The sequence below is a fragment of the Pholis gunnellus genome (assembly GCF_910591455.1).
Source record: "Pholis gunnellus genome assembly, chromosome: 17".
NCBI classification, from domain to species: Eukaryota; Metazoa; Chordata; class Actinopteri; order Perciformes; family Pholidae; genus Pholis; species Pholis gunnellus.
In genome coordinates this window covers 864634-1008812 of record NC_136544.1, presented here as the reverse complement: position 1 = coordinate 1008812, position 144179 = coordinate 864634, and the positions used below count along the sequence as shown (strand labels likewise).

General features: G+C 41.0%; 5 protein-coding genes across 8 annotated transcripts in view; 3 read left to right on the top strand and 2 right to left on the bottom strand.

Moving 5' to 3' along the window:
• hoxb13a (homeobox B13a) overlaps positions 1-953 on the bottom strand; it is a gene marked incomplete at both ends in the record, with an annotated part of 1912 nt that extends 959 nt beyond the window's left edge. Inside the window, one exon of the mRNA XM_079176900.1 lies at positions 242-953. Coding sequence (XP_079033026.1) covers positions 242-953 — 712 coding nt within the window. The remainder of the gene's footprint in view (positions 1-241) is intronic.
• A 57674-nt stretch (positions 954-58627) lies between these two features.
• On the top strand, positions 58628-65244 carry atp5mc1 (ATP synthase membrane subunit c locus 1). The gene is made up of 5 exons (XM_079177880.1): positions 58628-58739; positions 60210-60256; positions 61380-61460; positions 62178-62356; positions 64780-65244. Exons 2-5 carry the CDS (start codon positions 60218-60220, stop codon positions 64892-64894), a joined length of 414 nt encoding a protein of 137 aa, XP_079034006.1. The 5' UTR covers positions 58628-58739; positions 60210-60217; the 3' UTR covers positions 64895-65244.
• Positions 65245-67730: 2486 nt separating this feature from the next.
• On the top strand, positions 67731-79183 carry ube2z (ubiquitin-conjugating enzyme E2Z). Its single transcript, XM_079178290.1, has 7 exons — positions 67731-68587; positions 69231-69303; positions 72139-72326; positions 72487-72598; positions 74588-74700; positions 74830-74920; positions 76379-79183. The coding sequence occupies exons 1-7, from the start codon at positions 68139-68141 to the stop codon at positions 76559-76561; spliced, it is 1209 nt and encodes a 402-aa protein (XP_079034416.1). The 5' UTR covers positions 67731-68138; the 3' UTR covers positions 76562-79183.
• A 5574-nt stretch (positions 79184-84757) lies between these two features.
• Positions 84758-104760, top strand: LOC306709619 (oxysterol-binding protein-related protein 7-like). Of its 4 annotated transcripts, XM_079177836.1 has the most exons (23): positions 91052-91249; positions 92115-92340; positions 92604-92747; positions 92908-92961; positions 93124-93237; positions 93422-93589; positions 94411-94552; positions 94685-94803; positions 95010-95099; positions 95196-95367; positions 95939-96072; positions 97257-97349; positions 97869-98049; positions 98132-98206; positions 99179-99393; positions 99478-99615; positions 99701-99764; positions 99857-99935; positions 101929-102064; positions 102218-102368; positions 102543-102669; positions 102774-102896; positions 103735-104760. In XM_079177836.1, exons 2-23 carry the CDS (start codon positions 92170-92172, stop codon positions 103841-103843), a joined length of 2799 nt encoding a protein of 932 aa, XP_079033962.1. In that variant the 5' UTR covers positions 91052-91249; positions 92115-92169; the 3' UTR covers positions 103844-104760. The 4 variants fall into 4 exon arrangements, with proteins under 4 accessions (XP_079033961.1, XP_079033962.1, XP_079033963.1 ...); XM_079177835.1 differs by lacking the exon at positions 91052-91249 and adding an exon at positions 84758-84892 and having other exon boundaries at positions 95010-95367; XM_079177837.1 differs by lacking the exon at positions 97257-97349.
• A 7071-nt stretch (positions 104761-111831) lies between these two features.
• Positions 111832-143685, bottom strand: LOC306709902 (TANK-binding kinase 1-binding protein 1-like; the record flags this gene model as incomplete). Its single annotated transcript, XM_079178217.1, has 13 exons — positions 111832-111960; positions 114854-115075; positions 115160-115240; positions 116722-116997; positions 117105-117295; positions 120984-121090; positions 121168-121235; positions 122614-122807; positions 126447-126597; positions 126757-126861; positions 128400-128531; positions 128674-128914; positions 143612-143685. The coding sequence occupies 13 exons, from the start codon at positions 143683-143685 to the stop codon at positions 111832-111834; spliced, it is 1971 nt and encodes a 656-aa protein (XP_079034343.1).
• Positions 143686-144179: the final 494 nt, after the last annotated feature.

Sequence of the window (144179 nt, the reverse complement as noted above, 5' to 3'; positions counted from 1 at the left end):
AACACTGTCAGCCCAGATGGGATTGTTTGAATATTATATAAACATAAATACATATTAATACTCAAATATATAAAAAAATGTATATCAAATATATAATATTATATATATATATATTTAAATGCTATAATTTCTTCCTAAGGACATGTTATACATACATGTTATAGCAGTATGCCCTGTGCATCATTCTACAGAGCAAAGTTCCTTTACACATGTTTTAAATAAAAATAAAAACACGGTTTACCAGCCAGAGCGGACTTCCAGAGGTGTCCAGCTTGTCCCTGGTCCTTGGAGCAGTACATCTGTCCCCCCCAGCCGTTGGTTAGTGCCCAGGGCTGGTAGCTGTCCATGGGAAGCAGGGTGTCATGGCGCGGCTCTCCGGCGCCCAGCGTTTGGACCACCGACACGTCCAGGTAGCTCGCCATGGACTGATACGGGCTCGGGTAGCCGTGGTAAAAGGCGAACTCCTTGGCCCGGTGGTTCGCGTACTCGTCCGAGTTCACCGTGGTGTCCATATACTGCGAGCTGAGCGCGGCTCCCGCGGCCTGAGTGCACGACTTCACTGAACCCCGCCCCATCCTGCACGGATAGTAGCCGTTACCGAAGTAGCTGTACGGCAACGCGGTGGCGGCCGAGGAGCTCTGGTGCGACATGGCAGCCGCCGGACACGGCCCGGCCGCGCACTGCTTCCCCGAAGACCCACCTGTCTCGGAGCCAGAAGCAGACACGTCCACCGCAGGGTAACCCGCCGAGGAGTGCACCAGGCCGGACGCATGGCCGCCCAGAGCAGCGGCGGCCGCCGAGTGCGCCATGATGTTGCGGCACTGGCTAGCGGCGAAGTTGCCGCTGCCCACCAGCCCCTCCATGTTCTTGTTCAGGTCGTCCAGGTTGTTGTCATACACAAACATCACCGTTTCCGCTGGCCAGCGTGGATTTAGAACTAAGGAGGCTGTCATAAGCGCTCCTTTTCCCCGGTCTGGTCTCCGTTCGTCGCCGTTTCCTCTCAGACTCTGACCGGTCCTGCGCGCTGAGCTGCTACATTGGCTGGATGAAGGTGAACTGGCGCGCGTTTATTCTCTGTCTGATCGCTGGCTCTCCTGCTCACGCAGCTCAGGTAATTCACATGTACCCGTCTCGCGCACTGTCGTAGCACGCGCGCGCTGCCTTACTGCTCTGTTTGGTGACGGTGCTCGCTCGGAGGCAAAGACTCCCGGTAACCGGCCGGACCTCCGGTTACATCCCAGCCGCAGCCTTGACGCACCAAGCCCCCGGGACAAGGAGAGGAGGGAGGGGGCGCGTGTTCATTGGATGAGACTGGAGGATCACGTGATGGTGCAAACGAGAAGAGGGGGGAAAAGCAGGGGAAGAAGAGACTTGTTGGGGATTGTCAGTCAAAGAAAAATATTTTTATGAGGCTCGAGCTGTGGCACGAGAAGAGCATGAGCTCCGTGGAGCTCTTTCAGCTCCCTGTCCCCCTGCAGCTGCAGCGTGTCAAACTCAAGTGTCTGATCTCCTGCGGCTGACAGGAAGAGCGATATTATCACTGTGAGAAAAAAAAAATCACTTGGAACAGTTTTGTGTCGTGCGTAAAGACGCACGGGGAGCACAGAAACACTGAGTAGTTTATATAATTCATGTTCGGTAAATATTGTCTGAAGTCAACAGTAAGTATAATACACATGTAGACACAACGATGTAAACGTGAAGTCAATTAAAAGTCTACATTGAAAAAATTAAAGATGAATTCTTATATGTTTAATTCTTCAAAAATCTAAATATTCGACCTCTGGTGTAAAAATGAGAGTTATGGACACATTTAAAAACGTATAACCAGTGCTACGTATTACAAATAATAACATATCAGGAGTATTTCCAGCCTTTTAAAAGAAACATTTGATTATTAAAATAATTGTACCCGCATGGACATTTCTCAGACTGAATTTATGTGTGCTTTTAGCCAGTCCCGCTCTCTCTCTCACTCCATCTGACTGAAGGAAGCATAAAAGTGGATTTATGGAAGGGATTTTGGAGGTCTTAAGATTTGAGAAATGTGGCTTCGGATCAAAGCATCACGGCATTTGTGAGCCGCGTTATTTGCAGTAATCATTTCACCGGTCTCTCAAACTGCGCCTGGTGCTGTTTGAAATTGAAATCTTCTGGCGCTTTTTTTTTCTTGCACAGTAAAAGGCATTTTTAGGATGGAGCTCTTCACGCAATCACTTCATGGATTCACTGTCACTTTCTACATCTATTTTCAGCGACATGTGTCGCCGTTTTATGTTGAAAGCTTACTTGTGAACGATGGAATAATTTGTTCTAATAAGTGAAACAGGACTCCGTGTTGTCGTGGGATGAATGTGTTAGTTACCATCAAATATCACCTCAGTAGGCCAATCAGAAAGAAAACAAAGCGTTTGAAGACGCGAGGCTTTTAGCCTTTTGCTTCAAATGGAAGCGTTCAGTTTGAGCACTATTTTATACAGATTTATTTAGATTATACATGTTAGTTTACGCATATTTTGGTATCCGTGACAACCATGAGATGCACCATGAGCTCCCATTGCAGACACTTTAATTAAGCTGAGGCTGGCAGCTAAAGGTGGGCAATATTATTTGATCTTGTTTACTGTAGGCTACAATATGTTGGTTGGTTCGCCGTGGAATCCACTTTCTCTTCCTTTTCAGGGCCTATAGGTCCTGAAGAAGTACGCATTGTGTTGTGTGTGTACAGCAGAATATACTCCGTAAAATGTACTATTTCAGCATCAGATCTCATTTTGAAGAGCGCGGTACAGAACAGTAGCACCTGTGTGAAGCTGCTCCAGGTGAGCCGGGTAGACACGCACACACGGCAGTTTTCTCTCCGTGTTTACTTCCAGTGCGTATAAAGCTTGACAATCTGGAGTAAGTTTAAATAAATCAAGCTGTTGTTTGAGTTCAGTGGAGACTAAAAAACACAGCATGTCCAGAGAAAGTACATAAAGCGCTCTGAATGATTCTGGATTCAGGGACAGCAGCATCATTTGAATGTAAAGCTTCAAGACATTATTGCCTATATGGCACAAGGTGGTGAAGAAGAATGGAGAATTAGTCTTCGTCTTTGTTGGATTTGTTGTCCGTTCTGATGTTTGGCGATTAAGAATAAATGTGATCTTTCAAAAAAGCATTGAGGTTCACTTTTTTTGGAATACATGTTGCTTCTTAATTTGCTCATGAACACCTAAAGATGCGCTTGAAAGCTCTAGAAAAGTAGTGTTTTTGTTTGTATTATTTATTTATGTTTATTTGTGCCTTATTTTATTTTTTTTAAATACCTGCACCAATGTCAAGAATTAATTTTAAAGGTCTAGTCAAAGAAAAAAAAAAAAAAAGATTATTGAGTGTCAAATTGACTTTGGGCCGCACGGACTCCTGGCTTACAGATAAAGAAAAGAAGGGGACTCGCTCTTGAAGTCAGTAGTGAACATACTGTGACGCTATTAGAAGCGTTTTCACGTGTATATTACAGGAGAGTGAACGCCACTGAATCCTTCCTGTGCATGTCTGACGTGAGCCCTCCATCCCATCACGACATCGAGCTCACTGAGGACCAAACCGACACAAACTACTGCTGGTTTAAAAAAGCTTAACGTTGTCTGTGGGCCTAACAAACACAAACCACCCAGACAGTTGGTCTCTCTCCCATAGTGTGGTCTGCTGGGGCTGAGGAGGTGAAGGGAGGGGGGAGACAGGCCCCTGGGGGTCAAGGTCAAGTTTAACACGGAAAGGGGGAGATGGGTGGGAGGAGAGAGGGAGGGGGGTAGACAGAAAGAGAGACAGATGTAATGAGCTCAAGTTCAAGGCCACCACACACCTTGAAGCCTCTTCTGTTTCTGTGCGTGCGTGTGTGCGTGCGTGTGACCGGCTTGGGTGACAAGGAAGACGCCATGGTGTCTCAGCGATCCATGGTGTCTGCAGCGGCCCGCAAGGTCCAATGTAACCAGTCTAACCGGTATAGAGACAAACATCAGCCCGTAGATCATTAACCAGGAGATATCCGCCTCAGTGCACGTGGAGGGAAACTCAATCACTTTATTCCCCCTCAGTATGAAATAAGACAAATGTGTTTTTCAGGTCCACAGATGATCAAGAAGTAGTGCATCTTCTCCCACACTTTTACTCTGATTTAGGGACTGGTGGGCCGCTAACTGCTGCATGAATGCACAGATAGATATTAGTACTTTTATAAGTTTATAATAAGCGGTAAAGGATGTATGGAGCTAATGATTGATAGAATCACCCAGAATCTAAATTAGTTTTGCCCTCCCGTCAGAAGAAACTAAAAAAAGGTCACTAAAAGAACATTTTAAAGGGAATTTTAATATAAACCTGTTCTGATAAAAAACATATTATGCAACATTTCAATAACCATACGGAAATGCGTCATCATCTAAAGTTTGAATAAACTGCGGTGCTGATAAACGTCATCAGGTGTCAGTTTATGTAAAATGATAATATGACCCACTTTGTATCTGCGGCCTATTTGACCCTGAGCGCATTTTTGGATTACAATAATATTCATTTTATTCTCATAAAGGCATAAAGAAAAAGTTGTTTTGCCATCGCAGGCGCTTGCAGCAGTTTTCTCTAACTTGAATCTTGTGAGAGGGTTATTTTTTTTTATTCAGATAATCTGCCTTGTGATTTTTTTTTTTCCCACCTGGAGGGATTGTTCCCTCCAGGTGGGGACGGAGTGCCTACCTCAAGTGAAGGAGTTTAAGTATCTCGGGGTCTTGTTCACGAGTGAGGGTAAGATGGAGCGGGAGATCGACAGGCGGATCGGTGCGGCTGCAGCAGTAAAGCAGGCGCTGCACCGGACCGTCTTGGTGAAGAGAGAGCTGAGCCGGAAGGCAAAGCTCTCAATTTACTGGTCGGTCTACGTTCCTACCCTCACCTATGGTCACGAACTCTGGGTCGTGACCGAAAGGACAAGGTCGCGGGTACAAGCGGCCGAAATGAGTTTCCTCCGTAGGGTGGCCGGGCTCAGCCTTAGAGATAGGGTAAGGAGCTCGGACATCAGGAGGGAACTTGGAGTCGAGCCGCTACTCCTTCGCATCGAAAGGAGTCAGCTGAGGTGGTTCGGGCATCTGATTAGGATGCCTCCTGGACGCCTCCCACTGGAGGTTTTCCGGGCACGTCCAACTGGGAGGAGACCCCGGGGAAGACCCAGAACACGCTGGAGGGATTATATCTCCCAGCTGGCCTGGGAACGCCTCGGGATCCCCCAGTATGAGCTGGAAAATGTTGCGGGCGAGAGGGAAGTCTGGGTCAGCCTGCTTGGCCTGCTGCCACCGCGACCCGACCCCGGATAAGCGGAGGAAAATGGATGGATGGATGGATGGAGGCGCTTGCAGCTATTCGCACATATTATTTACATTTACTTTAGGTTGATTTATTATTGTATTTATCTACGTGTTTTTGTCACACAAGTATCACGCGTGGCATTAAGTTCAATTGGAAACTCTTTATTCGTTCATCAGGCGGGAGCGCAAACAAATAAACCCAACAACCTAAAACTAACTGCAATTAAAGGCTTAATGACAGAGGCAACGAAACCACAACCACAAGTCAGCGTCCCAGAACCGGCCCACTGGTGCTGCTTTGGTTTTAATACACCTCAGTGTGACACTAAGACACGTGGACAATGGAAGGCCTGACAGAGGGATTTGTATTATTTCGGGATCAAGTCTGATCTGATATGTTATTTTAGTTGTTTGTCCCCTATAGCTGCACATTTAAGTCAATGTTACAGTATTTGACGTCACAGTCAGAATCGGTTTTATTGACCAGGTACACACATTAACATTAATTTTAAAAAAAATTAATTAAAAAAGCTTTTATATATATATATATATATATATATATATATATATATATATATATATATATATATATATATATATATATATATATATAATATAACTATCACGAAAGGTTGCATCTGCTGTAACAGATGACAGCCTCGTTCCATGGCACGCTGTGCTGCGTGAGTCTTACTGTATCGGGACCAGAACGCGCTGTTTAGAGACGGGAACCGACGGAAATGACTTCAATAACGAGACTCGGGTACATGCGACTTTATTTCAACGAGTCAACATAGACTTGATGCAAAATCAGACAAGAAAACTTTGTTTCCAATAAAATAAATAAACATGCATTTTTTGAGATATTAAAGGAAAAAGACAAATACAGTAGTTTGGGGTGTGATTGGCGTGAATGGTGTAAAATCTCCTCTTGCACTATATGATGTCATCCATGCTGTGTGTCTGCACCTGATGCAGACATTGGTCCAGCCTTCATCTCCTCCTCTGCTTTGCTTCAGTTACTGATCTTTATTCATGTTCTTCATATCCATCCATCATTGGTTGATTTCCTGATTTGTTCTGTTTTGTTGTTTCTTTGTTTTTGTTGAATATTTTATTTTGCTATTTCTGTTTTGTTGTTTAAAAATACAACAGAAAGTGGGTAAAATGTCACTGATGCTGTCTCCCTCAAAGGACATTTTTATTTTTCATTATTCCGATACGTTTACCAGCTGTATTTACTTTTCGCTGCCATTTCGATTAATTCCTAACAAACAGTCATAAAATTAAATATTTCCAGCAGATTTAATACACCATTTCCAAGGTTTACTTACTAACTCCATGCAACATCATTTCACTTAATCTCTGTGTGGTTTTCTTAAAGAACATAGTCAGTATTCCCTTTTAATTTAAGGTGGCCATCATCACTATTCCAAGATTTGAAAATCTCCTGACACTTAAAAGTGGATCCTGATGAGGTTGCAGTGTATCAGGAGTGTCTTGTGCTCTCTGGGGATATTTTCAAATCATAACACTAAACACTCATCGGTCCAGGTGAGATGCTGAGTCAGCAGCTGCTCCCCTGTTACTACAGAATAGCTGAGTTCAATATGTGAAGTGCAGCAACTGACCTGTTTTGTTTCGTCAATCAGCCGTATTTTTCTCAACATCTAGCTTACCTAAATACCTCTTCATTCTCTCTTCAGCTGCATTGCATTCTGGTCTGTTCCCTGCATACTGTAGTCCTGTACACATTGGCCTCGGTGACTAACATGGAGGATTTCTCCCTTTTGTGACAGCAGGGCTATAAATGGTGAAAGGTTGACAGATGTTCTGTGAGCAAACACCAGCGGAGCTGCTGGAAGTTCTTACTATAAAAAAAATGAATCAAAAAATAAAAACAAAGCAAGTTAACACATTTTTTAAGTGTGACAAAGAGTGTTGAATATTTCAGAGAAGATTAGCTTTTTAAATAAACTCTCCTGTGGAATCTGAATCTGTAGACTGGATGTCTCAGAGGGTTATGGTGTTTAACGATGTGGTTTACTTAGCAGAGCCTGCACAAGTGGAAATTACACTTCATCTTTACCAAAAGCAATGGCAGCAGTGAAAAACGGTGCGTCCTCTTTGGGGAAAACATTGACTAAGATGTTGCCATGACCACACAGGTATTTGCCTCACAGAGACAGGGTTGTACAAAACACGACGTTTACTGACTGACAGTCTCTATCTTCTATAGTCGGAGGCGACCTTTAACGTCTGATCTTCAGGCAGCAGGAGCAGCCATTCAAATGAAAAGAAAACTAAAATGTTAAAAAAAAGGTTTTGTAATTGATGGTGAAAGTCATAATGGCCAAACAAGTCAACAAGGCGCAGGTGTTTTATTTTGTCATGTTGGCTGCGAACATTTCCATTTTTGACCCACTTCAGATTCCCCTTTAATCCGCTCTTTATCCTCTTTACAGCTTCTTCCGGATGCAGCAGGTGGTCTGGGCTGATCCTTCTGAGCTCAAAGCTCAAAGTCCTAAAAACACAAAGAATTGTAAACCTTTTGTTTTGTTGATCACATCTCATTGATATCAAACATTAAGACGACACCTCGAAACATTATTCTGTTGTTATGCTGCTCAGACTGAGCTGTGGCTCCAGTGGCATTTGACCCCATTAGTCTGATCAACATGAGTTGCTTCTTTTTGTTACTTGAAATCGACATATTCTATTTTTCTAATGAGTAATTTAAACACTACGTCAAAAATAAGTCTTGTGTGCTGAATATTTTATTTATCATTTTGTCCAAAAGAACATTAAACTTACTCTTGCTCGCTTTTTCTGGTGCTTTCAATTGCAATCTGATGGTCTTCCATATCATACTATCACAGGACCAGGCCATACTTCGGTCATGTGATGATGATGACTGAGACATCTCCATGACAACTGAGCAAACTCCCACTGAGAAAGACAATGAAATGTGTTCAAAGCACCAGAAAAGGCCAGTAACAAGGACATTGCGTTTTGGTTTGAATGTTCTGCAGTTTTGTACATTATTTATAACATTTAACACACAACACATACAAAATGTAATAAACATATAACGGCAACATGTGCATGGTTCCACCATCTCCACAGTCCTCAGCTCCATTAGAAGATTAGTTGCAGGATTGTTGCATCATGTATTCTATCTGAAGTGTCTCGCTCCACTGTAATATGCAAAGCATGCTCAGCTTTTGAGGGAACATATGTGTGTGTTGTGCCTGCAGCCAGCCTGCCCGTCGCTCCGCCTCCATGCAGCACACAGCAGCCTGCCAGCATCTCATTCAGCTCCATACTTGGTTATTACTGTGGCTCATTAAACTCCCTGCAGCCCTACCTGATGCCTGTGTGCAATCAGGTCGTGAAACTGAAGAAATTGAAGCTTGGCGGCCGGTTTAGTTTCTTTAGAATGGTCTGCGTGATGTTTTTTTGCCAGAAGAGACGAGGACAGTGGTGGCAATGGGCAGAAGAGAAAGAATGTGCATTTCATTGACAGTCCAACGGCATACCTCGCTTATAGAGCCAGAGCCAATACTAGAACCCCAAAAAGTGACACCGATACCAATAAAGTCAGACTGGTCCCATTCAGTATTAGCTATCCCTACCAAAAATAATGTGCCGTAATTTGTAGATATCTCGCAAAAACAATTTTGTATGTTAGCCACGTGATCGTGAACGAGGAAGTATTAAGACCGTAAAAGCACATACATTACATGTAGGGTGTACGGGAGGGGTGGTGGATTGGTCCAACCATAGACTGCGTATAAGTAGTGGAAGTAGTCATTGTGACATCACCGAATGGTTTGTCGACTGCTGTTTTGAAGCCTTGAGTTCTTAATGTTTAAGGGTGTCGACTGTGGCTTAGTGGTCGTCCTTCAATCAAAGGATCTGCGGTTCGCTCCGCTGTCATGGTCTAATTGACTCTAAACAGACCATAAGTTACAAAAAGAACATCATGCTGTATTAAAGAAGACTTGAAACTAGCAATTGAAACCATAAACTCATGTTTACAATGTTTACTGAGGTAATAAATCAAGAGAGAAGTAGAGTCATTTTCTCATAGACTTCTATACAACCTGACTTCCTTCTGCAACCGGAGGAGTCGGGCCTCTGCTGGTCAGTAAAATGAATGCAAGTTTTAAGACACTTTCACAGTGGCTTCATATTTCAAAACTGGAGGTTGCCGCCTGAGCCTAACAAAGATTTCACGATCTTTTCCAATACCTAACTAACTAGATGGTTTTGCCTAAACTTGACTTAGTTGTTTCCTGTGAAGACAGAAGTTCATTTTGAAAAGACTGTATGCATGTAATGAGCAGAGATTGTCGTGTTGCTAGACTTTCGTGAGAAAATGTTATATCTGTCGACACTGTTGCCGCTGTTAGCGCTGTTTGTGCCGCTTGCGCTGCTAGCTCAGACATCTTTGTGTTCAGAGCCGCGTGCAGGCAGGCAATCCCTCCTATGGGGTTTGTAGCTGCAGTAGTAGTGGGCTAATCACACGTCACATTATATTGAAGAACGCTTGCAGTGATTGACTGCGAGCATTCTGCATCGCTTGCCTGGAGATGTTTCTACACTACTTGGTGGTGGGTTATTTCGGTCGATACCGAGCCCAAACCCCGCTCCAACCATCTTGCGCTGAAACACTGGTTTCATTCTTGAAGCCCACCACGAGTTTATTCTGAACTTCTGTCGAGGACCACATTGCAAGGAGACAGTTTGTCCTGAATCTGGGGGGCTTTAAGGAACAGGGTCCCTGAGCTACCGGGGCAGTTGTCCTTTTTGTTAGCCGTAGTTGCACACAAAAAAAAAACATCATCATCACAGACACCCCATACGACATTGTTTAACCAAGCAAAACACATAATACACCAAACAACATGAAACCGGTCAGTCCAGTGCTGGACACAAACACATTTTAGACGGGTTCATAGTGAATCTGATCTCTGCGTGATGGGTGTTTGCTGGTGGTGTGGTTTCAGACTTCCCATCTGTCAGAGCAGCAGATGTGTGATTTTTGACAGTCTGACTCAGCCGGCTCCTACAATATAACAGACTTGTGCTGAATAGTTAGCTTCTATTTGCTGTTATGTGGCTCCACTTTCTATGTGGTATATTGTAAAAAAAAGAATTTAAAAAAGTAAAATACGTTTTAAAATATATTTCTGTGTGAAGTTGTGTTTATTGTAATGTAGGTAAAGGCCATCGTGGTGACTGCCGGTGTAATTGTTTTTAACACATCATGAAAGTGTGTGTCAATATTTATTTCTACCAAATCACTCGTCCCTTAACTCAAAGATAGGCAATTGTTAGAATGCTGCGTTAGAATGAAGGCTTTTACCCAGCATTCATTGTGGCTTGTGTCCTTGAACTTGACCTCATTGAGCATTTCACAACAGAGGTCTGTGTGTGTGTGTGTGTGTGTGTGTGTGTGTGTGGTGTGTGTGTGTGTGTGTGTGTGTGTGTGTATGTGTGTGTGTGTGTATGTGTGTGTGTGTGTGTGTGGTGTGTGTGTGTGTGTGTGTGTGTGTGTGTGTATGTGTGTGTGTGTTCTCATAAAGACTGAATAATAAATACTCTCATTAACATGCCTACTTGTTCGTACTTCTTACAGTTGGAAATTATCATAATTATTTTGATTCTGCTTTTATTTTCTTATTCAGTGAGTCAGAAATTGAAATAAAATCCGTCCCTGCTCTTGTCTAAATATTGAAACACCATCCCATCATAAGGAAATTCAATCATCTTTTGCTGTGTTTTGACAAACCTATACATTTATATACAGTTATGTTATATCACATTTATCAAACACAACAAGTAACTGATAATGTGCATGTGTTTCTGCAGCTGTACAGTCTATTGGGCTGTTAGAACTAAATATTTGTTTGTCCAGCAGTAAAATATGAAAGAGGTGATTATTAATTCAGCAAAAAGAGAGCTGTGGTGATCCGACAGCAATAATGATAATAATAATGTCTCATTGGTAGACCTGAAAGGATTTGTCAGGTATCAGATTAGTCACTTGACCAGAAATGAATCAGCACCACTTTTAATAATTGATTTTAGTCCTTTTAAACATTCACTGTCTCCAGCTCCTTCGGTTCATATATTCCTATTTGTCTTTACTTATCCGAGAACAGAAGGAGACATAAAACCCTTACTGTGTTACTTACAACAATTCATTGATGTGAGAGAGAAAATAATCAGCAGGTTAATGGATAATGAAAATAACTGTTGGTTGCAGCATGGTTAATGAAGATGAGAACCGGTAAATATATTGATAATAATAGAAATACACTTCATGCTTTGTGTTCTATTTTGTCTTTTGTCCTGTCTGGTTTTCTTTCTGAGATAACCTCACTAAATAAAGGTGAAAGAAAAACAAACAGATCCAGGGATTGAGCTAGTAATTCTTACGGTCATGAATGAAGGAATGTGCTGAAAAAGTGCCTCCAGCATCGGTGCGAGGATTCGTTACCGTAAAGACATGTGGGACCGCAGCGGACACCTCTGGGCGCTCACATGTCACCTTAATTAAAGTGGAGAATGACCATTAAAAAAGTCCGTTTGTCGTTATGTCAATGTGTAAATAATGCAGGTAATGTAATACTGGTATTGTTATTTATTAATTTGTCATTTTGGAGAATGACCGTGGATACAGGTAGCCTTCTATTATTACGGGAGACCGGTTTGACTACATCACTCGGATAGGCGTCGGAGAATGGATGGATGGATGGATGGATGGAGATGGAACACACAGTAGATTAGAGTTAGTGGATAAAATGCAGGAAGCCCAACGATTCTCTAAAGAGAAGACACGTCCAAGGTCTACAGGACCAACTCTGAAGGAGGAAGACATCAATGTCCTCTGGTTGGAAAACATTTAGGGTGGAAGATTCCTATGACAAAATAAGGTTATTAGTGTTTTCAGAGCATTATTATTACTATTATTATTTTAATTTGTATCTATTTTTATTATGATTATTATTATTATTATTATCATCATTATCATTGTTACTATCCTTATTATTATTAGTGTAGTGGTAGCAGTAGTAATATTATTATATGTTATTTTATTATTATGTTATAATAATTATTATTATTATTATTACCATTATCATTGGTATTAACAGTAATAGTAGCAATGTTCGTGAGGTTGTGAAGTTTGACTTCATGAAAGCTTCCAGGCTCCACGTGCAGACTATAAAACCAGCTTTTTATGTATTTATTTAATTTAGAAGCCAGTGTCCGTGCGCGACTTCAGCCCCGTAACGTGTGTGGTCTACTGTAAAAGGCGCGTTAGACCCGCGGCAAATCCACTGCGTAATAGTATACATGCCACTGTCCACTCGGGTGGACACTGTCCACTCCGCGGCCTACGGGTGAAACAGATCATATTCAATGCTACTCATCTACTCATGCTACTCATTTTTTTTAAATAAAGTTTTCAATAGCGTTATCACTAAGCAGTATCAAGAGATTTTCAGCAGACATTATTCACACCGCTGATACACATAACCTCAGTGAGCTTTGCTAATGCAAATGAGAGGAAATAAGAGGCAGTCGGTGAGGCTCGGTTTATTTTATTCCAGCGGTTCAACAGTAACACTATTCAAAAAAGCTTTATTCAACCCAACAAACATGGACAATTCATTAAAAGCATAATCATGCTCTTTAATTTGAAGTTCAGAGTGTAAGAGATCAGCTGCATAGATATATAAATCCCATCATTCTCAAATTTAGCTTTTATTTTTCCTTGATACATTTGTTATATATTTTTACATTTTTAGTAGATGTGCAGAAATAACACAATTGTAGTCACTGGGAGCAAATTAGATTTACAGAACATGTCACTTCCTACCAGGTCAGTAGTCATTGTGAGGACACTGACACTGTAAGGGGCAGAATGACAGGATCCCCATGAGGCCTGTGATGACAAGTCTGTGTCTGATGTTCTGTTCCCCCAGCGGCCAACAGGAGGGAGCCTTGTACCTCAGTCTGTAACTCAGGTGATCATCCCTACTCCCACACAAACACATGTATGAGAGCGCTAGAGTAGTGTAGACATACTATGTATGAGATGTTTCACACTTTTGAAAACATTCTCACTCCATTATTCATTAGGGTGTACGTGAATGTTTCTTCTTACCTTGTCAAACAAGGAGGATGTGGCATCACATTTGGGTATTTGGATGGATTCCGACAGCAGAAAATGTCTCGTTGACCTAAAAGACATAAAACAACAACAACAACAACAACAACACTGTAATTAGATAATTGTGTCTTGTTAAACTGAAAGTTTTGTCACTCTTGAAAACACTTCAAACTCCAAGAAACAGATCCCACCAGCATTTACTTGGTTTTAATTGGTTGAAATAATAATAATCAAGTCAAGTCCATTTTATATGTAGAGGCCCATTTGCCTCAATATGACGTCCTCTCGTCCCTAAACTTAAACACTTAAAGACGGACATGTAAATAAATAAAGTCCACGTGCACAGAGTGGAAAGAAATAACAGGGCTGTGGCAGGACAGACATGGTCTTTAATCATCCAGGATTAGTATTACAAGGGCCCAGTGGGCTAAAAAAAATAAATAGACGACTACTTAAAAGTTGTGGGAAAATATGAGTTTGAATTTAAAGGCCTTCAGAGGAAGGGGGCATCAGGTGGCAACCTCTGATTCTGAAAAGTGAAGCCAACACGGAAGCATCTTAAACCTGCATTCTCTCTAATGTCCATCAGGGGGCGACTCCTCTGGTTGTATAGAAGTCTATGAGAAAATGACTACTTCTCACCTGATTTATTACCTCAGCGTTTATGGTCTCAATCTCTAGTTTCATGTCTTCTTCAATACAGCATGATGTTGATTTAGTAAATTATGGTCAATTGATTGACAGGTCGCTGATATGTGTACCAGAGCCGTATACGGTGTCTCTAGGTCACTCCTCCGCATTCCATATATGGTCACTTCTGCTCATTGGCTGCCAAACAAACAACATTGGGATTACCTTGTGATTGACAGGTCCACAAAGAGCGATCTTTCAGCCAGGAGACTGCTGTTCGTTCGTGAGATGAGAAGTCAATGTTTTTCTCACGTAACTTAAGTACTTCAGTCACGGTACTTCTGCAACTGAGTTTCCTGTTAAGACAGAAGTTTATTTTTAAAAGGTATGCTTGTAACTAGCGGAAATTGACACGTGTTGCTGACTTTTCGTAGGACAACGCACAAAGGACAGAGAGTATCTTTTCGTGAGATATCACACAAACCGCTGTATGAGGATATGTATATAAGATTATAACTAATTTTATAAACATGCTGGCATTACATAATTAAAATATTAGTATTATATTAACATTTTACGTTTTATTTAATTCTTGAACTATTAGTTATACTCATATACTAATCGAGCAAGATGTTTTAATGTATCACATGTCATGGTTTGTTACATAGAATCACCTGAGGCGTCGTCATTGGAACCAGTTTGGAAAAGGGCAGGCACTTTAAAAAAATACTTGATTTGCGTACATGGACACCAGTTGTCAAATTCATGTTGCTCAGCACAACAATGTTAAGTCAAGCAGAGTGCGTAAATTGTGTGCTCGACACAACACAGACAGGGCTCCCAATTTACGAGAGGTCAGAGACTGACAACTGCTTTGAATCTGTGTGTCAACACATTTGAACTCTAAAAAAACTCTATCCAACATTTTCTATAATTCAATTTAGTAGAGTCTGTTGTTAGAACCTCTCCAAACATCTATTCAACCTCCACATGCTAAGTAGAAAATAACAGACAACTAAAGAAGAACGCTACAAGCCACAGCTAAACAGAGCAAACTCCAGTCGTGGTAGCGATGAAAGATTTATTTCCAACACATTGTAAAATGCTGCAACGTGAGAGTCTCACATTTTTGGGAAGATAATGAGTTCTGTTGTCCCCGCTGCAGCTGCTTTCACTGACTTTTAATGCAAAGCCCAGATATTTATTGAGCAGACAGTGCATCACATCTGGGCAGCAGTTTTGACTCTGCAGCGGAGTCAGCTGAAAGAGATGAAGGACAAACAGCTGCTTGTGTTCGCTGATTAGCGCAGCGAGAAAGTGTTAAGTGGGAGAAGAGCTGCTCGCTTCACTTCAGTGTGTAGATAGTTTTATTGATATTCAGCCAGTGTTACTGCAGTGACATGTCACTTGACTGATGTAATTAGCACTAGAGGCCTCATCCGGCACCTTATCTGTTCTTCTGTAAACACTGGAGTGGATCAGTCAGGATGGCTTAAGTGATTAATCACAGTCATCAATGTCATAGTCTGATTCACCGGATGTAGACTGTGGGTATAAGTCTGCCATTTGCCAAGTATCTTAAGCAGCATATCCTTCCCTGCTGCTATCTGCGTGATCTATTTTGCAAGGGCACCGTCGTTGCAACCTATTCTTAGTGGCCAAGACAATTGGGATTGGTTTAAAGAAATACAAAGAAGCCAGAGTGTTATTTTACCCCCAATACCAGAATGATAATGGGTGCAGCGAGACCTTTTGAGCGCTGTGGAGACAGATCTAGCTATGAGAGACCGTCTCGGTCATAATCTGTCCTTGATGAAAAGCCCATCATGGCTTTAGCCACAGCAGCAGTTATAAGCAAGCCCCCCATTAACAAACTACATTTCCCTCGGTGTTGATAATGACACCATCCTTTTAGCTACACAAGCCGGTCCAACTCCCCACTCGCCAAATACTGACAGTTGGTCAGGGACCCTCGCTATCTCATACAGAGGAACTGGACTTTCAACTAACTCCAATGTAAAATCCACCAGCGTTATTATTAAACGGTCAGAGCAACTGACACAGTATAAAGAGCAAGTTAGTCCATGTGAGGTGAGCAGGAGGAATGGTGGATGGGTCAAACAAACAGAACTTTCCTCCAGGAAACCGCTGTTCGTGTCCACTGCAACACTTAAAGTAAACATCAACATTTTGTCGCTTGAGCTAAAGCTACGAAAAATAATGCGCCGTAATACGTAGTTATCCCACGAAATCTTTTGGATGTTAACCAGGTAACTATGAACGAAAAAGTATAAAGACCGCAAAAGCTCACAATGTCGAGCAGGCGGGAGGGGGGAGATGTATGGGTCCAACAAACGGCAATCTTTCAGCCAGGAGACCACTGTTCCTTCACCGAATGTGACCACGGGCCACAGCAAGGCCCGGATTGGGTTTCGAATTTACAGTGCACTGCACCTTTAACACCGGCTCAAACCACTAAAAAGCCCACAGATTATCTTTAAGGGTACATGTGGCGGTGAATGATTTATTGAGACCAAGGATTACCCCAAGAGTAAGAGATTTATTTCAACAATTTGATATGTTAAAAACAATAAAAGGTATATATCGAATATACTTGGTGAACCAGTTTATAATAAAAGAGATAAAAACATTTAAAACAAAAGCAAGCAAAACAAAACCATGAATACAACTAAATTGATAAATTAAACAAAACAGCAGTGGCAGTCAACGTCTCCTGCCTGCTCACTGCACAACACCCATCTGGAAAGCTTGACGGGGAGGTGGGAATCTCTTTGGAGCTGGACCTAGAGCAAAACAAGACAAAGGGTGAAACCCACAGCAAATACGCCTCAACTTAAGAAGCCAAAGTCCACACCTACCGAAGCCTGGGAGTCAGAGAGAGGGAAAGAGCAGCTCATGGTATGACCTATTTATGGTGGACCAAACAAATTGGCAGCCAGGAAGTAGGAGGGGCTACACATATAAAGCGAGATGTCAATATTGATTAATTATTTTCACATAACTTGCGTACTTCAGTAACGACACCTCCGTAGTTATTTTAAACTAGATGACTAACCTAACCTAACTGAGTTCCCCCTGAAGATGGAAGCTTATTTTGAAAAGACCCAAGTCATGTAACGTGCAGAAATTGACACGTGTTGCTGGATTTTAATAGGAAAACGCAGCGAAAATGAAGAGTACCTTTGTGATACAAACAGTTTTATGAGGATACGTTGACATGAGCCGTTAGTGTTGTTCATTACCTTAGTCGCTAGTGTTGTTACTCTCATGACTTATTTATCGTCTTATACTCGCTGTCACTGGTGATGGCGTGAGTTGTTGGTCAGTCAAGTTAGCGCCAACCACCCTCTTTTCCTCAACCTTACTGCGAAGATGGAAGTTTACTTTGAAAAGATACTGTGCATGAAACAAGTGCAAACTGAAACACCGTTCCTGCCACGTCCAAAACTAACGTTAGAGGGGTACCAAGAGCGTCATAGTTTGAAGAGTAGTGCCACTGACTAAACATTAGTATTTGACAAGTTGAGAGTGAGAATGTGTTGGTCTACACTTAACGGGACCTATCTGAAAACACATGAAGAAGATTTGTACTGCTCTAGAAAGTTATCATGGTAGCAATTATTCTATCTTTCTTTGTGATGATGCAGAGAGGAGATATGGTATTTACGTTACAAAAAAATCTACCAGGAATGTGCTCTTGCATGCATTTGACCAACTCAGCACCCTGCCAGCTGAGTCTCGGCAAACGTTTAGCCATATGCACCCTTGTGGCCTAGGAATTTAATTCTATTTTGGTACAAACATTACAGAGAGTGTAATTTCAACAAAAAGGTATTCATGAACATACAAGTCTTTAGCTTGTTTTTCAGCTGGTGCAAATCTGAGATCTACTGGCAGTTTGTTCCAACAGTGAATGGATAAGAGCATTCTTGTTCATCCAACCATTTATTTGGTCAATGCATTGATGCAGAAAGCCTACTGAAGCATAGTCAGTCGGTGAAAGTGCTACATAAAGCAGAGTATCGTCTGTATAATTATGTTAAGTAATGTTGTTGTTTTGTATGATTCTCCCTAAAGGGAGCATGAAGAGGTTAAAAAACAGGTCCACCAAAGGGGCCTTGAGGAACTCCACATGTCATGCTAGATCGCTGAGATACATTGCCAACGGAAACATTGTATTCTCTGTATTTTACAGTAGATAAGACTTGAGACAATCTAGGACCGTGCAAGACAGGCCAGATAGTTTTTTAGTTTGTCAAGTAGTATTGCATGATCGACCGCACTGAGATCAAGAAACGAGAATACTTGAACCCAAATGCAGAAAGACGAAAAGACAACGCGATCACTTCAATGCTTTAATAAAACAAAGCTTGCACGTGTCAAGAATCTCTCTATCCATCCATTCATCTATAGAAAATATTTCCCTTTTTTTCACATTACATAATTGATTTCTCACTCCTCTAAATGCAAAACACCAGTCAATTTCCAAGGAGCTAAACGATTAACAAATCAGCAAGGACCTGACAGTAGTAGTAGTACAAGATAAAGGTATATCTTTGATTTACATCACATCTGAGAGAGAGAGAAAGGGGAAAAAAAGGAATTATTACAGCGTGCGCCGTATGGCAGTGGCATCAGCTGCAGCATGACATGCTCGAGCAGGTAAGACTTCGTACCCAGCACTGGAAAGCTCCAGCATGGGGTATTTATGACTGCTTCTTTTAAATGTAGTTGTAACAGAAGGAGCTTATTTGATTGGCATTAAAGATCAATAACCACAAGTAGCAGGAAAGCAATGCACATATGGACACTTACTTTTATTAGGGTAGCCGACATACAACGTGTTTGTCATAAAGTATAGAAAGCTCTGTTTTTATCATGCAGAGTTTGCTGGCTTAGGGGTTCAACATATGTACATTTTAACAGTTTTTATTCTTTCTGTAGGCTGAAAATCCACCAGCACCCAACTTCAAATGCCTTAACAGCACTATTCCAGTGCTAAAAATGTATTTTGATGGGGAAAGAAGACCTCCTGCATGATTACCGGTTCAGTTTTGGATCCTTGTACTGATACCCGTGTACTGGCTGCCACACAGTTTATCATACAATGTGATGTCCCGGCCTTTAAAGTTCCAATCTCCTGTGTCCATGGGCTGGTCCACAACGGTCGGGGAGATTGCTGCTCTCTGGAATGCAGTAATTAAACTGCCTGCTGCTACTGAGCTGGAGAAGATTGGGGAGTGCTTCCAGTAGTTGGCCAACAGCCCCGTCTTTTCAATGTGTGTGGATGCCATCAACGGGTGCCACATACGTGTGAAGACCCCTCTTGGGCAGTATAGGATGGAAAGGGAAGGTTCTTCCACACTTTCATGAGACATCCTGGATCTGCGCAAGACACACATGTCCTGAAAAACAGTGGCATATACATAGAGGCTCTGTGTCCTTCTCCAGGTTTTTTTATTGTGGGGACTGGTGGCTAACTCTGTATTGTTCAGATCATTACCATTGTTACCCCGTATTGAGAACCACTGCAGGAGGGTACATTGCCGCTCCAACCACCACCACTCCAAAGCCCGCTACATTATAGAACGGGCCTTTGGCATGATGGCGGTGCCTGCTATTTAAGGCTTTGGAGGTGGACCATGCCGTTGTTTCTGCAGTATTGGTATCTTTTGTATGTGTGTAGCACCCCAACACTCTACAGAGAGTAGACCCAAGTTACCCTTTAAAACTGGAATGATGGGGTGTTTGGGTTCGGTATCCTAAGGTAGCTAAACCACGAAGGTTTACCTGATTTGGATGAAATTTATATTACCCTCCGAATAAACAGAGAAACTGTCTGTCTTTTCTAGTCGCCAACTTCTGATAATGTTGCATTGCAAACAACCAATCCCTGTTTAAATCAACAGGAGGAGAGCTAGTAACGTTAGCATCACCGCTAATGGCTAACAAACGAAGGTTTCGTTCGGTTACTTTTAGATGCGGTCAGGCTCTGTTCAGTGAAACAGAGTATTGGGCGAAGGTAAATCATAACGTTATGATGTGTTCACATGTTTCATTCATGTAAAAAACCTAAACAAACAGATTCTCCTTCAGGAACGTGAACGTTTTATATCCAGCCATTATGTTCTTTATCACTTTGTGTTGTGTCTATTTGCCTTTTCTGTTGAAAAACTATGGGTTTTGAGGCAGTGATGTCCTTTCAATGTCATTTATAAATACTTTGTAAGACATAGATAGTCCTCACTTTTGATGAGGTCACACAAAATACTTTACTAATGATTAGTAACTACCTAATTAATCATGAATTATTAATTAACACTATTAATACGCGTTTATAAATATATATATATTAACATAGTCCCTAATCATTAGTAAATCATATATATATATAAATGCATGAATAATGTACATCTAAATAAGTTCTTAATCCTTAACTTACACTTTATAAATGATCGTATCAATCATCTACAACTCCTCAATAATTGGTTTGTAATATATATAATACTTCATTTACAAATGGGGAATCCATCATTTATAAAGTATGAAAACACAATCATGAAACACATAATAGACAAGCTTATTAATCAAGAATAAAACATTTACAACTGTTGTTATGAATTGCATACTAATAAGTGTTAATGTAGGAACAATGCTTTATAAATGATTAATTAAGTGTTTACTCATACTTAACTAATGCTTCATAGTGTGTAGTTATTATAAAGTGTTACCATATGATTTAATTGTCTTGCCATGCGATATTGTTTTTGTGAGAGTCCCCTTAAAGTTAGAATTTAAAGTATGCAACATGTTGGGGGTTGTGGAAGAACATTCTGGTCAATGAAGGATATCAATCATTATAAAAAAGCAGACAAAGCTGGTTGATAGAAATCTCTCACTCTTACAACTCCTAAGACTAAACTGCAACAGCAAGAATCAAACAGGATCTGGTTTTACTCAGTGAGTGTGATCACTGCAGGGCAGACTCAGCTCAAGTGTGGAGGGTAGAATACCAGCAGAGGGTGGCGATGAAGGAGATTCAACAGCCATATGTTTTAGAGATACAACAGTGTACTTTGATCATTTGATCAAAACTGCCAATCCTTTGGGATTACAGGGAGACAGCAAACAATAGAAAGCGTTACATCTCTAAAACGTGCTGAGGCTGAGGCTGGAATCAAAGGCAACCAGAAGATCTCATTGTATGTGCAGTCACAAATGAAGCCGTTTCCTCTTTTGAGAAAAATGTGTGTCCAATGGATGAGAAGTTATTCCTTCTTCTGGGTGACATATGTTTCTTATAAGTCCCCCATCACTGGGTGTGATCTGCTCTTCTGAGACACATTTTCGACAAAGTACTTGCCATTGTTGACAGGTAATCGAGGACCATCATAACTGGCTTGCTTATGGCTGCTAAAACAACACTTACTATTTTAGACAAAAGTTGCAACTCAAATTTGGTACGTAAAGTTTGCCAAACTAACGTAGAACGTCTGCAAAATACCTCCACAAAACCATCCTCTGCCTCACAACCGTGCAAGCGTCTATTATGCCTATTTTGAAATTCATACATCCACTAAGTGTATTCCGCTGGTGTTTCTAACGAGTATCTGGACTTTGGTGTGTTATTTCACTATGAAACAGAGTGTATTTCAAAAGGCTTTCTTACTCTGCTTTTCATTTGAAAAAAAATATATATTATTAATTGTAATCAAGGTTTTTGCAGTTTCATCTAATATCAATAGTTGATCAGGGTTGATCAAACCACCTTATCATGACAGCACAAAAACAGATTGGATTGTGTACTATCAACAAAAGAAACAACTGTTTTCTTCAGTGTTTTACAGAACCACAGTGACCACTGAACTAATGAAAGGCTGAAGGACATCATCGGTGTTCAAAATCAATATTCTTGTCAGAATGAAGCTGCTGGAAACCAGAAATAATGTATTAATCAAAAGCTAATTATTAGCATACTCCCTTAAAGCAACTAGCAGACAGTTCATCTCAGATGTATGGATGAACATATTATACAATTAGGCCAACTGGCTTGTCTCCGAATATATGAGAGCCGAATATCATATCCATAATCAAGATATCAAGGAACCAATGTGACTTAAAATCATGCCGTCATCAGGCATTACTAGTGCGGGCCAAAACCACGATAAAACAATTAAAAAAATGTTGGATGAAGACGGTAGCATATGTTGGACAAACTTTTTAACTTTCAAACATATTCAGTATGTGGGTGTACATGGGGACAGCACACATATTTTCCTTCAGCTCTCAAAACACGTGCAGCCTAGTTCCACATGTTTAACACATTTGGCACAGGGAATAAATACAACATGTGCATTGTTCCGGGATATGGATATGATGAAGAAGATTGAGTGTTTCATCTCTTGCACAGGACGGCACGCTTCATTGCTCTCAATGAACATGCTCCCGACCTTCATCATAGTGACCTCAAACTGAGGTCTCATTATGTCTTTAACCAACCAATATTCAAAACATTTTTTAGAGAGAGACACGAAAACAATTTATGATTTATCAAAGGGCCAGAAAGCAAGCTGGTGATAGAGGTTCAGTGACTGAGGAGATTAAACCCTGATGCCGTGAGTTCCTGCTGAGGAACAAGACGCTGAGCCCTTCACTCAGAGCACTTTTACGCTAGAAACAATGTACCACTTGGTGAGGGTCCCGGGACAGAGGATGTCGCAAGTGTACAGATTGTAAAGCCCTCTGAGGCAAATTTGTGATTTTGTGATTTTGGGCTATACAAAATAAATTGAATTGAAATTGAATTAAACTTGAACACAGAGGACAATTTCCACCGTTGCATGATCCAAAGACATCCTATCAGCTGGCAGCTTTTCTTTTATGTCTTGTCATGTAGCTTTATGGTTGTTGAATTACCATAATTCCACACCTCCTGCTAGTATCAAATATATTATGTATCTGCTGTTTTCACTTTTTCTTGAAATATCAAATAATTAAAATTCTTAAATGCAGTTCTGTGGGTTTGAGCCCAAGTTTGGCTGCATGCTCAGCAGGAAACAACAGCCCATTTTTGCATTCAAGTGACTAACTCTCAATCAATGGTAAAGATGTTGACTCTCACAAAGGAGGTTTGTTTCTTCTTTCCAACAGTTAGTCAATGTTTTCTTCTTCAAAACCATAAACCTGCTCATTTAATAACCTTAAGGTGGTTTATATTGTAACCATGACGACGGCCACACCTGGTTCTGCAGCAGGGCCAACGTAACATTGGGGATAGTATCATTTTTTGCGACTAGAACATTCCTGCAGCCAATCAGTAATCAGAGTCCTCTGACACCTGTGACATGTTGACCTACGTTACAAAGAATTTCCTTCCACCTGAAACTCACTTCAAGCCAAATTAAATATGATTATTGAGGCAAGCAGCACTTCGCCGCAGCCTGGTGTGTGTTCACGTTTAGAAATAACATTTACCACCATCACTTTCCTTGATCAGTGGTTTAAACGGTTTGGTCGGTCCACCACTTTGGTCCGAACTAAATACCTCAACAACTCTTTAAAGGATAGCTAATGAAATGTTGTACATTCTTTCATGTTCCCCATGCAGAGCATGAATACTATACTGACTTTGGTGATTCCCTTATTATTCCTCTAGTGCCAATAATGAGTTGGCATTTGTGGATCAGAGTGAAATATCCTAACAGTTATCAGATGGATTGACCTGAAATTTACAACAGATTGTCAAGGTCCCCAGAGGATAAGTTTTAACAACTTTGGTGATGCATCGTCGTTTCCTCTTGCACCCCCACAAGGTTAACTATTTAGTCCTTTAGTGGAATATCTCGACAACTATTGGATGGTGCAGTTTGGTGCACATATTCATGGTCCCCAGAGGATGAAACATTTCCTTATTTGGTGTAAACGTGATATATGGTCATTTCATATACATATTTTCATATCTATTTACATCATATTTATGGTCATATTTTGTCACCTTCAAATGTGCAGCCGAGTTTGTGACAAAGTATTACCCTGTAATACTTTTCTACATGTTTTAATAAGTTATGTTTGTTGTTGTTGTTGTTTTATGATTACCATTTTTACACAAAGAGCAGCATAGTTCCTTGTTCCGAACTGGAAGGAAATAATGTCAGTGTCTGTGAATGTGATTCTTCTATACCTGAGTGTTTTTTATTTTTATAATGATGAATTTCCTGCATGTGACTCCACCCTACCTGGCGTCTGTCTGTCTCTTGTCCGCTGTGCTACCTGTCCTCTTTCTCATCATCTGGCCGCTGGATTAACAATCAACACCGATTATAGCCATAATAAACTCCTAAACACGGGTTAAACGGTCAGCCTCTCTGCACTGGAGGCGAGGCTGTATACACTTAAAGGATCGCGTTGTGATTGATACTGCTCTGCTATCGCGCTGCAAAAAGCTCAATTAATCTGCCCTGTCGAGTCTTATTGTCTCAACTGGTTATTATTTAACACAGAGAATATTTATTCACACCACCTGTGAAAATAAAACTGTTGCTTGTTGAAGTATATTACAGACTGTTGAATTTAAAAAAAACAATATTTTGTTTACTTAAATGATAAAGAAATAGCGACATACTTAATTATAGCCTACTGTACCCTCAAAAAATGGAAAGTAAATGTTTTGGGATTGATCAACCTTAGAAGGCTCCACGAAAATAAAGGTGAAACATTGCAGGCAGAGACATTGTTTTTCATGCACTGATCAATTTTAAGATTGTGTGGAATTTTGCCACTTGTCTTCTGTCATACTAGTGCAAGACAACATCGAAAATACACATTAAAATGTTTATTTTGACTGCACTGTCCGTAATCAACTGGTAAAGTTTCATGGTGATATCTATTAATTAAAAAATGTTACCCTATTCACCTGTAGTGTCTTCAAAATGTTTGTGATTTTACAAAACTTACCTTTAAAGGCCGTTTTCTCTAAATTAGTTTTTTTTTCCTCAGACTCTGAGACAGACTTATACATCCTGTCTATAATGTGAAGAGTGGGGTTTGTTCTCATATCAATCAAAACCTGATTTGTACAACATTGTATTCATAAAAACATGGCGACGGTGGAATTCTTTATCTGATTTATAGAGTGATACAAAAACATATCCAATATTCACTCTATGAAAACGTTGACGTATATTAACACAATTGTTTGTATTAAGATGTATAATAAAAAAATTGTCAGATTTCTGTTCACATAACATTTCAGAAAACGTGTCATAAAAAAATGATTATCTTAATGTAAGTAATCAACTTGTGGAAAGTTTCATGGTGATATATAAATGTGTGCCATATTCACCCTAAAAGTGAGTCATAATATTCGTCATATTAGTACAGGACATAATTGATAAACTGTCAAACAGGACGTTGAATATTGATGGAGGGAAATGTTTTTAAAACATCTGCTAGATTATACGTTTTGGCCATAATACCGACAAAAAAGTAAAATCACTCTAATTCATAATTCCTCTCCTCCACTTCGGTGAGCTCGGAGCCATTAGCCCCGTAATGATTCACTTCCAACTCCGCGAACATCAAACGGCGGAGAACAATGCGAGTCTGGTCGCCGTCTCAGCCTGCGCGTCTTTAATTCTCCATAACAAAAGTACAAAGGCCGAGACGGAGACCAAAGGCTTTATCCCTAAACACCTTTAACACCTCTCCGGGCCGCGGCGCCATCGCCGGGCAGACGCACGCACGGCGGCCCCGTCTGGAGCGCCTGTGATAGGGGGGGCAGAGGAGCAGAGGAGAGCAGCCCCCAAGGGAACACAGACAGTAGAAGGAGGGAGGAGGAGAGGGAGGAGGAGGAGGGGTGTTGGGACAAAAACACACCATCTTCTCCCCCGACTGTCTGAACAAACTTGGATGAAGATAAGTTTTAGCCAGACTGCAGCCAGCTTCTCCACCGGCCCTCTGTGTCGCGGAGCCGGATCAGCCTGCAGAGAGGAGATACTCAACCAAAAGAACCACCGAGAAAGAGAAACACAAAGGAGGGATTTTTATTTGTATTACTTTTTACGCTTCCAACACAGAAACAGCCTGATGCGTAAGTAGCGCAAAAGTTACGTTTGAGCAAACTTTGTTTATCACTGAGACCAAATGATTTCCTTATTTCTTCTCCCAAAAAAGTTCCAAACAGCAACAGAAATATTTGAGATTTCCGTCTAAATTGTTTTTTTAAAATATTTATAAGGAATAATCCAAAATAAAAATTGAATAACAATGTCCTAAACACACACGGTGTGTGCTTTGTTGACATTCTCTTGATCTCCTTATTGTTTGGGTCCCACAGACCTCACTCCTGTATTGTTGACTGTATGTGTTCACATTATAATAATAATGATTGCAAGAGCAACCAAAATGTTCCTTTAAATACTTATGTATTTTCTTCAGACCTTATTAAAACCCCAATAAAGTATTGAGTTGGTGACCCTTCCCTTATTTGTGACAAACTGGACTTGAACATAAAACAGCATAAATCATAGTTAATACACCAAATATGTCCCTTTTGTTTCCCAAAAAACGTACAGTGGCCTAGTGAGCTCTGAAACTGCTAAACAAGTTATATATTAAACTATATACTAAATACATTGCATTTTACAGCTGGAGTCTCTGACACCCAAAACAGAAGTAATATGACATTTACTGAAACATTAAAATGTCAAAAAAAAATTGTAAAAGTTATGTACCATGCTGATAAAACTATGTGCGTGTGTTAAAGAGGACCCAGGCGTTTACTTGATCAACCTTGTGACAATAATGCATTTACAATGTGGTTATAATATTGCAAACAACACTTTTACTTATTCTATAAAAGCCTATGGTCAGCATTAAAAGCTGCGCATCCACTATAACGTATGCGTCATTTCAGTGGCGGAGGGCAGACAGACGCCGGTGGCGGACGCCACCGTCGTGCACGGTCCCAGGGGGGAGCAGCGGACGGAGCCGTGCCCGCGCGGCGCCCTGCTCGACCACAGCCGGCGGCACCGGACCGCGTTCACGCGCGAGCAGCTGTCCCGGCTGGAGCAGGAATACGACAAGGAGAGCTACGTCTCCAGGCCCCGACGCTGCGAGCTGGCCACGGCTCTCAACTTACCGGAGACGACCATAAAGGTATGCGGTCAACCGACCCTCGCCACTCTGTGAGGTATACCGTTTTATAAAACAGTACTGTATCATCATCATGCAGCAACATGGAGATGTTTGCAATGGACTACCGGTTTGATAGTCTCCACCACGCAGTTACCACACAACCATGGCCCCATTTATTATTACAGATAATAATAGTGTACATGTGCACAGATAGTGTGTGGGGGGGTCCATCAAGTAATTTCGCCCCATGCACAAGCCTTGACTAAGGAATAGTGCAGCTCCATTACAATTTAGGCTAGAAATGATGATGACATTGCATTGATTCCTCGCAGCTGAATTTGTAAACAATTATAATAATTGCGAAAATTAGCCACAATCGTCCATTAAATAATTATTTATTATCTTCTGACCTTATTAAAACCCAATGAAGTGTTGATGTGTTAACTCTTTTCCCTTTGTCACAAACTGGACTTCAGCATTTGAAGGTGACAAAATATGTAAATGACCATAAAACATTGTTACCCACATGGTTGCCGCCCCACAATAGGGATGTTCTGTCTTGGGTTGGCGGCAGCAGGGCCACCATGGCTACCTTATACTCCTCCGGGCCTGTGCACCCCATGCTTCTTCTGGTATAATCCCAACATGCCAACAATAGAAAGGGTTAAAGACAAAATGGTTGGCAATGTGAAATGATTGATATAGCAACATTGGCTAACTGGTAGTGTAACGAATATATTGTTTGACAAAGATGATAGGAGCCAAAAACATGATTCAACATTTTTGGAGATATTTGTGTCTGATATTTGATTTTTGTCCGATTTTTTGAAGAAGTCAAATGAAAATGGTGCTAGATGTTCCAACTCGTTGCCTGAAATTTGGTTTGTGCCAAGAAATAGTTATAACAGCATGTTAAGATGCAAATTGTCTTCTTGACACTCAGATTAAACATAGAATGTATACCATGTTCGTTATTGAGCATTAGGCTTGTAGGTGGGTTTTGTTTCTTTCGGAAGGAAGGCTGGCTGTTTCCCCCCATTTACAGTTATTGTGCTAAGCTATGCTAACCAGCTGCTGGCTCCAGCTCCATATTTAGCATACAGACGCAAGAGTGGTATCAGTCTTCCCATCTAAGTCTCTGCACCAAAGTGAATACATTTTTTTTGAAAATGTCAAACTGTCCCTTAAATAATCTGGTTCGACAAATTTGTGTGCAAACAGAAAGGTAAAAACAGCCGTTTCGTTCTTTTTTTATATACTGGAACAGTTTGTTGACTGTGTCCATATGCCTGTTAAAGAGGTAACGTGTTAATCAGTGCGCTTTAATTTGAAGGTGTAGTTTCGAACGTTGGGCAGAGCCAGCTGTTTATGCTAAACTAAGCTAATCGCCAGCTCAGTGCTTTCAGAACTCAATGATATAGGCCTATCCCTTCACTGATCTGCTGGCTTTATCAAATGATTCTGTATCTGCTGATAGACACACGGCCAAGAAATGGAAACCAAGCAGGTCAAAAACAGGAAGCGACAAATCCTCCACAGCTACTCACCTAAAACGACGACACCTCTTTGACATTCACCCATGAATGTGAGGTTCTGATCATCTGCCCTCAAATGTTTCATTTGTGTCAGCGTGGCAGATTGAGCGCTGACAGGTTTAGCAGCGTCTGACATTTGACACAGAGGCCCCACTGGTCCATTGCAGCAGCTTTAATACACAGTGAGTGCACCCACCTTTCTGCCAACCACTGGAAGGTCTTTTATGAAAGAGCAGGAATGCGAGGGGCGAGGACTTGTAAACCCTGCCACCTGACGTTTTAGCAGCGCAGCCTTTCCGAGGAGATTCTATGAGCTGGTAAAAATAGTTGAGGGACGGACGGACGGATGCACAGACAGCTTGTCGGTCTCAGCTTTAAAGCTTGTTACAACACATTATGTAGGCTAATAACACCACATTATACATGTTTCCCTCCATTATGTAATAACAACTGCATGAACGCGATATGTAATAAATTCCCCCACATGTAACAAATGATTACGTATTGCAGTGGTTATTATAACATGTGGAAGTTACACTTGTTTCATGTAAATGTTTGCATTATGTAATAACCGACCAAATGGATGTCTTCATTCATAAAAATCATCATATCATCATGACAAAATTGTTTAATTTATGCATTCCAGCATGAATCATACTGACTCAAAATTCAGCCATTCATCCATTTTTAAAACATGCTTGCAATAGATTTTGGTATTTATATCTTGTATTGATTTTAAGCATTGCCTAATAGCCTTATGTTACTGATGCCAGAATGCCAATAGAAGACACTTGCTTATCTGATCCTACCCCAAGATGTTAATCCATCAATATTCAATTAATAATGTGAAAAAGAAAAAAAACAGACAAGAAAAGGAAACCAATAGCAACAATATCACCATTTTTGTACTTTATATTCCCCTTCCTCATTTCTGTGCCTCGCAAAAACATATAATAGTTGTACATCTTTTTAAGTTGTCTTTTATTATCACATTGTTTTATTTTTTCTCTCGGTCCATTCTAAAAAAAAAATCATCATACAAATGATATGCACATACTTTTAAGATAAGTGCAAACATAATTTGTTTCAAACTTCCCCTCTCTGTCCAAGAACATTTTTGTATGTTGCCAGGAAGTACATTTTTCTTGCTATTTCTTGCTTCCTACATAACTTGTATTGATTCTTAAGCATTGCCTAATAGCCTTATGTTACTACTTTTATGTGGCTATTTAGACAGAGTCAACTGTAATGCTGAAAGGGGACACCACAGATCATAGAGGTCCAAATGACCCTTCGCTAAGCCCCGCCTCCCGCTGTTACTTCATCAAGCTGCCAGAGCTACCACGGAGCCCACACGGTCACTAACTGCACTCTTTGCATTATATTCTGTGATAAGTGATAAGTGTTAAGTGATTTTGGGAAGAAGCAGACAGAAGAGTCAATAATATGCATTTGAAGAATGTATCGAGGATGATTCTGCAGTGAACAAAAACAAATGAAAACATATGTAGAAACGTAACATTTAACAAACGTATAGCTCTGGTAACGATTATCCCTGTTGCACAACGTTTAAGCATGACTAGCTCCAAATCCACAAATACCAGGCTGAACTGAAGAATTTCTGAAACCATTGCATGAGAGTCTATGGAGCAGAGCTAGTTAGTTGTTGGACCCTGGTCGGATCTGGCCAATCCGCTATGATTGGACAGTCTGCGTTTGAGGGGCGGGACTTGTGAAGTTTAATTTAGCAAATTTATTAAAAATACCACCTGTGTAAAGATGAGGACATACATTTGCATGTATTATTACTTTTTCATTAAATAAAAGTGCAACTCCTGCATTCCTTAATAACCACAGCAACATGTGATCATTTATAATGAAATGCGACAGCTTACAATATTACATAACAAAGTGAAAATGTATTACATTTTGTCGAGTTATTACATGATGCAGTGTTATTACATATTTGAAATTAGAACCATTTGTACATCTGCAGTTTTACCCCTTAAGTTATACTCAACTTTTTCACACAATATGTTCTAATGACTTTGGTGATCCGTTGACTGTTCTTCAATTTCCACAATTAGTTTGAAATTGTCTTTGTTTTTAATATTTCAACAACCATTGGTTGGATTGCTGTGAAATTTGAAGCTGGAGGATGGTAACATTGATGATGCCCAGATTTTTCATCTAGCACTGTTGGCTGGTTCTTTGGTTTATGACCAAATACCTACAAAATGAATGATATTCCCATCAGCCTCATGTGTACTTTGTGTTTAGTGCTAATAACATAAACATGTAGAAATACTGTTAACTTCCCTTCTCTCCAGGTGTGGTTCCAGAACAGGAGGATGAAGGACAAACGGCAGAGACACTCCTTGCCGTGGCCCCACCCTCTCGTCGACCCCCTGGGGGCGCTCCTGATGGGCCGCGCCTCTCCTTGCTCCACCTTGCCGTACCCCTTCATCCCGCCCCACCTCCCACTCCACCACCACTACCCCCTGGCTCTCTCTTCACCAGTGTCCTCGGCTCATAGCCGCTACATTGCACCCATGCGGACACTGGACGCACTCCGACTCTCCCACTACCACAACAGACCAGGGGGGCTGCCTCCGAGCACAGCAGCCCTCTACCCTTCAACCAACATCTTGCACCATTCCGCCACGTGTCCCTGCCCCCTCTGCCTGCGCTGGGGACCAGAACAACTGCTGAAAGCCAGAGGGGAGGCACTGGGACTGAGCCAGCCCCTTAGTCCCAAGGCCAACATACAGCCTGCAGGTCTGGAGCGGAGAGAAGAGATGGTGTAAAACTCCACAAACTAAATCTAATTTTCCACACTCTCCAAGGCTGGCAAACTGCTGTCACATAAGCTGCTGGAAGCAAACAGCAGTATACCATGGCTTCAATTAATGCTATATGCATGGTGGAGCTTGCTAAGTCTCCATAGTAATACAGTTAAGAGTTTAACCAAGACCTGGAAACACACACTTCATAGGTCTTATATAAAACAATGCAAGTCACATGACACTGCTGGTTAACTGGACCCAGAAGTTTGTGAGGTGACACAACATTATTTTATTTAACTAATTCTGTTGGTCAGCCTGTAAACAAATCAACCCAGTCCCCAGAATTTTTTTTACCACTGTACATTTCTGCAAAGCACTGACCACTGTCAATATTTCTGAACCAAAAATACTTTTAATTAATATGTTTAATATCAACCAAGTATCTCACTTGCAGAAACGCACAGTGCCACGTGGTTTACATTGTGGAACGTTGGTTAGGTTTAGGCAAGAGAACTAATTTGTTAAAGTTCGGAAAGGGATCATGGTTATTGTTAAAGTAGTGACGAAACAACGTGACGAAACAACAACCGGCCATAGCGGACTGCATTACGTAATGTTTTGTAACAAGTGTAGCAACATTATGTAATAAGCGTAAAGTCAACATTAAGTTTTGGTTTCACATGGGACACAGACAGTGGCCTCCACATCTCCCAACCGCCATTAGTAGACTTTCTTGCTTGTTCTACTGGTTATTATGCAGCATAACATTTATACCACGTAACTTTCAATAATAGTCAATTTATTCGTGGCATGAAGAAACGTTCAATGCAAACATTTTTTCCTGCCGACTGGGCTAAAACAAAACTTTTCAGCATGTCCAGCATGAGAACTGGCACCCTAGAGATGCAATCAGACTCAACACTGAGCAAATGCTTTAATGACTTTGACCACTAGACTGTAGGTACAGTCCGCGTTTATTCGCCCCAAACAACCAGTCTACCAACTGAGCACATTTTAGCTGCTCAGACATTGTTTTTGTACATTCATCCTGGGTTTCAAAAGAAATATTTTACGCCAGATGAAATCATTTTAACTTGAAAGAATGCAACTTTGATCCAGATTGTGCCACCATGTCCATTGACTTTCTGCTCAGAAAAGCTATACGTTCAGTCTGGCCAGTCTTTAAAAGTTAACATAACACTGACATTCTTGTTTTTGCTGCAAGCTTCAAGCTGGTAACTTCTAACACAAGCATTTAGTTTTTGTCAAGATTTTAAAATTAAAAAAAAAAAATTTCTAGGACAAATCAGGTTTTTTTACCACAGAAACTGAAATTTTAAAGGGGACATATCATGAAAAACGTAGTGCTTGTGCACATATATCTAGGTGCCTAGCAAACCCACAAACTGTGAAATTAGAAAAACCCAGTCCGTTTTTTGCTGGGTGTTTTGATGAGAAAACATGTGATTAAATAAGCCATTCAGATTTGGCTCCCCTTCCTATGTCATACGGACCCTCATTAGAATATACCACCTCCCTTCAGAGTATCTCCATCAGCGCCTTAACAACCACTTTTGCAAAGCTGTGCCACTTTTTTCTTGAGAGTCAATCAGAGCAGACTGGACTTTTTATAGGTGGGTAGTCTTAAAGAGGCAGGTGCTAAAATGGAGCGTTTCCGACAGAGGATAAATACAGGTGTATTCGGACAGAGGTTATGAGAAGAATAATGTGTTTATTAGTAAGCATTAAAGCATGTACACATGTTGTAGCCAAAACACCCAAAACACAAGTATGATTTTGAAAATGAGCATGACATGTCCCCTTTAAAACATCTTTTGTTGCTACTCTTCAAATTTCTTCAATGGTCTTCTGTTATTTTGCTCTCACCACTAATCTTACCAGGTGGAGAAGTTAGCTTTGTTTCAGTCAATTTGATTTGTCCTCAGTACATGAAAAAATTCCTCCGGTTATTTTTACAAGTAAAGGGAGTATGTCATCGAGAAATGTCGGTAACTACCGGGATCTTTCAACCGTCTGCGAATTGTCTCCATTCAGTCTTGTTGCTGTCATTGTCTGACTCACTGCTTTTGATTGCAATTCCATACTAACATCTGCTGGTCAGCTCTTCGGAATGGTTGGCTGTTAGAGCATTTCTGCACTTTAATGTAAACCAAACATCCTATAAACCCTCAGATTTGTCACTTTTCTCACAGGCATTGTTTTCTAAAGACAAACAATTCACAGCCATATTAAGTCTGTGGCTGATGTGATTCAGATTCCATTTAGGTGAAGACAAGAGAAGATGAAGTAAAAACCCAAAAACAAAGGGACATTTTGAAGTCAGTTAAAGCACAATTGCACCAAGTGAAGACTTTATTGTACATATTATACCTTATATCATACATAATGAATACATATTCAATGTATTCTCTGCTGTAACACCAATGACTACTGCTTTTATTTATTTGTACAACTGAAAACCTTTAAGTAGCGTTCACTGACATGTAGCTACCTCGTACTAACGATAGGAGAGTAGAGCGAATGTGTTCAATTCCTATGAAACTCAACGATGAGTGGTTGTGTTCGTCAGAGTTTCAGTCGTGTGATCATGACAGAAGGCATTTATTGACCGGACCGAGTGCACTAAGTGTTTAAATACACTATCATGCAATCCTGTGGAAATGTGTAACTGCTGCCGGAGATATGCTTTCATTCCGAGAGTGAGATGAGAAGTTGGATATAAAACAGGTGTGTGCAGGTTAAGTACAGATCTGGAGTCAGAACAACATGATTGAAGAGTTGTTGAATTGAATATATTTTACTTCAAACATTAAAAACATTAAATTAATGCTGGAAAAATACAACTTTCAATAAGCAACATATTTTAACATTTTATGTCCGAAATGCAGCAGAAGGAAGAAAAGAAAACCAATAGCAAAAATATCACCATCTTTGTACTTTATATTCCCCTTCCTCATTGCTGTACCTCGTAAAAACATATTTGTACATCTTTTTAAGATGTCTTTTATTATCACATTGTTTTATTCTAAAAACAATCATCCCACAAATGATATGCACATACTTTTAAGATAAGTGCGAACATAATTTGTTTCAAACTTCCCCTCTCTGTCCAAGAACATTTTTGTTTGTTGCCAGGAAGTAAATTATTTCTTGCTTCCTACATAATTTGTGTGGTCTAACAATCCACTAGATCCCTGAATTCTAATGCATGTACTTTTATAAACAGTTAGGATATCCGACATTGTTTACTATCCTTATGACTCATTTTCCTTGTATGTATAATGATTGTAGGGTGCTTCTGTCGGTGTTACCCATAACCTCAACACAGTAATTCAGATATGGTAATACAAATGAAGAATACAGTGTGTGCAATGTTTTATGAGCCAGAATGAGTCTAGTTTTTCTGAGAACTGCAACACTCCCTTGCCAACTTTGATTGCACATATAATGAGTTGCTGCTAATAATATTATTGATATTTGAACAGAGCCTGGCTAGCTGTTTCCCCTTGTTCCCAGTCTTTATGCTAAGCTAGGCTAACCACATCCTAATTCCTAGTTCTCATCTCACTCTCGGAATGAATGTGGATAGGCATGTTTCCCTGAATGTTTCTACAGTCTCTGGTTGTTGATTATGGACAACAAAATGGAAGATGTTCTGTATCATAAGGGAAATGTCCGTAATGTCTCTTGCCTCTGTGTCATTGCTCACTGTAAAATAATCCTGATATGTTACTGATCATAAGTACAATTCTTTTAAATAATATGTCTCTTTCAATTTGCGGAGCTTTGTTCGGACACCAAACCGGTCGTGAAGGGATAAACTGTTGGCTTAAAAAACCATGAAACAGAACAGAGGCAGGTTTGTCTCTCTGCTAACACATCACCGAGAGCCACAGATACAAACACACAACTTCTACATTTGTATGTTGGGTTTCACAACCATGACAATGCTGCAAGCCAAAAAAGATCTTTTATTTGAGATTTTGTTGAAAGGACAGATTTAGAATATTTTATGGTTTTCACATCTCTATTGTCTAATTGATGTTTATCGATATGAAGGGTTCCATTACAAAAAGTTCTTCGTGATGATTTTCTTCAAATATTCACATTTCTTTTAGAGGTGCATTACTTTCATTCTAAAGGAGCTGTTCTGCAAGAAAGTGTGGAGGTCACTGTACACTGCAATGGCCAGATGTTATGTCATTTTGTGGACTTGACTATAGGAATGTACATACATCACTTTTACATGAATTATTGGTTATTAAAGAATCAACACAATTCAAATATGACTGCACTATCTAGTATATAAAAAACAAATAAATGAAGTTCAAAATGAAGAAATATTCATGTGTGAAACCACTTTTCCTTAATTATGAATTGATTATATTTAGTAAAATTACCACATTTAAAAAAATTCTACTAAGAAGTAACCTTGATATTTTATTTTGAAAAAACACTTTGAAAAATGGCTCAGAATTTAGTGATGGTTTTTACACACATTTTTACAGTTTTATTGCAATTGTATTATTACAAATAATTATTTAATACATTTATTGTTACATTCATGAAAAGCAAACAATAACAGGCAACAATTCATAACTCAAATGAAAGACCCATAAAAAGAGGGTTTAAACCACCTTTATCCTTTACAATGTGACATGGTGCCAGTAGTCATTTGCATACGCGCAAATCAACAGATTGCGTTAATAGGCAAGACTGTAATAGAAAATAAAATACATTATTATAGGTTTATTTTATACCCCTGGTGTCACAAAGAGTTTATGAAGAAATAACTGATTAAGAGCAACATATAGATTCCTTTTCTTTTGTGACATTGCATGCATTGTTAGCCAAAGGGCTCATGTTCAATTGTCCATATGGCAAGATGGTAAATTTGTCATTATGACAGCAATAAAACACACAAGATGTAAAATAGAGAAAACTAATTATGAGGAAGTTGTTTATACAGATTATTTAATCCAGAAGATTGATCTAATAGTGTTTTAGTTTATGAAGTGTTGTCTTAAATCACATACCCACTATCATGTTTCATTCTGTGGTTGGTCCATTTTGGGTTTTATTTGTGTAATTTATTTTACTGGTTATCTGGATATGCTTTGAGTCCTGGGTGTTTGGTCCGAACCGGAGGTTTATTGACAGAAATAGAACTGGCCTACATGAACGCACGAAACCGGGAAATAATGCAAAACCAAAATAGGTTGGATGTGAAAGTGGAGTAGCCATTGGAGGTGGAGGCTCCTTGACATTTGAGGCTTTATAACAATTAACTATCACTTCATTCACCTACACACACAAGAAGTACATAGTATAAATTCACTCAAGCTCTTGATGTCAAAAGATATTCTGGAAAATACAGGAAATCATTAACATGATGGGGTTTCTAGCTGTAGAAGATGAAAAAGATCCCACCTCTTGTTTGGCAAGTGTTCATACTGGCCAACTCGGTACTGTAGCTCTTCAGAATGCAACCAAGTTGTCCGAAAAAATGTTGCCACTGTAAATTCTGCTAACCATGGAATACGTTGAATGTCAGCATTTCTGAGTCAACACTATAAGGCAACTAAACTACTTGATTGGTTAGAAAAAAAAATCATGGTTTGTGTTAAAATAATTACTTAACACGATAACGCAACAAGGTAACGCAACAAGGAAGCGCAACAACGTAACGTAACGTAACAATGGAGCTACCCTAAAAAAAGAACATTGCAGAGTTGCAACTAGACTATAAATGAGACTGAAATGTACTATTTTTCCAACAGTAGTTCTAGTTTATTGATTCCATAGGGAGATTAGATGTTAGTGTTTTAAAATATCCTCTCTGACCTGGTTCATATTAGTGTGATACCACTGATTATTAGAATAGTTCTCCGTGGTCTGATGGAGTTTTACTGTCAAACGCAACCTCCAACTGAAGCAATAAACTGATTAAAATATTGAAGTGTGTGTATGTATGTGTGTAACGGCAGAAAGAGAAAATAGACAGAAGCAGAGAGAGAAGGAGAAATTCTACCGTTGAGAAGTTAAACTGTGTCCATGTATGAAGTTCTGTTTGAGGGCTGAATGATATTGTATAAAAAATTGATATTGCAATATTCTATTTTATCTGTGATATGTAAATGCATCAATGCACTTTTTTGAACTTTACAAGTAAAATTAAATTGTTTAAAACACTGTTTCCAGGATCACACATTGTTCATATAGCCTCTTAATCAGACACATTGGTTGTATGGATGTGAATCATGATGAAAAATTCATACCCACAAGCCATGGTGAATGAGATTTAGTTTGTATATGGACTGGTTGGGTGGGTTGTTATTGTGGTTCAGAACAGTTTGGACACATCCATAAATATTCGACTAAAAATGAGTTTAAGGAGGCCATTGCCAATCCACAAAATGGCAATGGCCAAATTAGACATCCATTATGTAATGAACTTATACAATTTTCAATAAATAAATTGCCATTCATGGTAAGCCAATCAGCCAATAAATTAGCCAATCAGTCATGTTGCAATTTACTGTATGTCTGTCCAAAATGTCAACACTTCATCATTTTATCTTATTAGACATTTGGTTGGAATTATCCTAATTGGCACATTCTTCACCTCCATGCGTTCCTGATATATCACATTCACGATAATGCCATACCATAATATTTGTATGCCTCCAGTCACAACTGGGCTTAATCAAAAGGGCCTGCGGTGAAAGTCAGCCTTAGACTGAAATAAAATCGCACTTTTTAGCCATGCTATTTTCAAACATGTTCCACTCAAAATTAATTGTAATAACTTTGGTGACTTTTCATCAGGTCAACCTTTCATTTTGTCCAATACAATTGGTTTTTGACCAAATCCCTAATGAAATTTTCATTAGTGTGCAGCTTTTTTGTGATAATAAGCTAAAGTTTAGCATGCTAACATGCTAAACTTAGATTGAAAAACCATTAAATATTACAGTATATCTGTGAAACATCAACATGTTAGCGTTGTTATTGTGAGCATGTTAGCATGCTAATGTTAGCATGTAGGTCAAATCAAGAAAGTCCTAGTCGTGTTGTTTCGCAGTACCTATTTTTATGTTTATTCTATTTTTACAGCAGTGTCCAATGTAAAATCATTTGCCATTGTATTAAGGCTTGCATTGGATTAAATGGCAACAAGCAACAAGAACAAGCTCTTTTCCACTGTAGTCTATCTTTCCTTGTAAGATTTAATCCTCAGAAAATAAAACAACAAATCAAATGCTTAACTGTGCTGCTCCACAGCAGTGGATTGGATATACCAGTCCCATACCATATTTATTTTATAGCTTACAACAACCCACAAAAACTGCATGAGAACACTGATGCACATTTCAAAGACGGACCTTACATTTTTACGGTCGGAAAAGTCAGGGTATAAACAAATACGAATATGAATAATAAAACGGTGTGTTCATTGTGAGGGCTTTACAGAATCCAAACAAAGCAGTAACTGAAGCATATGATCTCCTCCCAAGGTTTTGTGAGGTAATCCATATCCTTTAGCAGAATGAATTTGTTAGGAATACTGTTCAGACAATGTGGCAACAAGTCCCACCAGTGTGTGAGAGATGAAACAACAGGGCAGCCCAGTGGTTAAATGCTGAATCCAGGCCAGCAGACCTCAGACACTCTGCGCTGATTTCCAACTCACCTGGACAGGTGTTCACCACGACGACCATACTTGAAACCAGAAGCAGCTCTACGCAGGCTGTGTGTAATAATGTAGGACAATAAACAGAAGGGTTAATTACAGGTGAGCACGTTTGAACAGAGATTAGCATGGCGGGACACACAGAGGGTACTGCGAGGATAATAATGTGGTATAATCATGTAAGGGCATAAGTAGAGGGGGAAGACAGACTGGCCTGTCTGAACTGGCTCGGGTGGGATGTGGGGAAGTTTATAGTGAATAAAGGGCTTTCGTGTGACATAATATACTGTCTGTTGGCCATATTGGAGGTCCTCAGCTCTGCGAACAACTTGTGTCCGTCTCAACAGAATTGACCAGACTGTCTGTGAGAACTAAATATTGTCACTGCTAAATAACATTGTCTTATTGTTAAAGAAATAACAGTTTAGGAAATACATTACTTGCTTGACGAGATGTGAAAATGGATACCATCCATACCATCTGCATGGTCAAAAAACAACCAGAACATCATTGGTACCTATATACGTACCAAGCGTCAGTGATATTAGTGAGGTGAGGTGCCTGTGCAGAGCCCATGGACACCCAGGATATTGAAAGACTAGAGAGCAGCTTCTTTCATCTGGCTATAAGATACCTCAAATCCACCATTAATAAATGACATACACATAACATTCCGTTATGCTGGTTTGTACATTACTACTTCCCTCATTCCTTCTATAACCCGTGGTCTATGTATATAACTAATAACTAACTGTATATTGTTTTGTTTAATTTAATTTAATTCTATTAAATTTGAATATGTGTACATATATTCCATGTGTGTTCCATTGTGCAACTTCAGTGTTGTAAACGAGAAATAAATGAACCCTGTAACCTGTAAATATGTTGCTTGAGCAAGTTAGCCAGTTTAAGCCAGTTAGCATAGACTAGCAAAAAGACTGGGGAAACAGCTAGCACAGCTCTGTCCAAAGTTAAAAAATCAATCAATCAGCACTAAAGGGGGGTATTGTTTAAAGAAGTTACGATAACTACCAATAACCCTTAAAATGAAACCGATACCAATAAAGTACTTTACATGTGGGAAAGTCTCTTTACTCTTTACTGGTCTCAGTCTCTATGTTAAGCCAAGCTAACTCTCAGCAAGAAAATGAATAAGCATATTTGCCAAACATATTTTTTGAACACAAGCAGCTAACACATTTGTTAAAAGTTTAATTTAAAAGCCTCAATACATTGGCATCGAGGTAAAATACAACACACATCCAGTAAAACTGGTTGAGCGCTGCCCTAGTTCTCCATATAACAACAGGAAACCACAATGGCCTTGCATGTAATTTGGTATAATTACCAGACTGGTATAAAATAATCAGCCGTGTCATATTTACCCTTGTGCATGTAGGGATGGCTCTCACATTAGCATAAATTAGCTGAGCAAATCATTTTCCCTTGCTGTTTAATGAGCCTGTTAGATGTGAAACCAAACCAGCTTTACAGAGTGACAGAGGGCAATTTCAGAAGAGACTTGGTTACAGGTTACTGATCCGCATCGGTCGCTGAGGAAAATGCTCACCACAGAATACCGCCAGCTGTCTTCCAGAAGGTTTGAAGATTTTCATCCCGACAGCTTGCATAATTCATGAATCCTAGAGCAACACTTACATGTACGTCCAGACAGCTGAACATGTCATGTTGTGTCCACTGACGCTGATATGGTACTAGGATTCAGTTCATCTTTCTGGATCAGCTAAGGAAAAACGACACGCTATGAGATTTGTAATTATGATTGACAAATTTTGTCTCGGTATGTAATTATTTTTGCAGAGAGAAAGCCCAGATACTTTGGCAAAACGGTTAGTTGGCATGTTAGCAATGATGGTGTTAGCATTTAGTTGAAAGCACTGCTGTGCCTAGTTCAGCCTCAAAGGGCTCGGAGACTTCTTTAATAGCGAACATGTTGTAAAAACTACTTCCTTCATAGCATAACTCAACTATTATCCTAAACTACGTTGTAGGGTTGACATTGCCCCACTGATTTGTGGTGCCTTCATGCCTCAACAGGGTACTCCTCCAGATTTGTTGTTGCAGTATTGCAAGGCAGGTGCTTTATGCGAAGTCAGTTAACAGCCTCACCTTTATCCATAATGTTGCCACTTATGGTGTTAAATGCAAAACGTTGAGACATGGTTTCTTTTCAGATTATTTAATATAGTTGATTATCGACGGGAAAGACCATGGTCGACTGTCGGTAGTAAACAGGATGTGAACAGCGCTCGACAGTCACAGTCATGTACTTCTACTTCCTCCCTAAGAATTATTGCAGTGCTACATTACGCCTCTACTGTGTTTGCTTTTGACGGAACACAGTCAATTCACATGGCCATAAAAGTATAGGTTATTTAAGGTATAGAACAATTGTTGAATTGTTGTTGTTACCTTTTTGGTAAGGACAGTGTCATTGGGAGCACTTAGAATTTGAATCAAAGGTTTGTGTGTCGGCTCATCTTATAACCTGGATAAAAAAAATAATATTAACTGAGAAAACACCAGTAGGCCTCAGCCAGGTAATGGTTGTCTCTATAACATGGCCCGGACCAATCTTTTTGAAAAACACTGGAAAACACATTGAGGAATAAAACTTCCAGAGTGATTACAAATGGTTGCTATTTGGGGAAAATAACCAAATGTTCTGCCTGAACAATATTTCACTATATTTTGACTGCACAATGACAGTCATAGCTTATATTGTAGGGTGTAAATGATCAAACCAGTGTTCTTTGTGCAAACAAGCTTTGTGTCTTTCATATCTGAGTTAAGATAAAGATATACTTTCTGAGTGAAATAAATGTGTTTTTTCAAAAATACATTTAGGGTTTAGAGAGGATTGGCAGCTTGTATTTAGCATGCTTTATAGAGCCAGCGATGTGTGGTCAACACTGAATTACACACCAGATCTAACAGTTTAACTATCCCCAGCAGGAAAGAGAGGAAATGTGTGGTTGAGCTCTTGAGGTTTTAACATTATGGAGATTTCTGTGCTACACTACAATAACGCATAGACTTTGAAGGGGTTTCCTTCTCCATTGGTCTCTTCCAATTCCTCACCAAGAATCTGGTTTCTTGGTAGCTCTCCTACCAAGAAACTGAACAGTAAACTTTTGATAATTGTCACAAAATGTTGCTGAAGGAGCAGACAATAGTCAGAGTCATAGAATATTTGGCAGACAGCAAGCAAATCCAAACTGGCCTCACACACTCGATGGAAGTGCGGTTGTCACCAAGCAGGCCAACAACCCTACTGTATAATATCTCTATGCCCATCATTAGAGTAAGGCCCAAAAATGGTTTAACGCTTTCACAGTGGGGATCTCATCAGCTGTTGTGTGTGTAGGTGAACACATCTTTCTGATGGAAACCCCGTCAGTGAAGCTTTTTTAGTCCAAAACAACCTCAGGCATAATAAGTTCAAACAGCTCAAGCTGGAAACACTTTGCCAAATGTAACTGTCTAGGCATGTTTTTAAACAGCTGGGAAACAAATATTGGCATTACATTGTTGTACATTCCTGCAAACCCCGGATACGTTGAATGCGGACGTTTTTGCACTCAGTCAGAGCAAGTGTTGTAGTATAATGAGCGAACGTTATTGAAAGTTAAGTGGTAAAATTAGAGTAAGTCCACGAGCGGGAAGATGGATGTGTCAAACTAACACTAGACTTTTACCCAGGAGGCCTTTCTCTGTGCCCCATCTGAAACCAAAAGTAAATGTAGACTTTGGGCTTGTTACGCTTGTCCGCAAAGGGTTATTTATTCACGCTAGTAACGTTGTTATGTTACATTGTTACATTATTATTTTAACAAAAAACGTTAATAAAATGTTGTTACGTAACATTGCGTACAAAAAGTCTGCTATGGCCGAGGGTGTCGTATGTTGTACAGATTATAAAGCCCTTGAGGCAAATTTGATTTATTACATATAAAATTGTCTTGACTTCAATTGACACGTGTGGCGAGATCTTATACAGAGCTGAGAGACCTGCACCCAAAAACAACTCTTTGCTGTCATCAGTTGCTCCTGGATACGCAACATAGACAATATATAAGAAGTGGACGTAGGCATCGTGACCTCATCCATAGGTTTGTAGACTGCGGTTTTGAAACCTTGAGTTCGGCATCGCCATCTTGGATTTTGGATTTTTTGTAACCAATGAACGGTTACCCTATTTGGAATAAGGAGGAGTGACGAAGAAGCCGTATACGGCTCTGGTAGTGGCAGCGACCTGTCAATCGTATTAAGTCCGCCCTAAAGCATCCCCTGCTTTATGGTCTGTTTGACTCTAAATGGACCATCATTTACTAAATGAACATCATGCTGTATTGAAGAAGACTTGAAACTAGAGATTGAGACCATAAACTCATGTTTACAATGTTTACTGAGGTAATAAATCAAGAGAGAAGTAGAGTCATTTTCTCATAGACTTCTATACAATCTGACTTCTTTTATAACGATCATCACTGAATAACGAGTTTGTGCACGTCACCGCATGTGTGACATGCTGGTAGAGAAACTGCACTGAAGCATTAGCTGTATCAGTTCAGCAAAATGTTAGCAGTGCTGGCTAAATACTTGTCTCATGCTGTACTCCTGTACAACGATCTGCAGCAAATGTGAGGCTGGAACGGGTGTCTGAATGAACTGAACCATGTGCACTCACAATGTGCGGACATTGAAACTGCCCATCGGGCAGCTACAACTCTCTATCTGTTGGAGCAGGACACTGTGTGAGGGAAGTCCCTCATTCAACCAATAAGGACGCCCCCTTCCATCCCCTGACAACAAACCTATGACCCAATCCCAATCTCCACACTCGCGGTCTTTGAGGCACGTTCCCGTAAAAGTCTATGAAAGTTTTGGGCTATCCTCCTGTCAGATTACTGATCGTTCTTATATTATTTGAGGGCTCTCTCGCAGATATTTTGAGTCAAGGGAATTATCTACAATTCATAGTAACGTGACATTAAACACGGTGGAAGAAAACAAAGAGGAGGGCACATGTTAAATTTACTCATAAACATTAAGGATTAAAGATGGTACATAAAAACACATGACAGCAGAGTAATGTAAGTAGAGACTATTATCACACAACTGGTTTATTCATCAAACATTCCATTTTTGGTATTGAATCTGTTTAAACAAAACGAGTAAATAGATTATTTGACAATTAATCTCTCATTTCGTGAGGCCAGAGCCTGGAAGACGTTCAAATAAGAGAGTAAAACGTGTAAAATAAATACCCTCAATTGTACATAACGTTGTCATGGTAACGTGATATGTCGCAGCAAAGTGCTGTCCCATTAGTATTTACACCGTTTCAAGCCCTCACAGTCGCTCACACTCATTTAACAGGTGATGACAGTGAAGTCCCCGAGGGTTCAGGTTTTAAGGCCTTAGGGGGGTCTGTCCTCTCACAGACATCCCTCACACCCTGTGGGTTCCAACATATCTACACTGCCACCTGTTGTTCAGTAGGCTGCATTGCACCCAGTCACCGCTATTGAGCACTTTTCATGCTTTGGCACTGAATGCTTTCAATGACCACATCTTTCGAAATTCAAAATTGTTTTCTCACACATATTCAGCCAAATAACCAAGCAACCAGATCACATTGCATACAATAACACACTATTTTAAAAACTGTTGCATTCATATTATAGAAGCAAAACTAAATGGCTGTACATGGATTTATTATAGTAAAAAACTAAAATAAAAGCTAATCTAAAGTCATTGTGATTAGAGAGTATACAATATGGAGAATAGAGAAATGTAAGGTACAGATTGTTGAAATAGATTTTTTTATTTCCTAATATATTCTATATAGAGGCAATGGTATGGAGGCAAATCAAATACATAAGTGTTCATATTTGAACTGCCTCTGTAACTTTAATGTTGATATTTAAAAAACACTGAATTAATAGCGTTGAAGTTACTTTGAAATTGTGTATCTGAATGTATTTGTTCTCAATTTTGTATTTTTTTTTTATGTAAATGATAAGAGCCAAAAAGTAAAATAAAATGTCCCATAGCAACATCCAGGCTACCCAGGACGGGATAGACAATCGGGCCTGAATGCAATCAAAGCTAGTTTTGGCCAATCAGAGCACGGCCTGTCAGTCATGTCAAAGACGACATGAGTGAGAATAACAGAGCTCTGTGGTTCTTTTTTAATTCTTTTTTTACTAAATTGTTTTACCTTTAAATTTGTTTTGTTCTTTGAAACTTTAATTTTTTATCTAAATGTGTGAACATTTAAAAATGATATTCTGAGGAAGCTTTTCAAATTTCAAATTTAAATTTCAAAGAGGTGAATTCCGTATAAATAAAATCAGAAACATGGTTTTTAAAGAGAAATATTTATATGGTTTTCAAAATATAATATAAAAAAAAATCAAAATGAAATATACAATGACTGTTAAAATTGTAGTACTTCTGTCCCTTATTTATTATTTAATATGATCCTTTGTATTGTTAATAAACTCTTAATAAACAGTCGAGCACACAATGTGACCTTTGGTAGTAAATTATCTGTATTCGCTGCACACCCTTGTCACATTCAAATCAAACTGTTATATATGATGGAGCTTCCTCACAGTCAGACCAATTCTACACCCATTCTATCGCATCCTGAAAACCAGATTTTGCACTTTTTTAATTTTCTTTTTAGATCAAAGATTACTTGACCAGATTATTACACAGATATACACTTTGTCATTCTGTAGAGAGGAAACGTTACCATCATGTTCAGGTTGTCAGACTGTGAACTAGCTGCTGTACACACGGTCACAGGTTTGATCGCAGCGACTGAGCACGCTGTCGTTCTTTCCCATACTGTTGTCACGGTGCAGTGCAGCTTGATTTTAAATGGACAGAAATGTTGAGGTATGTCACTGCTAATTGCTGAGGCAATGAAGGTCAAATGAAGCAAGAAGAAAAAATGATAGGAACTGTAGCTCGTGATGGAGAAGTGCTGCAACACAAAGCCACATGAGGGTCCTGTAAACACACACGCACACATAAACCTCACACACTGCAGACACATGGCACATGTTTATTTTAAATAATAAAGCTGCACCAATGAATAAGTCAACTGCTTGATGAAAGGATTATGAGGATTAATAAACAACAGGAAACAAGAAATCCTGTTTAATATACACTACAGTGTATGATGTAGTGCAATGCTGTTGTGTATGGCGGACGGAAGCTGGCAAAATACAAAATAAATAGATAATAAAACAGAAAATGAATGCCAGCATATTCTTTTTTATAAGAATTGATATTGTATAATATACATTTAATGGTATATTAATGTATTTATCGAGTCACTCATTTATTCATCTTCAATTTTGGCAGCTTCCACCCTTCATTGTTGTGTTCCATGACAGAGTCTGTCAAAGCTCTATGTCGGCTCTATGAAATGAGCCAAACCGACTTCCTAAATTTGTGCTGTACTGAGTTTCTGTTCGATTCTATTTAATAATCTATGCTCTCCTGCATTACAACATTACTGTAGCTTACTGCATTTTTGATTGATTATGTTATCTTGCATTTAATAAAAGAATGTTTCATGTTGAGAATAAAAATATAAACTGTGGTCGACACAAAACAGAAAACAAGTGAACTGATGCAATGAAATACAGTTTATTTATCATGTTGCCTTGTATAAATGTAGGATTTACTTTGAATTAGACCACGATTTGTAGCCTACATAGTACTGCATTCAATGAATAAAATGTGTTTAAAAAGGGAATTCTTACTGTCAATCATTTCAAATACTTACTTCTAAGTATAGAGTCAGATTATTTGTATTATTTCTGAGGAAATGCCCATCACATACCCAATTTTATCATTTCTTGACAGCGTTATTTCCAACGACCATTTTATTTTTCAATGCAATACATACAGTTCAACGACGAACATGTACAACGTTGTGATGCTCCGATAAACCTGACAAATGGTGCATTTTTTCATTGCAGATTTCATTTTGCATGAGAATTTAAGCCCTAAATTCGGGTGCAGTAGTTTGGGTTATAAAACACATTGTTGTAGAAAATGAAGCAAAAGCAATCCAAAAGCATCTCAATTCTGTTAAAGGTCAAATATCAAACAGTAACTCTACTGCCATTCTCACACAATACTTACAATTGCAGTCTGCGATTTGGAACTAATATAGTTCATATTGTGGCTAATGTAAGTATGTTTTCTTTCAAAAACTCTATTTTATTTTTCAAATCTGTTATTTATTTGTTTGTACTACTACCACAAACTACTCAGAATTCCACATATATTCACACAGTACACACTCGCCTATTTTACCGGTCTTGTTCTTGGTCACTGATTGGCCTGTTATTGATAAATCTATTGTAAACAATAACGTTCACATGGAATGTGTCATGGAATAGGTTTTGTAGCGGTAGTGTGTCTTTTGTATATCATCCATTATGACCTGGTTCACTTTGGTGTCTGTGCATGAGAGACCAAACCAGATTATCTCTCTAACAAGTCTGCAGCACTAATCTACTCCAACACAGACAAAGTCAGACAGAACTATAATACTGCACACCCACCGATCAATTACACTTATTAGGAAAATGATGACACATAATCCCTGAATAGGAGATACTTTTAACTTGGAGGCAGTTGGTTCTCTTCTATCTTAATTTGTAAATTGTTGGTTTTACTTTTTAACGTTCTGGCTCAGAATACGTCTCTTCACTTTACAACCAGAGTGGTTGTGGATGGAGTCGTTGGCGCTTGTGTTTTGCAGATGAATGTGACTCAGTAAAAAGGGGAATGGAATTATTTAAACTAGACTGGGAGTTTTTGACCCTGATTGGAGAGATTACAGTGATCTTTCTGTGGACACTGTTTTCATGGGGGCAAATTCTCAGGTGGAACGCAATAATGGGTTAAATTTAGCCGTGGGTAGAAAACCACCCAGGACAAAGGCTTGTTTTCATCCAGTTATTTTTCAGTCAGAAAAACAACATCTTTTTTTTTTTTTTTGAGTTTTCCAGAATAAAATTCCAGATGGATATCTCAATTCCTTGACAATGAAACCCAAACTATCTGCATTTCTGCGCATCACAGGAACTCAGTGAGAGACTTGGATTTGTTGTGCTGACTTCAGTGACATCTTAACTAAACATGGTTGATCAACTCTTGTACTGCTGACCTGTTGATATAGTTGCTTCTAATGTTGGTGATGTGAGAGTCATTCAAGTAAGTTATTCTTATTTCCTGTATGTTTGGATGAGAGACTCTGCACTGTACATGCATGCTGTATGAGGTCTCACTTTAGCCTCAGACCACAACTACAATTAAACTAATGTCAGTGTGCCCCCCACCCCACAACCCCTTACCCCCTACCCCCCACCCGCACTGCAGCTTCCCCATAAACTGAGCCGGAGAGAACTCAATACCAAACCACCCGGCCCGTATCATTCACATGGCGCTTATTGGAACTGTGTATGCGTGTGTGTGTGTGTGTGTGTGTGTGTGTGTGTGTGTGTGGGTGTGTGTTCTGCTCCTTCTTCACTGTGGTAGGGTAGTAAAAGTAGGTGTGCACCACACAAAGCAGTAAAGAGATTGCTTGTAAAACTCCCTCACAGCCACCACATACACACACACACACACACACACACACACACACACACACACACACAGAGGCAGTGTAATAAGCACCACATGAACACACACACACTCATGTACACTCACACACATACACACACACAGACACAAACAGACACAGGCCCTAGCAATGTTAATGCGTTGTTACAGAAAGACGTGGGTATGACAAGACGTCAAACCTTTTTTTATTGTTCTTTTTTGCTTTTTGGTATCGACCAAACAAATGATTGAATCCTATCAATCCAGTCACATCATCTCCTGTCTCTGCAAAGTATTTGTTCACAATTTCTTCTTCTGTCTTAAAACAACAGTCAGGTGTCTGTGAGCATTGAAACATGTTGTACTTGCTGTAATCATCCCTCCTCTGCATACTTGTTAAAATATCCTTTCTTGCATAATGTGCTTCCAACGCAAGTGATGGGGGAAAATATACTCCAAAATGCATCCTGATCCTTATTAGTCGCAGTTAAACAGGTCTAAGTATCTTCCAAAGTTATACTCGCTTGAGGATGCAGTTCCATTCTTGCTATCTCTGTGACTCCTCCTGATCTGAAGAACTTCCTGGCATCTGATATCCTTTTTCCAACAAAATGAGTGCGTATATGCAGGTTTTTTAAATTAATAATAGGCAACCATTGCCAGTAGACGACTATATATATATATATGGAACAGTGGAAAGATAAGCAGAGACAGTTGTATTTTGTTTCTGTTGAGTTTGAATGAATTGTGTTTTACAATGGTCAACGAGGTATAATCACTGTTTCTGTCAATGGAGTCTGGTAGGTTACAGGAGCACATTTAACGTCTGTTTCTTTTTGCATTTAACATTGAGTTAAGATTTTATCTTCACCAAACCAGAGTTGGACATTGTTGGAGCAGTGGGAAGACTAACAGAGACGGTTTTGATGGGTTTTATTTTGGGGTTGAATTATGTTTCACAATGATCAGCCAGGTCAAATCATTTAATCGTCAATAGAGTCTGGTGGCTTTGAGGAGAGCGTATTAATCGTATTTCATAGGTTAATAAATCATAATACTTATCCTAATCCCTGTTGATTTAATTTATCAAAAAATTTCACTTTGGCGATAACAAAAGATGGCGGCAGCCTAAACATGACGTCTGTGTGGATCTGTCAGGGGACTGTAATCTTCCTCAAAATAATGCACAAAATAGAACAGAAATGTTATAGTTCCATCATGTTTTGCACGTGTTTTTCTTTCTCTTTTAATAATGTCATCTCATTGTGTCCTCTTCTTCTGAAGCAGGTCTGATGGCACCGACTAGAGAATTAGCTTCTGGAGTTGTCTCCATTAACCAACCACTAACATTGATATATCAGTAGTGGATTATCATGTGCGTTTACAATTTTATTTTGCAGACTTTCTGTAAATTGCCTAGCGCTACCTAGAATCATGTTTTAGACGTCCTGTTTGAGAACATCGGTGTCCAAACGCGACCCGTTTGACATTCCTCGCAGTGGGTATCAATTAAACTGTGACATTGCACTGTATGAAGTTTGAATAATGGCACCGGTATTGAAAACAATACCAAGCCTCAGGCGAAGCACATGTGAAACCAATAACATTTCATGTTGGCTCTGTTCCATCTACGTGCTCCGCTAAGCCATGCAGGGAGCCAGCATGCACCACAACAGTGGAGTGTCCCACTGGGAATGTCTCGTTTTTCTGCAAACAAAAACGTATTCCATTAGAGTAATTTGAAATGTCCTGTCTGTAGGCGTGCCAATACACATAACAGCGGCCGCTCCCTTTCTGTCTTTGGTCAGAGCAGTTGGCTTGTTGCATTCGATCTCAGACAGTCAGTGTTTGTACGTCCCTGACTGTGAGTAATGAGACTGAGGCTACATCCGCACTACTACGTTTCCTTTTTAAAATGCATATCCACGTCCACACTACTCCAGAGTTTTAACCCCCCAAAAATGGCGATGAACACAAAACAGAGGACTTTCTTATTAATGCTCATTTTGTTCTGCACAACTATAGTTAAGTTCACAAAGAAACTGTAAATGAACAAAAGCATAAATGCTCTCCAGTGCGACAGGGACTTCCAGCCACCAGCAGAGCTACGAGTGAGAACAGACAACAACAAGACAGAGAGGAAACAAGTGAGACATGTGTTAGCCACATTTATTGACCCATAATCTAGTACATTTTGATTTAGACCTGCAGCGCTGTGACTAAGTTTGAAAAATAAAACTTGTTTTTTCATTAAATTTGTCCATTTGAGTAAATAGAGGAAGATTATAGAGGAATATCTTAAGTATCAAGCACAACCTTTCACTATTTAAGAGTACTATAATACTCTGATAGGATAGGATAGTCATGTGATATGCGTTTTCAGGCGTGCTAGTCTGGACGGAAATCATTTAGAAAACAATGCTGAAACGTCTGTGTGGACGGAGATTGTTTGAACATTTTTATGTGGATGTAGCCTAAAACCAGTCTCTCTGCTCCACAGCTTACATCAAGCATGCTTCCTCTGACACCGACTTTGTTCAGGTCATCACATTTCTCTTAACGTGGCAATTTCTCATTCACAGTTTTTCGCTATGAATTAATCCGATGCCTGATGATGAGACTATTTGGGTGTGTCTTATTAGCTCCCTTTATTAGGCGCTGATGTTCTGTGTCGTAGCCTCTGGTGGCATCAGAGTCAGACAGCCACCCAACAAAGACTTTATTAGAACACATCCCACTGTCCCCTACCCACAGTCACACACACACACACACAGAGAGAAGACACACATGTATACAGAAAAGGCTCCATGAACGTCTCATCGTTCATATAATAATAATGGAATTGGAGCAGACATGTCTAAGTAGGCAAAAAAGACCCATTACAATATAATGAAATGCAAATGACTTTGCAGTAAATAGATATACATTACTTGTTAACGGTTAATTTAGAGGTTCACTCTTGTGCATACCTTTCAAAAAGTTGCTCCTTAGAGGACAACAATGTCAGCAAAATTGACATTAAATTACATATTCATAGATTGTTTTAGTTAATATTTGAACAAACTTCAGTCCTGATCTTAACTACCAAATGATAATTAATTTTCAGAATTTGTACCCTTTAAATGTCAGTATGTTTACATAGTGTCACTGTTGTTTTTCGTGAAAAAAACACATACAATTTGAATTAATTTCTGCAAGCAATTGTTTGGAGGATTTATTTTTTCACATTCTGGTAAATGTCAGTGATCAGCCATAACATTGGTTTTGATGCATTGCATCAAGCACATAATACAGCAGCAATGCCCCGAGTAGAAAGCAGGAAAATAGCATGTCTTTGCCCCATAAATTAAAAAAAGACACAAAAACTCACTCAAAATGTATGCCAATATGATTAACCTCTTAAAATACACTTGCCGGCTGGAGGGTTAGGGTTCGGTTTATTTTGGGGAAAAAATGGTGGGGCTTGAATGCTTAGAACAGATCGAAATATTAATAGTAATGCATAAAGTTTAATTAATGAGTGTATTGGAGAAAATAAACATAACTCCCTGTAAAACCACAAGATGTTTTTTTACAGATTAAACAAATGAGATAATGTTATTTTCCAAAATGTCAAACTATTTCTGTAAAGTCAGGGAAAGATTGTGGTCTGGTTTCAATCTCCTAATCTAATAAACAAGGATGTAAGCGTGAGGCCTGGTGTGTTTACTTTATTAACATTAAACCAAAACCACAACCTTTCACTAACCATACAGTGGCTCAGGAGGGACAATTGAGGCTGCCATGTCCTGTGTCTCCCACGTCCTAAGGACATGAGTACCACCTGCCTCTCAGCCACTGCATGCTGGGATATGCTCCATAAACAGGAGAAGCAGTGCTATAGATCTCTCTCAAACACACACACACACACACACACACACACACACACACACACACACACACTCACTGCTATCAGTCTTGTAAAAGCATTATTAATTGCAGTGTGGATAGAGCTATCCATCTCCCTGAGATCAGACCAGACCAGCATGGTGAGGATCTGAAGGTGTGTGTGTGTGTGCGCTAACCAGGCTCTTCTGTCTCCAGTCTATTGATCCCACTGAGGTTGGTCATTATTACTAGGCTACTGTGGAGTGGAATACTGAGGAGGTTTGCGCACGTGTGTGTGTGTGTGTGTGTGTGTATACATGTCTGCTTCCCCTCTGCCTGCCAATAAATCCAGAGGCCACATTGGCACTCAGCACTAATGAAGATGACAGTCTCGGTGTGTGTGTGTGTGTGTGTGTGTGTGTGTGTGTGTGTGTGTGTGTGTGTGTGTGTGTGTGTGTGTGTGTGTGTGTGTGTGTGTGTGTGTGTGTGTGTGTGTGTGTGTGTTTGATTTATTTTTTGTGCAGTGACAGCATATACAAACATTAGTCTATGTAAGACGTCGGTACTGGAATTTGATTGGTGCAATATCTGTGTGAGCGAGCACTAAAAGTAGATATCATTTCGGGACCAACGCCTGGATGTAGCCTATTAAAGCTGCAGTTTATCACCTATTGTCAAAAATAACTTTGGTCAAAATTGCTCAGTTTTGACTCCACTGTTTTCAGCAGGGCGGCCGGGTCACAAACCTTCTCATTGCCTGAAGTTCAAATAGAATCAAGTATCTCCTAAATCCCTCCTTGACTCTGCAGCATGTGTGAGACTGATGCTACTAAAGGACCGAGGATATGCTGATGGTTTTTTTGTTTGTTGTTTTTTTATGTACATACTGCCAAAATAAATGAATAAAAGAAGGAAGAAATTTCGTCATTATGCAAATAAGTTGTGTTTTAGGTTGGTGGGCTTGGGTTTGAGTTTGTGGTGAGCAGGCTGAGACAAGGGGAAGCAGGCCTAAGGCCATTCAGAAAACAACATTGAATTATGGCCTGATTCTGTAAAAGAAAAATGCGTGTTTATTATGTTTGTATTATATTGTAGTCCTATCTAATTATATATTGTGCTTACATGTAATTGTTTCAATCTGAGAACACGGCGTCAGACATTAGATAGCAGACAGATTACCACACAGGCCGTAAACAAGTGCTTTAGTCAATATCTTATTTTTATTTATTTATAATTAACAGAGTAGTCAACAAAACGGTTTTCTGTTAATGTAGTTATCTGTGTCATTCTCATTTTCTTATGGATGTATAATTCCCTCCACAATAAAACAATCTCACAAAGAAAATATAATCTCTGTCCATCGCATTGCTTACAAAACAAAGATATTGTCTTTATCCCTCACTCAGTCTTTCTCCCAAATAAATGTTCACGGTCCATCCAGAATCTTTGTGTGTAAATATCATTTTAAAAAGGCCAGCATTGAGCCGTTATCTGCTCCAGCCCATGTTTAGGAGGGCATCTGGTGGACGGCCGTGGGACAGTTTGAAGGCAGCACGGGAGCAAAAGGCCAACTGAGCATATGTGGAGCTCCTGACTTCACCACCTTATCCTATCTGTAGATGTACTTTAGTTGGACAATGATAAGACCATTTTTCAGTGGAGAAGTAATCACTTTCAATTCCCGGTCCGCCTTTTAACAAAATAGAGAGAATAAAATGTATTAAAACACTTGTTTGGGTTGTTGATTTTCTTTTTGAAAACCTTGTGTCATCTCAGTTTTAGAAATGTAATTAATTCCAGATGTATTCTTCACATTTTTTAGTTTAGGCCCCGATACATAACAAATATTCTATCATAATAGAACACAGGAGCCAAGTTTGCATATGACAGAATGATGGCCACTAGCAGGAGGGATCTGCTGTGGTGTTGAGGGCTGCACCTTGGTGCTATCCATGTGTTATAGAAGGTTCCTCTTGTCCAGCAAAGCATGAAGGGAGTGGGCAGGTGTGTAACTTGATGAGTGTCCTCCTGTCTGACAATTACAAGATCATAAAATTCCACCCAGGTTTACATTTTAAAATGGATCGCTTTTTGAGATGGACCGAGCAGAGCAAGATAAACAAGTTATTTGAAGAAAGCTAGGGGACAGACTCAACGCTGCTGCTGAATGTCTCAAGATATCGGTTGAGCAAAGAAACTGTTATGGAGCTGAGCAGGAAAATTATAGGATAGGAAGTCTTTTTTTTTCTAACAGTGAAAACATTATTTGCGCCACTAAGTTTTTCCCCACAGAGGAGGAATTAGATATTCTTTTATTAGACTTTTTATGCCACAGCCGTGACCGGAGGCATTGTTTTCAGGTTGTCCGGGCTCCGTCTGGTCCGTTCCTGTGAACGCCATCTCTCTGGAACGCCTGAGAGAGAATCTCTTCAAATTTGGCTCAAACGACCGATGGACTTTAATTTCGGTAAGCAAGCATCTCCATATTGATTAAACCCTATTTGATTATGTTTTAAACTTAGATTTATTAAATGGCCATGAGTTTTGAATTTTGTAACAGAGCCTTGCTTAAACTTAACTCTGAATTTATTCATTTTAAACTTAGTTTAGCTAAACCCTGATAAGAGCTAATCAGATTTATCCTTGAAGGTGCAACCCAGCATCAGTGTAATAAGTCAGAATCAAAGAGAAAACCATGAGCACACTTTTAATAGGTAAGCTTCAGAGGCTGCACATGCAGCAATCATATCCTGTGATTTGGTCCTATAGGTAACTTTGACAGGAAACTAAAATGAAAAGCAGCCTATGTTTCATCTTATCTTCTGGCGCTCTCTGCTGAGTGTAAATAAATGAGGTCTACGTCTCACCTTTGTCTGTGTGTCTCTCACCGAGTCTCTATAGAGGAATCTGTAATTCCTTTACAGGATATAATGAATATTTATGAGCGGGACATTCGTCTGAGATCAGCCAATCAGCTGGCAGCTCTCCTCCTCTGTTCAGTGGTGGCAGTAAATGGCACTGAATTATTGGCATTTACATTTTCAACATTTAGCTGACGTTTTCATCTGGAGGAGGTTAGAATGGCTGCTCTGGCTGGAGTGAGCTGCTGTGTGCAGTCGGACAACATTAGAGTACAGTGTGCAAGGGTCAGAGGTCAGAGGTCACAGGTCACAGGGAGGGAGTGTTTGGAAGTCTATGGCTGACAATACTGAAAAACAATTGTTTAAGGATTCAAAGGTTTGTTTGTCAAATGATATAATATCATATGTAGTAAAATGCAATGTGGTACAATCCAACGGTTATTAATAATGATTATTATTGTAAAAATAATAGTAAACTGTATTGGTGTAGCACCTTTGTAGCACAAATAAACATATAATGAACATAAAACAAGCTTAGAATGCCATAATTAATGTCAAATAAGATGGAACAAAAAATTATTTAAAGAAAATAAGAAAAGAATGCATAATATATGGAAAACACACCCCTCTAAATAGTGATGAAAAAAACATCAAGATCAGTACCCATATTTGCAGTATGCACAAATACATCAGCGGGCTGGATAATGTATAATGCCAATGATGCCAAATAATGTAGACATCCCGTGAATTTTTTCGCATGTTATCCACGTAAACGTGAACAAGGACTTATAAATACCGTAAAATCCCACACCTGGCGGGCGGAAGAGGAGGTGGATGGGTCCAACAAACAGCAACCTTTCAGCCAGAAGACCGCAGGTCGTTCCCTTAGTGTGAAACGACAAGTTAACGTCCATGTTTTTGTCACGTTACTTGCGTAATTAGGTAACGGCACTTCTGAGGTTATTTAAACCAGAGCGACGATCTTTTCCTAAACCTAACCAAGCAGTTTTGTTGCCTAAAGCTAACTGAGTTTCCTGTGAAGACTGAAGTTTATTTTGAAAAGACTGTATGCATGTTACAAGTATTGACACGCTTTGCTGGCTTCCGTAAGAAAACACACAAAATACAAGGAGTTACATTTCATGGTATATCATACGAACCATCAAATGAAGATATGTTGACATCAGCGGCATCATAAGTTTTCCATTCTCTTCTGTTCTTAACTTTTCTAGATAATTGGTGGAGATTTGTATTTTTTATTTGTTGGTTGTGCAAAGGATTCAATGAATTTCCAGGCGAAACTACATTTTCAGTTTGTTCCTTCATGTTATCGGGCAAAAATTAATACTTTTGGATTTCTTGCATTTTCAGGTTTGTGTAGTGATTTTCAGTGTGTAGCTGCTCCTAGCCGTGTTGGCCATGGTGTTGCAGGCGGTCAGTTCATTTTTGATGGAAAGGAAATTTTTTTACAATATAATCCTGATATTTTGAACATTTCTATTTTCACTTTTGTAATTTTTAAGGTGATGTCATACATCATGTGCACACAAATGTAAAATAAAATGTTATCTTAATTGGATGATTTTATTTTAATATTGGCAGCTGTAGACTTCCGTAGAGGAACTTTTTTTTAAAGTGTCCCAGTAGAAGTTTTCTCCTTAAGACAGGAAGTATAGTGTCTCTTCCTCTAAGGCTGTCAAAATGTTAAAGTTAAAGAAAAAGATAGAATCAAAGTTTATCTATCCCAGTTGTTAAAGCATGAAGATATACTATATAAAATATTAGTAAAAATAAATGTTTGTTTCACCTCTTAACAGAAGGTGCATGCTGGAAAATAATATACTTTTTACTCTGCAACATTCATTTGATCATTCAGTAGCGCTGTCGCCTATAAAACAGAACCCATCTACTTCCTGCTGGCCTTCATCCGTCTGTCCGTCTCTCACTCAGTTTACTGTAATCAGCCACACTGTCATGACATAATATTGCATCCTCATTTAATCTGTACGTTCAGCCTTCCTTCCACAAGCCTTATTTCATTATTACTATCTGCGGAAGGGACATCATGTCCCTCATCATAGGTGAGTGAGTGAGTGAGTGAGTGTGTGAGCACCTGTGTCTGTTTCTGTCCACAGCTAATCTCACATCTTACTGCATTATTAATATTTTGGGTGCCCAGTTATGGCAGCATGCTCAAGGACTTCCCATGTTTGTTGCACTATTACTTCAATTGTTTCAGTATTTCAGATATTTAAAAAATGTAGTCTTTTCTGTTTTTTTAAATGTGTGTCTTTATATTATAAGAAGCGAAAGATAGATATTTTCTGGTTTAAAATCCTTAATGAAATGGGGGATTTTTTTGTCTTTAGGTCTACCGGAATTTAGCTTTTCTAATGCGTGTTTTGATTTGTAATTATTACATGTTGTCAAACATGGCTAATTGTGGACGTATATGTTGGTAAAATACAATCTTTAACAACAAAGTAATGTGTTCTTAATGTGTTACATAAATGTGTAGATAGTGTTCAATGCAAAAAACGTTCTGACTTTAAGGACACACTTCATGAATCTTATTAAAAAAGGCGGGACTTCCCACAGACCAACCAATTGGTACATAGGACACTGGATGTGCTTTGAAAGGTTGCTCTATGGTTGCTCCCTTACTGCATCCGCTGTAAGGCTGCTCCCTCTTGTAAACTCGTCATTCCCGGCAACTCTGTCCAATAGAATTAATGAACGTTCCTTTAGTCCCGCCCTTATAAACCTCCTGACCAATCAAAAACCTTGTACTTAAATAACGCTCTATACAGTAGGCTAGAGTGACGGATATCACATGGTGATAAGCCAATTATGAATGAAGGAGGGTTGGCGTTAACCAATGGGCGTTTAGGACGCAGACGCTGATCTTATAAAGTACAAGGTGACAGTTTGTCTCGTCCTACATTCACTGACTGCCACTGTGTGCGAAAGCCGCTAATCCGGACCCTCCGAAAGCCGTAACAAACCGGTAATGTTTGCCTTTCATATCTCCTACACTTTATATACACTCACTTTGGTCCGTGTTGTTAATGCATTCGCGTCTCGCATTTTAAACTTCACCGTTTGTGTCCTCAGGAAATGCTTGCGAAGCTAGCTGTCATTGCTAACATTCGGTAGCTAGCAAGCTAGGTCGGCCATTCAATGAATTGGTTGCTAGAAATTACTTCTGAGTCCGTTAGTACGTGTGTCTATGCGACAGGTAATGGAGCAGTAGTAACGCGAGCAGTCGTTTCGGCCAGCCTCTGTGGTTATTGTAATGTCACTGCCGGTGCAAGCAGAGGGTTACACGTCCTCAGCGCGGCCGTTCACTAGACGCTTGAATGTAAAATGTCTGACACTGTGGGCCTACCGTGAGCTGAATCAATCCACCGCTACAAGGACATCCCCGTGGAGGACCCGTGGTGTCTTGTCGCCCCTTGTCATTGCACTACAGCACGGTTAAGGTTCATTGTAACGGGGGAGTGCACCGTGTCTGCTTTCTAGGCCCAATGTGACAGTCTGTGGTTCTTTTTTGACCTTCAAGTCTGCAGACTGGTTAGCTTAGCAGCTTAGCGCCTGTGCTACCCCCCCCCCCCCCCCCCCCCTTTCTTCTACGAGGACTGTAAACCAAACTCTGGTATGAAAAGGTAACTCGTTCATGCGAGCTAACCTTGGACTTGCGAGAATAGAATCATAATGGCGTTTTTTTGTGAAATACTGCCCACATGTTGCAGCACAACTTTCCCAGGAGAAATGTCCTCGAGGTTTAAGCTAATGGCGTCTTGCATTTGGGGAGTGTTAAAGCCATCCGTTCTGCAGTATGTGTGGACATATAGCGGTTTATCTAGAGTTGATCCTTGTCAGTAGTCTATGCGTTTGGATTAGCCTTTCTGGCAAAGCTGACCAGGACCAACAGACCAGGACTGCTTTTCTCGATCCAGTTGTTGCTAGACTTGACCTTTTGCAAAGATATTCCCTCCAGTGATTCGTTTTTTAACCTTGCAACGGATTTATTTCACATGGAAGACTTGCATGCATTGGTAACGGTGTGTACTTTGACCCTGAGCTGTGAACCTAAGGTAACGTCCCAAGCTGTCAGAACTGCAGGTCAGTGAAGAACAAACTGGCAACGAGCTGAAGCCTGCTAGTGAATCCCAGTGCTTTCAGACTTTGCTAGGCAAACTATGAATCCCTGTCCATTTGGGAAGTAGGTGGCTTTATTGCTCGCATCTTTTCATTAAGATGCCGCTTATCAAGAATTGCAGACCATAAATTTCATCACATAAGATGTATATACAACTTGTCTCTCCCCTAAACCCCTGACAGCTTTTGGTGGCGCGGTAGTTGCACGGTCCTGAAATGGCCTTAAACCAGTCGATCTGAATCTGCTGCTTGATACACAGAAAGTGTCCGCCTGTGCATGAGAACACTGACTTTAAATTGTTCTTTTTCTCTCCAGCTCCAGCCATGTATGCCTGCGCCAAGTTCGTCACCTCTCCTGCTGTGGTACGTCAGCTGTAACACTTTTCTGCCATTACTTTACTTAAAACATGTAAAAGTACTGATATGAGCATCAGCAGTTAATTGTGACACTTTTAACCATAATGCAGCTGCATGTGTTTATTTTGTGACTCTACATTAGTGAAGAAAAGTATAAAACAACGTGTGGAAACCAAAATGTTTAAATGTCAGTTACATGACTACAGATCCCTACAGCACATTCAGTTCCATGGCTGCATGAGCTTTTGGCATCCTTGGTTTGTTTTCAAGGACACAGTAGTTTGCAGTCATGTTTCGCCCATGCTCTTTATAACGGTCGCACAGTTGGTGGCATTTCCATGTCAGCTGACCCTTCAGCATGTAGGTCATCTAATCATGGAGGTGATGTGGAGGACAAAGTTCCACATTTACATGCAGGACATCTCCAGAGTGCTTGAGTAGTGTAGTTCTGTGGGTGAACTAAGTGGATACTGAAATGCTTTCAATCAGTCCTGGTCACTGCTTGGCTATGAGCTAATTAACACCAGATTAAAGATGCCATGGTAGATCTCTACAGAGTCAGATGGCTGTCGTCTCTGAATGTGTGTATAAGTAGCTGCATTGCCCCACTACACTGATATCCAAAGCTGCCTGTGTGAAAATAACATTTTATGCTGCAGCAGTGTGTATTTTGCTATAATTGTATTAATCATAATGAGCAAGTGTGGTGATTTTGTCAGCTTTGAAGTACTATTTTAGTTTTTTTCTGCTGTGACTCATTTGAACAGAATCTAGTGTGCTAAAGCTCTAATGTGTCACAAGTTTCCACTTAAATTCCACTGTTATGTTTTACTAGATTTATTTAATTTAATGGTTTATTCTCAACTCCTAGTCTTTGACATTATGTCATGTACTGACAAAAGGCTGCCGCGTTAAACCATGTCAGCAGAATTGCAATTTCTTTAAGCCCATAATGTACCGTACTTTGCAGCTGATCCTTTTTCCAAAAATTCCATAGTTTCCTAGTTTAAGTTAAAAGTGAAATGTTCAGATGGTTACTATTGGTCTTATGTACTTTGATCTTTGCAGTAGAAGATGTTTAAGTGACTCACTGTTGAAGCGGTGCTAATGTGGTTTTGTCTGCCTGTAGCTGCGTGGGGGGTCCAGAGTCCTCGCCCGGCCCGTCTCCGTCTCCCTCTTCAACAGACCTGAAGCCACAGTGGAGCAGCAGGTCAGTCCTCTGACCTTCAATCATCCTGCACCCAATTTTTGAATGGCCTTGGCCAACTTCTCGCGTGTGCGTGTGCGCGTGTGCGTGTGTGCGTGGTACAGTTTTGGCCTCGTATAGGGATAGCTACCTCAGTATAAATGTGTAGAGAAAAACATGTCACTGGATATCTAAAAAGTGCTACACGTGTGTGTGTGGTATAACACTCGTCTGAGAGAAACGACTCTGGTCTCACCTCGTTCACTGAAGATGCTACCAAAACACAACAGGCCTGTGGGCAGCGCGTCTGGCGCGAATGTTCAGAGGTTGCATTATGCTGCATTCAAGCTCTACTCGGTAAAAATGAGTATTGGGCAGAGGTAAATTATTAAGTCTTAAAATGTAATCTTAACTTAACACTAGCTCTAAATGGCTTATAACACATAATTGGTATTAAAATAGTAATACAATTATTTATTTCCTAATCATTTAAATTGTGCATTTTTATGCAAATAACTACTTTAGATAACAACATAAAAAGGTAAGACAGGTTGGCTTTGTCCTGATGGTGGTGAGGAATGTTCCTCTTGAGCCCTGTAGACCAGCTGCTGTAACAAAACAACAAAAAATGGCTCATCTGTATCAGCAGCAAAAACGCGATCGGGGCATTTCTAAATCGAATACATAAACGACATTAAACGTCAGGCAGCATATTTACTGCAGCTGTTTCTGCTCTCCCAGGCCCTGTTGCCAGTCAGCCAGTCTGCAGTCCTGAGCCGGTCCTTCCAGACCAGCGCTGTCTCCCGGGACATCGACACCGCCGCCAAGTTCATCGGTGCTGGCGCTGCCACAGTGGGTGTGGCCGGCTCAGGAGCTGGAATCGGAACGGTGTTCGGCAGCCTCATCATCGGCTACGCCAGGTAAAGTTGTAACTAGTTAGCCAGGTGGAGGATTTTATCCACAGCACCCTGAAGTGCTGCGCAGTGTTTTATAGATATAAAAGGCAAACACAGACGTTCACGTGCTGCTGCTGTTCAAAGTTTAAGAAATGTAAATAATCATTCGCCAGAATGTGACTCACGGATGCAGGTTTCATTCCCTCAGAATCTCAGGCTCTCTCCCCCTGAGCCATGACGTCAGCCAATAACGAGAGTTATCCCCTCGTGTAGACAGACTGTTGCTATTGGCCTGTCTGAATTCTGGACATACAAGAGGCGTAGGTTTGTTGGCAGCCGGTCTAGCAACAACTTTGCATTTAGAAATCCCCAGATGATCGGTAGGCGGAGATCTCCAATTTTTCCATTGTAACAAGATTATTTATAACCTAACAATATTAATATGAAGGATCTGTTGGAATAACTTTATTTTGTGCACGCAGATAAACAAAAAACAGTATCTTTTAATAGTTAGTTTGGTGTGCGATATTCCCTCAGGATTTGAAAAGTAATTTCAGACAATGTGTACATCTACAGGATGTGCCTCAGAAAGATCCACGTATGAAATGAATAGTTTGACATTCTTGTCTTTCCTGCAGCGAGTTGGCTGTGTATCAATCTTCTGATTGACAAGAGTCCGTCTCTAAACGCTTGTCTTTTGATTGATACACATGTCTGTACAGTTAAATGCTTAGCTTAGCATACAGACTCAAAACTGTTAGCCTGGCTCGGTCCAAAAGTATCAAAATCAGCCAACAACACCTCTAAAGGTCACTAATATGTATCCTGTCTGTACACTGTTTATGCTAAGCTAACTTAGTCAGCTGCTGGGTCTAGATGCACATTTACCTTACAGATGGGATCTTATCAAACTGTAAACTTGGAAGGGACAAGAAAGCAAATGTGCACCTTTTCCCAAAATGTTCTATTATTTAGAGAAGATATTTTAAAGTTGATGAGTTTCAACTAAAAAATATTTTAGTTCATAGGCTGATCCAAAAGCACACCCACAGAAATCCTTCATGTATAAATAACCAAAAGCGGCCCAAAATGGACTCACGGTTGGTCAGAACTAGTTTCCCCAATCCGAGCAAACACTGGAAACCGGTGCAATACGTGACCTTTCCTCTGCATGTCAGTTCACCCTCCATGTTTCCTCAAAACGCATTAATGTGTGAAGGCCTGTGTATTAATCCCACGACCCAGTGTTGGTTTAATCATAACTCGTCTAAAACACCACACGTTTAATGTTTTTCAATTCGGTGTTGGCATACAATCCTTTCGCTCTGACATTTTTGGGTCGACAATATTTTGAACTCTTGAAGCTTTGTGTCCACCCTACAAGACTGTTTCACATATTCATGTTCATATCATACGGGTATTAATTTCCCGTATGATATGAATTTTTCATATACCGTCATACCGGTGCATAGCCAAAACATTGCTGACAGTCGTCAACAGGCTGCTAAAGATGGTGTTCGCCACCGAAAGCAGTATCTTTGGAGCTAGTTATCTTATCTGTATTGAGACGGATCCCTAGTCATGGTCATAACTTTATAACAATTAACAACCCACAACTAACGCTCTTTAACAGAGCAAAACACCACAACAGTCTGACACATAAACCATTTTTTAACACTAATAATTGTACATTTATAAACTTTCACCGCCGAACTGCATGCTGGGTACAGCTCACCTGTAAGAAGAAGCTGTACCTGGAGGGGCTTAGGACCCAGGGGAATGTAGGTGAAGGAAACCGGAAGAGACGAAAGACACGCTACACAAACAGCTGTTCACCGCTAGTCACGAATCTGTAGAACAGATTCTCAACTGGTGGGTAGTCTCGGACCCGTTTTCAGTGGGTTGCGGGCCTTTGCCTTAAAGCAGCGGAGTTATTCACGCTCCTTTCCAGCATTTACGGCACTTGTTCAGCGGAGCAGGAAAAACACAGGCCAATGCGTTGTAAATCACGTCACGTGATGCAGTTTAGCCAATCAGATAAGGGTATCTCCCGTGAGATGTACCCACACCGTGTTACAGGGAGGAGAGACAATGAAAGACATGATAGGGCAGATCTCATGAGAATCCATATGTGAAAGTTAAATATCTGTGGTCGATTTTACCAATTTAAATTGCTAAAAATACTGCGTTCCCAAACCAGTGCTGTGAAAACATTGAGATGAAAGTATTTCTTTACCACACACTTGAACTCATAGTGAGGTGTATGAGTTCGAAAGGAATACCGTGGTACCGCCAATGTTAGGCAAAATACCGTGATATACATTTTTGGTCATATCGCCCAGCACTAGTTTCACAGATGCCTGTCCTTTTGTGTTGTTGTTGCTACAGTGAAGGTACCATTTTAATCAGCAGTTTGTCTGACCATGCGTCTCCTGCCCCCCCCACAGGAACCCCTCCCTGAAGCAGCAGCTCTTCTCCTACGCCATCCTGGGTTTCGCTCTGTCTGAGGCTATGGGTCTCTTCTGTCTGATGGTGGCGTTCCTCATCCTCTTCGCCATGTAAAACCTGGCTAACGCTACCACGGCTCCGCTCCCATCACTTACCCCTTCCTCCCAGTCTACTTTTCCTTCCCTTCTCCTTGCCTCTCATCCTTCCATCTGGAGAAGGAGGGAGGGAGGGAGGGGGGGGTGTTCCAGAACGGTAATTCTGAATGAGCTGATGGGGTATTCCAAAGGGAAATATATATATATATAAATGGAAAAAATATTCACATCTGAGGTTAACCAACCTCCAATCGTACATTTTTTTTTTTTTTGTTCCTAAGCTTATTTTTGTTTTTCAAAAGTTTTATGTAAGACCTCACTTCGGTTGAAATCTGTCCAAAATAAATGGTTGGGATAACTAAAAGAACAGTCTGCAGTGTTTTTGTTTGGTTTTTATTGCCAAGAAAATGAACTGTTCAAAGGTTCCTCTTGGACCTACTGTAAAAAAAAAAAAATGGACTGTGGCAAGAAAACTGAATTTCGGCGTATCCTGAAGGAAATGACCTTTGCTATATCACTATTTACATATTGGTATTTGATTTATGGAGGTCAAAACTGGAGAGGACAATGACACAAAGTGAAATACCTGGATTGAAGCAGTGAAGTGGACTTAACGAGAGCAGGTGGTTTAAAGTGAATTTAGGGTTACATCCTCATTTTATTCATCTACAAATGCATGAAATAAATCTACATATGGTGCACTAACATGAAAAGTATGAATTTATTGACATCCATTTTTTTTTTAGCCCACCAGGTGAAGTGTTGATTAAAAAAAATATATAGATAAGCATACGTTTGTCTTAACAGTAATACACTGCATGCAAACGAACTATCGACTATAATGAACCATACTATGTATTGATGCTACATATGGTCCGATGAACTCTTTTGCAATCTGGCAATACAGCAAGCACTTAAATGTTAGCAATTGATTATACCAAAATCAGTAATGTACAACAAAAGTACCTTCTGATGGTATTAAATTCACATTTTTTTGCAATTTCTTCAGAGAGCAGCAGGCACCTGTCAATCATGTGCTTCAATAACTGAATATTGACAAATTGGATTGGCTCACAAAGTGTCCCTTTTGTTACAAATCTGCTTCATTGGGAGAAAAGTCACACAGCAAAAATGATCATTTAGGTTGTTTTTTTTATTTGACTAATCTAGTTTTAAAATGTACTTTCATGTCTTTACCTGTTATTTCAGAAGGACCCCTCTTCCTTGTTTTGAACGTTTTAGCCTGTTAAATATAAATACAGTTGGGTTAAGCTTTTCCTTCTGTATGCCATGAAAAAACATTTGTGGAGTCATGTAACCTGACTGGCACTTAAGGCGTTGACTATTTACACTACAAAGCTAATTATATTACAGTATTGGTGGTTATACCAGATTGTCACTCATAAGTTTAGTTTAGGACTTAATATTGTGCAGGTCTTTACAGTGACTGTGAAAGTTACTGCTCTGGATGTCCCAACGCACAAGATCAATTTTGGTATTCAAGGCCTCCATAAAAAATACTAAAGGTGTTTAGGATGCTTGATGTTAACAATCTTACCACACGGTGCAGCAACTAACTCAAACAGGTATGTTTTGTAAATCCTGTTAAATTCACAGTAACGGGTGGAAAAGGGACCCTTGGCTGCTGTCAATATGGAGGGGAGTTCAACATCGTTCAGTAGCATATACTACCCACATTTTAACAATACAAAGCTGGTTGAAAACTAGCAGATTATTCCCAGACACGCTGTCTGGCATCAGCAGGTCTGTGGCTTAGTTTCTCGATTTCAGCTCAGCCTTCAACACAATCTCCTCCATGAAACTGATTGGTAAATGTCGCACTCTGGGCTTGAGAACGTCACTCTGCAGCTGGCTATTAGACTTCCTCCCAAACGGACCCCAGGCAGTTCAGATTGGCAGCCAAACCTCCATTCTGGTGTTGAACACCGGAGCCCCTCAGGGCCGTGTGCTCAGCCCCCTCCTTCACACTGCACACCCATGACCCCAAACATGAAGAGAACTCTGTTGTGAAGTTGGCAAATGACACTACCGTCATCGGCCGGGTTAACAATCGTACACACAACAATGAGACTTCATTGGGAGAGGGAATCAACAACCTTGCAGAGTGGAGCTCAGAGAACAACCTGCTGTACGTCGTCAGTAAAACCAAGGAGCTTATGGTTGATTTTAGAAAAAAGGAGGCGATGACGCACGCAAAATTCCTGTGCCAAGTTTCCATAGAAAGCATCCTGACTGCAAACGCTACAAACTGGTATGGGGTGTGCACGGCGGGTGATTAAAACCGCTCAGAACATCATTGGTACCCATCTACTGGGCATCAATGGCATTGGTGAGAAGAGGAGCCTGAGAAGAGTTAAGGGGATAGGACAAAACCCACCACAGCTACAACCTGTTCACCTGCTGCCATCTGGAGAGAGATACCGAAGTATCAGCTGCCGAACCATCAGACTTCAAAACAGTTTATTTCCTCTGGCTGGGATTAATTCATTAATGGGATTAATTAACTAATTATCCATCCTCCACCCTACATATATAATATATATTTATTTTTTTAACCTATGTAGCAAATTGGGACTACAGTCTAAATGTCGTTGTGCAACCCTATTGTACAATGACAAATAAAACCTTGTAACATTGAAAACTATATAAAATAATAATTTTAATTGATTCAACGTTTTTTTTCCTCCATAAATACTTTGATTTAATAATGAAATGCTTAATTTTCATTGTGCCACTTTTAAATGCGTAGATGACTTTTATTTTGAAGTTCCCACCGGATGTCCCGTTTTTGTCATTTCAGCGCAGCTTAACTGATGAGAAATCAGATCCTGAAGTTGCGTTGAGGTAATGGATTGGAGGGGATGTGGTCCATTCCAAACCCAAATATTCGGACACCATATTGATTTAAGCCGATAACAACCGGACAGTGAGTCGGCTTTATAAGCCTTAGGAAGGGGGACGAGGTCATTTTGCCGAAGACTTCATACTTTTTTGGAGGCCTCGGGGAAAACACATAACGTTAAGCTAACGATAAGTAGCCACTATGTCGTGGGAAGAAATACCGTGTTTTCTGGCCTCGCCTCTGAGCTCACCTCAATCCCGCTCGCCTGCTCTCTGATCCCGCTGGTCAACAAAAACAAGCAGAGGTAACTTCGCACTCAGCTGCCCGATGCAGCTAACAGCTAGCACTATAAATTAGTCAACACCGACGGTTTTACTCAACGCTTGTTAGCTTGCGAGTCATGGCAGACAGCTTCGGAGAGCAGTCCAGCGGGGGTGCCCATGGCTTAGGCGTTACCGGACAGGGTAGCGGAGCTTCGCTGCTGCCGACTTTGGCCAACCCTTTACCGGTGGGACACCCGGCAACTAGCGGTGCTCACACCAGCTCCAACCCGGCCCCCCCTCTTCCCGCTGCGGCCGCGCACAGTGGCCTCACCGCTCTGGTGTCCGCTGTCCCCGCTACCACAGCCGGTTTTGGCAACACATTCACCCCCGGCTCCTTACCGCCGATCGTGGCCGTGTCTCCTTCTCTACACGCCTCCTCGGTTCTCCCCGGTGTTGGGCTCGGGCTCGGCGGGGTGGCAGGAGCGGACCTTCTGTCCCACATCCACGCCACTTCCTGGGACCCGACCCTCAGCACGGACTGGGACAACGAGAAGGCTTCCCAGCAGTGCATCCTGAGGATAAAGAGGTGGGCCTAATGAAAACAGTCACTGTCACAGTTGTATAGTTTCAGGTTATGTTCAGACCTAAAATCACAATGAGGTGAGTACAAATCGAAAGTGAAAGTTTTGCATACAGTTTTCTGCCATCACTGGAAAAATATGGGTTCTTAACAAATGACCGGAAACGTAAGCAATTACTGTAATTTAGATTACAATATGCAGAATATATGATTGAGAAAGATGACAGGGTCATCACTTTAACGTGGTTAACCATGGGAAACACATTTCATTTATTTATTATATTCCACTTACCCCATGTGTTGTTTAGCCAAGTAGATAGTTTGGGGTCTACCTAGTACACAAGATAATACTCAGAGATCTCTGGAACTACTTTCTACCAAAGAAATAATCTCCATAACAATTTTGACAGCAAGGTTGTGGGTAGGCCAGGGACACACAGGATGGGTTATTTGTTGTCCTCTAGTTTATTTTTTTAAATGCACCTTGCTCTTTTTCTTTATAATCTAGTCATTACTTGACACTTTGTCAATACTGTACTTATTCATGCCAATGTAGCATATTGAATGAAATGATCTCTGTTGTATGTAAGATTCTCTAGTGTCCTTTCTAAAACCTCATCTGTTTCCCTCTGTCCGTCTGTCTCTTCAGGGATATCATGTCCATCTACAAGGAACCTCCACCAGGGATGTTTGTCGTCCCCGATCCTCAAGACATGACCAAGGTAAAAAAGGCTATGACCCCGTTTACACTCGTCATTTCAAATCGTCTTGTGTCTCGATACAAATCTAGAGGAGATTTAATACACTGAGCCACATACAGACGTCCCCCCTTGGACTAGATCTGATAGCTGAGCGAATTGGTTTTGCTGCTCTACTCCAGTCCAGAAGGCGCTAATGTAAGCTGTTTGGTAACAGCCATAGACTGTGTATAGAAGTGGACGTAGTCATCGTGACGTCCCCCTGTTGGTTTGTGGACTACCGTCTCCATGTTGTGTTTTTCGCAACCAATGAGCGGGAGTTAACACAATTGGAAAGAAAAGGAGTGACGTAGAGATGCCGTCTCTGGTAGCGGCAGTGACCTGTCAATCACAATAAGCCCGCCCTAAAGCGTACCCTGCTTTATGGTCTGTTTGACTCTAAATGGACCATCATTTACTAAATGAACATCATGCTGTATTGAAGAAGACTTGAAACTAGAGATTGAGACCATAAACTCATGTTTACAATGTTTACTGAGGTAATAAATCAAGAGAGAAGTAGAGTCATTTTCTCATAGACTTCTATACAACCAGAGGAGTCGCCCCCTGCTGGTCAGTAGAGAGAATGCACGTTTTAAGACACTTCCTCATCAGCTTCACTCTGCAGAACCGGAGGTTGCCGCCTGATAACGGCTAAAAAACACCAGAAGAAGAAGAATAGCTTATGAACGAACATGTAGAGATAAACTAACTCTAACGCATGGATGACTATGTGTGAGGCAACATTTTACATCACCTTCCCAGGCTCTCGTTTACACCACTTCCTCAATCATTCAGTGGTTGACCAGATAAACACTTCCAGAGTCCAGCGCGCTGCCGTCGCTTTCTACCTGTTGATCAGTGAGACGGGGAGAACTACAGCTCGACTTTTACTTCTATATAATTGTATCGATGAAAACCTCTAATTTCTTCCCGAAGGCTTCACAATCTGTACAGCAAACCTTGGACCCTCAAATTGGGAAAATAATTGAGGAAACTCTCAGAGAGAGCAACAGAGGAGGGAACCCTCTCCCAGGATAGACAGACGTGCAATAGATGTCATGTGTACAGAATGAACAACATAATATATCTTTTCAGTGAAAGTTCACTGGGATCATGGGACTCGTACGCTGTGTCTGCTTCCACATTTCGGCAAGAATGCGCTGAGATTGCAATCTGACCTTAACTGTTTTCGGTATCCGATAGTTGTCCTATCTGGGCCGAGACTGGATAGCGCCGCACTGTAAACACACACAACAAAGAGAACAAACAGAGCGGTCCATTATTCTGAAACAACAGCTAAGGGAATCATTTTGTTTTTACTAAAGCTTACTAAGCTTAATCAGAGGGGGATCCATTGACACAAATAGAAGAAAACCCTCTGATTTGACAATCATTCAACTATAGGCAAGACTAAACCAATCATATTCCACTATGTACATTCTTAATCAGCGACATCCCCACTTAGATCTTTTCTGATTGGTCGGGTTCACAGGCTCCACTCTGCATCTGCAAAGGTACAATCAGATGTTTAATACTCTTAAGATGGCACAAAAACATACCGAAATCACTTTGCTTTATATTTTGTAAATATTTCAGTCATATTTTTTTATTGCGTCAAATTAAATTTAAAAAAGCAACATTGTGTAAGTCTGTTCTTTCTGATAATTCCCATAGGCCTATTTCTATATCAGGATCAAATCAGAAGTGTTTCTTTTTATCGCGATCCGCAATAAAAATCCCATCGACCGTAGTTCTGGTTTATTACACCGTAGGTTAGGGTTGGGGGGATATGGCTAAAAAACATCTAATTTATTTCATGCGTGCAAAATGCAGGAAAACTAAAACATGATTAAAACCGAATGTGCCCGTGACAATAATACACACAAGACCTGCACCTGCTGTGAGACTGTCCATGTTCCAGTGGTCTCATGCAGCCGGGGACAGTCGGTGCTAGATGCTTCAACTAAGAGAAGCTCGCTTTGATAATCACTTTCAGCACAGATGGAGCAGACACCAGCCTGATATCTGCCACCTGTCTACATGGCAGCGACTCACAGAATACAGCAGAATCATCTCTTCTCTAAACTGTCTCATCCAGAGAGAATCTCCCAAACTGGTTTGTGTGAATGTCGGGCGGTCTGATGGGAATACAGCCATAGCAGCAGAGCAGTAGCATCATTATTCAGCAGACTATAGGGCAGGTAGTTTCTTCCCCTCATGGCTTTATTCTGGTAATATTACAGCTTTATACTCAACTTCTCAGAGAATGCTGATATGTGTATGGGTTTATAAAGGAATTCAAAAGAATTCATTTACCATGGACCTAAATAGGGTGCTAAATAGATGCACATACTGTATAAAGAGGTCCTATTTGAAAGCAGCACAGAATGTCTGAGCCTTGCTGCATTATAATCTCTTCTATATCTATAGATATATAGATAGATCAATGTTGCCTGAATTTGGTGTTTTAATTAATATACATTACATTTCCACCATAATTTGACGCATATTCATTCACCAGATTGACTGTTCGACTCATAAATATATATTTTTATTCACATGACATTATGACATTATTCCAACTGTCCAGATGAATCAAATCTATTATTTGGCAATTAATGACATGTTTTTGTAATGATCTAACTTCTATATAAAACTACTAATCATTAATATTCAGGGTAGACAAGGGGAGCCTCCCATTTTAATTGATGGGGGGCAGTAATGGACCGGGTCAGTGGATAGGGGCGCTGGCCCAAAACAAGGTGGAGACCCACTGCTCTAAGCCGCCTCCTTTCTGTCCCCTCGTTTCCTGTGCAGATTCACGCCCTGATCACCGGGCCGTTCGACACGCCGTACGAGGGCGGCTTCTTCCTCTTCCTGTTCCGCTGCCCCCCCGACTACCCCATCCACCCACCACGGGTCAAGCTCATCACCACCGGACACAACACCGTCCGCTTCAACCCAAACTTCTACCGCAACGGCAAGGTCTGCCTCAGCATCCTGGGGTGAGTCGCATGCTCGTCTCTCATTTGGTTGTGATTGTCTGCACAGGATGGTGGGAGATAGTTAGTGTTTCTGTCTTACAACGTAGAGTTATAAACGTGTGTGTGTGTGTGTGTGTGTGTGTGTGTGTGTGTGTGTGTGTGTGTGTGTGTGTGTGTGTAGGACATGGACAGGCCCAGCATGGAGCCCAGCCCAGAGTATTTCATCTGTCCTCATCTCCATCCAGTCTCTGATGACGGAGAACCCCTATCACAATGAACCTGGCTTTGAACAGGTACTCTGTCTGTCTGTGTACATGTTTTACTCAGACAGTTACTGAACCAAAGTACTTTTCATTGATTTTATTTCCCACGTAGCGAGTGAGGGGATTCCGCCTGCAGTAAACGGGCGAGCTCACAATCAACATAGATACGGTTAATAGGTTCAAAACACACACACTGGTATATTTGTGTGACTTAAACAGCTGTCTATGCTTCACCAAACACATCAGGAATATACGCGGTTGGTGTCAGTCAGTCGCGCGTCAGTGCGGATTCATACATTTAATATCATGGAAACGTATCTGTTCTGTGAGACGTGCGAGTGACTGATGTTGAAAAGGCTTGAGTTTGGATTGGTTAGGTCTTGGGTTGGGTGCAGGCCTTTAGTTGGGATGGTTAATACTCTGCACTAGCTTTGTACAGGTAAGCTTAGCAGATGAACCAGGAAGCTGTAGCAAAAGCAAAGTGGGGCTTTTAGTGAGGATCTTTCTTTTCTTTGTAAAATTGTGGAAACCTAAGAATATGGCCTTACAAACTGCCCATATACATGACTATGAAATCTTAAATTTAGTATAAACCATCATGCAAGAAGAAATAAGCAGTCATCATCCTGAGGTTTGCCTGGCTAAGCGTCTAAGCTAATTTTAACATTAATGAAGAAATGCTAATCGCGATTAGCATCTATTACTATAAGACAAATGTTATACTAAAACTGCAAAAACACAGAATATATCATAGAGATATAAAGTAGTAACTGCAGCATGTCCTCAGTAGAGTCGGAAACAAAAAGGAGTTAACTACGTCAAGAGAGGAGGGATAAATACAAGAACAACAATGCAATCACATTCTACACCACTAGGTGTCTCTCATGCAACATCATAATTGGGGGTAATGGGCCAGGGCATGCATTACATTTGTGTCCTCACAAAGATAGAAGTACGAGATTATGTGTGTCGGGCATTGCTGGGGGTGGCGTACTGCGTGGAGACAGCAGCCTCAAAAACGCCGCCGATATGGGGGAGACGACTTACAAATGTGACCTTTCGATGACGGCTACACTCTCACACACAAGAGGGAAGAGGAGAGGAGGCGCTGAGTGCAGACGGAGGCATCATGACACGTCCTGTTAGGAGAAAAAAAATCTGTCTCAGTCAGATTGAGTCAACAATTAACACTTAATTAACATTGCCGTAACCTTCAAAATGAAATGTAACGTTATTGAATAAGTGTAAAAAGTTTACCCCAATCTCCCCATAACGGACTTCAGTCTGACGGCCTTTATGTAAAATAATATGCGGACCTGATCTACATGGTGGAGGGATGTGTCGTTCACTCTAGCTAACGTTAGCCCAGCTGCTGGAAACAGACGCTCACAGGGACACTCTGACTTTATCTGTCCACCTACTGCCCACCGCTAAAATTACAATATGCTCAGACCAGGGGGAGCGCCGCAGATACGCTTCGTCACTTTTTGTTGATAAGTCATGCCGTTCTCAGCCTACGTTAAACCGAGCAGCTGCTTCTGTTCAAGATGCTAGTTTAGTGTTAGCACGAGCCTCCGACAGCTAAACCTCGCACAGCGCACCAAACAAAACATGTTTGGAATTTTCTCAATTTTAACTGTCTCTGCAGTGGGAACGAGAGGAGAACAAGTTGTGGTGTGGATAGTTACATTTCTGGAGTAGAAAAATGTAAACATGACAAACTTATTTAGTTTCTTACTGATCGAAAGAGGGAGAAATAAAGACCCTCATTGTACGTGAACTGCTTTATGAAATTGGTCGGCTTAGTGAAGTCTGTGACGACCCTCACGCGACTGCCATGTGACGTTTGACACCTTAAATTGTCTGCTGGCGCTTCCGCCTTCGCTCTGCTTTCACTTCACATCACAATGTAAACCAGCCTCCTCTGATTGAGATGATTTCAGTTGAATAATGTCAATAATGAAGTCCTTTTAATTAAAGTTTCTATATAAAGCTGTGGTCTGTGTGTGTGTCTTTCAGGAGCGCCACCCAGGGGACAGTAAGAACTACAACGAGTGCATCCGCCATGAAACCATGAGGGTGGCTGTGTGTGACATGCTGGAGGGCAAAGTCCCGTGTCCTGAAGCTCTGTGGTAAGACCCAACCAAGCTGCTCAACCAAGCTTTATTTCTCTTCTTCTTCCCTCTCTGCGCTCTCATCCCGTCCTTCTCACTTCCTCACTCCTCATCATTCGCTCACTTGCGTGCATGTGTGTTTTTCAGGAGTGTGATGGAAAAGTCCTTCCTAGAGTACTATGATTTCTACGAGGGCGTCTGCAAGGAGAGACTGCATTTACAGGGACAGAACATGCAGGTGACTATATTTCTTGTTATTTTTAATCCATGCACATCTATATTTGTAATTGTCCGTTTGTAGATCAGTTGTCATGTGTTAAGCGATGTAAGGAAATGTTGTTGTTTTTTAAACTCAACACTAACTAAAATATTCCCAAACAGCTATCATTTTTATTATAAGATATGAAAACGGTTACTAATCTAACTCATTAGACCCCAAAACAACTTTGGCCTTTGAAGCACAAACATTTGAAATCAGCTGTATACTACTTACTGTGTACTTTACTTCTGAGGAAAACATTGTACTAATACATTTATCTGATGGAGTGATGTTGCTGGTTACGTTGCAGATTTAGATTTTACTCACAAAATATATATAATTAAATATGATAAATTATTATTCATTTAAATATCCAGCATTATTAATTGAAAGCTCGACGTTGATCAGACATTAAGTAAATGTAAGGACATTGTGCTGATGATACCTCTCTTTCAGCAGACTGCAGTTCAGTCGAAGCTTCACAGACTTTTTGTCACGTGACAGTTGGTCGATGCTGTGTCCGTCATGGCTTCATAGTTGCGCTGAGGAGCTCAGAATTTAATGTTTTTCACAGGATCTGGTGAAAGTAAACAGTTTATTTGGGGCAGAATTTTAAATGAAACACGTAGAATGAAATGTTTTTGATAAAATATCACAATTGTTTAAAGAAAACAGCTGCGATTGTCTTCGGCCCGGCTGACCCATTAAGCAGACTTCCGTGAACCCGTGGTGTGAACAGTCTGCTGGTAGAATCATGCTCCATCGCTCGGCGAGGTTCATTGTCAATAACTTTGTTGTTGTTGGAACAGGATAAAAGCTGACTGGTGTCCTACTCAAGTCTTTATTTTTACCTCCTGGTCAGATACCGAAGCCTGATGGCCCCTCAGTGACCGGACAGTAGACGGGAAACGTCTCAAAAGAACTCTCAAAATAACTCTAGATGGATCATAATGTACTAAATGAACATCATGCTGTATTGAAGAAGACTTGAAACTAGAGATTGAGACCATAAACTCATGTTTACAATGTTTACTGAGGTAATAAATCAAGTGAGAAGTAGAGTCATTTTCTCAAAGACTTCTATACAAGCAGACTTGTATTTTCCCCTCTCTGGTATTTCAGGTGTCGTTGACGTCGTCTTTATTGCCACCTACGGCGAGTCGTTTTAGTGTAGACAGAGATATTTTGTAAAACGACGGATTTTAGTTTAAAACTTTCGAGGAATATATCCATTTAAAAATGAATCTGAATACATGTAAAAGGCTTAATACAGAAAATGAATAAGGATCTTTTCCTGATGTGAACGGATGCAGACGGACGGTTACACCCTCTACTGCAGCCAACTCATCAGGACAAATACATGGTCCATTAAAAGCTCTATCTGAGGGACACGCATGCCCAAACTCGGCTCACCTCTCTGGGGTTTTTTCTGCACAGGACCCATTCGGGGAGAAGCGAGGCCGCTTCGACTACCAGGGCCTGCTGGCTCGCCTCAGCGCCACCCACAGGCGGGTACGTGAGAAGAGCCTGGCGGAGGACGAGCACAACGACGAGGACTCAGACTCAGACACCAGCTCCACGGGGACGGACCCCGACAGCCAGGGCAGCTCCCAGCCCTGACTCCCCCAGACAGTGCTGGACTCAGAGCCGGGCCAAGAACTTAAGGACAAAGGGACCTTCTTTTTCTTTTCTTTTTTTCTTTTGTTTTGTGTGCAGTGGAGGAACGAAATCACAATGAAGTTCAGCGAGTTGGAATCAACCTTCTGTTGTATGGGTGTTTCAGAGAGAGAGAGAGAATTTGTAGTCCTCTCTTGACAATGAAAATCATCCGCTAGTGAAATGCTCGGTGAATCTGGCCTGGAGCGGCGTATTTGCGCTACTTGTGTAGCTAACCAGCTGTCCTGTCGATGTCTTGTTTGATAAAAAACAAACAGCCTGATAGATGTTGAGATAAAAGGTTAGTTTGGTGGCTCGAGCCTTTGAATGCAGATATTGCAGCGTTCTAAAGGAGTTTGCTCCACCGTGACCCACGAGCCCAGTCAGTTTCTTTCACATACTCCGTACTTAGGAAAGACTGTCTGATGGGGATCGGGTCCTGGGACCACATCCTGGGGAAAGAAGGACCTTTTAACAAGCAGAACGTAGTTGGACAAAGAGCCGAGGTCGAGGACTCCCTCGTCAGGCCACTTAAAACATCAGCAGCAGAGTTCCTGTGTATTATACAAAAAGTTCTGCTTCGCTTTCGGTTCTAATCGTGCTGTTGAGTCGACAGTAAACCTGTTAACCAGATAAGAAGCCGTTAGAGAGAAATGTCACCTCTCATTGACATCCACCGTTATGCCCCCTTTGTGCTGTTCTCTCATTGTTGTGCTAAAACTAATGCTTCATTTCTGCAGCATGGAGGGTACGTTGTTTATTTGGAAACCCTGCCGTTCATTGGGTCGCTGGCTCTTGTGATTCCGGACCATCCCGCTAGCTTTTGCTACATCCGCCCCGGGGCTCTGGGAGGGGAACGAATGGAGGCAAAAGTAACTTTCCATCTGACTGAGGATCCATTCTAATGCTTCGTACGTGTGTATAGACAGAAGGTAAATCAAGCCTTTTTCTGCTTTAGTGTCGCTTTCTACATCGTTTGATTTAATACTTTGAGATTGTGTTCAAAAGAAACCGATATTCCAGTAATCCGTATACCTACAGAGAAGTGCAGGAAGGCCCTCCTAAAACCTAGAACTTAGTCAGCATTTGTTGCACTTCCTGTTCCCTGGGCTTTTCTTAAGATGCCTGAAGATTTTTCTGTTTTGTTCTACGATACGAAATGCATCAATAAATAGCCCTCTAGGGATTTTTGAATCTGTTAAACGTCTTAAAAACAGGTGGTAGATAACAAACGTCAATACGAGAACACTAGTCCTCCTTTAGCTTAGTGGTGGTGACGCGAAGTCATGTGACCGTGGCGTAGTTCCTTTTATAGCCCAATGTTAGCTTTTTACTTCTGGCGACTGCGTTTGAAAATCATAAAAGTGGTGTTCCTTTGTGAAGATTATATCCCTGAACAAAATGTGTAAGTATCATAAACCCTTATTTTCTGCAATAAATAATAAAATCCTTTTGATTTTTTTTGTTTTTTGTTGAGGGAACCAGAGCGATTGCTAACTTCCCCGTCTACAAAAATACATCATCACTTTTTTTGCGCTCTATATTCATTTGTCGTTTTCCGGTGTGTGCTTTTTCATTTGCAGTTTGCTAGCGGCCCGGCAAGTTTCACTCGCCAACAAGAGAACGTAAAAATGAGCGGACTTGTTGACGGTTTTGTTCACAGAGAGAGCAGGGCGTTGGAGAAAACACTCCGATAGGACAGGATTTATGAAGCCCATCGTGATACAGCTCGCCTCTCTCCGTCTGAAAGTGACTAAATCCACATACTAGCACCTGCGAAGCTCACTAATTAACACACTATATCTCCTCTGTTTAATCATTTATACATTTTACAGGGGATTATGCGCAACGGTACACAACCCACCGATAAAACCATCAGCCGCTTTTTAAAAGTTTGGTTGTTGTGCTGATTAAACAAACAAGACATGACGTGTTAATAAGTGAGCACTAGAGGTGCCGGTAAAAGGACATTGTTACCTTTTAGACAGTGTCAGGCTACGCTAAGCTAGCTGATACATGAGTGCTATCAATTTTCACATTAATCTCTCCGCCAGAAAGGGAATAAAAATAACACATAACACCATTCTCGTACACTTTTTTTTTTAATAATCTTTTCAACAAGGGGTCGGACAGATATTGTCTTTCGTTGTCGTGTTTGCTTTCTGCCGTCCGCTGTCCAGTGTTTAGCTCTCCACAGCCATGTGGATGAAGAGAGGAGCGCTTCGCTTCTGTTGTCCTGTCCAAACCCCCGGTCCGCCTGGCAGAGGTTTTACGTTGGAATGGGATTACTAATGTAGGGCATTCCTTTTTATTTGTTTTATTATGTTCTAGAATGGTTCTATACGAGAAGCGTCTCCCAGCAGAGTACATGTGATTGCCAAAACCTCGATTGCATCAAACTTTCCCCAGCGTGGAAGGGAAGAGATGGTATCCCTGTTGTGGTTTGTGTTGTGTTTGTGCTTACAGCGGGGTTCTTCTGTGGCTCTATAAAAAGCCTGGATTACTGACAGAAGTGATCATTTCCAGGTCTGAGAAAATGTCGGTATTGTACAGAAGTTCTGGAAAAGTACAGAATAAAATGTTGTTCAGTCCTGATACATGTGACTCTTCTTTTATTTTATTGTTTTATTTATTTTTTGTTGTTCTCGTAGCTGTACACCCACCGTCAATCCAAAAAGAAGTTAGCCAGCACTAGCTTTTAGTTTTATTCCACAGTTTATTTTATTTCTCGTCTTTAAAAGCTGAAGCAGCATAGTGGGAATCTAACAGCTTTCCATTTGAACCCTCATCAACTGGGGTGTCATCGAGTTTGTCACTGTGGCCTTCTCATCTTCTATGTTATAAGTAAAATTGCTAAAAATAAAAATTCATCTGCCATCTTGCAAGTGCAGTGTGATTCTCTTAGCACCGCTTTGTAAATTCTCCTTCACATCTGTCCTCGACCTCATGACGTTTTCCATCAAGGTCAAAGAAAAGTGGTTAGAAAAAGACCGGACTTTTTTGTTTTGTTTTTTATGGCTTTGCGAATGAGCCCTACGTTTCTTAAAGCTAGGATGCTTCCTTGGTAGGATGGGATCCTTCCAGGTCGGGTACTACAGAGGCTAGTCAAAACTCCCTCCTAGATTTGGGAGAGCCCACAGTGGAACACAGGCGAGTATCCCGGCGTGCAGAAGAAATGGACGCGGCAACCTGCGCTTCTGAAAAGTACAGCCAATGCAGAAGTGCCCTAAAGAAACAGTTCATCCCAAAATCAAAAATAATTTTTACTCTTCGCTGTATTTTGAGTTGCTAAGTGTTAAAGCTATCTGCTGTAGAGATGTCTGCCTTCTCTCTAATCAGAAACAGTCTATTGCCAAGTATGTTACACATATTAGGAATTAGGCTTGGTGATTGGTGCATGACAAAAAGTATGTTAAGACAAGTATTAAATTAAAGTGACAGGTGTGTATTTAAAGAGCAGAGTTGTGCAGAAATTGTCCTGAGGATGTCAGAGTCAGTGGGGGTCCCGGGCTTTGTTAATGAGTCCAACTACAGAAGGGAATAAACTTTTTGTGGCATAAGGTCTTGGTCCTGATGGACCGCCGCCTCCTGCCAGAGAAAGGAATCAAAATGGTTTGTGTCCAGGGTGAGAGGAGTCTGCTACAAACTTTGTTGCCCGCCTTCAGAGTCCTGGAGGAGAACAAGTCGTGGGGGGACGGCATATTGCAGCCAATCACCTTCTCGGAAGAAGGAATGGTGCGCTGCAGTCTGCCCTTGTCCTTGGCAGTGGCTGCAGCGTACCAGACTGTGATGGAGGAGCAGAGGATGGACTCAAAGATGGCTGTGTAGAAGTGCACCATCATTGTTTTCGGCAGGTTGAACGTCACCACCTGCCTCAGGAAGTACATCCTGTACTGAGCCTTCTTTGAGATGGCGCTGATCTTAAACTCCCACTTGAGGTCCTGGGTTATGGTGGAGCCCAGGAAGTGAAAGGACCCCACAGCAGCGACCAGGGAGTCACACAGGGTGATAAGGGCTGGTGGGGCTGCCGTCTAATATAATGGGACTATATGGCACTCCGGTTGTGGTGCTTGAAGAGCCAAAAACAAATACATATGAAAAACACAACAGCATTGTCTCTCGAGAAACTATGACCCGGTTACTCAAGATAATCCACAGACCTTGTGGTGAGCAGTTTCATGCAGGAACTTTTTCTTTCAAACTGCTTAGGTATATATATAATGTGTATATATATGTATGTATGTATGTATGTACAATATATATATATATATATATATATATATATATACCGTATATACTACAATATATAACAGTGCAAATAATATTGCTGAAAATGGCATCTATGAGTAAGTGTGTAAAAGAAATGCAAGAATAATATAAATAAGTATATTGTTTAAATGTACAGAAATAAAATAAATATATATATATATATATATATATATATATATATATATATATTCTGCAGTTATTTAATTTTAATTCTGTTTTATTGAACACAATTGTTGTCCTCTGAAGTAAATAAATGATGGTGTAATAGCTGCTGTAAAAATTATATATATATATATATGTTGTATACATATTTATATATGGACACTGAGTTTATAAGTATTTGCTAACACACCCTAATAGTCTTTGCATAAAGAAATTAATAACAAAATAAAAACCATGGTGTTCAGCGATTATAATGTGCTACTTGTCCTTACATCTATCTGTTACTTTACATGGCATTGTCACAAATTGTTCAACCTACCTTTAATCCGTCTGACACACCAAAATCGAATGTCAGCAGTTGTTTGCAAATTAAGATTTAAGGGGGGAAAAAATCACCTATTTTCAAAAATAGAATCAGAGTAACTGTACTGATATGTCTGTTTTTAAAGATAGGCCCATGTGTCTTTGGGAGGCCTGACCATTGCATATGGGTCATCTTTGAGGGGCCCTGGTCTCCTTATGGTTGGTCGTTGGGTCAGCATGGTTAACATGTAGGACAGAGGAAAGAGCTTTCCGTGAGGTCAGAAGGTGAAACATTTCTGATGGAATGCAAACTAATATAGTCCAAATATAAGTTTCAGCTTATTTTAACCGCCACACAGTTTTTACTACGATGTGTTAGTTCCCCAGCATTTTTTAAATTTGAATTCGAAATGTTCTGTTAAAAAATTAAAAATAATTAAAGCTGCAAGCAGCATTGACCGGGCCCTCGCACATTCACGCACGTCGAGGGTACTGGCAGGACTCTGGAGGACGCTGCCGTGCGTTTCTGTGACCATCAAACACTGCGTGCATGAGTTAGATGATATTTCCTGCGTCGACCAGCAGCGTAACAAGATCGCGTTGACAGGTCTTAAGCCTCAAATGTGTTGAGGGTACCTCCAATACAATCATAAATGAAAGCCTGTTAAGATCATCAAGAAAATGAATGTGCGTGAATGCGCTTCAGGGTTAGTAACATAACAGACTGTCAGTTTACTGGGATGGGGTTCAACTCCCTGCAGTGTTCTGATTTTATTTGGACTTACATGAAAGTTAAGAAAACAGTAGTATCATTTGCTTTTACTTGAACACTTTAATTTAACACCATTTTCTTTTTAAGCTCTTCTGTAACTTTAGACTGTTTTGTGAAGCATTCATTGTGACATTTAACCTGATTCTCAAGTAGAAGCTCTGGACAGATCATTTATACTAATGTCGACTGACATGGTTTGAAAACCCACTGTTATCTAACTTTTGCTCTCCAAGCATCTTAGTTTGCACATATTTAGATCAGAGAAGTCTTTTTCTCATGGTGTGCCCACAAACCCTTTTAATAAGTTCAGTGTTTGGTCCGCTGTAATTATAGAATCCTGCTTACGTCCGTGCTTATCAGTAGGTGGCGCTATGACTATGAGTTAATATTGGCATGCAGAAGTCCTAAAGTCATGACAGTCAACAACCATGTCAAGTTTGGGACAGTTTTGACAAAGTACAGTAGAGTTACAACAGCTTGATGGATGATGGTGAACCATGTAAAATGGCTGCCACACCAAATCCACGTCGTTTGATGAAACCTAAAGCTTTTAGTAACATTTAATAACTAAGGTCTTGAGATTGTTCCGACCAAATTCTAAGTTGATCTGATTAATTCCCTAGGAGGAGTTCGTTAAAGTAGAGCGCCTGGAAATTGCACAAACGACGCTATAAATTCATACAAAATTCAAAATGGCTGACTTCTGGTTGGGTTTAGAGCTTAGTCCCCTAAGACCTTTTTTTAAGTCTATATGAGATACACCTGCTTCCCAATTTGTATACATCTAGGTGAGACGTACTGCGAGGGCTGCATCGGCGAAATATTGTAGGGGGCGCTATTGAGCCGACTTGCCACTCTGACACATTAAAGTCACATCAGATAACTACATTCATGATTTTAAATGTGTTTGACAAGTTTTGTTATGTTTTGAGCAGTTTTAGCCCCTCAAAAACACCTTCAATTTTCATGGCGAAGAATGCGTTGCCATGGCAACAGCTTTTCACGAAACTACAAGCTTTGAGTAACTTTTCATCACAAAGGTCTTTAGATTGTACTGACCAATTTTGAAGTTGATTCGATTATTTCCCTAGGAGGAGTTCGTTAAAGTGCAGCGCCTGGAAATGACAAAAACGACACTAGAAATTCAAAATAAATTCAAAATGGGTGACTTCCGGTTGGGTTTAGAGCATGGTCCCAAGAGACTTTTATTTAAGTCCACATGTTATACATGTGCCCACCAAATTGTGTAAGTCTATGTGAAACGTAGTGCGAGGGCTGCTTCGTCGAAATGTTGTAGGGGGCGCTATTGAGCCGATTTGCCACTCTGAATGAATAAAATCATATTATATAACTACATTTTGGGCTTGTAATCTGCGTGCAGAGTTTGCTTATGTTTCGAGCTTTTTAAGCCTCTCAAAACGACCTTCGTTTTTCACGGCGAAGACTGCGTCGCCACGGCAACGGCGTTTGACGAAACATCAAAAGCTTCATGAACTGGCATTATGAACTTCTTACATTTGTGTGGAAGTAGTTTGATGTTGATCTGATTTACCTACTAAGAGAAACAAGGCAAAGTATAAAGTCTTTAACTTACTGTTACCAGTAGGTGGCGCTATGACTATGATTAAAAATTGGCCTGCAGATGTCTTCAGGCCTGGAGTCTAATCAAACATGTGAAATCTGGTTAAGATCTGATGATGTGGAGTCGAGTTACATCAGTTTATTCGTTCATGGCGAAGGATCGAAATTCGCCGAGCCGCTACGTCGCCGCCCTTCGACAACTTCTTACAATCTTCACAATGAAGCATGATCAAGGTCTTAAGGCTTTCCTGGCAACATTTGAGAGGGATCTGATTAATCTGTGAGGAGCAGGATGTCAATGTACAAAACGTACAACTTCCAGTTGCCAATAGGTGGCGCTCTTACTATGATTCAAAATTTTCATATAGATGTGTTCTGAGTCGGGATGATATGACATATGAGAGATTTGGAGCAGATTAGACAATGTACGGCCGAGTTACAACTACTTCCTTTTTCATGGCGAATGGTGTTTTTTTGACGCCACGCCACGGATACATAGTACGATAACTTTTTGATCTTTGAGTAACATTTCACTGCCAAGGTCTCAAGAGCATACTGACCAAGTCTGAAGTCGATCGGGTTCAATCTCTAGGAGGAGTTCGTTAAAGTATGATGCCTTGAAACGGTCCAAAAACGTCATACACTTCAAAATGGCCGACTTCCTGTTTGGTTTAGTGAAAAATTCCAAGAGGATTTTTTGTACGCCCCATCACGTTCCACATACCTAGCAAATTTCATACAGCTAGGTGAAACCCAATGTTGGGGCTACTCAATAGGGGGCGCTAGCGAGCCAATATTTCAAAACGCAGCTGGACACCCCAATCAGACTGCAATTTTCACAAATTCTGGCTTGCGTGCAAAATTTCAAAATGTTGCCAGAATCCCAAGCACCTCCTTTTTGCGACGAAACATGAAAAATAATCGGAAGAATAATAATAATAATAATAAACATTACGATTACAATAGGTCCTCCGCTCCGACTACGTCGGTGCTCGGGCCCTAATGAAGAAGAAGAAGAAAATCAAAGGGAGAATAAAAAGGGTTCCCATGATGCATCCTGTCCCGCCAGTGCGCTCCTGGATGTTGGGTGTGTGCCACGCGCGCTCAGAGATAACAAGAAGGAGTCGAGGGCGGCTGCTCCAGAAGTTTGAAGAAGAAGCCTCATCAGCTCAGCCGGTGGGTTCCTGTCGAGCCTCGCCTAAAACCAGGTGAGTCCAGAAGAAAAACGGACTATTGTGTCGCTTCACAATGGACGCCGAAGTGAAAATGTTTGATACAGTTTTAGTTTTCATACGGAAGAAATTTTTAAGAAATCATTTGGGGGTTCGTTTGGTGAAAGGGGGCTTTGTGTTCACGCGCGTCGTTACGGTAACGTTTCGTACGAAAGGTGAATTAAAATGGCGAATGTTTTTTCACCTTTCCGCTTTCATAATTTTAACATTAATTTTGACTGGGTGTCGCAGGAATGACGTTTGGCGGCCTTTTTCGGCGTGTAACGTTTTTTTTTTTTACGCGTGAAACTAGCAAACAATGTGAAGTAGTAACGTTATCTATAATATTAACTATGTCGGAGAATAATCTAAAATGTCCTTATCGACCATAAGCAATGTGTCCCCACATTGTTTCTCACGCTGTTCCTATGGTGGTGTTTAGGGTGTTGTTCACAAACCTGTTAAGCCTCCTACCACACACAGAGAGAGAGAGAGAGAGAGAGAGAGAGAGAGAGAGAGAGAGAGAGAGAGAGAGAGAGAGAGAGAGAGAGAGAGAGAGAGAGAGAGAGAGAGAGAGAGGAGAGAGAGAGAGAGAGAGAGAGAGAGAGAGAGAGAGAGAGAGAGAGAGAGAGAGAGAGAGAGAGAGAGAGAGGTGTAGTCTTGTTTGGTACATTTCTACACTGCTGTTGTTTGCTGCGCTTTTTTATTATTACCCCGATTTGTTTGTAGGCTGCTGCTGAACTAATATTGCATTAGAATCAAAGAGCTTAACATTATTAACTAATTTGACTGACAATACATACCAAGTGACCTTTTGAAAAAACCCGGGTGGTGGTTTGAAACCCGTATCAATGATGTGGAGGGATTTTCAGGAACCTGAAAGTCTCTTCTAAACACAGAAAGAAAGAAAAAATCTAATTCAGGTGGCCCGTAATTATACACTTCTTTTTCCAAAACACAAAGTATTTAGGGTAGATGTTTTGTATGAAATTGTATAATCTTGGCTAGAAACCTCAATGTATTCCAATACAGTTGTGTTCACGTTGAACATATTGGATGAGGAGATGGGCTGTGGCATTTATGGCTGCCATCTTTGTTTCCATTAGGAAAAACGGGGGCAACTTGGAAAACGGGTCAAAAATGCTTTCGTCCAGATGGTTAGAAGAGTCTTCTAGGTTTTTCAAAGGGGAAAATAATTTAAGGAAAATGTAATGCTTAGCTCTGTGACTTGAATGTAATGGTAATGCATGAGAGGCAGACAAACGGGCTGCTCATAGAGCCTTCCACTAAAGCCACAGATCAAAATTGAGTTTGAATCCCAGCTCTAATTCTTAGACTGCCACTTGATTTAAAGTGAAACTATGAATCACTTTTTAGTTTTCATTTAATGGCATTTAATTAAAGCCATACTGTGGTATTAGAAAGAGTTAAGATACTGTCACAAAAACCGTAGAAACAAATGGTGAACGACATAGAAGAGTGCTCTTTTTACTCTGAGCTGACATGCAGTATATCATTACGCTCCTGTGGGAATTCATATCGGCGGTTTTGTTTCTGTTGATCGTCTTTGCTGTAATACCAGGGCGAGTGAGAAGAGAGAAATGAAGAGGGCCGATAGAGTTGGTGTGTGAATGATGACATGTCTAGTCTTACAAGAGCATCCTATTTATAAGGCCAACACATTGGGGAGTTTTCATTTGTGCAAATTGTTTGCATGTCAATAGGCTGCGATTTGTCAAACTCTTTTAATCATGAGTACTTAAGCACAGAAAGCAAATTTTAAATGGCCAAAAAAAACGCTGTAAAAATATTATTTTTACAGAATGAGGTCAATTCTTCTTGAGCTTTCGTACCTCGTATGAAGGCGTCAACCAATCCCATTGTGTAGAGTTGACATATTTCTTTTAGCCTTGGCAACGGCAGTTAATGCCAGTTCATCTCCTTTTATTACCTTTCACAATAAAAGCCCTAGACATTTACGCTGCGTAACTGTTAACCAGAGTGAACTCAAAGTCGCTTGGAGCATTTCGCTAAGAGGAAGCTTAGCTTAAGTTAATGAAATAGCTCACAGTAGCTTAAACTATACATTAGTTTACCTTTAGGCTGGGTCAATTGATCCCTGTAATATTTGCAAGCTAGTATTACGCATTTTCCTGTCGTTAATCCATCACGCATCCAATGTGTAAAGGCCTTTAGACTGCCTTCAGAACCTGACTTCACCGTCTATTAATCATATTGGGACAAAACTGCACCCACAACTGTAGCGTTTGTTTGTAAACACTGTCGTTCAACTAAAAAGTGCTCCCGTCAGTCACATGTGGCCAAACAGCCTGCATACATTGCTCTGGCACATTCCTGGAGAGAGCGAGTGAAAGATGGAGGACAGTGAGAGAACCAGTCTGTTCAGGTCTTGAGTTGACATCTCACCGACATGCATGTGAAAGAACAGTTTGTTCTGGACAGCACTTCCTGTAAAAACCACACCACGACAGTCTGCATCTGTTTATGAATCTATTTAGTTGTACCGTGATACAAACACGGTGGCTATCACTATAGTGTACATGTTGAATATGTCCGTTCCGCACAATGTTGCAAAACAGCCCTGAATATATTAGGTCATACTAGGGCTGCACAATCTTGAAAAAAATGGACATTGCTATTTTTCTTCTTCTGTGGTAATGCATCATGCAATTTGAGCAACATTAAGAGGACAGATTAAAAATGTTCTCTTGTAAACCTCATAAACAAATTGGTTGTATGAATCATGGTGATGACAAAGCAAAAAAAGTCACACCCACGACACACAGGCTCTGTATTTCAAAACGGGTCAGTGCCGACAGACCCGGGAGCCCCGTCCCTCCACACAGGCACAGAGGGCTCTATGAGCGCTGACCACACCCCAGAAAACAGTGATTGTGCTCTCACAGCCGGAGCCTCGAGCCACTTTCACCCTGGGCCGTCTGATCCCAGACCCGGTCCCCACCCGTGTAAACATTTCTACGGTTCACTGTGAAGCTGTGACAGGCCTACCTAGACTGCAGGTAATGTATGGACACCCTGGTTCAGTCAAGAAAAATTTAAACCGTTCCTGTGTTTCAAGCTACTATTGATGCTCCTCCAATGTTTTTCATGAAATGATAATTCAGCCCTACATAAAACTCACGGGTCTTTTGCTCAAACTGGCGACCTGATTATCATTCAGCCTTGTTAGCTGCTGCTTGGGCAAAACACAATTGACCCATAAATGCCAGGAATGTTCCAGTGTCGCAATATTTAGCCACTATACAGCAATGTTTTAAACTGATGGTTTTGAAGCTGAGGATGTTGTTTGTGACAGCACCGTGGTACCTGCAGTGAGTTACGTGAAACATACGTTCACAGAAGTCGAATATCAAATTCTACAACTGACGAGTGGCCTCGTTTCCTGCTCTAGGCAAGGTGTCAGATGTTAGTACAGTTTGTTAAATACTGCACTCAGGGCTGTATCTCAGCTCCTGCTTTCTCTCTGGTTTACTGGTCAGACCACATACCACTCATGGTTGTTCTAAACTTCTTCCCCAGTCCTAGTTATGACTCAACATGTTTGTGTCATACCTGGTCTATGACTTCAGATGGACGGCTGGAATGAAATGAGCACCTTCCATAAACGGGGAAAGGTTGCAGGTAAACGTTTGGGTCACCTGCCACCATGACAGATATTACATTATTAAAAAATCAAAAATGGTCTTTAGGGATTATGGTTACATGATATATACCATTTCTATAGTTGATTACCTCTGACAACCTATACTGCCGGTGTTTACAATTCTAAAGCTGTCTACATTGATGTTAGTAGTTTGGTTTAGACAGTTGAATGTTTGACCTCATTCTTTGAATCTGACAGCCATAACAGCAAGGAGGCTGGTTCCTTTTGGAGAGGAGGCGTGCGGTGGTAAAACGGAATTGTCACGTGACTGTTGGTGTCGGGCGAGATCAATCATAGCTTCCTAGTTGCACCAAGGAGCGCAGAATGTAATGTTTTTCACAGTATTTGGTTAAAGCAAAAAGTTTATTCACAATAAAATGTTTTTGATGAAATATCACAATTGACACTTTGTTTTGTTGCTTTGCTGACAGAAGCGTTTGTCGCACTTGACGTGTTCAAAGACTGTCGGAAAGAGGAAAAGCTGACGATAATGACACTTTCGGACCGTCTAGTCATTCAGCTAGTTTTGTACGATTTGTGTAGTTGAATACCATTAGAAGAAGTAAATGTGTTTATTTATAATGAAACAGACTTTTGCTTTTCTTCAATGTGATTATGTAGTCATGACTACATAAACATCATTATAATTGAACAAATGTGTCATCAATTGGAAAAAAAGGGCATGTCAACAGTGTCCTTCATATGGGCGTACTGCGACAATGCCAGAACACTTATCACTGTTGGGAACATTTTATACCGTGAGTCTGTAACCAACAAAGATGTAATCACACAATGATGCCTAGTGCAAAGCATTCAGGGAATGTTTTGGTCTTCGCTCTTTCTGATCCTTCTTTCTTCTTTGGTTCCAACAGGAGGGAACCAAACCGTTTACTGCATGTTTGGCTACTAGGAGGTGACTGCTAGAGGGTGCTGCTTCATGCTCTGTTATGATATGGGAAAACTATAAAACTTCATCAAGCAAGCAAACTAAGACCAGCAGACTTCTTCCTAAACAATTGTTTTCTTTTGATGCAACATCCCTAAGAAAAGACGTTCTGCCTCAAACATAAAATGTTCCTCTATGTTGACATTTAAAAGTGAGATTTAGCCTTCTATGAAATGGAACCCTTTTTTTTTTTTTTTTAATAAATCTGCTTTACCTTTTTAAAGTCTGGCCATAATTGTAGTTTAAAACATCCAAAAATGTAACTAACATTGTCAGCTGACTGAAGAGGTTACAGTGTTGACGTCTTCTATTATCCATGTTGCAGAGATATCTACTGTAATGAGCATGCTAGCCGCGGCCCGTGCTGTCCTGACGTAGGACTGGAGATAAACAAACATTGAAGTGACGTTTTCCATGTCATCCTGGTTTCTTTAAATTGAGAACCGGATTAGAATTTTATATTTTGAATCTAACTAGGCTAAATGGTTTCTAGCGCAGCAACAGTAATGTTTACAACTGCAAAGTCAATAAAATGAGTAACATTCCTGAGTGAAGTTTGTCAAGAATGACGAATTTAAACATTCCTCTTTGTCTCAGCCAGCAGAGAAGTTCAAAATAATTTTAACCGTTAGACTACATACACATAGCTTTAGCTTTTGTATCAGAGGCTTACATTGCACCTACACTTCATGAAGGTAATATATTAATAACACAGAGGCTCCGTAGTCTGCTCCAAAAATGCAACAGCTTCATTACTCCGACGTAAACCGTGCTTCACTCCCTCCGTTCCACACTTCACAATGAAATCCCCGGCACATACACTGCTGACTAAAGTAACTCATAGCTGTCACCGAGAGGCAACTAAACAAAACGGCTCGTTTGTATCAATCCGCTATTAGCCGAGCGAACAGTACTTGGATGGATGAGGGACTTGTGGACAGAGCAGATTGTTCTATCGCTCTACATGATCTCAGATCACGTTCATGCTTGTTGAACAGGTATATGGATTATTCTTGCAGAGGTTTTATTGCACAAAATCAAGTTGTCGTAGTCGTCTTCACCTGGTTCACTCTCCTGTTTTAATTCCAGGTTTCAGTAACACTCCCTAAATGAAATATTTGTTCACTCATTCATCACCCTTCAGTCTTTTGCCATGTGTTTATCGCGCACTAGTAGTTGCCATTTTTTATTTTTATTTTTATTGTATGGACCCAGTAGTAGAGCTGAGATGCTCCTCCCTAAGTGGCCAGATCTTAAACATTTCACCTTTTTATTTTTTTTAAATCACCCTCCCAGTAGTTTCTGCCGTTTGCCTTTCGTGTCGGGCAGAATCTGATAATTGAATGCAATTTAGAGCGCTTATGTTTCTATTGTCGGCTACATCTGTGGACTGCAAATTTGTTGCAGATCTTGTGTTGACACACCCGGCAGGCCTGTTCGGTCACGTCGAGTGTCTCAGCCCCGCCCAGATACCCGCCACCTTAGATATGCACCAGTCCGACAAGCAGGCCAGGTGTGACACTGCTCTCAGAGCAACACAGTAGTTCAGAGGATTTCGATGCTGAAGGATCGTTCCTGGGAACATTGCTTTCTTTTGGTGTAGTTTTTTCATGAACTTTTTAGGGGAATTCTTGCGGCTCTACAATTCATCTCGAGTGGAAAGTTTAAGGAATTTGCTGTGGACTGTTTGGGAAGCAGCCTGTTAGACTTCAGGCCAACACAGGTGTGTTTTCTTTCTTCGACCTTGTCATCAGTAGTTGTGCAGGTTTTCATTTATGTTCGGTGTAGGAGTGAGCGCTATGGGTAAAAGCTGCATTTTATATGAAATTTCACGTCATGGTATATGTTGATATACAGTATATTGTGATGTTGACTGCAATGCCCTAACTGACTACAGTATCAATGGACAAACTCGTATCATTGCATTTATAGTCTCCTTGTCCAAATGTAATTCAGGGCCTCGGGTCTTATCTATCCTGTGTTAGTGGGGAAAATCAGATTTTCTTTGAACACACATCGTGTGATAATGTCTATCAGCAGCAAGCTGCCACCTGACAGGTCTCCTAACATTCTCTGCACTTCCTCTTCCTGGCTGTTTTCACCTGCTGAATGTGAGAAGAGGAAGTGTGTGTGATCCTTCCAGAGGATCTGAAAGAGCTACTGAATATTCAGTCTATTGACTGGTTTCAACCCAATTATGCATTTCATTGTCTGTTTGAACTAATGATCTAGTGACTTGTAAGACTTCCTACATCGCCACTGATATCAGCTGAAGGTAGTTTTTAAAGTGGTTGTATAAATGTGTGAAGTGTCCATCCTGTTGTTTAACACAACTGGTCTTTCTGTTTAATGTTCGTATGAATTTTACAAGATGACCAAGGTTTAGAAATATAGTTCCTTCCCATATAGTGAGTGCATCCATCAAGGCATCTTATTTAAGAGTTGAGTAAGAAAATCATCAGACTATAGCTGATCTTTATTTTGGAATTGTCATTTTACTTTGAATACTGTCCATTTATTTGATTCCTCAACGTCTTCCCGATAGTTTTGTCCGCGCGCCGTTTACACTTTTTCATTGATCTCCTCAGTGCCGCTCAGTTTGCCATGAGACACGGCTTGTCGTGAACGCCCCCCTTTCGCACCATGCAACGCTTTCCTCACCACATCTTGACGATGGACCCTCAGGTGTGTCCGCCGCCTCTGAATAGCAGCCAGTCGGTGATCAGCGGCATTGACAAATCCCCGGCCAGCGTGTTCAAACCCGGCCACTCGCGGAGCAGCAGCACCGGCTCCTCCAAACAATCGAACAAGCAGGTAACGAGACCCACAGATAGGAGGAGAAAGTGTAGGAAGTACAGCGGTATGGATTTGACCAGTAGAGCCTAGAGATGCACCGAATGATCGGCTGCCGATCGAAACGGGCTGGATCAGATTTTTTGTGTATGTATGTAGATATAAATCATATAATTCTGTTAAACATTACATAGACAATGTTTTGATGATATATTTGATATTTTTTTTTGTTTCATCAGTTATTTGGTTTATTTTGTAATGATTTCCGTGTTTCCTCTTCTCAGTCTCGTCACTGGGAGGTGATGGACGACCTGCAGCAGCGGGACATGTACTCTGTTCCCGGCTCCTCTGTGGACCTCAGCATCCCTGGGATCTGTGAGGGCTACTTGATGAAGAAGAGGAAGTACCCGCTCAAAGGCTGGCACAAGGTAAGCAGTGATGGTGCAGCAGATCTTTGTCCCGCTCAGTTTACCCAGGTTTCCAACGCTGTTGCATTAAACCATCGTCATGACTGTTAGACCTTCTTTACCCGTCGGGATAACGCAATTCCTGTTTCTTTCAAATTCTTCACTGTGATTGCTCTTTCAGAGATACTTCCTGTTGGAGAAAGGAATTCTCAAGTACTCAAAGACACAGCAAGATGTAAGTCGTAAAAAGAAAAATGCAGCTGTTGCACAATTCACTGTCAGTCACTCAGAGCAGTGATGGAGCAACCGCCATGAACTCATGTCGGGTTCACTCTGTTGACTCCCGTGTGCTGCTAACGGCTCAATTTGAACTGCATCATTTCAAATTGTGTCTTAGATTCAGAGAGGGAAGCTCCACGGCTCTCTGGACGTCAGCCAGGCAGTCATGTCCATCAACAAGAAGACCAAAGGCTTAGACCTGGACGCTGGGGACAACATCTACCACCTCAAGGTAACCCACACAGCAGAGTTCAGAGAGTCCAGGAATCATTATCGACACAGACGTCATTGCCGTCTGAAAAACTAAACTCTCATAAGTCAAATCTTAAGGGGTTAAAATGACGTTTACAGACATAAGTGGATATGCTGTAGCCTGCAGTGAACTAAACACTTTCTCTCCTTTCCCTCCTTGTTAGGCAAAGAGCCATGACCTCTTCTACATCTGGTTGACCAAGCTGTGTGCCCATCGTGTATTCAGGAAAAACGAGGCGATGAGTGTCCATCATGGCGTCCTTCACGCTCTCTCCTTGAGCCCGAGCAACTTGCCGACCGCGGCCACTCTCGCCCAGACCAACAGAGAGATGGTCAGTAGAGAATCCCGCTGAGGTTACACTCGTCGTCACGTCAGTGACTTTTGTCATCCGATCATGACATGGCATTGAGTGTCTAGTCTGTACGTTCAGAGACGAGGCTTTGCTCTCATTGGGACCACATGCTGAGTTGGTCTGGCTCGCGTTGAGTTCTGATCTCTGTTAAATGTGGACACAATCGAAAAAATGTATCAAATATAGGTGTTTAGTTACTGCTGATGAAAAACCTAACTTTACTTGACTTTGCTTAAAAGCTTTTAATTAACAAACTAACAGGAGCATGTGTTTATCACAGAATTAGCAGCGAATATAACATGAAGAATTTATAGGAAATTTGATGTGCTTATCTACTGTTTTTATAGCCTTTCTTTGACCACTACATCCGAACACTAAAACAAAGGTTCCATTGAGAAGACTAGTGTAACATGCCACTCCTCCACTGATTGTTATTTTGTTGTGGTAACCAGCACAGAGCACTGTTGGATCCGCCTGATCGTGTCATCTGCTCTCTTCTGATTTATTTTAATTTTTTTTAAACCAGCAGTACATTGTGTGCTTACTCATACAACCAATGTTTTCACACTAATCCTCGACATAAAAAACTCGTATTCTTATGAGGAACCTGGGAAATGGCTTCTGTGTCAAATGTTCAAGAGGTCACCGCTAGGCTTTTAACTAGCTGGTGTTTTAAGTGTTGATCAATCACTCGATTCTCTCTCAGATTTTCAGTTCAAGAATGTTTGGTATTTTTAACTGGTTGTCAACATTGTGATTGATTGAGTCTTTTCCTTCCTTGTTTGTATTTGATCACGCAGCCCGCTCACTATGCCAGCTTAGCGTCGGTGTACCATCCAGACATGGGAAGCCCCGACCCCGCTGTCTCCTCTGACCCGGGGGTGACCAGCAAGGTGTCTGCGTGGCTGCAGCAGACCCACGACATCGACGGTACCTCCAACGGTGAGAGCCGTCTTCATCATATTTCGTCGCATATATTGACGTACAAAAACCCCAAACGTGTTAACGTTGACGTGATATTTTTACCGCTCTCTTAAATCGACTCGATTGATCTTTTGACCCTCTGTTTGTCAGACCTGGCTCGCTGTCAGGTGGAGCTGACGGACCTGGCCCTGCTCATCCAGCGGCTCCATTGGCTGGAGGGAGGCCTGCCCATCACAAACACAGACCTGGAGATGCGAATCAGCATGCAGGTGAGCGCCTCGGTAACAACTGTGAACCTGTGGGATTCTTCACTGGGGGAAAAATTACTTTTATTTATGAATAAACTGTCCTAATGTTGATTTTAATAAGATAATGTTTTACTTGGTAGATCCCTAAGGGCTGCATCAAAGATGTATTCTTTATTTTCACTGTCTCTTATGGAGAAAAGCTATAACCCTGTTGGTCTCTGTTCTAGAATCTGTCTCTGGAGAAACCAAAGAAGAAGACGGGGAAAGGGTTCGGTCACTCCAGGACTTTGTCCCGCGTTGAAGCCATGGGGGGGATGGTAGGACTGACGTGTGCTTTGTGTGCATCCTCATTATGTTCTTGTATAATAGTTGCATCCTCAGCTCGTTATCATACCGTGTCTCTTCTACTCCAGTTCACTTCCAGCCATCTGAGCACCAGCCACCTGAGCACCAACAGCAGCTCCGGGTTGGGGCCGTCCGTTCAGTCCATCCCCGACTACGTCTACTCTCAGCTGTCCAACCCTCAGGTCTCCTCACCAGAGGCCAAGAAGCTCCACCAGGACATCTGCACTTCTTCTCAGAGGGGTGCGGCCTCCCACTCTACAGCTGTATTTCTGTCTATAGGTTTAATTGAGCTGGTTTCAAATGACAGCTGGCTATTTTCCAGACATGCTTGATGATGTTTGTCAGTTTAAGTTTCTGAAATATTTTCTTAAGTAATTAATGAAGAGAAACTTAAAGTTACTGTGAGGAACTTTTAACTGGTTGTGAAACGGTCTTCATTTGATACTGATGCCTCTATATGACCTACATAAGTAAACGAAACCATCAGGCATTAAGAATAATTATATAGAAATAGTCAATATTTTTGTCATTGAGTCGGATTCTCCGCAACACCCAACAATAACTCAAAATATCAAATTCCTCATAGTGGCTTTAATAAGTTACAGCATCGATTGTCAAGTTATTAATGGAAGCAAAACATTGTTGGCATCCAAAAATGAGCTATTTTAAGGTTTTAATTAATGTTAGTCAGGGTTTTCTGACATTTTATAAATTAGAATTCATTTGAAAGTGAAATGTGCCTCTTGCCACATGTCTTTATTACAGATCACTGTGTATTCATGACTTTGTTTCTGCACGCTGTGTTTTACAGTTCATGCGTCTCTCAAGTCCATTCATGAGGTTTTGACCTTGGAGAGAGAGAGACTGAGGCAGGCCTGGACCGGCCCGGACCTGAGGCACAACACATCACAGCAGTTCGCTACACTCTGCAACACACTGTCTGAGGTAACACGCACACCCTTGTGAGCACGCACACACACTCGCGCGCGCACACACACGCACTAGGAGCAGAGCTGGGCTACGTAGAAACAAAACGCAAAACGATCCTCGCTCTTCCTGAATCTGAAAATCAGATGACAACAATGGCTGACATTATTTTATTTGTATTGTCTATCCCTCTTCCCACTCTGTGCCGCGCCCCCTACCCTTTTCCTCCGGAGTCTCTGATTTAATACACAGATTATTGATTGGCCCAAAATATTAGTATCGGCCTGTTAAAAGACGATGGCAGCCCAGCCCTCAGTCTGTTGGTGAGGTGAAACTATGGAGCAGGTTTGGGCTGTTTCTAGGCAGGAAAGGTACAAGTTATCACAGGAACACGCCTCAAATCTCTTCTCTCCGTTTCCACACACACAAAGACAGAAATAACACGATGGTTGTCACACACTGAAACCAAACAGTCTTGTCTGTCGAGTAGCTCGTTCATTCCTGCTGTCAAACCGACGGCGCTCAGAAAACCTTTTTTTTGTTTGGTGTTGCATGAGCTTTCTTCTTTGTCGGTGCTGCATGTGACCGGGCTTTACTTTGTTGTTGGCAGTCTGGCAGTTGGGTTTTCCCTCTACAACACACAACAGACTAAAAGTAAATCCAGTCCTGATAATTACTTGTGTATTGAAAAGAAGGTAGGAATACATAACTCTGGGATGATAATGATAACTGTGGAACCTGTTGATCTGGAGGAGTGACCCTGATGATGTAATCATGGTTTTCTCAGCCTGGGCACAACACATTTATAACAGGAAGCCTCCATAGAAAGATGCATATGGAACATACCATTAAGTTGCATTATGGGAAGTACTCAAACTAAATCTTTTTAAAAGAGCAATTTACTTTAAATTCTCAAACATATTGAGTTGGAATGTGGAAAATAATAAACTAAAAACATAGATCTGTTCATATCCATGTATTGTACGGTGTAATAATTATTGTGCCCATTTTGATACACTAATATCTCTTGATCCTCTGGCCTTGTCGACGGTTAAATAATAGAGCAACACATTGATAAACACCACATGCCGTGGGACTGCTCTGGAGTCAGCATGACATGTTTTGACCATTTCTTGCTTTCTTCTCTGTTTTTCCACTTCATGTGTCTTGCATGGCTTGTGTGCATGTCTGTGTGTGTTCAGCTTGACATACAGTCCCGTCTGACCAAAGTCCATTCGGTTTCACTGTCCTCTGACTCTACTGATGAATCCTTCTGCACCGTCCGTCCTGATCAGGTGTGTACCGCGCTGTGTTCGTAATCCGTGTCGTTCGTTCTTTGTTTGCTCAGTTTGAAAACCGAATCAGATTTTAAAACTTGCAAAATTTTATGAATGGCAGTGTTTTTGTTTTGAAACGGATAATCCAAAGAACAAACGATATACAGATTGTTTGTGTGTGAAGGACTCTCTTCCATTATCCCGCTCATTTGCATTCATTTTCATCTTGTATATGGAATTTGTTAAAAATCACTGAGAAAATGTTGACAATTCTCCCTGAAGCTATCATAGCAGAGCACATCTTGACTTAACTTGACCAGAGAATCTGAATGACTGACAGCGCTGTAATGAGGTAGACGTGGCTCCGGTCGGTCACTTCATGCTGTTCAGACGGAGCACAACAAAGGGTGTAGACATTTTGTGTGGGTGGCGAGAGCTCTATGTTTCTTGCAATACGTCTGACACACGCACGCCGGCCAATGCTCTAGCTCCATCGCTTTTATACAAACTGATTATTTCTTCTCTGCTCCCTCTCAGAGGACACCGTCCATGGGCCGTCACAGCCACCGCACACCCTCTGTGGCGGACTCCATGGCCGAGTATTTCGACGCCAGCGAGGTGATCGTGTGCGAGAGCTCGTCAGAGGCCGAGGCGTCGGACGAGTCGGGCCTGAGTGACATCACCACCACCAGCAACTCTGAGCCGGATGAGGGACACGGTGAGTGTGTAGCTGGCAGTACAGGCCGCACCGCCTACCCACCCACCGACAAGATGAACTGACGTTGTCCTCTCCCCCTCAGCCACCGCTACCCTCAACTACCGCGCCAGTCTGAACAACGTTCCTGAAGTACCCAGCCCAGTGCCCGCCAATACCGGTAATGCCATCATTGTTCACCATTTCCACTGTGAATGAGTGCAGTCGTGTTTACAGTGTACCACGGGGGGGGGTCAAGACGCTGCCTCCTGATGGCTCAGCAGTGAGCTGTACAAACGGAATCATTTAGACCCGTTTAGCTTTGTTTTTAGGGGGGCTTTGCTTTAAATTATTTTAAATACAATCTTTCTTATGCACATGCTCGCTCGCATGTAAAAATCCCTTTAGAAACCAGGTCGACTCTGCTTCCTCTAATCTCCTACTGCAGTTATGGAAACTGGCTTTACCGAGTTATTATGGAATATTCTATTTAATGTTATAGATATAGAAATCTGATTACTGCTAAAGGTGCATGCAACTGGTTGATCTAGTACAGCCCTGTAGCACAGTTGGTAACATTAATAATAAAAATAACTGTCCCTATATCCTGACAGTAGCACACGAGGCCTGTGCTTGGTTTTGGTTGGACTGTGTTCAACATGCTGGCCGGGTCACAACCGTTCTCATTTTACATCTAAACAGAAATGCAGTAACAGAATCTTGATTCATAGTCTGACAGTTTGATGGAACTTCCCGAGAAGTGACTGATGGCTGCGTTAGAGACTCATTAATCATTAATTGTCATTAATAATGGCACTAAAAAGAGCCAGACGAACCTCGGTACTCTGACCAGGGTTGGTTGTAGTTTGTGCCAGATTTAAGACTCAATGAGATTGTGTTCTGGAGCAGGTGCCTGGAGTGTCTTACGGTTGATTTGTTCATTTATTTTTTATTGTAGATTTTTAATACGGTAAATACAGAAAACATAAATACAAGGTAACATATACATTTAACTACATTCATCACATCAAAAAGTTTGAGTAGTGGCATGAATGCATATTTAACAGATTGGAGACTACTTTTTCTGCCTTTTTGTCCCTCTGGGATGTCTGGCTGTCCTTCAGCTGCATTGATTTGTGTGTCTGTGTTCCAGGTCGTCGCACTGTCCTCCCCGCCCCAGGAACGGACAACAGCCACATCGGCATCATGAGCATCCTGTACAACAACATCGGCAAGGACCTGTCCAGAATCTCCATGCCGGTGGATCTCAACGAGCCGCTGTCGTTGCTGCAGAGACTCAGCGAAGAGCTGGAGTACTCTGAGCTGCTGGACATAGCCAACCGCACGGATGATCCGTATGAGAGAATGGTGAGTTTAGTTTGCTGAGATTCAGTTGAGGTCAGTCGCAAGTTCTTTGATTCATTTAAAAAAAACAAATATGCATGTTCCCAGGTATACGTGGCAGTATTCTCCATCTCTGGATATGCCTGGGCGTCCTGGAGGAATCGCTACAAGCCCTTCAACCCGATTTTGGGAGAAACGTACGAGAGTCACAGAGAAGACAGAGGCTTCCACTACGTCAGTGAGCAGGTAACCAGCAGAGATGGATGAAGCTGAAACCTCCATCTCAGTTTGAAAACTTACTGTAATGCTGCATTATGTGTTTTGCTTTCAGGTCAGCCATCACCCGCCCGTTTCTGCCTGCCACGCTGAGTCCGAAAACTTCACTTTCTGGCAAGGTAGGAGCTGCGTGCTTGGAGACGAGTGCTGGATCCACCTGTACTGTATGAGAGGACTTGAACCTAATGCTCAGTTTGTTTGTCTGTCTCAGATCAGAGATGGAAGAACAAGTTCTGGGGGAAGTCTATGGAGATGCTCTCTTCTGGACTGGTCAATGTTTCCCTACCCAAGTGAGCCACTGCTTCATTTACCACCAGTCACACCATGTAGCAGATAACCACTAGAAAATCATACAATAGTAAAACTACTCATACAATACAGAAACAAGCAGCAACTTCCAGTTCTGAAAAATGAAGCCAAAGGAAGTGGCAATCTGCACTTCCTCAAATGACAAATCCCCATGAACCTCCGTGTTAACATGAACAGTTTTACATCAGAAATAAACATGTTTACAGTCTGGTACAAAATAAATGTTCCCGTTCATGACCGCAGCACAGGGGATACATTTTGACACTCGCCAGTTCAATTTGAAATGAACGCTTGAAGTTAAGATGTGTTTTTTACATTGGGCACACTTTATTTTAAGCCTGTTTTTTGTAAGAAAAATGATCATCCCAATTAACATAAATGATGCACCTTGCAAACCTAGCTAGCGCTAGCTGTACCTCGCTCCACCCTTCAGTCCAAATATGGTCACTTCTTATTACAAGAAAACAAAATGGCAAACCGTCCTGTCGTCCACAAACCAACGGGTGACGTCAGGCTGACTACGTCCATGTTTGTATACAGTCTATGAACAGGACACAATGTGCTCTACCAAACATGCAGTCAACTGATCACGCTGGCCGGTGAACGAAAGTGACAATATTAGGACTGTGGGCGAGTGAACAACAGAGCCGTACACAGCTCTGGTAGCAGCAGCAATCTGTCAATCACAAGGTAGCCCCGCCCTATAGCATACTTCACTTTATGGTCTATTTGACTCTGAATGGAACAAGTGGACGTAGTAATCGTGACGTCACCCACTGGTTTGTAGACTGCTGTTTTGAAGCCTTGAGTTCGACAATTTCGGCGAACTTGGATTATTGGCGTCGCCATGTTGTTTTTTTTGCAACCAATGTACAGAAGTGACCATATTTGGAATGTGGAGGAGTGACTTAGAGACGCCGTATACGGCTCTGGTAGTGACAGCGACCTGTCAATCACAGTAAGCCCGCCCTAAAGCATACACTGCTTAATAGTCTATTTGACTCTAAATGGACCATCATTTACTAAATGAACATCATGCTGTATTGAAGACTTGAAACTAGAGATTGAGACCATAAACTCATGTTTACAATGTTTACTGAGGTAATAAATCAAGAGAGAAGTAGAGTCATTTTCTCATAGACTTCTATACAATCCTTATGGCCAATAGAGAGAATGCTAGTTTAAGACAATAAAGCAGAGGTCTTCAACAGGGGGTCCGCGACACCTAAGGGGTCCGGCAGGTACTGCAGGGGGTCTGAAATTTTTGGTTGATTAGAAAATTCTTTTTATTTTATTTTTTCAAACATGAATCTGTCCATTATTTTAATAGTTCAGTATTGTATGCAAGATAACCGGTATGTTTCTGCATGGCAGTGGCACTAATAGGCCATCACTCATTTTCGTTTCCACATTTGTGTTTAAAATAAAAACGTCAATTTGAACAGCTTGTATGCATGATTATCCTGCAATTGTTGGCATTGGTATCAGTTGACAAGGTATGTTTCTAAATGGCAGTGGCACGGCCCCCCTACTCACTGTACCTTCACATGTTTAAAATAAAAACATGAATATATCAACCTGCTTAGTATGGAATGCACGATAACAAGGTATGTTTATACGTGGCACTAGGCCCAGTTTAATATAAAACACAATTTTATATAATAGTCGGGGTCCCTGCTCCATCTCTTTATCTGTTTGGGGGTCCGTCCTTGGCCTGAAAAACGTTGAAGCCCCCTGCACTAAAGCATTGGTTTCACTTTTCAGAACCAGAGGTTGCTGCCTGGTTGTTTTGGAGGGTTTTTGTAATGCACTATGGCCACCTGCTGGAGATGTTCAGTACTGTGTTCATCAACCCAAAACTAGGTGCAAACATTGTAGACATGTTGAGATGAGCTAAACTAAAATAGTCTAAAAACAGGCATAAATGCACAAAATGAGGAAGTGATGGTATTGATAAGTGTTTTTTTTGTGTAGGTACGGTGACCACTATGAGTGGAACAAGGCAGTGACATGTATCCACAACGTGCTGAGTCAGGAGCGCTGGTTGGAGCACTACGGTGAGGTGGTCATCAAGAGCGACGCCTGCACCTGCAAGATCACCTTTGTCAAGGTCAGCGCACACACTGATGTCCCCATTTAACCAGCCTCTAACGTAATGCTAGTTCACTTAGAAGTCAGAATAATGCACATAGGACTTTTCTTGTCCCCTTCTCCCGTTGAACCACTTTAACTTTGACCTTTTCTTTTGCTCTACATATTCCAGTCTCGCTACTGGAGCTCAGACAACAGTAAGAACGAGGTACAGGGTGTGGTCCTGGACCGGGCTGGAGAGGTGGTTCATCGCTTTGGAGGCCTCTGGCATGAGGGTATTTTCTGTGATACGATGTCGACACCAAAGTGCATCTGGAAGCCCAGTGAGTAGCATCCAGTCGAGTCCCTTAACTCCCTAATTTTCCACCTGGGCCACCACTGACTGATTGTAAAATCTCGTCGTGTTGAACATTTACAAATCAAATCCAGCTCTTCTTACGTATCCACATTGTCTAATGTCCTCAGTCTTGATATGCTTGATGTCATTTCCTGTTTAGACGTGCAGCCAGATGACTACTCTCAGTTCTACGGTTTCTCCCAATATGCCAGAGAACTAAACGAGCTGACACCCGAGCTGAAAGCAGTCCTCCCGTCTACAGACACGCGCTTCAGACCAGACCAGAGGTACCAACTTGATTTAAACTGAAGCATTTATCCTTTTTTTTTATGGTTTTGCCATCTTCCATGTTGACCAGTTGTTTAATCTGTGCCCCTCTTCTCTCCCTCAGGCTCTTGGAGGAGGGCAAGGTAGCAGAAGCAGATAAAATGAAGGACAAAGTGGAGGAGAAGCAGAGGGAGAGAAGGAATCAGATGACCAAGAGAGGGGAGGAGCACATCCCCAGGTTCTTCAGGTGAGGAGGATTTAACAATGCACATTGCTACTCACCCACATGTTGTCTCACCCCCTATTGCAATAATATTTTAGAGTTTCTCAAGTGATGGGACCTCATTGTGGTTACAAGATTTCAAGAACCAAAAAAAAAAGTCCAGCAGATAACCTCCCCACAAAAAGACTCGCTTATTTTTATTTATTCACTTATCTATGATTGAGGGGTTGTCTCTTCATGGCTCTCAGCATGGAGACTGCTGAGCTAGCAGCTACCGGTAAACAACAGCTGCGACTTCAAAAACAGTTCTGTTGACAGAGCAGTGTCAACCTGAGGGTGGACGTTACACTTTTTCAATTTTCAATTATATTTCGAGGGAACATTTTTTTTGCTCCCGATTACATTTGTATTTGACGTTTCACAAATACATTTAATCAAAGTCTGCGTAGGTGGGTCGATGGCTCAAATATGTGAATATTTTCAGTGTTCGTGTCCCGTGTGAAACAAAAAATAACTCGAAACATGATTTATTAATAAACCTAACCAAGTCGTTTTGTTGCTGGAACCTAAACGCAACTGGGAATGAATGAACGCCACAAGCGGTTCCAACACTAACGTTGATCTACACGCATGTAGAAATGTTGAAACACATTTTCGATTAAGAAATGGCAACATTCAACATGCCAACGTTCCGGTGACTGGGTTGTGTCATTGGTGTGGTGACATTCAAACGTTATGGTCATTGAAATTGTGAATTTGAAATTGTCAAACTTTCTTTTAATTTTTAAGTATTGCTAACAAAAACAAAGTGTTTTTCCTCTGATTGCTGACAGCAACAGTTCTCTCTTGTCCGTTAACTCAGGAAATCTGTGGACGAGGCTGGCAGAGAGGTGTGGCTGAGCAACGGAACGTATGACAAGCTCCGCACAGACCCCGGCTTCGCCAACACTGAGAACCTGGACCTGTGGTAGAACACAGCTTTATGCCGAGGAACCAAACTAGCCAGCTGCTAAACCATTGTAATATATAATGAAGAGGAAGAATACGCCCCGCAAATACTACAAATTCTGAATTGTTTTCATGTTAGCCTGAATACGCTGTAGTAACTAGTCATCAAAGGTCCAGAGGTCTGCTGCTATGGGCGTTTGAAAAGGCACAAATGAACCTCTCATTCTGGTGAGGTGCCACTGGAACAAATGAAGACTGATTTGGATGAAGCCGGATGTCCCTCCTGCCTTTGGCTGTACCATGACGGAGACCTTTAAATATGATCGATCGGGATTCAAAAGCAAATCTCAACTTTAACTCCGGTTTTTAAACTCGTCGTCACGGCCCTCGAGAAACTCGTGTGTGATTGAGGCTTCTCTCTGTATGTAAAGTGTTGTGTATCATATTGGCGGGTTTCAGATAATCGTTTTGTTTTGTTTAACCATGTCAATATTTTTTTTAATAAGGCTCACTTTTATGAAATCTGAAATGAATGTAGCTTCCTGCGGAGGGATCGGAGCACATGGAGGGCTAATCGGGGCCTAGTGGGGTCAATTACAGGTGAACTGGTGCTGTCCTGCTTTCTCTCTGTGGGTCTTTGTGTAAAAACTTGTTTTTTAAATCGGCGCGTATTTTATTTTCTGACGTTTAATGTCGGCACGTAGGTGATGCATTGTTTTTCTAAGGCTAGCAGTCCTGTTAGCCTAGCCTTCTTCCTCCTCCACCCGTGTGATTGGTTGTCCTTACAGAGGATCGCTCCTCTGTGCTCTGTTGATGCAGTGAAGTATTGTTGTTGTTTTTAACAAAGGATTTTAATAAGGAAAAGAGACTACTGTTAAACCCCAGTGAAATGTGTTTTCTTTATGCTTTTGTTTCAAATAAAAGGTTCCATAATCAACAGTGTTCTGCTTTTGTTCAGTTATCTCCTCACGGTTCACTCACAAGCTTTACTTCAATGGGCAGCAGGAATCCACAATCTGCTGTTGAGATCTCAAAGGACATTGTAGCACTGAAGATTTCCTCATATCTGAACCATTTCAGGGTTCTCACGTCCTGGAAAACAGTTGACCAGTTTTCCATTTAAAAGTCGTTGAAAACATGGAAACATTTGAGAATAAGAAGTCCTGAAAGATCTTGTGTTGTCCTGGAAAAATAAATGAAACATTTTCCTTTGCCTGCGAATGAACTACTAGTCAGAGCTCCCAAAATTGGAAACTGTTGTCGTCTTAAGGGCGGACGTCTGTCCAGGATCACGTTAAATCAGAGGTGAGCAATTATTTTTCCCAAGAGGCCACATGAGAAACGGGGAATGTTGTGGAGGGCCGGACAATGGACTGAACTAGATCCTGTTCACTATTATTCCACCGCTTTATAAACGGATACAATTCTATGGTTTTGATAAGCTGTGAGTGGTAAGAGTAAATATTATGACCAGTGGTGGAATGTAAAAGTATATTTGCTTAAGTACTGAAGTAAAGTAATTTGAAATTGTACATAAATAGTGTTTCCGTTTTGTTCAACTTTGTACTTCTCAGAGGGAGATATTGTGCTTGTTACTCAATTTGTCTGGCAGCTTTAGTTACTAATTACTTTGCACAATATCATTTTTCAAACCTTTCCTAACTACCCAAACTGAACAGTGTATAAAGTGGTTAAAATGAGCTCCATCTAAAACATCTGCAGCAGGAATAGTGATCCAAACAAATGTACACATGTCATATATATATATATATATATATATATATATATATATATATATATATATATATATATATAAACACTGACAGGGATCATGTTTCTGATAAATTGGTACTTTTATTACGTTTGTAGTCCAATGACCTCATTTTCTGTCAGTTCAGTGAAGGAGTGCACTAAAGTCAGGTTTACTGTCAGGTGAGATGTGAAGGACAGCTGACCAGTGATGGTCAGTGAGAGGATCTGGATTGTTGGAAAGAGACCAACATCTTCTGAGCATGGTGCTTTTGCAGCTTAGCTAGCAAAGCCTCAGATGTCCGTGTCCGCTCTGCATCAGTCAACACATCCCAGGGAGCCAAAATGACCCGGTCCAGTTCTGGCATGAACTCGGCATGCCGGAAGAAACATATCGGGTGAGACTCAGGATGAATTACGCGCCAGAATCGGGCCAAATTCACCGGCCCGAGTCTGGCTTTCCCATTTACGTTGCGAGGGCCGGTCGGCAACAGCCAACGGGCCGGACAATACCCAGGTCTGCGTTAAATGGTACAACCAGAGACTACACTGAACTCAGTCAGCTTCACCGTCAGTTAATTCAACTTGAAGTCACCATGTCAAATCTTTTTTCTAAATGTCAATCAATACTTTTTTTTTATTTTAATCTTTTATCATTATTTTTTCTTTAATTTTACGACTTGTAACCAATTATGTACTGTACTGTATTAATCAAAATTGTAAGTGGTATATAGCTTTATTAGAAAAGTTTCTGTAAAATAACAAATTGTTTTTAATCATATAAACCTGTAAGCGTTTAACATTTCTTTTTCAACCTCATTAAAGTCACGAATACCTTAATAATACCGTAATAAATCTATACAGAATAACTTTCTACTATCACCTTTTCTTCTTTTCAATAACTATTTTAAAAGTTTACTACTGATAAAAAAAAAATATTTGTTGATAAAAAATGTTCAACGTTTTTGTTCCTTAACTATACAAAAATTAACCAATTAACAAAAATATATGTAAAATTACAGAAACAATACTACTTTTACTGTTTATTTAAATTGTTTGTATCTAATCAGAAAATGTATTTACAGTATTAAACTTGAATTGAAGAATTATATCTATTAAAAAATTAAAAATTGTGAAATTATAAATCTGTGAACATATTTTGTCTTTTTACGAGAAAAAAATATCTATTTTCTTTATCTGAAAATAATTATACCATTAACATCTTAAACTTGTACTACATCATTTTGAAATGTGCACAGCTCCCATCCAATGAATTCTGTTCCTGAAGAGACCAGTGATGTCACTCGGGGTGCACAGTTAGACGACATCAGTCAATGACACGTAACAGTTAGTTTTGAATTAAAATTACTTTTTTATTTTTTCTTATTCCTGACCATTTACAGCACAAAACCCCGTCCACAGCTCTGACATATATTCATTATTCGAAAAGCATTCGCTCCGCTCTCGCTAATGTAAACAGGGAAGTAACAGTGAGGTATCCATGACAACAGTGGGTGGAACGGACACTCCTGCTGGCTGCCTTCACATCTTCATTTAACATTAAAATCAAGTGCAAAATCAGTTTGTCGGAAGAAATCTTGGTGAAGCTTATAAACACAACTACAATCTACATTAAAGTATGTAATAACTGCCAAAAATATTATAGAAAAGTCAATCATGTCCCACAACACACTAAAAAAGTAAAGTAGGCCTAGTAGTAGTAGGCTGATACATGAAGGAATTCTTGTGATATTTCATTCACTGCAATCCTCTCCGCGGCCTTGAAAGCAACCAGCACCGCCAGCAGGACGTCATGATATCTAATACTTTCATTTATGTTTTGGTTGGAACAATTAAGTGACAAAGTCTGTGAAGTTTTATAATACAGTTTAATTGCCATTCCTTCAAATTGTATAACCTCAAGCAATGCATTTGTTTTTATGTGGTTTGCATTTTTCAGCAATGGCTGTTTAATGTATTTACATTACGTAGAAGTAATTTCAGTTGTTAATGGCGGGGTCCGCCATTACTGTACTGGATTCTAATTGCCTTCATGTGTGCAAGGGATTGACAGGAAAGGATACACCACGTGTTTTAAGACTGATTCTATGGGGGAAAAACAGATGTGTCAGCTGCAGTGCTGAGGCAGTATACACAGCACTTAAAGTAACGGAGCCAACCGCTAGCTCTTAAACATATCCCCCCAAGATTCTTCACTTTCCAAAAAGCTTCCCAGAGAGGTTAAAGTGTCAAAAGGTTCAAACATTTTGGAGAAATGGCTTCTCATTTTATAGCCCTAACCTAGTTATTTGTACTGTAAGTACCATGTAGCACTTCAATAAGCAGGATATTGTCCATACATGTTACTATGTACACCAGCGCACTTCAAATGTGTGAAGTTGTGATCTGTGCCAAACAAGTGACACACTTCCTGGGCAGACTTGTCATCATGCAGGCCATGGGAACAGGGTCCCATTCCAGCTGTTTGTCTTTACAGATGTTGTTATCCCTTGTAACTTCACCACAGCACTGAGGCATTCAAACAAGTGCAGAGCATCTGATTTTAAAGGGGACAAATCATGATCATTTTTAGGTTATACTTGTATTTTGTAACATGTTAACGTTCTTTAATGTAAAAAAAAATATACTTTTTTTGTCATACTGTCTGTCTGAATATATCTGTATTCTAACTCTGTCTGAAATGCTCTGTGAAAAAAAGAAGAAAAGTATATTCTAATGAGCCTGCATGTGACATAGAAAGGGGAAGCAAATCTGATTGGCTTGTTTTCTGATCTAGACATCCCACACAAAAAACTGACTGGGTTGTCTGATATCACAGTTTGTGGGTTGGCTCCATATACCCAAATGTATGTGTAAAAGCACTAATATGTCCCCTTTAATGGGCCAGTGTGTGGGATTTAGTGGCATAGCGGTGGGGATGCAGATGTAGTACTGTGGCCAACGCGAAAAGCAAATGGCATTCTGCCAACACTGCATTCTGTGCATCCATCCGAACAAGTGCCAAATGTACAAAGTCCCTTCCGTCCCAGGAGCCGTGGAGTTATTGTGAAGATTATTTTTACTCGATTAATATTAGATTCTCTCGCTTTTTTTGCTTAAAACGTGTGGCTTTCATTCTCGAAATCTGTTTCAGTCAGTTAAATATCTGATGACTCCAGGTGTTTTCAGCACAGCAGCCCAGCTGACACAGAATGATGAGTAATGACAAGTATGTTTCTCATGGTTTAATTGTGTTAGTGCCGTGGGAAACCTGTGGAGCAATATCAAATACATAAACTCCTGAGTGTGGAATGTTTCAGCAGGTGTGAAATGTAACGTCACACTGGCTTTTAAAACACGTTATGTCTTATGTTGAGAACAGGCGATTTTTGAAGTCAATAATTTCTCATGAATACAAAAAAGTAATAATTATAACTACCTACCTCTAATCATGCAATAAAATGTCATAAATATACTTAGTTTTTCATAATTATGGCTGAGTAGCTTATTTTTGTGATTTATTATGAGATATTCCATACATTGAGTTATGTTTAAAAAAAACTCATGAATATTTATTTGACAATGAAACTCAACAACTATGAGAAATGTTTCCATAATAATGAAAATACATCAGAATTATGAGATACATTAGATATAGGTCAGAGTTCTCTAATTATGTATAAGGTATACCGTTTCTTTGTATGTCATAATTGCTCCCATAAATATAGTATGCTTAGTGATTATTATGAGATACTACATCACAATTATCAGATATCACAAAGATAACAGTCATAAATTACATTAATAGTTCATTCAAGTTTCCCATAATAATGAGATGCTCTCTCATGGTTATGAATTCCAAAATGTATAGAATTAGAAACTAAATCAGACTCAAGAGATACCTCATACAGTCTAAGTCTACTTTTCCTAGAATTTAAAGCTACTATCTCGTAATTATAAGAGTGAAACTGACAGGTTTTTTCATAATTATGTGATACTATAACATAATTATTAACCAGAAAAGTCTTACATTTTCTCACAATTAGTTATCATAATTACATAAGGGGGGAAAACAATTGCAAATGACAATGAAAGAAATCTTGATAATAATAAATGGATATGAGATAACTCAATTTACTAAATATTGCCATAATCATAAAATAAAAAGTTACAATTATGTGGAAAAGAAGAAACTTCCTAATAAAACAGGTATATTGTTCTTTTTTTCCAACTCAAATGGTTTCCATAGATCTCTTTTCAAAATAAAGGTTGTGGTTAAACCAAGGCACTTTCATTACCACACCAAAGTATATGGCAGTAGGTGCTTTTTTTGCTGTAGTTCTTATTTTTTCCTTAAAGCTACTATGAGGAACGTTGATTTTGTGTTGATTTTGGCGGCCCCTGTGGACCAAAGCAGTACTGTTTCCCTTTTGGGAAACTTCTCATTTTACTGTACCATGGTCTGACAGTCTCCCCATGCAGTCCTGGTTCTGGTTCTCCCGTGCCTCCTTTCCCTCCCAGCCTGCCCAGCAATACGGCCTGTGCCTCCAGCAGCGTGGTGTCGGTGTCGGCTCCCAGCGGAGCGGCGTTGTAAAGCTCTGCTCCTGGCCAGAGCCACGTTAGTGACTGTAAGGTCAAAGGTGGCAGTGAAGCCGGATCTGGGACTACCCGTGGCAGGCTAGTTGCTGCCCGAGGTCACCACTGGAGTATGAGCGAAATGAGTTTCTGGTGAACCTGCATGATTTTGCTGGAATCGGACCCACTGGCGGCAATGACGAGCGTTAAAAATAACTAAATAAATAGCCAATTTAGGTCATATAGAGGCATCACTTTTACACAGGCGGCAACCTCCGGCAGATGCGGAAGTGTCTTAAAACGTTCATTCTCTCTACTGACCAGCAGGGGGCGACTCCTCTGGTTACAAAAAGGAGTCTGATTGTATAGAAGTCTATGAGAAAATGACTCTACTTCTCTCTTGATTTATTACCTCAGTAAACATTGTAAACATGAGTTTATGGTCTCAATCTCTAGTTTCAAGTCTTCTTCAATACAGCATGATGTTCATTTAGTAAATGATGGTCCATTTAGAGTCACACAGACCATAAAGCAGGGGATGCTTTAGGGGATTACTATGATTGACAGGTCGTTGCCGCTACCAGAGCCGTATACGGCGTCTCTACGTAACTCCTCATCATTCCAAATATAGTAACTTCTGTTCATTGGTTGTGAAAAACAACAACATGGAGACGGCCGTAATCCAAGATGGCGACTAACTCGAGGCTTCAAAACGTCAGTCCACAAACCAGTGGGGGATGTCATGACGACTACGTCCACTTCTTATATACAGTTTATGGTTTTACATTATGACTGTTTGATAATCAGTTTAAAGTTCCCCATAGTAACTTTAAATTACCTCGTCAGAGCATCTCACACTCGAGTTTACATAGTTTGTTTTGGAAGTCCACTATCTTGTAGGTTGACTTCTTTCCTAACTTGTTAACACTGTATCCTTTCAACTATCCTTGTTGGATAGCCCGTGTCATATTTGCTATTAGACCTCCAGACTATATAGTGTTCTTTTTGTAATCACATCCATACGAGTGTGTTACAAACTAAATTACTTCTGCATTACTTTTTTTAACCATTTTATCTCACAATAGTTTATTGCAGGTCCTGAAACCTTTTGAAAATAATCATTTTGATTCTCCACAAACCAACACGAGAGCAGTGACAGTCAGGTGCTCCTAACATTGCACATTGCACGTGTCGGATGTTTTAGTGCACGTCTTCTGACGTCCGCGACTGCTGTCAGACCAGCTTACGAGACGTAAAGCCCTATTGTTTTTCCCACATCTGCTCATTTCAGCACACAGGTCTATGTACAAATGAAGTTGGTATTTGAGTGAGTTTGGTTGTGACCATTTGATGTAGAATAGTTAATACGGGGCTTTTGTGAGAGATGTTAGGAAATGTACGTATGTCCTTGGTAAACATAAATAAAGAGAAATCTTGAGCCTGGAGAGTAGAAAAACAAACTTGTTTTGTAACCGAAGGTCGCTGGTTAGATGCCGTATCTGGATGGAAGGGCCCCTTGAGCAAGGCATGTATCCCCTGTACCAGGAGACTGTGGCTATAGTGGACGAGTTCCAAAGAAAGAAGCATGCAGGCTCATTGAACCATTCCTGGATAAAACAATCAAGATGGGCCTGGTGTCCATCTCAGGTGACAATGGGTGTAAAATGCTTGATAAAAAGAAAAAAAGTCAGATCTTGCTGTTCTCCAAGTGGGAGTCGATGTGTTTGATGAGGGCGTCATCGGGGTAACCGGTCGGGAAGGTCAGCTGACACAGAGGACAGCTCCGGACAGCACTCTCTTCTGACTCCATCCACAACTACAGACGGAGATAGACACAGGCGTCAAATTACTGAAACTTAAATGATGTGCAAAATCACAGAATCTAATTTTAGTTTTCACCTCAAATTACAGGAAAGCTCTGTATTCCATCGGAGGATGACAATTTGTTCAAAGTTGCTAAGAAACTATCTTTAAAAAAAGAATTATTTACTTACGCTTGATAACGCTAATGCCTTGATAGCGCTATTTTAAAGATAATGCTTAATAACGTTAACGACTCTGATAAAGCTATTTTAAAGCTAACGCTTGATAACCCTAACGCCTATGGTAAAGCTATTTTGGAGCTAACGATTGATAAAGCTAATGCCACGATGAAGCTATTCTAAAGCTAACGCTTGATAAAAAATAATGCCTCTGATTTTAAAACTGATAAGGCTAAGGGGGCGACTGTGGCTCAGTGATAGAGTGGGTCGGCGGTTTGATCCTCGGTAATCCTCTGCTAGTCCATATCGATGTGTCCTTGGGCAACACACTTAACCCCAACTTTCTGCCGTCGGCTGTGCTGTGTGTATGAATGTGTGTGATTGGTTAGACAGTCCTGATGGGCAGGTGGCACCTTGCATGGTAGCCCCTGACATCAGTGGGTGAATGACAGTGTAAAAGCATTTTTGAGTGGTATTAGGACTAGAAAAGCTCTATACAAGTACAGGTTCATTTACTATTTACCATCTTTAGATCAGCTATCTAGTGGATGTTGTGTTCTGGTGCTATTTTCCTTGTTTGAAGTTATTAATTTTTAGTGTTTTCTGTTTTTCTTTCGTACTCATCTCCTCTTTCTTAGCAGAAAACGTTACTTCCTGCCTTTGTGTCTTTTCCCGCCTGTCTGATTGTCTGCCCCGCCCTGATTGTTTTCACATGTCCCTCATTAGCCCTGCTGTCGCCTGTCCCTCATTATCACTCTGCTTTCCTTGTCTATTTAGTCTCTGTGCTCCTGTCTCCTTGTGCCAGTTCGTCATTGTTCTCTGAGGGTTCCAGCCTTTGTTTTTGTTTATAGTGTGTATTATTTTTAAGTGTGTTGTATTTCTGGTTTCTTTACCAATTACCAGTGTTTGGATTAACCTGTCAGCTACCTGCTGGACCTTTTGCTTTGGAATGTGAATTCATTTCTACAATAAGTCATTGAGCTTATTCTGCTGCCTCCTCTTCAGTTCATCTGGGTTTGGCTCCAAAACCTCCAACTCCTGATTTGTTACAGCATGGCTGCATCCCAAAAGTCAATTTATTTTTTATTTTTTTAAATTGTTGTAAAGGGTACAAAAGAAGTCAAGGAATATGTTTGTCTATTTTTATAAAACGCTGGAAATAATAAAATGTATATATATATTTATCTGATTAATAATTGATTAATCAAAGTAATAATTAACAGATTAATCGATTATCAAAAAAGCTGTTATTTGCAGCCTTAATTTCACATTTAGCCAGAGCCAGATGTTTTTCTTCAGGAGTTGGTGGAGACCAAACCAGAGGAAAATGGGGACTGAATTTTGGATTTGAGCTGGATTTATAGGGGTGTTGGGGTCTGACCATGTCGCCTCGACATGTGGCCTGAAACAAAGAGAATCAGGCCTCATCCTGATTCGAGTTTAAGAAAGACCAACCCTCCACTCTGAAGAAACTCACATTACAGTGTTCAATTTATGCCCCCAAACGCACCACTGCTCTCATTGGACGAGACCATGGATGCCGATGCGGGACTTCCAGATTTACAACCGGATGCCCCCAAAACTATAAAACTCCGAGGTTACCTGAACACATTGCTTTTTCCCTCGATCTCGGTCGACAAGGGCGCAAACGTTCCCTTTTACCAGTTTTATATTCGTGGGACGAATCCAGTAACTGTTTATTATTTTTATTTTGTTTTGTTCGCATCCGGAACAAGGAAGCAAACCATTTTCCTGCAGATGTGAAGAAGTGTGTTCTTCAGAGAGAGAAGCGCATTTCTCCTCGCCACCCCAGCGCCCCTTTGTTCTAGCCGTAAGGACGCGAAATTCCCTTATTGAGCCGGCTGCTTCTATAGTTGAGAGAACAATCTCCCACCCTCCAGCGCGGAGGGTCTTAATCTTTTGGTTTTGGAGGATTTATTTTGATTTGTTTGCTTTCTCTCCTCTTTTACTAACCCACACACATATAGCTTTAAGCTAATGTAGCTACGGGTTGCTCTAACGGCTACAGGCACATGTAGGTAAGGAGGTCTCCTTTTTCTCTACCGCAATTTTAGAGTCTCGGGTCATCTGGTGGTCTCACGAGAGGCGTCGCCACGTTTCAGATTACGTCATACGTTGTCTGAGCTGTTCTCTCGCCCCACCCCCTTTTACACCCACACTACATGCACAGACACACACACACACACACACCTCTTTTCAATAGTCTGTTGATTTTAGATAGCGTGCTCATAAATGTATAGTTGTTAGTTTAGATATTAGTTGACTAGATCATTATTATTAGAACCTAATAAACTCTGTTATATTTTAAAGAGCAGCTGTCGGTGATTACTTTGTGCATGTGTATTGTGATAATAGCTGATATGTGGTCTGTTGCTTGAACTTAAACCTTCACTTTCACTCTGAATGTGTAATAGTACTCAGACTATTGACATTGTGAGTGAATACTAATTATGAGACTTTCTTTATCGTTTGGTTATTGGTCCCTGTTCGCAGCGTTATTATTAATAATCATTAATAATTTTACTGACATTAATAATTCTATTGATGTCAATAATTTAGTTTAGGCTCAACTATTAAAAGCATCAGCTTTTGGTTGTTGAAACTGACAATAGAGTGAATTGTTTTAGTTTTTTTGCTCGTCTCCCCACAATGTCTGCAGTGATTCTATTAGTTCCTTTTATACAAACCTCATTGTTTTCTACTCACGTTGATGGAGGGCCATGACTGAGCGTGCTCGGTGGTCAAGTAGGGAGGCAGATGGCAGGAGAGAGGGGCAGGGCCCTCGGGGGACGAAAAGGAGAGATGGTGGGGCTGTTTCCTAGGAGACGAGAATGAGTGGTGCAGGGGCGGTTCCCTAGGCAACGACGAGCCAATCGCCCCGAGCGTCCGAGGCGGGCTGGCGGCCGGTGACAGATATGTACATACATCCTGTAAATTTCCACGAATAAAATGAATAAACCCAGCTTTAAAATTCACAAGTAAAGCCACGCACATCGTTATCGTCATCATCACCTCTTCATCATCAGAGGACTGCGGCGGTGTCACCAGTGGGGCGGGCTCAGGCGGGTTCTCAAGACGACGGAAGTGATGTACCTGAATGAGAGGAGGGGCGTGAGCATTACTACTGCAGTTTACAGGACTGTAGAACAGTGTATGACATGTTGCACACGTAGTGTGTCTGCTGTGTGGTCTGCACACATAGGGTCACGCTACATGCAACCAGGCAACCTCCGGTTCTGAAGAGTAAAGCCAATGTGGAACTATCTTAAAACTTGCATTCTCTCTACTAACCAGCAGGGGGCGACTCTTCTGGTTGCAAAAAGAAGTCAGATTGTATAGAAGTCTATGAGAAAATGACTCTACTTCTCTCTTGATTTATTACCTCAGTAAACATTGTAAACATGAGTTTATGGTCTCAATCTCTAGTTTCAAGTCTTCTTCAATACAGCATGATGTTCATTTAGTAAATGATGGTCCATTTAGACTAGAGTAAAATAGACCATAAAGCAGGGTATGCTTTAGGGCTTACTATGATTGACAGGTCGCTGCCACTACCAGAGCTGTATACGCCGTCTCTACGTCATGCCTTTGCATTCCAAATATGGTAACTTCTGTTCATTGGTTGCGAAAAAAAATGGTGACGGCCGTAATCCAAGATGGCGTCATAACAGCAGTCCACATACAAATGGGTGATGTCACGATAACTACGTCCACTTCTTATGTACAGTCTATGCATGCATCACTATAGCTGTGTCAGCAACAGGTGCACGCAGCTAAAAATGTTTTAAGGATGTTCCGGTCCAGTTTTATACATCCGTTGCAGAACTGCATCGAAACTTTGGTTTGGTATCCTGATAACTCCTGAAAAGATTGATTACAGATAATAGTTTTTGTAACTATTTTTCCCATGCTTTTGTGTCTAAGTGATTAATGTGGACACCAATTTATTTGTTTGTTGTGTTGGGGAGCAGAAAAGCATAGTTTTCTAAAAGGATTGTCATATCATGTCATGGATGAAGATTTAGCTGATTTCCATAATGTGGTGCAGCATGAGATTTCAGAACGAATGCAGAATAGTAAACGCACCAGATCTAGTGAAAGCTAAAGTCAAAGGTTTTACTAATTAAATAATAGGAGCCTGTCAGTGGCAAAAACAAGCACTTTTAAGTGGACGTCCATTGAAGGTTATATTGCAGCCTGTTTATCAACTGCCGGCTGCAGCGTTCTCACAATAATAATGGTTGTCATAGCTTCCGGCTATGACAAACAGTGTAATTTTGGTGAATGTTTAAAGGATCATGCTTTTCAACCTTGCTGGTGGGTTTTGGGGTTCATATCATTGACTGTAAAGCTCAAAGCTCACAATCTCTTTAGGTACTTTTTATTTATCCACAGTCCCTGATGTGCTTATGAATATGGGAAGTTAATTTATAGTTAAAGATTAAGTGAATTTTCACAACATGCTCATTCTGTTTTTGGGAGGATTGGTTGAAGACTAGGTTGAATTTCAGTCTTCTGCAGTCGACTGCAGGCCCATAAGTCCCTGACTTGATAAAAGTAAAGCTCAGTCTCACCTCAGAAGCCCGAGGGAGGCCCAGGTCCAGAGCACAGTGATGTGGACTGCTGCTCAGACTGCTGCCCCCACCCCTCTCTCCTCCCCCACCACCTCCTCCTCCAGCCCCGTGAGCCGAGGCCGGTCTGACCAGGCCCACCAAGGAGGTGCGGAGCTGAGCTTTGTTTTGGCCGTAACCCTGCTTCTCCCCCAGGAGGGGCCTGGGCTTTGGAAGGGTGGACACTGGATCCCTCATCAGCCATGCTGAGGGCCTGTGGATGCTGGACGGGTCGGACACCTGGGGAAAAAGGAGGTTGAAAGGTCAAAGGACTTGTCTGCAGTAAATATGCAGTTTCACTGTAAGATGACACAAAAATATTGAGGCATCTAAAAACTCCGCCTCACCTCTGAGTAACTACGGCGACCCTGGAACTTCGCTCGTAGGCGGCTACAGGTTGGCTGATGGGTGTAGGAGGCAGGGCCGCCGCTGGGGGAGAGAGGAGGGGAGGGGGTGGGGAGGAGACTGTCGGGGGAGAGCGAGGGCCGCTGGGGGGAGGTGGGAGACAGACGCTGAGGAGCAGTGGTCTGACGAGAGACTGGGGGAGGAAGAGAGAACATCGTAAAAGGATTGTAACTTGAAAACATTGTCATGAGCTTCCTGGGAATGAGGAAATTCCTCAACAAAACATGGCAATTACTGATCTGGAGGTCATTAGGACACTGGCATGAGAATACAGACTTTTCACTGTAATTATTTCTGTCTAAAATCAGATGTAGCTGGTGTGCTCCAGCGGTAGCTGCTCTCTCTAGTTGTGACCAGGCGGCAACCTCCGGTTCTGCCGAGTGAAGCCGATGTGGAAGTGTCTTGAATCTTGCATTCTCTCTACTGACCATCAGGGCGTGACTCCTCTAGCTGCAAAATAAGTCTGATTTGTATAGAAGTCTATGAGAAAATGAATCTAATTCTCTCTTGATTTATTACCTCAGTAAACATGAGTAAACATCTCGATCTCTAGGTCCGTTTAGAGTCCGTTTAGTCAAAGAGTATGCTTTAGTGCAGTCTTACTATGATTGACAGGTCGCTGACGCTAACAGAGACGTATGCGACGTCTCTAAGTCACTCCTACGCAGTGGCGGGCCGTCAGGGCCTGCAAAGCCTTCTCTGCTGGCCTAAACAGAATCACAAAGTTATAGCTATTTTATAATTTAATATTTTTTCTTAAATACATTTAATTTTTTCTTATATATATTATAATTTCTAAAAATATTTTTCCCATTATCTTATTTTCTTATTGCACAGCTACTGTGCTCCTCAGTTGCTCTGCTTCCAGTGCAGCTTGTTTTAAGTAGAGCTTTTATCCAATCAGATTTCACCTCTGTGTCTCTAGGTAAGAAGAGAGGCCCCAGGCCTGCAGACTCACCCAGTGAATCCATGTGCAGTTTAAGTGAATGGGGACGATATTGTTGATTGGCATAGTCTTCAACCAATCAGATCCTTTGTTTGAGATCCTGGCCTACAGCTACGTCAGCATTCGCAGCAGCGCTGCAGTGAGATTCTGTGCTGTGATTGGTCAGTGGGCGAGCATGTGACTATTTTGAAACGAAATTTACAGCAGAGGCTTAGTCGAGTAGTAAGAGTTCATATTGAAATATATTAATGAAATTATGATATTTTTTGCATTTTTCTTGGTGTAGTTTTTATTTTTATTTTACCTAGCTTTGTTTTTTAACACTCAATGGCTGAAACTGGAAGATAAACGGATTTGTGAGTTGGGATTTAACTGTGGGATTAATCTTTGTCAACAAAGAAAAGAGGATGTGATCAGCATTTGGTCAACTGGTTCGTTTTTTTACATCTACTATCTGAATGGCCCTCGAGTGTGTAGCGAATGTGTGTTACATTATATTTCCTACAATTTAAGCTTCTGTATTTTCCAAATGCACTAGTATTATTCAAACGTATTGTTCGGTTTGTAAGCCTCGTACCTAACGGTTTAATACAAATACGTAACGTTATATAGTTACAGCCCAAGAAACGAATAATAACCCTAGCTGTGGCGCCATCATGTGGTATTTTAGCAGTGAAGGCCCAGGTATAAAATGCACGGCCCACCACTGGTTCTGAGAGACCAGGTTTTAATTAAGAATTACAGACTCGTTTAGGTGAAATCTTCCCACTACTCACATCTGAAATGAATTCACGGAAAATAAACCTATGAGCGCAATATGGTCAGAATCCTAACAATTTCATTCACTGCCCAACATTGATGTTAACAGAGAGAATAGAGCGAAAACAAGTGGTCAAATAACCACAGATAAAGTCCATGCACACTAATTTATCTTATTAGAAGATGAGAAAAATATAATATTGTGGCTTTTTTTAAAGCTGCAGGACAATTCAGTGAAATATTTTTTTCTAAAATGAATTACTTTATTTTAAGATGCACGTTTTTCAAAAGCTTTCTGTTATGTAAGTTATTCTTTAATCCAGCCCTCATTTTACTTGAAATGAGAAGAACATTTATTTATGTATTTCTATGTATTATTTATAATCCATCCAGTTAAATTTGAAAACTGAGAATAAAAATTGTTAAAATATAATTGATGTGTACTTTCTTTATTTGATTTGACAGTTGTTGACTACACAGAGAGGTTACTACTACTAGGCTTCTTGAATATATATATATATATATATATATATGTATATGTATATATATATATATATATATATATATATATATATATATATATATATATATATATATATATAGTGCAAGTTAGATATTACTGTAATGTTCCGGACCTTTGCATGAGGAGATTTTCTCAATCTGGACCTTTTGGAAATTGAATTGAATACCCCTGCTGTAGACCATAACATCCTGATTAAGAGGCTACGTGATTGGGTTGGCATATCTGGCATGGACTTATTTTCATCCTACCTCGCTGACAGAAGTTGTATCGTCTCTGAGGGAGACTTTGTATCTGTTACCTCTCCACTGTCTTGTGGTGTACCGCAGAGCTCGGTTCTGGGGCCTCTGTTATTTTCCCTATATATTTTACCTTTGGGACAGATTATAAAAACTTATAATGTTGCGTATCATTTATATGTGGATGATATTCAACTCCGTCTTTCCTTCAAACCCAGTGAGGCTTTCAGGTTATAGGCTCAATGCTATGAGGAACTGGACAACAGAAAATAGTTTACAACTCAATGCTAATAAGACGGCGGTTCTGGTTATTGCACCAGATGAAGTTCCCCCTACGATCAAGCAGAGTATTGGTCCGCTCTCCTCTGCTGCCCACTTCAACCTGCGCAATCCAGGGGTAATATCCAACAGTAACCAATCCATGTCGTTTGACCCCCATGTTAAGGAGCTGTCTAGATCTTGATTTTATATATATCAGTAAATATCAGTAAACTGAGATCTGTAGTATCAACAGCTGAACTAGAGATGATCATACACGCCTTAATTGCTTCTTGCATTGATTACTGTAAAGAACTTTTCTCCTCACTCAGTGTATCTGCTCTTAATCATTTGCAGGCAATCCAGAATGCTGCCGCCAAATTACTCACTAGGACAAATAGACGGTCTCACATCACCCCCATACTCGGATCTCTTCAATGGCTCCCTGTAGCATATAGGATCCACTTTAAAATTCTCACTCTCCCTTACAGAGCACTACACGGCCAGACTCCTACATATGTGGCTGAACTACTTTGCCCTAATTTTCTCAGGTCAAACTTGTTAAATGTTCTGTCCGTCCCACGCACTCGCCTTAAGACCCTTGGTGACCGAGCTATGGAATGCTCTGCCTGCACCCCTACGGATTGCTGATTATGTGAATTTGTTTCAAAATCAGCTCAAGAAACACCTGTCTAGACTTGCGTTTGGGTAGAATTCATGCTCCAGGTCAGCTTTTTATTAATGTTTTTGTGTATTTTATTGTTTATTGTACCTTTCTTAAATACGTTTCATGTTTTAAAAACTGTTCTTGTAAATGAGTGGTCCTTGTTCCCGCTGCAGCTGAAACGATAAGTATATAGAATAAATATAAGTATACTTATACGTTACAATGAGGCTCATTTGCATCTAGATGGCCAATTTTGCGCCAAACGTCTGCATATTACCTAATTTAAATACGTGCAGATAGCACAGTGGCGACAAGTTAAATGTTAATTTCTTTGAGACTTACACCATTTCCATTTTGTCTCGTTTGTGCAGGTTTAGCGGCCACAAAAGCAGCACAATCCATTTGTTGAATACATGCAATAGAAAGTCCTACCGGACTCCTGTGAGACTTGTCGAAGAAGGTCACTCTGTTTAACCGCCAGGTTACGAATGTGGCCCAGCTCCTCCGTTAGCTCGGTGTAGGCTAATGCTAGGTTCACCCTGCAATGCAAAGAGAGCGACTGAATAAATACATAGAAATGACAAATACTATAGACTGCTTTCAGAATAAGACTCACTGCTCGTCCCCGGCTTTCTTTATCCACTCTACGTCACAGTGCTCACAGTGTTGGGACAGGTCCTGTGACTGACAGAGACACAAATATGTGGTTAGAGCAGCAGCACTTGTTTGTCTAAGACATTTCTATTGATTTGTTGTTCTACATGTGGTCTATATACCCCAGCACTACATGTATTTTTACATCCTTCAAACTCTGCTCATGCTAAAGTTGTATGGAAAGCCGAAAGTGGCATTAAACACCTCTATTTTTTCACAATTCATGTTTAAGAACGCTACTTTTGATTTTTTGGTTGTAAACACCACAAAAAAACTGCATTTTTAATATAGGTCGTGTGGAATAAAGTCGGAGGTTGGAGCTACATAAGAAAGTCTGTCGGGCCCAAACTGACCAGCAAGCAACAGATCAATCTGCATGACAACTGAAAACATATGGTTTGATAATGGTCTGTATCCATGTAAAAAAGTGTTAAAACGTGTTGTAAATGTACCTATGTATTAGAGCTCCAACATTCAACTAAAAGTACTCTGTTAAAGTAGCCTACTACTTCCAAGGTCAATAATGAACTTTCATTCTCAACATACGCTTTTAGATTTGCACCCAATGGTATCTTTTTATGTTAAGAGCGATATGGGACTTCGGGAAATGTAAAATCACGTGCAACATTTAATTTAATGCAACTTTGAGCAGTGACTATTTTAACAACTTCTTGGTGCTGTACTGAAAGCAGCTCTGACAAACTGATGTGAAGCATTGTGTTGATGAGCCACGGTGCACTTATATTAAACCCTGAAAGGACAAAGCCGCTCATATTTTATAATTTTCTTTAGCAACAAATTGAAGATAATAAGACGGCAGTGTTGTTTTAACTGGCTTTCAGGGCTTTTGCAGTTTGGTGGAATTTAGCCTATTCCTGCCCTGGTGTTAAAAAGTTGGCTTTTAAAAAGAAATATTTAAAAAAAATATATATATATATATATATATATATATATATATATATATATATATATAAAACTAATGACTGTAAATGTAGATTGTATGGAGGTGAAATGCTGCCCCCTGTTTGTTTGGAGGATGTGGCACCAACTGGAAGAGTTTTCAGTCCGTGCTCATAACTGCATTATCTGACCATGGAAACCTTTCTGCTGCAAAACAGAAGTCACAAACACAACAACACAACATCCGAGAGACATCATGGGCAAATAGTTTAGTCTAGTTTTTATTTTCTATCATTTTTGTATAGTTCCTCATTTATTGCCAAATGTGTAACCAATCAATGAATACAACATATTCATTTCAATGCATTCCATTTTGTGTTGAAATACCCTTAGTTATGAACTGAAGTCCCTAACAATGTGACAAAGTGGGCACAGTCTGGCGTCCGCAGTTGAGATAACGGTTTGATAGCATCATGTAAACATCCAGTCTTTGAAGCAGCAGACCCACCTGTCTCTGCGCTCCACGTAGCTGGGCCACCTCCTGCTGCAGCCTCTGGAACTCGGCCCTCAGCTCCGTCTCCCTCTGACAGGCGGCCTTGACCTGGCGCCGGGCCCCCTCCAGCTCGGCCTCCAGCCGCTGCAGCTTCAGGTCGGACAGGGCGTCTAGACTGCGGGAGCTCTGCAAGGTCGGCCCGCGGCCCTCTGAGGAAAAGCACATATCTTTTCTCCCTGGTTGTAGTCTTTTTCTTACAAATCACCGCTCCACAGCGATATAAGTGGAGGAATAAACTTGTGATTCCTAAAGCATGAATCATATCGTCTTTTTCACAGTTGGCTTCTAGTAATGTTGCTAAGCATACATACATTTCTATTCTAATGCAAATTATCTAATAGAATGTCAAGTTAACAAAAACATTTGAAACAATGTCTTTGATTGGCTTTTTGACCAGTCGTAGCTTAGCATCCATAACAAGGCACAGCAGGCCAGCCTCTTTCTTTTACAAGTGTCTTGAACTTGCATTCTCTCTAATGTCCATCAGGGGGCGACTCCTCTGGTTGTATAGAAGTCTATGAGAAACCCTCTCTTGTCACTTATGCTTCCAAAAAAACCAAGATGGCGACGGTCAAAAGGCTTCAAAACTGCAGTTCATAAACCAATGGGTGACATCTGGGTGACTACATCAACTTTTTATATACAGTCAATGGTCTTTTACTATGATATCATGTCACAAAAGTGAGGGCTGCCAGCTAGAAATGAAAAGCTGCTTCTGTCTGCCACTATCTCAGAATCAGAATCAGAATCAGAATCAGAACCGTTTATTGCCATGGTATGTTGAACATACAAGGAATTTGACATGACGGGAAGGTGCTTGACATTTAACAATCAACAACAACAACAACAATCAGTGCAAGTAGAAACAAAATAATATTAATATTGGGATATAAAATAAAGTAAGATATAAAATAAAGTGAAACATAGAATAAGGATGAAATATAAAATAAAGTGAAATATAAAATAAAGTGCACAAACGAACCGATAACAGGACTATAAACAACGAACAGATAACAGGACTATAAACAAGTAAGATGTGTAGTGTAAAAGTGTCGAGTGAAATACGGATCGAAGGGATGCAGGGGAGTGACCGGTAGGAATTTTTCCTGGGGATGACAGTCAGTGGGGGTCCCGGGCTCTGTTAATGAGCCCGACTGCGGAAGGGAAGAAGCTGTTCATGTGTCGGGAGGTCTTGGTCCTGATGGACCTCAGCCTCCTGCCAGATGGGAGTGGCACAAACAGTTTGTGTCCAGGGTGAGAGGGGTCGGCTACAATCTTTCTTGCTCGCTTCAGGGTCCTTGAAGTGAACAAGTCCTGGAGGGACGACAGATTGCAGCCAATCACCTTCTCAGGAGAGTGGATGATGCGCTGCAGCCTGCCCTTGTCCTTGGCTGTGGCTGCAGCGTACCAGACCGTGATGGAGGAGCAGAGGATGGACTCAATGATGGCTGTGTAGAAGTGCACCATCATTGTCTTTGGCAGGTTGAATTTCTTCAGCTGCCTCAGGAAGTACATCCTCTGCTGAGACCTCTTGGTGATGGAGCTGATGTTCAGCTCCCACTTGAGGTCCTGGGATATGATGGAGCCCAGGAAGCGGAAGGACTCCACCGCGTCGACGGGGGAGTCACACAGGGTGATAGGGGCTGGTGGGGCTGCATTCTTCCGGAAATCCACAACCATCTCCACTGTCTTTAGAGCGTTGAGCTCCAAGTTATTCAGACCGCACCAGCTCACCAAATGATCAGTCTCCTACCTGTAGGCGGACTCATCCCCACCAGAGATGAGTCCAATGAGGGTGGTGTCATCCGCGAACTTAAGGAGCTTGACGGACTGGTGACTGGAGGTGCAGCTGTTGGTGTACAGGGAGAAGAGCAGAGGGGAAAGAACGCAGCCTTGGGGGGAACCGGTGCTGATGGTCCGGGAGGCTGAGACGTGTTTTCCCAGCTTGACGTGCTGCTTCCTGTCAGACAGGAAGTCTGTGATCCACTTGCAGGTGGAGTCGGGCACGTGCAGCTGGGAGAGCTTGTTATGCAGCAAAGACGGGATGATGGTATTGAAGGCAGAGCTGAAGTCCACAAACAGGATCCTGGCGTAGGTTCCTGGGGAGTCCAGATGCTGGAGGATGAAATGAAGGGCCAAGTTGACTGCGTCGTCTACAGACCTGTTGGCTCTGTAGGCGAACTGCAGGGGGTCCAGGAGTGGGTCGGTGAGGGTTTTTAGGTGGGACAGGACAAGGCGCTCAAAGGACTTCATGACCACAGAGGTCAGGGCGACGGGCCTGTAGTCATTAGGTCCTGTGGTCCTTGGTTTTTTGGGGACGGGGATGATGGTGGAGGCCTTGAAGCAGGCTGGAACGTGGCATGTCTCCAGGGAGGCGTTGAAGATGTCTGTAAACACGGGAGACAGCTGATCAGCACAATGCTTCAGGGTGGAGGGTGAGACAGAGTCCGGGCCGGCTGCTTTGCGGGGGTTCTGTTTTTTAAAAAGCCTGTTGACGTCCCTCTCCAGAATAGAGAGAGTCGTCACTCGGGGTTGGGGGGACAGTTGGATGGGTGATACAGAGGCATGGGCCCCTGCCGGGCTGCGGGAGGGGGACCTGGTGGTCTGGGGCTGGTTGACGGGGCTGTGGGGGATGGAGTCAGGGTTGCCCCGTTGTCCATCAAAGCGACAGTAGAACTCGTTCAACTCGTCTGCCAGGCGGAGGTCATTCATGGAGTGTGAGGCCTTTGGCTTGTAATTGGTGATCTGTCTGAGGCCTCTCCAGACAATAGCAGAGTCGTTTGCTGAGAGCTGGTGTTGAAGTTTCTCAGAGTACAGTTGTTTAGCATCTCTCACCGCCTTGCTAAACCTGTACTTTGACTCTTTATACAAGTCCTTGTCCCCACTCTTAAATGCCTGATCCTTGTGCAGCCTTAGCTGTCTGAGTTCCGCTGTGAACCAGGGTTTGTCGTTGTTATAACTCACCCTGGTGCTTGATCTGAAATCAAGACCCCAAAAAAACTTACAAATTCCATTGGTAAATCTGCCATTGTCTTCTGAGAAGCCTGCATTGAAAAGTGTTTGGAAAAGGGCACGCACTTTAAAAAAAAATACCTGGCAGTTGATTGGATGAAACATCTGTCAATCAAACTCTTACCCAAGCTAGTCGGTAGAAGACCGAAAACATCTTTCCTGTGGAGCAAAGCCTTCATTGTCGTTCTTTTCTCTTTCCATAAATAAATACTCTAAAGTTCTGATTTAACTGATGCTATTGCAGCGTCTACGCTAACCTCATTAGGAGCTGCCATTTTAGTTTTGAAAGAACAGTCGCCTCTCTGAGTTGTCTCGCACACACCTAAGCCACGCCCCTAGCTGCCAGTAGCTCCTCACAGGACTCTGATTGGTCCGTGCTCTGGCTCGCACGGACTCAAACGCATCGCTTGAAGCCTGACAAGATGGATTTTGACGTTCCTTGCGCGACTTCTTTACATCACGAGAACTCGGCTGCTGTGCAAGGTAGCAACAGTAACTAAGGGGGCAAGGATTTTAAAATGGTGTATTATATAGTGTGTGTTTTTTTTTTGTTATGAGTCTTGCGGTCGGTAGAGATTGGAGGGTCAATTTAGGTGACCCGACACTTGAAGCAAGTGGTATTAACTGCTGGTAAATGGCTGGGAGCACTAAGTCGTCGTAGTACTACTACTTCTATTATTATGAGTGAAACGGATTTCTGCTGCTACTACTTTTATCAATTTTATTATTACCACCATAATCTACTAGTGTCTACTGTTAATCCAAACAGAACTCACCTCTGGGGACATCCAGGCTGGCGTGGAGCTGAGACTGAAGTGTGTCTTTGCCGCGGAGATGAGCGCTGAGCTTCTGGAGGGAGGTTTCTCTCTGTCTGAGGGCCGACTCCAAACCGCAGATCCGCTCCACGTGCTGCTCCGCTAGAGTCGTCTGACACAAACACACACGAGAAACTGAAACCAAAGTTGCTCCTCAATGCTTGAATATAGAATAGTATTACGAGGAAACTTGTTGTGTGTGTGTGTGTGTGTGTGTGTGTGTGTGTGTGTGTGTGTGTGTGTGTGTGTGTGTGTGTGTGTGCGTATTTACCATCTTGTCCAGGTCTCTCTGGACATTGCTTTTCTCCAAGTGAATCTTCTCATAAGCCTGGATGACTTCCTCCAACCTCTCCTCTCTTTCCTTACTCTTCTGGAGCTGAGACAGGAGAGGTTATGGCTAGATGGTAAATGGACTGTACCCATATAGAGCTTAGTCTTCTGACCACTCAAAGCCCTTTAACACTACATGTCATCATTCATCCATTCACACACCGTAGGCACAGCTTGATCGGTACTCGGTATCGGCCGAGATCCAAAGCCCAGGTATCGGGACTGAAGACGTCGGATTTCTGAATGGTGATGCACTCAGTTGCATTCAATTGAAGAAAATATCGAGACACTTGAGTATGTCAATCGCCTTGCTTACAGTATCACGATATATCGCAATATATTGAATTGTAACCATGTATCGTATTGCGAGATTCTTGCGAATACACAGCCCTAGTATATGTTGTGTAATTCAACATGCCATAAAGGTTTAAGGATCAAAAGGCTCCCGACTCTCAGTAGGTAAATGCTTCTGGTAGCTGTGTAACCTCGCCAGTTGTTGAGAGATATGCTTCAAGTTCGTTAGTTCAGCACTCCAAAGACATAAAACCTTATTGAAATGCTAATAAGAAGCATAATGAGTGAATATGGAGCATTTTATAGAGCTACAGAGATATAAATGTGTATACATACATATATATATATATATATATATATTGTATCGGGCTATAATGATATCAGAATTCACTACACGGTAATGATTTTATCGAAATATCGATAGAAAATTTGAAAGAAAAACTAAACGTCCGTCAACTTTATCTTTAACTTTGTTTATTGTATGTTTTATTTTTTTTTGGCAAATGAATTACACTCAAAATACGAGTGAAGGGAGGTGGAGAGAGAGTCTGTAAACATCATTGTATACATATAAAAAGATTTAAAGATTAATATATGTGTATTATTGATATAAATATTACATTTTTTAAATATAGCGGTTATCGTCAATACCGGTACGTCGTGGCACCCCAATGCAGTAAGTGTGTATAATACTGTATATTATGTATCAATGTGATCTCACAGAAATAAGTAAAATGACCACAACCTTTGACACAGCATTACATTGTGGTGGCACAAAACATAAAGATGAAGTGTGTCAATGTTTTTTTTTCTTTTTTACTAAGTTACTTGCTACTCAAGTACGTTTTTCAGTAAATACTGTTTTGGCGATTAAGGTAATCCCTTACACCGAACATCCACGTAGGTCATCCAACCAAAACCTGTTGGCCATTACGCGTGACAAGCATCTAAAACCGCACTTCTCTAAGTTGTTAAGGGTTGATCTGGGTGTTAACTGGTTCCTGTGTTCTTAAGGTCCTTGTGTTTGTTAACTGATAACTGATGTTAAGCACTTTGTAACCCGAGTATATAAATTAAGTTTTACTTAGTATCTTCACTCATGCTGCTCCATCACCAATGCAAATCATTCAGTGTTTGAATTGACCAGTGATCAGATAAACGCTACAATAGATCGGTTCTGTACAACCGCATGTGTTGAAAACACTGGAACCCATTTTTCCTGCCATCCTTCCTTCCGTTTCACACTCCGGCTCAGCAATACTTCCATGTAACTACATTTCTGCAGAGTACCTCCTGAGTGAGAGAGTTGATCCTCTGTTGCAGGTTGGTAGTCTCTGATTGGATTACACTGGTGTCCTTGACGATGGGTTCACAGGAACAGCACAGTATCCTCTCCTCTCCAAATTCACTGACCATAGGAAACTGCAGGAGAGGAGATCAACTTTCCAGAAAAGAATGCATTCACACATCATGAAAGCTTTATTATATCTAAATGTGTGTGTGTGTGTGTGTGTGTGTGTGTGTGTGTGTGTGTGTGTGTGTGTGTGTGTGTGTTGCTCTCCACCTTGACCTCGTAGTGTTTGAGCTTCCTCTTGATGCTGCTGTTCTCCCTCTCCAGACTGGCCAGCCGGGTCTTGATATCATGATACGCGGCAGCCAGGGCCAACCCTGATGCCGGGTACATGTCCTCTGGCAGCCGATTGGCCGGCCAGCTGATCCCGGGAATGCCCACGTCGTCCCTCAGCCCCTCTCCTCCTCCCAGCAGCCCCAGCTCTCCTCTGCGGAATAGATCCATCATCAGATAGCTGCGGGAGAGGAGGAGAAACGGTTGTAGTCAGTCTCTGGGAAACGTAGTGCAGAAAACACTTTGGGCTGACTGACAAGACCATGTCAGCTCAGTAGGTCACTTTACACCCTCCACCTCACACAGCGGGGGCAATAATGGCAAATCTGTCAAGCCCCACGTCCTGGCAGAGGTGATAGTTGCAGAGCGAGCGAGCATGTGTGTGTGTGTGTGTTTTCAAAATGTTGCCAGGGGCCGACTGAGTCTGCAAGGCAAACCTTTGCTGTTTCCCATCTGCTGCCGTAAAGTACATCCTTTATTTTTTTTTCCTGCCCCGTCTCTCAGTGACGGTTTCCACGGTTATGGCAAAAAGTATGATTCCCCATCACGAAAATAGGAAAAATTTAATTTCAGAACTACACCTGCAAAAGATGGGATAAATAAGGATCATTGGTTCTATTTTACTCTTGGGCATCACATTCGATTGCCAACAGAAATGCCCAGCTAGTGTGTGTGTGTTCAGAAATTTGATGTTTTTCCAGCCACTGCTGTTCTAAAGATGTAGAACTCCACTATTGTGGGCAAGTGTGATGTCTTGGTCGTCATGTCGGACTGGATTGGTTGATTAAAAAAAAAAAGTTGAACTACCTTGTTAAAAATTGGTAAAATTACATCTTGTCGTTCTCCCTCATGGAAAAAAAGAGCTGAGTGCTGGACACAAGATATCTCCTTCCATTCTCATTGTTTGTGACCTAGAGGTTTCAGGTTTCCACATCACACTTAAGCAAGTTGTATATTACACCTTGATTGGCTTCATTCACTGTTGAATATAAAAGTGCTAACTATAACCATATAGCGTTCTTAGGCTTGTCCCCATAAGGAGACCCTTTTTTGGTTGCGGGTGGAACTTTTTAAAAGTTTACATCTGGAAATCTTTCAGAGATCTACCTGAAACCCAACATAATGGATTATACCTAGAACCATTTGTGAAAGGTTCCACCCATAACCCCTAAGAGAGGGCCTACAGAGAACTCTTCTCTGATGTAATGGTTCCATCCAAAACCCTCTCTAGGGTTTCTTTACAGAACCTCACCACTTTCTAAGGGTGTTAATGAGAACCCAACAAGGGGACTACCGAGTACCCTTTAATATTCCAAGAATTTGATCCGACCCAGGGTTCCTCATGAACGCAACCCACAACAATCCTGGTTTACAATCAGTTTTTGTGTGTGTGATGGGGGTGTTTGTGCAGCCTAAATCCACATTTTCCGGATCTAAACAACCGAAAAGTAAGCAGTGAGAAGAAAACAAATTCTAGGCATCCAAATGCCTCTTTAGAAACCTGAACACTGGTGAAGTCACAGATGTGTCCATGTTATTATATGATCTATATGGATGAGACAAAGGTCTGACAATAAGAACTGCATTTAGCAAGACCTCATGTAGAGAAGTCTTCAGAGCTAAGCCGGAGGAGATCTGGATGGAACGTCTGCAGTACATTAATATTTCAAACATGAGCACGGGTTCACAACAACCATACCACTTCCTTTACAGCATTGTACAGTATGCAGTGTTTCATAATCATGTTATGACGCATATTTTTTTCATAAAACAGAATAAATTAAGTTGAAGTGAGACATTGTGTGACAATGTGCACCATACAACCTCTTAAGCCGTGTTCAGACTGAATGTGAGGTGAATTTTGGAGGCAGTGCAAGTGCACATAATGCAAAAACGTGTGTTGACTCAACTCATTTAAAATGTTTGTGCTGGTGGGTGCAAACTGAAGCACAGACATGTCCACATGAGTTAAAAATGTTTCCGCTTGAGTGAAATTTTTTTGTTTTATCTTAAGGCTTTATGCCTCTACTGTATAAACATACAGAGACAAGAGGAGAAGAAGAGGGTCAGGAGAAACACTGCAGAGAGAACCGGAGTTCCTCGCAGGCTACGAGATGCGTCACAAGCTGAGCTGTCACACAAACAGGCACTTACTGTTCCTGGTTGGTGCGTATAAGCCAGCGAATAAACAGACTGCGAAGGTAGTCCAATGATAAAATTCACATGGTGTTAATCATGCCTTTACACTTACTGTTGGATATAATGATGCAAAGAATGGTAGGGGGTACAATTTGAAAATGTTATGTAAATAGGGAGAAATCTGTACGGAAGCTCTGTAGCAGTTTGCTAAAAAAAACGGACAAAGAAAAGGTAATGTAGTGGTTGGAAAGGAAGGTTTTCTTTACAATGTGTATAAATATCTGTTGAGGATTATTGTTGTAGTTTCTGGCATCTCTCTCTGTTGTGTCTCATGCCTCAAAGATCACAGGTACAAAACAAAGCCACGCAAATTGTTCTAGAACGTGTAAGTTGCTAACTAGCATACTTGCTAGCTTGTGAGCATTGACAGCAATGACCAGCAAAAGTGGCGGAGGCGGAGTTACTTATAGCTTGAATATGTTTATATGTGGCATTCTGGTAGTGGTTCACACCGTATACTCGGCTAGCCAAAGTTTTTGAATGTGGGCCATGGACAGAAAATATAAGGAGTCACGGGTCAAACAATAGTTAGCCTAAATGCATAGTTTTCAACCAGTGGAAGAAAGTCAGTATTTATATATTTTACGAGTCCACATGGGGAGGAGGTCAGGGTAGTATATGTCAAAAAACACAGGGCTATTACTCAGGATACTGCAGTTGTAAATGTAATGTTTTTTTGTTGTGTTTTTTACTAAACCTGACCAAGTTGTTTTGTAGCATTTTTTTATTTTGTTTTGTTTCAATTTACGTTAACCACGTGTTTCAAACAGTTTACAACTGCATCCGTAATGCGGAAGAAAATGTATTGCCCTTGAAACGTAATTGAGAGTGCAGTTTTGTTGCATGGGAACATGATTTTGTAGGAGACAAAAAACATGTGGGAGTGGGACTGAAGTTTAGTTTCGTGTCTTCTAATATTACAATCTTTCGTCACTGCAACAGATTCCTTGCAAATTAATAAAGTATCCTTCCCCTTGACTTCTGTGAAAATCTTTTTTTTAATTTTTCGTCACTCATTGGCTATCTTCCAATTCATCACTTTGTCATGTTTACCTAATGAACTGAGGTTAATGCTTTCATTGACTAGTAATCCATGTTAGTCAAGCAGTTGTTCAAAATGGCATATAGTGTTTAAACTAAGAAATGCAACGTACAGTGCAATTTTTTAAAATAACCATACTTTATTTTCAGAAATTCACCACTGGCTGTAGTGGCTCTCTACTGACCAGCAGGGGGCGACTCCTCTGGTTACAAAAAGAAGTCAGATTGTATAGAAGTCTATGAGAAAATGACTCTACTTCTCTCTTGATTTATTCCCTCAGTAAACATTGTAAACATGAGTTTATGGTCTCTATCTCTAGTTTTAAGTCTTCTTCAATACAGCATGATGTTCATTTAGTAAATGATGGTCCATTTAGAGTCAAACAGACCATTAAGCAGTGTATGCTTTAGGGCGGGCTTACTGTGATTGACAGGTCGCTGTCACTACCAGAGCCGTATACGGCGTCTCTAAGTCACTCCTCCACATTCCAAATATGGTCACTTCTGTACATTGGTTGCAAAAAAAACAACATGGCGACGCCAATAATCCAAGTTCGCCGAAATTGTCAAACTCAAGGCTTCAAAACAGCAGTCTACAAACCAGTGGGTGACGTCACGATTACTACGTCCACTTGTATATACGGTCTATGCATAAAATGTCAAAGAATATGATTTCCTCTCTACTGTTATATTATTCCAGTAATACATGCAGCTGTAAAATGCAGCTTTCTTTCGATATTCTGTTGCAATCTTAAACAATTTTCTCCTCGTGTAAAGCGAGCTTAGTGACATCCGGTTGTAAATTCCATCGTGAAGGACGGCAAAAAGTTAAAATATCCAATCTTTTAATGGTATTCTAATTTTACTGTGCTGCTCTCATCCACTAACTTGATATCTGGTTTGCTTTTACCGTCTGCCCGATTCCATACGAATGCAGCATAACGTTTTGGGAGATAAGATCAAGTGCTGCATACAAACTTTTCTATTTAAACTATATTTTTGAATGTTTTTCAGCAGGTTGCCTCATTTCCAAATGTTGAAAATGTGCATAATTAAGTTACAAAGACATTGTTTTCTGGCCCCCTGCTGTCCATGGATCCTGTTTTTTTTAATTTTACGGTTGTTTTGGAAGGCCTGAGACATTACATATTTCGTTGCGTGGATTGCTCGACATGTTGGGGATAACAAGGATATCTGCTTTGTGCATTTGACACATCCTTACTGTCTAGGAGCAGCAGCAGCTGCCTCACAGTGCAGTAAATCTGTTTTGAGGCCAGCCACTTGCTTAAAGGCAACAGCATAGCACTGTAGAATAGAAGCATCAAACAGACACTATTGTGATCATCTCAACTGAAGCAACACACAACACTAAACTCTCTCACTATTACATTACTAATACACTGTGTGTGTGTGTGTGTGTGTGTGTGTGTGTGTGTGTGTGTGTGTGTGTGTGTGTGTGTGTGTGTGTGTGTGTGTGTGGAGCCAAAAGGCAGCTGCAGTAGCAGAGAGAGCATCTCTCTGTAGATAACTCCCACTCTTACAGCCCACACATTCAGCCCACACACTGCTTGTGTCTATCATCTATTTATCCACCTCTTCCTCTGCATCTCCCTCTCAGTTCTGTTGACTTTTTATTGCAAGAAGCACACACACACACACAGCTCCAGCCAAGGGCCGATCAGAGCAGGGCCATATGTCTTCATCACATGGTCGTTTCATTTATTAATGGACTAGCGGTCTGCTTTACCCACAACCCCCTGCGGTCAAACCGAAAAGGGGGTGGACCGCCTCATCATTGTGTTGAATGCAGTGATTGCATCCATGTTGACCACGTAGCTATGATGCTGACATAAGTCTTTAATTTCATTTACTGGATTCAATGTCGAAGATATTTTTTTTTCAGAAACTCATCAAAGGAAATACAAAATTTAGAAAATACACTATAAAATGTGAGTAAGTCGTGTTTTAAGGGTCAAATGAAGCAATGTTAAGACCTCCAAATGTTTCTGTGACCACAGAACGATCCAGATTTTTGTGTCTTCTGTTCTGATTGGCTGGATTTCTGAAAGACAATCAAATTCATTTTGGTCAAATTTGGTAAAAAGTTAGCCATGGGGTTAAACAATAATGTATCCCATTGTGTTGTAGCACCGCCATTTGACCTTTGTAAAGCACATTTATATTGGCTCATCAACCTGAACTGTAATATGAAACCAAATTAAATAAATAGATATCATAGTAAAAATAAATTAAATCAGAACGTTAATCCCTTGGTACTGTAACCGTAGTGGAGTGTCCGGACCAAGAACGGAGAAAATTTCCAAAGTTAGAGAAAATTCCTTCATGGCTTTAATTCATCACTGTCATTACCTTATAATACATCCATGGACTGTATGCTGTGAAGCCTGTACCACAGATGTACCAGAGAACCAAATTATATGCAGTATTATTGTTTGTAGGCTATAACATGCAGGAAAAAGCACAGGGCACGTCTGTACATCCATGGTCTGTGGTCTATTGTACATCTATTTCGGAGGTCCTTGACATGAACAAGTTGGAGTTTGCTTATGGTCTCAATCTCTTCTTCAATACAGCATGGATTTCCATATTCCAAATATGTTAACTATATAATGTTAATATGTTTTTCGGTTGCAAAGAAAACTGCGAAATCGCCCGACTCAAGGCTTCAAAACGGTAGACCACAACGCAATGGATGACGTCACAATGACTACGTCCACTTCTTATGTACAGTTTATGAATACAATAAACTATCCAGTTGCATTATAGGAAATATTGGCACTTGACACATATCTCAGCCTCTGCTGCTTCGATAGCAAAGCTACAATCTGTGACTCTACCTGCAAAGCTCGACCCAGAAAGCCTCACTCTCCCTCCGGTTACTTAATTTCAATTTTTGAAATTGTGTGAAAAAGCTAACAGAACATAACCTACGTTATCAAATATGCCCCTATCGCTGCTCAAAATCAAGTGGATGATTTAGATGAAGAATATGCTTCAAACTAACTACGTATAAAAGCCAAACTGTTTATCTGTTCCTGAGTGGCTACAGTTGAAGGCTGCGTCCCACTGCCTCTCTCCAAGAATTCAGTCTTATGTGTGTCTTCCTAGTGAAAATGGCCGTAACGGCGCTCACTTTCACACTTTTAAACAATATATTAAACACCTTCTTTTAAGCATACTGAGGGCTTTCGTCCATGTCCTGATAAATGTACTGTATATTTTGCATTGCTTTCGGCTGCAAAATATGTGCATGAAACTGATAGCAGCCAAATCTAGCCATAGTTAGTGAACTACTAAGTCTGAGTGATCCTGCTAAATCTGACGGCATTTGAGAAGGCGCTGCAGAACATGTAGATAGTCATAATTCAGTGGTCATGATATTCGCTCTCTTGACATAACATACAATTAATCCGTATACACCCTATTCCCCAAATTCTCAAACACCATGGCCAGCAGCAGCAAATCAGCATTCAGATAGACTCACAGTATGTTCCTACAAGGAGTGCTTTGTAGTTTTAATAACTGATGCAAAAAGCTCTGAACTCCAAATGCAGCTGTTTCTGACACAAGCTGCAGGTGAACATTGGCACCGTATTTTACTTTCTAATCCAACACCAGCTCAACCACTAATGGTTAGGGGGACAAAGCTTCTGACCTTTTGGGATAAAAAAGGAAACGTATTGCATGGCATGAAGAAAGAAAGAAGCTCCATCATGATAAAAGCAAAGCCAAGATGAGAGAAAGAGTGAGAGAGAGTCCTTGAGGACATGGCGCCATATCTGAGCGCAGCTAAAGGCTAATTCATGGGGTGGGGGGGGGGTCAGCTATAGAGCAGAGTGAGACAAAGGGAGACTTAGATGAGAGCAGGAATTAGAATAACTGAGGAGAGAGAGAGAGAAGTAATGAAATGTGACTTATGCAAGACATACGCAATTACGATGACATTTATTTTCTTAAGTATCAAAAATCATTCAAAATAATTTAAAGTGTGCCTCCCATTTGGCCTTGCATTGGCCTTTTTTAGAAGACCAATGTGTGAGTTTCTCCTTCTAGTGCAGGGGTCGGCAACCTATCCAAAGAGCCATTTTGCCCTATTTTCCACCAAATAAAATGTGTCTGGAGCCGCAAAAGCTATTTGATGTCAAATTTCTGGCCACACATCAAGCATTCAGGTAAGCCAGCATCGTTGGCAGTGAAAGCAAATTAATACGTCCACGCAGAATTAAACTCTATTTTCCTCCGTGACTTTTCTTCTTTTGGATTTATCCATCGATAGTTTACCGAGGGTGGAGGTCTGCAAATCATGATCAGTCACTTAGAAGAAAATGCGCTTTACTTCGTCAGATGCAAGTGGCGGGTCACGTAGCGCGGCCGTTTTGGAATATTTTACTATTTTGCTCGACAGAGTTCGAATCCAGGTTGAATAAATAAATAAATATATTTTCTTCAATGTATTTCTTCATACGTGGCTGTGATGTAGTGCTCACTTATACAATCATAATCCCCGCAATATATATGAGATGTGGCTTTTAGATCTCCAGCAATATGTTTGTGAATGTTTGACGAATCTGGCAACAGAGGCAGAAAACAGCTGCTGCTGTTACACGAACACAACACACGCACAGAAGGAAACCAGTAGGTTTGAAAACCAGTAGGACGTAACACCGGCACCCACTGCATGCCCAGTGTACGTGAATAGTCATGTGATATTTGTTTTCAGGCGTTTAAGTCTGGACGGAGATCATCTCGAAAACAATGCTTAAACGCCGTGTGGACGGAGGACTCAGGGAGCCGCAACAGAGGGGCCGAAGAGCCGCATGCGGCTCCGGAGCCGCAGGTTGCCGACCCCTGTTCTAGTGGAACCCATGCAAGCAAGTTAGAGTTCTGCTATCCTTCAAGGTGGGTTCGGGTGTTTTGGACCATACCGGTTGCCTTCAGTCGGGTTGAGTCTTAGGGCGCTTTCACCAGACATAGTCCGTGGGGCTAGTCCGAATCACACTGAAATTGATACTCTTGGTTCGTTTTCTATTCGGTTACAGTGCACAAATAACCGACCAAACAACCAACCAAACAAAATAAATGCTATGGGGCGTGTGCGAAGGAGCAAATGTATCTTTTTCGAGAGCTTCCACTTCTATGCAGGGAACTGCAGACTCTTTTGCAGAAATATTGCTGTCAATATTGCGCAAATTAATTTCCCCCCATTTTTTCTCGAAAGACTTTATGAACGTCACTGTTTTTTGTGGACTTTATCAAGCATATTCTGTATGTTCTCTTCAGCCCAGATGTCGAGCAAACCAACTTCTTCACAAATCAAAGTCAAGCCTCCCCCACTGAACCTGTCCTCCACCTGTGTCCATCTCAACGAATGCCCACGCAGATGGCCCGTAATCCCCTGCCGTTTTGGCTCACTTCCTGCAATTGGCTCGGATTATGTTTTCACTGCAATCGAACCGCCCTAAGGGTTCACATGAAACAGTCCGAGAACTGCCTCTTGCAATCCGGGACCGGTCGTTTTGGTCCACACCGGAGTACAATTTCTGCAATCGCAACTAACAAATTTACCAGAGTTCCATTTAAATGGAAAAAATGTTGGCTTGTGAAAGGCCCTTAACAAACTGGACCCGAACTTAATATGAACACATTCAGGTCAGTCGGAACTCTCCTAATACTCATAATGGAACTAATTATGTTTAAAGTTAAGACAGTTGATTAAATACTTTCACTCCTCTTCCAAAAATAGGACCAGAGGGTCATAGAGGGCCAAACTATCCATATTACTGCAAATTTTACTCCACTTGTTTTTTCACATTCTACTTTCTGTACTACTTTGTAATGTTGCAGGTGACCCCCTCTTCATCTCCCTCTACCTCCTTCAACAAACAGTTCTGCTGTTACAGCCAAACACATGTAAAGCAAAGCTCTCTGCTACTCTTGGCCCTCTTGGACTTTATCCAGCTGCTGCACAGGAGAATGATTGAGCAGACCACCCACCTTTGGCTAGTTTTAGTTTTTCAGATGGAGAGAAGAGTGTAGTGAGGAGAAATGACGGGCAAGTTTCAGTCAGCCTCCGTAAAACCAAGATGATATTGGGGGCAAAGAGAAAGCCAAAGAGTCAGATCAGTTGTGCCGTTATGATTCTTTTGGACTGTACTGAGCTCTCTAATATCAATTTCAGTTATCAAGTGATGAACAAGAACGCAGTCAGCTGGCAGTCCCTTTATTTAGATATGCATGTTTTTTCATAGCCTATTTTTGCACCTAAGCTGTGCAGTTGCAATACAAATTTCCTATTAACTTCTTGTGCACACAAAGGTCCCTTGAATTGCAGTCCAGTCCACTGGGACATCATATATCAACCAAGTAGCTTGCTAATTCTGGTAAACTACTCATGTTAATATTAACATGTGACTACTAGCCATTGCTAACAGATCTACTAGCTGCTAGAATTCTGCAAGAGCCTAAAGCAAAGATCCAAATGTGACCCCAACATAACGTGACTGAACCTGACCGGTACTGCCACATTTAAGATCCAAATCAATGCAAAACTCAAAGCTACTGAATATATTTTACCCAATTTTTTAAGCAATTTACGATTGACATAGAGTAATAGAATCAGAGGAGAGACATATCTTATAACATAAAAAAAAAAAAAACTCAACTCAACCAGAGCCTTGAGCTGGGTATCGTTTAAAAAAATTACAATACCCTTAAAGTGAACCCAATATCAATAGAGTATTTTATTTGATACCATTTTTCTACTCCATTCAATACCCATCATGTAAATGGTAGTTGCGTAAAATGCTACCACCACCATTTATTTTTATACCAGACGCCATATATAGCTGTACTCTTCAATGTCTTGGTGGCATCTCGGCACGCTAAACTGCCAACTCCCTTTAAATACAACGCGCTTAACTTCACCTCACCACAGGCTGTATGGGTTGTAGCTGCTGCGGTAGCGGGTCAATCACGTGCCGCATTAAATCAAAGAACGCTTGGGAAGCAAAACCATACAGATGGCAGACCTGCCACCCCTGGAAGCATCTTCTGAGTACCACTTCAGTGATGTCGATATGTCAGACTCAAATCACTGCTATAAGTTACTGCACATAAGGAGTTTGTGAGACTGTGGTGGGTGGACCTTGGAAGTTTTTAGGGGAGCTGGGGTCATGGTCCCCTGGAAGAAAATGTTGTATATTTTAAAGTTAAATGCATCAATCTGGTGCACCTTAAGAGTAAAATGAAGAAGCTAGCTAAAATAATTAAAATAATAATAATGATGAATAATTCTGATGATGAACCCAATACAAAAACGTAAACAATGCACCACACGTCTGCATTCAACACTGATTTATCTGTATGTGTGTCAATCAATGTGTCGTTGGAACCTGTCAGTACAGGATCAGTTCTCAGTTCAGCCCAAAAAAACAGAACCTAAATAGCTGCTCAATGAGCTACAGACCTCCGACATGCCATTGGGGACACGAGTGTGGCATCACCAGCTGAATCGTGGGGCATTTCAGAACAGCTTTAAATAGTTGAAATCCTGCTTGGTCAGCGGAATCGATCACATCTTTGGCAGCCGTTAGAGAACGTCTGAGAAGATGGTGACTAACAGACATCCCATTAATCAACCTGTGCGCGCTGATCCGTCCTGTGCACAAATGTAGAAGCAGCATGGTTATGAGGCCATTGCACAAAGTCATCTATCTGACTCCCATCTAGCCACACTAATCACTGACGTGGACAGACAGCAGGCGTGGAGCAGACGGGGATAGAGAAAGCGTATTAAGGTCCGCTGTCCAATGCGTCCAAGCTAACGCTCTGTTTAATTAAAAATGCAATGAAACAACTTGCACAGTACCAGACTGGATCAGATAGGATTTTAGTTTATAAATCCAAGACTGTTAGTCAATGTCATTGTCCTGGAGTGTAACATAACATTCTTATACAATTCTTATTAATAGGGATTATAACGAGTTTAAAATCAACAATTATTGTAACAAAATATTTGTAATAATGCACAATGCCAGATTTGGTATCAGGAAAAAAAATGAAACTAACATATTCAGTAGGACACCTCTGCTTGTTCTACCAATATATATATATATATATATATATATAATAGTTATACTTCCATTCCCTGTTTTGACAGTACAAATTGAATATTACATAAGCACATGATACATAACAAAAAAATATTTTAAATCTAGAAAATATGAATGTATGATGAATCTGGCTCCTGTGCTTTTCCTGATATTGGTGGTATAACAATACATTAATAAACTGATGTTCAATTCTAGCATATTTTCTAGGAGAATAACTGCAATTAAAAATAGGCCTAGCGATTAATTTCTATGTTTTTGACCCGAAACACATGCAGAGGCGGAGAAGTAGTGTCCTCGGCTCTTTCCTTCAGTCTCCATAAGGCCCCAACAACCTCCGGCTATTAGAGCCTGTCTGCAGCCTGCCATGTGAGGCCCGCTGACGGCAGGTATATTTTAGTAAGAACGTCCACCTGAACAACAGATGGGATAAGAACTAAAACAACATTTTCAAAAGTTAGGAGGACATGTCTCCCCAAACAAATAATGCAAATGACACTTGTGCAAGATTTGCAATCACTGCAGATACTTACTGTAAAACAAAAAAAAAAGATATTGGCATGGATTTACACAGACGGTACAGTTAAATGTGATAACTGCCCTGGCACAACGTTGGAGAAAATATTGTGTTTCAGTCTCGCAGACTGATTGTAAAAATAACCCAACCAGAACCGCGTCCAACCAAACTTCATTCAATAATTCCTTTATTTTCAAGAACTTCAGTTTCAGAAAGCAGGATTCACTTGTAACCACGCTTCATGTAACATCCCTCTGTTGTCCCTCTGCCATTGTATCAAACACTCGGTCAAAATTGCAAAAAACATCAAATACAACAGAGGTAAACACAAAATGGCTGGATAAACCACCAGGGGGCTCTGGGGAATAAACTAATCCAAATCCCGGGGCCCCTATTGACCCTCCAGACCAGCATCAAGGCAGATTGTGAAATAGTCCAACAAACAAAGGACTTTTCAGCCATGAGACCCGTGTTCCACAACGCCTTCTGGTTTTATTATTATGGTTTTGTTGCCTAGAACCTTCGTGACGGTTTTCCTAAACATAACTACGTGGTTTGTTGCTTAAACTGTACGTAGATATTTTAAGCCCAACCATGATGTTTTTACTAAACCTAACTAAGCGGTTTCGCTACCTAAACCTAACTTTCGTTTTGTAACGTAATGTCATCCCAAAAAAAAAAAGTTGTTAAGAGCGACATGGGGAAAAAACGTACAATTTGTGTCCCTTTACACGAAGCCAATAGATTGCATATCAAGACTATTTCACAAAATGCCGTGAGACTGTGTTGGACCCTCCCAGTCCTCCCACCAGTCACCCTACCATTTATGTCCAGCTGTTTTTCACCCAGAGCCCCAGATACAACCCAGTAGGACGACTGCTTTAGCACCTTCTGTCATACTAGATTTTCATTTTATAAATAGGAATATGCACCATGTCAGCACAATATCACCTGAAAAAATACATTTCATATTTTGACACAGGACTCCTCTACAAGACATGGCCATAGGATTAGGTAACAATCACCACATCATGGCTCTTGTGGTTTAAGTGTTGCTATTATAAGTAAGCTTGAAAAACGCAGAAGGGGGTTTAACAACACTTTGTACTGTTCTGAAGCCATTTCCAGAATCCTCAAAGACTCGAACCATCTGGATGAAAAAAGTATTCCCGTCTGCTGCAGGATCAAAGAAATTAATATATAATCAAATAAACATTTTAACACATCCTTGCTTGTTTGGAAACACAAACAAATTATTAAGGCATCGTTTTGTATGGAATTATGAAATATTGGAAGAAACATCAACATATATCAATATAAATCATTTATTTATTTTTTCTTGGTTCATGTTCTACAGATTGAGCATGAAGATGTACTCTCCGGTTACCAACTTTATTTTTTAGATTACAAAAAATTATATTTTTATTTTGCAACAGATGGACTCATTTTTCATCCAGATGGTTAGAAGAGTCTTTAAGGATGCAGTGGTAAGTGTTGGTTAAGAGTTTTTAACCTCACCTCCTATCTATATTTGATATATATATTTTATCTGATGCTTAGCTCTGCGACTCAAACATGAGAGGCTAAACTTTGGGCTAAATCCGCTACAGCAGTGACAGTTAATACTTAAATGCCACAGGTTGTGCCTCTCTTGCAATAGAATATAAATGCAGATAACAGAGGTGACAGTCGATTTCTCTCAAAGATTGAAGCTTCTACACTGGATTCAGGGCGATAATATATCAGCAAACAACGATTTGCAATTATAAATTCCAGAGTAACGTCTACCAAAGCAGAGAATGAAGTCGCTCTCCCTCTGTGTGTGTTGTAATCCGAGCTAGCCCCCACTGGTTAGCTCGTTGTCCCCGCTCTGCACTGCGCACACACGGCGGTTACAGCCGATGCCGTCGTCCTGACTGACGCCGCCGTCGTCATGGAGGCGTAGGGCCCACCTTCCAGTTCCCCCCGCTGGGTAAACATTGTCAGCTCTGTCAGCACTGTTGCTGCTCTTTGCACTGTTAGCGCTGTTAGCCTCTGGCTCAGCCGTCTCCATGTTGAGAGCTGTGCGGAGGCAATCCCTCAATCATAAACATGGTCATAATTGGGCATTTAAGCACCTTTGGTGACCAGCGATGTCAGTAAACAACACTGAACTGTTTACTGCTTTCTATAGCCTCCAATATCGTTCCTAACCATCTGGATAATCATTCCGTTTCCCAAGTTGCGCCTATTTCCAAAGCAAAACAAAGATGGCCATGCACCGACTACCTGGATAGGAAACAAAACATCACTATTTTTTTTTTACATATAGCTGACTAGACATATATTTTGTCATCCAGATGGTTTAGATGAGAAAATAATATTCTGGGTTTTTCAAACACTGCCTGTTAATTATCTTTTCGAGAGAATTTACGGAGCAGGAGATATCCTATATCCTGGCTACTGAAATGTATTCTATCACTCTGGAAGCATGCCTTTCCTCTCATTCCAAGTTACATGACGATAACAAAATAAAAATAAATGCGTAGATGTGTTCCAGAAAAAACGACAACACCTGAACGCAACACGTGCATCCATGCATCTACATTAGCTTTGTTAAAAGCCCCGCTGCTGAATACAAAGGTTCCACGTCCGCATGTTACAGTCAGGACCGCTATGGTAATGCGAGAGAGCCTGAAGCCACGGTTGAACTAGAATGTTCTCCCGGTGCAGTCTGTGGGACCGAGGAGGGTTCTCGTTAACCTTATCGAGCTGTGGTGACACGTTCTCTCTCTATCAATCTGTCTGCTATCCTTCTAATATTTAATACAGCGTCGCTGCTGATCCGTTTTTTTCCCCGGACAGCATCCGCCGCTGCGCAACCAAAACATCCAGCCTGACCCGCTCGGTTTTTACCGGTAAACGACGCTTTGAGCGGCGGGTATCGTACATATACCAGACACAGAAGGGGAAGTTGCACGCGACGGTGGAGCCTTTTTTTTTTTTTACTTACGTCTCTGTAAAAAAGCCATGAAGATGATGGTGCTGATGGTGCTGAGGAGGGTCGACATGACTGGAGTCTGACATCAGCAGTGTGTGTGTGTGTGTGTGTGTGTGTGTGTGTGTGTGTGTGTGTGTGTGTGTGCCTCCCCCCTCTGACCGACCAACGAGAAAAGGGAGGGACTTTCATCAGAGGAAAAAGCAGCCCACAAAATATATATATATTTAACTTTTGTTTAAAGAATATATTCATTGGGAAACATAAGATATGACGGCGTTGTGTTGGAACATATAGTATTTTTTATTTATTTGTTATATATTGCAAAAAAAGATTACATAAAGAGGTCTGATTGTGACACAGATCGGAGGACATCTACACAGCGTTTATTAATATCCTCTCCTGCATTTACAGAATTATTAGATCTATGTATGGATCCCTTTCTGTTCTTTACCTTAGGCGGTCCAAAAGAGACAATTAAGTGTACAAATCCACAATTCACCCCATGGCTTTAGTTATTTTGGAATTGAAATGATTGCAGCTATTAATAAGGTGCATAGAATCACCAAACTGGTTTTGATAT

Coding starts and splice junctions, on each gene's coding strand:
- atp5mc1 (XM_079177880.1), top strand. CDS start 60,218: ATGTATGCCTGCGCCAAGTTCGTCACCTCTCCTGCTGTG. Junction 61,461..62,177: donor AAGCCACAGTGGAGCAGCAG/GTCAGTCCTCTG, acceptor CTGCTCTCCCAG/GCCCTGTTGCCAGTCAGCCA. Junction 62,357..64,779: donor CTCATCATCGGCTACGCCAG/GTAAAGTTGTAA, acceptor CCCCCCCCACAG/GAACCCCTCCCTGAAGCAGC.
- ube2z (XM_079178290.1), top strand. CDS start 68,139: ATGGCAGACAGCTTCGGAGAGCAGTCCAGCGGGGGTGCCCATGGCTTA. Junction 72,599..74,587: donor ATGAACCTGGCTTTGAACAG/GTACTCTGTCTG, acceptor TGTGTCTTTCAG/GAGCGCCACCCAGGGGACAG. Junction 74,701..74,829: donor CCGTGTCCTGAAGCTCTGTG/GTAAGACCCAAC, acceptor TGTGTTTTTCAG/GAGTGTGATGGAAAAGTCCT.
- LOC306709619 (XM_079177835.1), top strand. CDS start 92,170: ATGCAACGCTTTCCTCACCACATCTTGACGATGGACCCTCAGGTGTGT. Junction 93,238..93,421: donor ACAACATCTACCACCTCAAG/GTAACCCACACA, acceptor CCTCCTTGTTAG/GCAAAGAGCCATGACCTCTT. Junction 98,050..98,131: donor TGAGCCGGATGAGGGACACG/GTGAGTGTGTAG, acceptor TCTCCCCCTCAG/CCACCGCTACCCTCAACTAC.